The sequence below is a fragment of the Orussus abietinus genome, unplaced genomic scaffold (assembly GCF_000612105.2).
Source record: "Orussus abietinus isolate OABI.00-Male unplaced genomic scaffold, Oabi_2.0 scaffold52, whole genome shotgun sequence".
Classification (NCBI taxonomy): Eukaryota; Metazoa; Arthropoda; class Insecta; order Hymenoptera; family Orussidae; genus Orussus; species Orussus abietinus.
This window is the reverse complement of record NW_019394235.1, coordinates 81291-200848: the sequence shown is the minus strand read 5'-3', so window position 1 is coordinate 200848 and position 119558 is coordinate 81291. Positions and strand designations below refer to the sequence as shown.

At 39.0% G+C, this 119558-nt stretch overlaps 13 protein-coding genes across 18 annotated transcripts; 7 read left to right on the top strand and 6 right to left on the bottom strand.

Annotated features, from left to right (window-relative positions):
* Positions 1-20301: 20301 nt before the first annotated feature.
* LOC105704421 lies at positions 20302-21707 on the bottom strand. Its single transcript, XM_023434899.1, has 5 exons — positions 21681-21707; positions 21221-21560; positions 20966-21144; positions 20457-20617; positions 20302-20382 (listed from the first exon to the last, which is right to left on the bottom strand). Coding segments are annotated over exons 1-5 (708 nt in total). The 3' UTR covers positions 20302-20381.
* Positions 21708-28683: 6976 nt separating this feature from the next.
* LOC105694232 lies at positions 28684-34010 on the top strand. Of its 2 annotated transcripts, XM_012414705.2 has the most exons (6): positions 28684-29424; positions 29590-29968; positions 30088-32111; positions 32911-33017; positions 33096-33292; positions 33488-34010. In XM_012414705.2, the coding sequence occupies exons 3-6, from the start codon at positions 30121-30123 to the stop codon at positions 33611-33613; spliced, it is 2421 nt and encodes an 806-aa protein (XP_012270128.1). In that variant the 5' UTR covers positions 28684-29424; positions 29590-29968; positions 30088-30120; the 3' UTR covers positions 33614-34010. The 2 variants fall into 2 exon arrangements, with proteins under 2 accessions (XP_012270128.1, XP_012270127.1); XM_012414704.2 differs by having other exon boundaries at positions 32911-33292.
* Positions 34011-34029: 19 nt separating this feature from the next.
* On the bottom strand, positions 34030-35600 carry LOC105694234 (coiled-coil domain-containing protein 124). Of its 2 annotated transcripts, none has more exons than XM_012414707.2 (4): positions 35441-35600; positions 34931-35098; positions 34410-34678; positions 34030-34306 (listed from the first exon to the last, which is right to left on the bottom strand). In XM_012414707.2, exons 2-4 carry the CDS (start codon positions 35087-35089, stop codon positions 34102-34104), a joined length of 633 nt encoding a protein of 210 aa, XP_012270130.1. In that variant the 5' UTR covers positions 35090-35098; positions 35441-35600; the 3' UTR covers positions 34030-34101. The 2 variants fall into 2 exon arrangements, with proteins under 2 accessions (XP_012270130.1, XP_023290676.1); XM_023434908.1 differs by having other exon boundaries at positions 34931-35095.
* Positions 35100-38193, top strand: LOC105694235 (UPF0235 protein C15orf40 homolog). Of its 3 annotated transcripts, none has more exons than XR_001103512.1 (5): positions 35100-35422; positions 36149-36242; positions 36334-36461; positions 36531-36675; positions 38115-38193. XR_001103512.1 is itself a non-coding variant. In XM_012414708.1 (4 exons), the coding sequence occupies exons 1-4, from the start codon at positions 35210-35212 to the stop codon at positions 36618-36620; spliced, it is 513 nt and encodes a 170-aa protein (XP_012270131.1). In that variant the 5' UTR covers positions 35100-35209; the 3' UTR covers positions 36621-36658. The 3 variants fall into 3 exon arrangements, 1 of the variants encoding a protein (XP_012270131.1); XR_001103513.2 differs by lacking the exon at positions 38115-38193 and adding an exon at positions 37314-37397; XM_012414708.1 differs by lacking the exon at positions 38115-38193 and having other exon boundaries at positions 35100-35410; positions 36531-36658.
* Positions 36669-40669, bottom strand: LOC105694233 (arrestin domain-containing protein 2). Its single transcript, XM_012414706.2, has 6 exons — positions 40112-40669; positions 39077-39201; positions 38794-39011; positions 38068-38214; positions 37587-37808; positions 36669-37513 (listed from the first exon to the last, which is right to left on the bottom strand). Exons 1-6 carry the CDS (start codon positions 40222-40224, stop codon positions 37322-37324), a joined length of 1017 nt encoding a protein of 338 aa, XP_012270129.1. The 5' UTR covers positions 40225-40669; the 3' UTR covers positions 36669-37321.
* Positions 40670-42869: 2200 nt separating this feature from the next.
* LOC105694207 (protein lethal(2)essential for life) lies at positions 42870-44032 on the bottom strand. The gene is made up of 2 exons (XM_012414664.2): positions 43855-44032; positions 42870-43780 (listed from the first exon to the last, which is right to left on the bottom strand). Exon 2 carries the CDS (start codon positions 43736-43738, stop codon positions 43091-43093), a length of 648 nt encoding a protein of 215 aa, XP_012270087.1. The 5' UTR covers positions 43739-43780; positions 43855-44032; the 3' UTR covers positions 42870-43090.
* A 1267-nt stretch (positions 44033-45299) lies between these two features.
* On the top strand, positions 45300-46296 carry LOC105694208 (protein lethal(2)essential for life-like). The gene has a single exon (XM_012414665.2). The coding sequence runs from the start codon at positions 45451-45453 to the stop codon at positions 46045-46047; it is 597 nt and encodes a 198-aa protein (XP_012270088.1). The 5' UTR covers positions 45300-45450; the 3' UTR covers positions 46048-46296.
* A 1826-nt stretch (positions 46297-48122) lies between these two features.
* LOC105694209 (protein lethal(2)essential for life) lies at positions 48123-48974 on the bottom strand. The gene has a single exon (XM_012414666.2). The coding sequence runs from the start codon at positions 48876-48878 to the stop codon at positions 48327-48329; it is 552 nt and encodes a 183-aa protein (XP_012270089.1). The 5' UTR covers positions 48879-48974; the 3' UTR covers positions 48123-48326.
* A 4054-nt stretch (positions 48975-53028) lies between these two features.
* On the top strand, positions 53029-53910 carry LOC105704457 (protein lethal(2)essential for life). The gene has a single exon (XM_012433677.1). It carries the CDS (start codon positions 53133-53135, stop codon positions 53763-53765), a length of 633 nt encoding a protein of 210 aa, XP_012289100.1. The 5' UTR covers positions 53029-53132; the 3' UTR covers positions 53766-53910.
* A 2374-nt stretch (positions 53911-56284) lies between these two features.
* On the top strand, positions 56285-57599 carry LOC105694292 (protein lethal(2)essential for life). The gene has a single exon (XM_012414812.1). It carries the CDS (start codon positions 56596-56598, stop codon positions 57187-57189), a length of 594 nt encoding a protein of 197 aa, XP_012270235.1. The 5' UTR covers positions 56285-56595; the 3' UTR covers positions 57190-57599.
* Positions 57600-60469: 2870 nt separating this feature from the next.
* LOC105694286 (protein lethal(2)essential for life-like) lies at positions 60470-61582 on the top strand. Its single transcript, XM_012414803.2, has one exon. It carries the CDS (start codon positions 60727-60729, stop codon positions 61387-61389), a length of 663 nt encoding a protein of 220 aa, XP_012270226.1. The 5' UTR covers positions 60470-60726; the 3' UTR covers positions 61390-61582.
* A 3380-nt stretch (positions 61583-64962) lies between these two features.
* On the top strand, positions 64963-65922 carry LOC105694166 (protein lethal(2)essential for life). The gene is made up of 2 exons (XM_012414571.2): positions 64963-65107; positions 65194-65922. The coding sequence occupies exon 2, from the start codon at positions 65206-65208 to the stop codon at positions 65803-65805; it is 600 nt and encodes a 199-aa protein (XP_012269994.1). The 5' UTR covers positions 64963-65107; positions 65194-65205; the 3' UTR covers positions 65806-65922.
* An 808-nt stretch (positions 65923-66730) lies between these two features.
* On the bottom strand, positions 66731-116970 carry LOC105694165 (thyroid receptor-interacting protein 11). 2 transcript variants are annotated; one of them, XM_012414569.2, is made up of 13 exons: positions 116708-116970; positions 116334-116413; positions 113814-113888; positions 77364-77531; positions 77137-77244; positions 76548-76941; positions 73030-76053; positions 72847-72950; positions 72663-72762; positions 69391-69472; positions 69058-69247; positions 68610-68705; positions 66731-68439 (listed from the first exon to the last, which is right to left on the bottom strand). In XM_012414569.2, the coding sequence occupies exons 1-13, from the start codon at positions 116808-116810 to the stop codon at positions 68287-68289; spliced, it is 4677 nt and encodes a 1558-aa protein (XP_012269992.1). In that variant the 5' UTR covers positions 116811-116970; the 3' UTR covers positions 66731-68286. The 2 variants fall into 2 exon arrangements, with proteins under 2 accessions (XP_012269992.1, XP_012269993.1); XM_012414570.2 differs by lacking the exons at positions 113814-113888; positions 116334-116413; positions 116708-116970 and adding an exon at positions 105453-105761.
* Positions 116971-119558: the final 2588 nt, after the last annotated feature.

Below are 119558 nucleotides of genomic sequence, written 5' to 3'. Positions count from 1 at the left end.
CACATGCGGCGAATAAATAATTAATTCACCCTGAATTAAATCCAAGAAGGAAGGAAACCCGCGAGAATGACCGTGTTACGGTTGACTTCTGATTATAATTTACAATCGGGAAATCCTTATCAAAGTTAACGGACATTTTCTGGATAACGCGTGCGTTGCTTTTCGAGACGATATCTCCGGAAGTATTTCAGATAGAAAAAAAACTATTAAACGAGTGTTGCTCGATGTCGAGTCATTATTTCCGGTACTTATGTGTGTGGGTATGCTTCCTAACGTTTTATCGCTTTCTTGGCGCGAGCAAAATATTTATTTTAAGTCTCGTTCATATTTATTGTTGCTTTATAAGCGATTTTCTCCTTTCTTCAATGAGTACTAATGTGTGCAAATATCGCGAGATAGTGGATCGTTCCCGGTACTTGGATGATGCCGCTTGGAGTTTAATGCGTGGGCGATCGACTGGGAAGGGACTCGAGAGATCGCTGAGATCGGACACAAGGGATATTTCATGCAAGAGAAACGCGATCGGCAGTATTTTATTTATGAGGACTGAATCCACGATCGGTGCGAGGATCGTTATTAAGAGGTGGTAACTCAACTTCAGCCAAGATCGTGAGCGTGAATCGCGATGGAATATCACGCGAGGGGTTGGATGTCAAACTCAAGTGGAATGATATCGTCAAAAAAACCAACTATCCCAAGGAATAATTTGTATCTTGGAATGATGAAACCGTGAGAAACGAAACAATCGAAAATAAAATCGTTGATCAAAGTTCTTACTCGATAGTAACAGCCAAAACTAACAAAACGCGGTCGTGAGTGGTCGGTAAATAAATTCTATAGCTTGGTAGCCATTCGATAATGTTCGGTACAAATACCGCCTGAAAACGCATCGTACAAAGAACGATCTTATTTCTAGGAACGCAGGATTGCTTCGATTCATCCGGATTCTAAAGCTGCACCCGAGGAAGCGAGCCCTCGCGAGAACTTGACTTCTAAAAGAAGCTGAAAAGAGTGCAAGAGGAGCCAGAAGGAACAGGTTCTAGATTCATTCACATCTTCCCGAGGCCTTGAGCTCGGCAAAAAGCATCCGGTGTAGTCTCTCTACCATAGACCCATCCAAGAACCTACAAGAGCCCTATGAGCGCGAGGGCCCGTCGTAAATAGGAACGCATGCATGTCGATATCTATTGCCAAGAGACGTACTCGATTATATCTCCGACGTGTAGAGGAACGCGCGATAACGTCGTATGCAAACGTCGTCTCTCTTGCAAAACCGCAGCAACCGTGTGGACAAAAGATTACAACGTTACGGACTCGATAACGAGCATGGTAAGACTAACTTTCGAGGAAAATTTATGACAAAAAGGACGATACATTTGATGACATCCTTTGGGAGGAAAACATGGATGGCATCTTCCCCCATAATTTTCGCAAATGGAGAAGGAAGGGATCCAATATCCATTACCGGAAGAAAGATGCTTGATTATATGCATAAGATGCAAGAAAACGCTCGATAAGGTCGTACATATCCTTCGGTCAAACGGGAGACGACAATATATGCTTGAGATCTCGAGCTGATAACGTTTTGATATACACTTCAAGAGGAATTTACGGTAAATGCACGTCTTTATGGCGCCCATCCAAATGGAATAGTGAGCCCTTTCCTGTCCGACAGTTCCCCTCGGTTCGAGAGAAAGTACTTCTGTAAGACTTGCCGAAAGAAAAACTACTCCGAGTAGGTCGCCCTGCAACTGGAGAGACTAATGCGGGTAGGAACGAGCATGTAGGTGGATAAATAAATCAGAAAGAGTAGCCAGTTAACCCGAACAGTAGCAAAAACATCAATTTCTCTGCGACCTGGGGTGCTTAACAGTGAGAGCAAATGGCAAGAGTTTCATACCTATGTAAATGAGGTGAGCAGGAGTCAATGGCAACTCGGACGAAAGGGCGTCGTGGTAGTTTTCAATTCTCCGAACATAACGTATGCCTGCATATTCATTATCTGGAAGCACTGATCTTAAATGTTCGAACGCGGAATACGTGGGCCGGGCTGAGCATCGACGCTCGAGGAACGCTAAGGAATTGCCCACGCCTCTTGTGCGCGGGCAAGCGTGATGAATTAAAGGATTTAAACGGATTTGGCATCTTCGGTGAGGATACAATCATGCTCCGTGGATCCGAGGACCTGTCGGTTGTAAATGCGATACAAGCTAAAAAAGTATTTACAGCTCAAGCGAGCTTATACCGCCTTTCCGAAACTCGTTTGCGTGCATAGGGACGAAAGGGAGTCGAGCCTCCACCTCGAATCGCGAGCCCAAGTTGAGCTGCATATCCTAATGAAAATCCTGTACTCACCTTACTTCTGTACCTTAGGTACATCCTTTGTGTAAAATTTTCTGAGAAAGAGGCATCGCTAAGGACCTGCAAATATTATGCCCAAGGATTAAGTCTTAATTTTCTCAGCGAACGCCGCAACTGTCTGCCCTTCGACATCGTGCCGATACTTCCCCGGTAGAAATAACCTTCGCAAATATTACGGGAAAATTCTACGCCGAGTGTTTCCGCGTGGTAGGTTGGGAAGCCGTAATACCTGACAGAAAATAGCAAGAAATATCCCGCAAATGTCCTCCTGGCCCATCCAGGATTATCCTCAGCAGGACATCTTGGGATTCCCGTCCTCTCGCGTTCGGTCAACGAACAGCAAAACCCATAAGCTTGGCTGTTGGCGTGTATTACGGATCCTTTGGCGAAGTCCTTGATCCAGTAAAGGATTTACGAATAATTCTGAATATTCATATCCCCTAAATTTCATCAGAAATTAGAATAACTGTGAAAATCAATGCATTCGCGAGTAAGATGTTAATTTCTCCAAGTTCTGCGTTAAAATTGTAAGCTAATTTGCTCTTAGTACAGGGTAACGAGGAACGAAACGTGAGCCAGGTTTCTTCTCATACCTTTAATTACAATGATCCAGATACACCGCTCGCGCGGTCGGGGACGCACGTTTTGCATAATAATCCGTTTTACTAACGCGTATAGTGTGCCCCATAGGCGCGCTCGGTAGCCGCAATTACTTTTCGTTAAGTTATAAATAGCAATTAACAGGTTGGGAAAAAGGAGTATTTACCATCCACAACTGGTTGGTAACGGGCAGGTGAGAGGCCTCATCAGAGCGCTAACGTGCGTTCGTCACCCTCGATGAACATCCACTTGTGTGGCGGTGTATTGTGTGTAATATTAAGAACACATATGTAGTAGTACACGCACGGCTGCCATTTCAGCTGCAAGAGTAGCAAAATTATAATATAATTCTAACAAAGAGCCCGTCAACGGACGAGTCGCCCCTCTAAGTATACGTGTAATTTCCTCGCCAATCGAGTAGAAAGGGATGAGAATGGATTCTCTATTGAATGTTTCAACATTTCGGAGGAACCCAAACGACCAATTCTCACGCGTTGTGACTAGGAGCTTAATGGATAGGTTCTTTTTCGGATGACTAAAGTTTGACGAAGAACATATACATGTGTCACGACATTTCGAAAGTTGTGTAATTCCACGAAAAATCTTAAGGTGAAATGAAACTCCCCTCAAATTAGTCGATTAAAATAAAACACTTTTTTTTAAGCGTATTGGACCGAACAATCTGAAACTTTGGCACATGACTTGAGAGCACTCAAGAATTATCCTGATCCTTTCAAAATTTGGATTTTCAAAAAAAAATTGTTTACTTAGCCTAGACCAGAATCAAAATCGAGCTCTCATATTTCGATCGATATGTAATTATTAAAGACTCTGATATGAGAAACGAAAGTGTCGGGATAATTGTACAACAATTTAGAACACTCTAGTAATCGAGAAACGCGCATTCGAACGGGATAAGTGTAAAAAAATATCTTATGCGCTTCTATGCTAAAACACGGAGAAAACGAATCTGTTAAACTTACAGAAAAATCTGTAAATTGTATCGATTTTATCCGTTGCAATAGGGACAGCAGATTATTTCTGTGAGTGGTGCAGTCAAGTTTCTGTTACTCAATTCCTTACACATTACAGTTAACTATCTGGAGTGATTACAGGAAAATATTCATAAGTGTTACGGATAAACATCCATAAGTTATACGGATAAACATCCGTAAGTATTGCGGATAAGTAACTATAAGGAAAATCACTTGATACAATAAAAATAACAGAACAATATCTGTGAAGGTGACAGGACATTTTTGTAAAGGTTGCAGATAAAATTCTATAATAGTTACAAATATACATTTGTAAGGTGTCTCGATATTCAAATGTTAATATTAGAACCTCCCCAAATTCCTAAATAGTTCTTTAAATGGTATATTCTCTCATATGTCAAAAAAAAAATCTAAAACTCCTTTACAATGAAGAATGAATCAGATTCATTCTTTTCGATGGTTATAAAGATGTTTTTCCGTTTTGTCATCCTGAATACCTATAGAATATAAGTATACCATTAAAATAATTATCACGAATTTTGCGAAACTCCAATATAAACACTTTAATGTTACAGTTTTAAGGTTGCATAACATTTGACTGTGAATTTCTTGATTAATGAAATAGTCAACTTTTTCATAAATCTAGTAAAGAATACTTCCTTTGGATTTTTGACGTATATAGGATCTTGTTAAGATTTGTCAGGATTTTGGAATTCCCTGAAAAACATGAAGTAATATTTTTTTAGAACTTCGTACAACGAGATTGACTGAATGTGAAGTTATATATTACAGACACAATAATTAATGTGAAAATACTAAAATTGAACAGGAACCGAGAGTTATTGGCAGCGAGGCTGATCGAAGCATCACTCGCGTCATTCAACAGAAGAAAGACATTTCCGATGCGCAACTGTTCGCATGCACCTTCAACTGTTTATGTGATTGCTTGCATATGGTACTTCTACGGAAGAAATCTGAAGATTTTACAGATTGAATCTGTTATCCATAATACTTACCAATATATTTAATCTTTCCGAAAACGGTAACCTGAACAGAGTGAATTTGTAATATCAACAAATATTTTTTGTTGCTCCTACAATTTTATAATGTTTCAAATATACCAGTTTTATCCCTGTCAATATTAACAGCCATTGTCAGCTGCATTTACAGATAGCTCTTACAGAAATGGTTCTATTAACTGTACAGGTGAGAAAGTAAAGTTAACTGAATTAATTGTTTAATGGGACAGCTTTTAACTGTATCGAAAACAAAAGTTCCCAATAGATAGGCATCTGTAACTTTTAAGCTCTTATTTTTCTCCGTGTAACACAAAGGCTCGGAAGAGGAAATTTAATTGCCACTGATATCGCAGATGGCGCAAGGTAGCACTCTGCAGTCAATTAGGCCATCATAAATCATGAATCCAGGGGTTTTCTGGAGTTTTACTTCAATCTCTTTATAATTATTGTAACGAAATTACGTATGGAGCATGCCATGTAGTACAATATCCAACATGAGCCGGCGCAGATGTCAATATTAATACCAACGTCGGCCAAGTAGATATTTAGAAGACTCTTTTTTACCGACGTTGACCAAATTTTTCAACATGTTTCACTTCGCCTTAAAGTTTATAACGAAAGTTAACCAAGATCAGTGACTGCTGTGTTCGTAAATTGCTGGTCTATTTTCGTCACAGAAACCATGGTTAGATGGCGAAAGGAGCCAATTTTCTGTCGTCTGGACGCAGGAAATTATCGATTTTATCCTGGCATCGTCATTTGTCAAAATGTCGAAAATACGTCTTAATCGTGGACAGATTGGGCGGGCATGGATATTTTTTGTATCCCATCAACAAATTATTTCGATCGATTTGGTGACCGATCGTTTCGAAGCATTAGCTAGTATTAGTACCCCCAAAATAGGCCAGCCAAGCCTACATGCCGATTACGCTAAAAAGGAGTGTCCGGTTGTTACCCTGCTGTTTGATTGATATTCTTAACACTAAACCTACCGACACTTCATGTATATCTTTTCCTATCGCGACCAATCAAATGACCGGTCCTTAAAACAACTTATATTTCTTAATATAAAATGAAGATAATAGTCAATTTGTTAGTGAAAAATATTGTTTTCTTTATTTAGAAGTAAATAATTTAAATTTTATTCGTTTTCACCACACTTTTTACGAATAGGATTTTCGATTGCACATTTTCCACATATGTATTTTTTACATTTTAGACAAATTTTGTTAGTCTTATTGTCATTGCAATATCTTTTCTGGCATATTTTCCGTTCACGTGAACCTGTACTTATATTTGTGACTGGTGATTACTTGATTTTCTTCATCTAGCGGTTGCTCTTTTCGATATTCGGTGGCAAGTTCTCCGAATTGAAATAAAAAAGCTTGCCTCAAAATATCTTCTCCCGTGGTTTCTTGATATAAAACCCATGCATTTAACCCGGCTAAGTCTAGGATATTGAAAAATACCTGTAGAGGCCATCTCCGAGATTTAGATTTTATCGTGTATTTTCTGGCCATTTGGTCGGTCACATCTACACCGAATTTGGTACTATTATATAATCTAATTGTCTCCGGTCTCCAGGGATCATTTTCTTCGACTTCTACGGAGTTATGTATTGAACTAAGAATCAGTACTTTTTTTTGTTGGTTTTTTTACTTTATTTTTTATTTATTATTTATTTATTAAACAACTTTACAACTTGTCAGAGTGAAATTATTTGAACGATATAATTTTGATGAATAACGTGTCATATTGTTGTTTTTCTTTTTCGCCAACTTTGGTAGCACCCGTCTATGTGCGCAAATTGTTCCAACAACCGTAGTTTTCTTTGCTAATAGTTTAGTCGCTATCGACACGCTTGTAAAAAAATTGTCCATGGTTATATTTCTTCCACATGCCGTATACGGTTCTACTAATTTCAGAGTGACAAGCTACCCAAACTGAACTGAAGGTTTTCTTCTCTCATCTTTTCCCAAATATGGAAAGCCGTTTATTATATATTTGCTGTTTACATCGGACGCTAACCAGAATTTGATACCAAATTTGTCCGGTTTATTGGGCATGTATTGAGTGAATCTACACCTTGCTTTTGTTGGAAACAATTATTCACCGATAGTAATATATGGTCCTGGTTTATAACAGTTTTGACTTCTCTCAACGACTTTGCACCAAATTTTGGAAATCAAAGCGAATTTATCGGTTTGTAAGCGTTGACTTCGTTGATTTCTGTTATCAAATCGAATAAACCTCATAATTTCCGTAAAGTCATTTCTGCTCATAGTGTTTGCGAAAAATGCCGGACCCCATTTTTTGTGCCATAGAAGTGATATGTCTACATTTTTTACCTCATATGCGTCTCGTACATACAGGAGTGCAATAAATGCATATAACTTTGCAGCTGATAGATCCCACTTAGATTCTAACACTCGAAATGCCTCTGTTTCCGTGCATTTTTTAATATGGTCGATTATATTATGTCCAGTAATCAGAGAAAATGCCGTCCTAATAACGTTACCTTTCATAATATTTCAATTACTATACCCTGTCGGTCCTGATGCTTCATACGTTCAAAATATTCTGCTTGTTCTCATCGTTATTCCAGTCAGTGTCAAACAGATCATAATCATTTTCCGAACCCTCTTTGTCAGTATTATTTATTTCCTCCAATAATGTATTGATACTCTTTGAATGTCTTGACATTTTGGGGATGAATATTCAAAGGATAAAATAAAAACTAAAATATAAAAATGTAAATCTAAAAGAAAAAAAATGGATAAAAGATAAAATGTGAAACTTACTACAAAGTATTGTTGGTTCTATTCAGTTTTTGAAAATGACACTTATAACACGCAATACAATGTATAAAATAAGAGTATAATAATAACAGAATAAAAATACAAAATAATAATAGACTGCCAAATATGCTCATTATAACTTTCACATTTCGATGCTCTCTGTTCGGGTCACAAGACTTTATTGATATGAATCCGCGAGATGTTGAGAGCAGACGTGCCCAATTTGGTCGTACGGAGCTCGACCTCTACAATGTTTACAAAAAACAATGGTAACGTGGGTAATCCATAGGTTGATTCAAACATTTTTTGTTTGTAACGACATTATAGTTTCAAAATTAAGTCTTCAAGAGAATACTATTATAAAATGATATAAATCGTTCAACCGGTCAAATGACCGGTCGTGGTAGGTAAGACAGACTACAGATTTTTCGTAGAAAATAAATGATAAAAATAGAAGTGAATGTTAAAAAATGTATTATACGTATACTATAAAAAAAGTCCTGAAGCTTAAAGGTGATGAAATTACGTTGCATATTGAAAATTCTCATCGAAATTTTAAAAAGGGTCATTTGACCGGTCTTGGTAGGTTTAGTGTTAAGGAAACGCGCCTCTTCGTTTGCATTAATAAAATAAGACGTGAGGTAACTGATATCTTTTTTTAAAATCTTATTAATCCCAGCAGATGTTGTGTTACTTTCATCTAACCGTTACACAACTCGTACCTTGTGTTAAATTAATTTACGGATCTCCGTATTTTCGGAACGGTGCATTGAGATCAAGGCAATCGAATGTAAATACTCGTTTCACGTCGACTCGTTTTCAATTGGTACTGATTTGCGCAACGGTACTTCAGATTCCGTTTCCATTGAAAATATTTTTTGCCAATTTGACGTAGCGATTGCACAAATCGTTAACCCAACCTCATCCAAGGTGTGCTAGAAAAATCACTTGCGAAGTACCGCGCATTAAACTGCTTTGCTTTGCTTGGATTCCCGACTTAACGGTGCGTTTCGTTTTTGAATTAACAATCCCGACATTCCTGCGTTTAGCACGCAAATGATTCATCATTTTGTATAAACATAGTCAAGTACTCGCATCTAATGTCCCAGATCACGTGAGCTCCGTTCGCTATTTGAAGAACTCTCTTTTCTATAATTTGCAATTTTACTTTCTCAGTTCAGTTACGCATCGGTTGTTGCACGATATAAGTTTTACATTCCAGGGAAATAATTACTCTTTGGAGTATCGATTGACCTATACATATAGTAGTATATTCCAAACAGACTTGCAACAAAATTTCCTAGTTGACGGGCTAAATCCTCGGCCAAAATCCGTCGTTAAATAGCTCATTATTTAGAAGATCAGTTACAAATGATGGAAACGTAATTAGTGTGGGGTAAATGAAGGAAAACCACAATGCCTGGGTTTGAAGAGCACTCGGAAATTCGACGAACGGAAATGAGGGTTTATGACTCAAATGCGGAAACGAAGAGTCCTTAATTTCCACTTACAGCCGGATTATATAGAATTCTTGAGACCCTTTTTGCAAAATGTCTGGAGAAACCATGAAAATGTCGTTAATGAGTCTGGGTCTTATTACTTGGGCGGAAGCAAAGTAAATTCTGCGTGTTCGGCAACTGTGTCGAGACAACCGTCGTTCAAGCTTCCATTATAACTAAGCCTTTCTTCCGTTTATATACCTTGACGAATCGAATAGTTTGTTCCGACTAAATTACTGGATAATCGAGCCTAAGGTGCGCTTCGATGCTAATGGACATCCGATGGACACACCCAGTAGGCCACGATTAAGTTTTAACAATTCCACGCGTGTACACCGTTATTAACAGGTTGTATTTCAGCACAGAATTTGCTGGTTGTGCACACCACTGTATACAACCGTTCTATATCTCATTGCTTTCATCGGTTTTTGAAAGCGAACAAGTAACAAAAGATACTTTAAGGTAAAAATGTCAAATATCTAGAGAATTAAACAGTACGTAAAAAATTATATAATTAATGAAGCGTGTAAGCACTGTCATAATAACAAATAAATTGCTCTCAGAAATTGAAGCAAACATGCTTCTTGATAATTACAATAATTATGTGAGAGCCTTACAATCCTTTCACAATAGTGTGGATAACAATCGACGGTGAAACGCTCATTACAGTTTTTATACTTACGCACTTTTTATCGTGAGCTGCAATTATGGACCGTTAAGCAGACACGTATGTTGCTCTAGATTCTATGATTCTTATGATCGCGTATACAAATCGCAATCTATGTTACCTATTTGTCTTTGGACATCGATTCAAAATTTGGAAATAACTTGATGCTGAACGAGATAGGCTCTAGCTATCACTATTTGATTAACGATTTACCCAAATTATTATTAATGATCGTAATTATGGACACCCTTTCTTCAAAATACCCTCGCCACACCTTATCCAAGGGTGGGGCAAATTAATGACTTTTTGACATTAGTAAATCTCACACTACACATAATGTTACGTATCATCCAATATATAACAGCATAAAAATACTTGCGTTCATAATTTTAACGAACTTTGGCTATATATGGTAGCCACAAATGTCACTAACATTTTTACGTGTAAATTATGTCTGTTACTGCATCCCACGAAGCCTGTTGCTTAACACCAGCTTCAAGACTGAAATCTGGCATTAGCTTTGAATAGTACATTATTTACATACATCACGCGCAGATCTTTTGTGCACGGATGAATAATATCATGTAATCACATCTCGTTATTGGGAGATGCAGAAGAAACATTGTTAGAAGTCTGCTGCTATTGTGTAACGATGTGTAGGAAATGTACCTATAATTACAATCACTTACCATTATTACAGCGAACCGAGCAGTTGCCTTGTAGAGTCAATGAATTGATCGAAGCAAATTGGCCGGCTCCATCTGTGTTGAATACTGACAATCCCTTCTATGGTTGTCTTGCTACACTCATGTAAGACATCATTCGAGCAGCAACGCTTCGTCGATGGTAAACCTGAATCGTGTACGAACTTTCCCGTTGTTCAAGAAATAGTATTATAAAGAACCTTCCGTTTACGACTTTTACAAACAGTTTTACATTACGCCCATAAATGTCGTCACGGTGTTTACTTGTAACTCATCTCGGCCATTACCTCCCACGAAAAGACCCTTCCTCTTCATTCTAGGTATATTCAATTCTGCACAGATAACGGGTACACTCATTGGGTTGGACCCACTGTATTTACACTTTTCCTGTAATGTTATTTTCCACCGCAATTACATATGCAGTACACTGACCTTTTGTTCCGTACAACCCTGTACTCACCTACAATTACCGCGCATTTATTTCAGAATTTACTTTCCATGAATTACAAGCACATTTTGTATGTACGATTATGAGTATATTTGTAGCAAATATAAGAAAAGCGAAGGTGTTCTTCCTTATGAAAAATGTCTTGTGTCATAGGTGTTACGTGTCGTTCAATGCATAGTACTACAAAGGACTCCCGGTTGCGACGTTTACGAGCATTCTGTATATGGTGTCCTCGAAGGTATGTGACATGTGCATAATCGGTGCATGCGAAGTCACGACGGTGATTGCGGTGTGCAAATCATCTCGACCATAACGTCCTACGGGAGCTTTTTGTTCCTTCCACCACCTTCTGTTGAAGTAACGGCCACTGATCCCAAGGTAGCGTCCAACACTTTTTACCTTTTGCCGACAAAAAAGAAATACTGGTAAATAATCGAGAAACCATTTTCCTCGAATCGTCTACTTCACGTTTACCGTTACCAAATCTTCCGAAGGATGTTCCGGTGGCCTTTACCTGGACTCGATGAAACGGCAAATTTCTCACCCTATTGGCGCTATTGTCCATACCAAGTGCATTGACCACGGGTCCAGACATCCCCAAAGGTAGACCTTTTCGGCTTTTATACCTCCAAATCGGGAACACGGCGTCGTTACCCGTCATAAGTGAACGTCTGAAAGCGCAACGCGAGACCTCGGTATTTTATGAACGTCAGAAACGTCAACGGCCGTTGGAAAAGAGTACAACGGGGATTTCTCTTTCTCGCGGAAACCTCATGTCACCAAGATCCATTAGAGGCGCGGAAAGGGAACCTTTTCCTGTAACTTTCCAATCCTCGTAACTCCCTCCGGGGAAAACTCCGGCTCGTTCTGGAATTCACGAGTTGTCCATAAAACGCGTCATCCAATTCTCATTGAAACATTTTCAGGCATTTATCACCGAGGTGCAACGAAAACCGGTACCCTAGCACCTTGGAGCAATTACCGTGGCAAGCAATTATCGTAAGCAACGTAACTCCGTTTCCGGGGCACAAATCATTCGGAACGTGACGCACCGCAAGAGCTCTTTGCCATTATTTTAATAATTCCTTCCACTTCCTCCCTGCTATTGGACCCTGGACCCAGGGTGCGTGGAACTCGGAAGTGGACCCACTCGCGTGCCTCGTCATCGGAGACGTTGCAATCGAATGTGCAACGTGCGGGGTCGACCCGTTGATTTCACGGGCGAGCGGCTCCCGCTCGAGGTCCTCCACGAGGCGAACGGACCTCCGGAGGAAGCCTCGAGCGGGAACGGGCCGCTTCCTGTTCGTTGGAGGGCTTCCACATTAAGACTCATTCTTCTCTTTCCTTCCAGGAGCCTCGAAGGGACGTGGCGGGAAACATGTGCGCCGCGTAATTGGCACCCTCGGCGAATCCAGAAGGAACGAGGAGCGCGCGTGCCACATGCCCATCGGGGCCGGGGCAGAACCCCGGAGCGCCCTGGAAGGCGGTCTCGTACCCGATCGCTCAACCGAGAACATTTAATGTCCACCATCTCGGCATTAACGTGCAGTTAGATAGGCGAGCTCCGGAAACGGGAGCACCCGGGGCGCCCGAGAGGCCCGGACGGTTGCGCCCCTTGGAAGGTTGCCGAAGAACGACGAAGCCCCGGGAGGTCCTAATGTCGGGGCGGCTTGATTGGTCCCCGTGAGCCGTGAAGCCGAGGCAACGATTTCCCTTCGTTATCCCTGTCTGGCTCGAAGCCGCAACTCGATGGCACGAAACGAGGCGAAGAAAGTGTAATCGCAATTGTACGGCCGGAAAAAATACGCGGAGAGCAGGGGAGGGAACGTATCGGTGCACTCGAGAGATCATGCCAACGGTCCACTTAGGCTGTTTTATGCATGTACAAGAAGAAGTCGAAGTTAAGCGTTCGGTACACGGAGAACGAAATCGCTCTTCTTATCGATATTCATTCAGGGATCGTTCTCGAGTGAGTGGGGGAGATCGTTGGGGGTGGTCTTTTTACGATGGAATGGTTCTTAGGTAAATGCTCGGACCGAAGATGTCAAAGCTTCGTTGTCCGTTTTGTCGAATGCGTTTTCTCATGTTTTTGGCCACTTGGGTCGCGATGTTTTCGAGGGTAAAATTTCCCATGGCTTTGGTCTCTTGGTCACGAACTTTGCACACCAATGGAGTTTTGACCGCAATTGTCCTGACCACCCCTGAGTGCTCGCACTTCCGGAGGCCGCCTGTAATTTTGCGTTAACGATCTACCGTAGTTCTTTTAATCATTCCCACGCCGAGTTCTTTGGGCGGGGATATTTCGACCGGGCAGACTCCGAGAGAAGAAAAGAAAGTGTTCGATAGAGGCAAGATTAACGGGCATTCTCGATGAACGCTACCGCACCCGATGACCCAATGGAGAAAGTTTCGAGTCGAGAAACAAATAATGTACGCAATCTATCTCCCTAGGGCCGAAACATCCTCGAGTAATGCGAGTTTCCTAATAGATACGGTGCGTTATGTATTTTTTATTTGCAGCGGCGTACCCTGATGGACCTTTCCCAATTTATTCGATTTCGACATTAACTATCTACACGAGCATTCATCTGTATCGCTGCAGAAATTTTGAAGAACATTTATTTGATGTTTTCAGAATTCCATCGATTTCCACCTCCTTCTGAAATAAAATTAGTACACTATTAAAAAAATTAATAAAATTCGTACAGATTTAGTACAAAATGTGGTAGTGAAATTGTAAATCTGATGCCTTAATATTGAATTAATATACATTTATTATAAAATTCGAGATTCATTTATAATTTTATAACATCACGTTATAATATTGTAAAATTGTATAAAAAAATTATAAATTTGATATTCGGAACTCATTTAGTACGTATTGTGTATAATGTTTTTAGATGAGTGTTTAATTTTATAATCGTTTTTCGTAATTCAAGTTTATTTTTAAACAAACTTAATTGGAAGATAATGAATATCGGTAGCACTAGTGAGGGAGCATTGTAACGGCACTCTTCAGGCCGAGACATATTCAACTAATATAAAAAATAAATTCTTACATTCAATTGAAGACTCCAGTAGCATCATGGGCAACGTAAATGCTACTTATACGTGAGTCCTAGGTTCGTCGATTCCCTGATAATTGTTAACAATTTTTCCGGCATTTAGGGCAGGGCTGTTTACAAAGAAGTATTCGGACATGCTCGAAACATATATCTGCAGAGAAAAAACGTGTAAAGTCGATTACTGTTCAACATTTATTTATAACATGTGTTATAAATTTTATTTGAAAATATATTATTAGATTAGTAAACAATGTCTGAATAAAATTTCCAACAAAAATGTTATAATATTGTAATATTTTTCTAACGGTGTAATTACGAAATGATGAGATAAAAACAAGCGATCAAACCTTTCCAGATGATTGGTCCTCAGAACTGCAATTTTACCATTACGTGGAATCCACCAACATTTAAGATGTAATAAAATGGTACCGTTACTGGTCCATTCTGCAAGATTTTTGATAGCTCGGCCGATTTCGACGTAAACCTTCGTTAAGGATTCCCCGAACGCGAAGCAATTGATGGCTCCTTTAAAAAGCACCGACTCACGAGCATGTGACATTTCCCTGCTCGCATGCTGATTTCTCAGCTTCGAGCAGTAATAAAACTACTTCGAAGAGCTTCTTCGAGTACATTGTGACCAGAACTCCGAAGGAAACGATCCTTCGGAACCGACGACAATTACGAGGGGAAGGTTGAACAGTAAATTTTATTGCTCGAAGACAGGGACGGCCCACGCCGTCCGGCCAGTAGGTTCGCCCTCGAGGAAATAAATTCTTATCGTCTGCAATACACAGGATTACGATGATAGTATCGGTTAAATATCCTTACGCCTCATTTGATTGTCACCCGAGCGATACCTTTTCGAATAAACGAAAGCGTATCCCCGTAGAGGAAAAATAAGTAAATCCTTCTAAACGATCCGCAAATACGCTTTTTGGATTAGGTTAAAAGCTTGGAGGAAATGTTTCACTAATTTATCATGTTATTCCTTATCACATCGTACACGATGGTAATATACCATGACATGGCGAAATCTCGTAAGCGCTTTTAATCCCTGGTAGGTGGTCGATAACTACATGATAAACGAGAGGCTACGAGTCTTCAATGGGAAATAGAGACTACAGTGTTAATGCGAGAACCATAAGCCGTTCAGGTGCATCCATGTCGGGTCGAGAAAAAAGGTACTCGTAGGCTTTTCATCAATGCTCCAACAGGAGAAACGAGTTGTTATTCCCACGCCGGGATGCTGCGACCACTTTCGCTATTATCCAACCTTATCCGATGCATTGCGCGTTACATAATGCGTGTATGTTCTCGTCTCGTTGATATTTTGATCGCACTGGGTCACATCTTTTATCGTAAGTTCTCGTACTTCCCCCCTAAGTGTGGCAGAACGACATCGCGGTCGCACCTGCAAATTACTGCCGCAGCTGCTCTTTCGATGCACCTGTAATGTTCTCTCTAGGGGTCCTACAAATTAGATTCTATCTACCCGTCCTCCGTTGAAGAAGAAATTGGAAAGCTCATTGATGTTCCTTTTACATTTTGTCGAGTTATTTCTTAATTCCGCTGTATAGTTTTTATTATAAAATGCGCAGGAACGCGAAGAAAATTGTAAGATCGCTTGTTGCCACCGATGTTCTTTAACCCTTAAGGTGAAGTGAAACATCCTTCAAATCAGTCGATTCGAATACAACACTTTTTTTTAAGGATATTAGGCCAAACTGTCCAAAACTTTGACACATCACTCCTAAATCAGCTAAGAATTGTCCTGACACATTCAAAATTTGGATCTTTCAAAGGAATTTTTTAACTCAGTCCAGACCAGAACCAAAATGGCGTCGAGCTCTCATATTTTGATCAATATACAATTATCGAAGGCTCTGATATGAGAATCGAAAGGGTCAGGACAATTTTACGACAATTTAGAACACTCTGGTAATCGATAAACTCGCATTTGAATGGAATAAAGGCAAAAAAAATGTTGTATGCGCTTCTATGCCAAAACGATGGTAGTACGAGGTCTCGGAGTGAAAATTTAATTGACCTGGAAATCACAGATGGCGCAGGGGGTCCTTCCGCAGTCAATTAGGGCCCAGAAGCCATGAATCCAGAGGATTTCCAGAGTTTTACTTCGATTTCTTCATAATTATTGTACGAAAACGACAGGTGGAATATGCCATTTGGTACAATACACAATATAGTTCGATCTAGCTGTCAATATAAAAACGAACGTCGGCAACGTAGGCATTTAGAAAAACCGTCTTTATCGACGTTTATCAAGTTCCTCGACGTGTTTCACTTCACCTTAAACGGAAGTTTCATAATTTTCACCCAAAGTCAAGTAACCATAAATCTATACTTTGCACATGCTATTTAAAACGTTACCGTATTTTCGCTTAGGTAGTTACGATTACTAATGATCGGAAAGAAAAGAAAATATGAATCCGTTCTATGAATAGAGACATTTATATTTCTTGTATATATTTATGATATGATGACGTTGGGTCAAAAGTATCCAATTTCTGTTTAAGGGATAAAATGACTCGATGCGTTATGTCTAGTAAAATGTAAGTACATAACATCTCATCTTGATAAACGTCATTTGGGTTAATTCAATTCAAGTGAATGTTGTACTTCAGCCTTGTTTCTTAATTTTGTGTCGATCATGTTTCAATTCGACGTATTGCATGCATTGTTCTCGTCTTTAGATTTCAGGTCGACGTTGTCAAAAGCAAGGAGCCAGGTCCGTTTGACTGTGTTTTGTGAGAATTCCATTATTCACCAAGGAACGGTTATTTTTATGAAAAAGCCCACCCTTTTTCACTCGGTAGAAGGTCAAGTGCACGCGAGCCATTGCATGCTACATGCAACTGCAAGCCGCTCTCGATCGTCGCACACCTGTCCAAACACCTGACGTCAAGGTTCATTTCACCGCGGGAGGTCGCGCAGGTACGAGTCGACGTACTTCTTGGTATTCGCGAAAGTATGGCATATTCCTCCCTGTACCCTGTACAGTCTACTTCTCGCTGTCAAAAGTTCTTTGTCAAGCGGTTTCATCGTGAAGAAAATTAATTTTGACCACTTCAAAGATCGATGATAACTCTAAAATGAAAATTTGTAGTTAATGTAAAATTTAGAAATACCGATATACATATTTAAAACAGGATTGTTATATATAGATATTGAATATGTGAAGTAAGACCGCATAATTTAACGTTCATTGCAAACAGATAATCACTTAGAGTGCCGATGCACAATTTCGTGCGAAGTTGGGGTAATTGATGTTGATTTGACGTTACCGAGGTAGACCTTTCACCCAAGTCACTTTGCTGATAGTTTCAGAAGTTTTTAGAAGACGTTCTGCGTTCGTTGGAACCGACTTTCATAAATATCTCTAGCGACTTGGTCTCGAGACCGTGAGAGACTTCTAAAGTTCAACGCTTGAAAGTCTTCCCTCTTCGACGATGATACAGGTTTGCAACCGAATTCTAATTTTCATCTCCATGCCGAGGGTGGAAGCCCGTAGCGTATTTACAAGTCGAGCATAATCTACACTAAATTATTCAATTTCGTTGTCATCTTTTAAATCTCTTTTCAGCTATGATTTACCCCGGCGTGACAGGATCTATTAATTGATGACTGTCGATGCGTTATTAATGACACGTAACATATGTCGTTTTTACTTGTTCAGAAAACGCCCATAGATTGTGAAACTTCGATGGACAGAATCGTTTAATTACACGAAGACAGCGCAATAAACTCATTTCACGAAGGCATATGGATAGTACTCCGACGGAACTTACTGACTCATGTTGCAATAAATATCCGTTAATTGACTTTTCACTCAGAGAATTCACTACTAAATAGTAAGTGTAAATATTTTAAAGATATGGGAAACACATGTTATACTCGTTATCGGTGAAGTATTACTTATACGTGTTTTTAGAAGGTCCGTCACATACGGGTATATTAGTATTTTTCAAAAGTAAATGGTTTTCTATATGTTGAGTGATTCCTTCCTGTATGTTTCACGGGTGTACACTTGTGTCTACCGGGTTGCAGATGCTAGGTGCAGAGCACTTCGCACACGAATACATGTTTTGCTTATATGGAGTCCCAATCATCCTCATTGAAACGGATTGGAAAAAAATATATAAAACACAGTGCATTTAAAATATATTATAAATTATTACCCTAGTAGCACAAAATATTTGTTCTATATTTTCTATATATTTAACGAATATCGTACATTTTGTAAATATTTAGCAGACATTTGAAATATTTGCAAAACGTTTGCTTTAGAATATTATCCCTATAATATTTTTATAATATTAGCTCCATGTGTTTTCATAATATTTTTCTACCAGATATACAAAACATTTCGTTTCATTCTAATATAAATATTTTTTAAATATTATCTGATAAATACATTATAAACGTTTTAAAAATATTTAAAATCAAAATCACACGTTTTGCTTCCATAATGAAATAGCGGAACGAAAATATTACAAAAATTTCTTGTTTTTTTTATACCAAATGAAGTGTCCGATAATAGTCGTGAAGTAAAAGAAATGTATTTTTATTATATGTTCATAAATTAAAAAATATAATTTTATAAATTATCGAAACTAAATATGTCATTGAGATTTTCAACAAATATTTCAGACATCTTCAAATGAAATCTACAAGAAATCTTGAAAAATCTGTCGCTTGAGATATTTAGCAAAGATTACAAACAAATATTTAGAAATTATTCTATGCTACTAGGGTAGGATCCCAAAAACATAATAAATATGGATATTACAGCAGACGTAAAAACGTTAATTTAAAAACGGTTCATGATGTTGCATTCTGTATTTAGTTTATCCTCGAAGTACATTGCAGTTCTCATTGATATTTGTAATTTATTTCTCCCAGAGAGTTCATATCAGCGAATTTATTACTGGTCTTATCTCAGGACTCGTTAGCTGTTCCCAATATGCAATACGAAATAAATTATGACTAATATTTGAAATTATTTTAGATCCTAACATATTATCAATATAAAATCGCAAATTTATATCTAGATAGTATCTGTATAAGAAGAAATACAGAGTCTGTACCGTATACGATATTCATTGAATACGGGTCAAACTGAAACCCATAATCTTAGATCACTATCCTGGATCATAGCATATCAACAATACAAAATCGCTACTTTATATCTAGATAGTATGTGAATGGAAAGTGTATAGTCTGCACTGTATACGATATTCATAAAATGTAGGTCAAACTGAGACCGCTTTTTTAAATACATCCAATGGTAACAACTAACACGACGGTATGCATTTTCTACAGTAATCCATAAGGCTAATGTGGATGTGAAAAAAATAATAAATTGCGATGTACATCAACGCGTTAACAGTTGCTTACGGTCTGATTGGTATGTACACGCCGCAAAATTCATACGCCGTTATTCTTGAGTTCGTGACACAATAGAATAGCGGTTACACGAATGCATACAGACCTACATAATTATCGTTGAACTTCAATGTGCCACAATTCTCACTAGTTGTGCATCGACATCATGTTATTACCTTAAAATAGCGGTTTTCTATTTCCAACATTACACCCGCAAGTTACAAAATTTCTCATAATCTCATAATTTAACACTAAAACGACCGGCAGATTTTTTTTGTATAGAATGAGCCATTTGAAACAAGTCATTTCGACCCGTCTTGATAGTTCTAGTGTTAAATGAACTTCGGAGTTCCGAAGAATTTACTAACCGTAATTAATGCAACGCAACGTAATACATTGTTAAGATAAGACGTAATGTAGTACAAATAATTGTATTATGAAAATAAAAACATGGAAAAATTAACATAAAGATAGAACTGTGTAATAAAGTATGTATGCGCGATGTTATGCTACTCCCGCGAGTAAATATTAGTAACCCGTACCATGAATCATTTAAGTATGTATCTTGTTCGTTGCAGCAATATTTACAGCAATAACATACACTCAAACAGGGTCTAGTAAAAGTTTCTAAATATATATAGACATTTACGTTTCGACGTTGTCACTGTAGTACTATGTTTTTCGCCGGAAGATATAAGGCATTTTCCTTGAACTCCAGCAAAAAGTAAATTAGACTTTCCCTCTTCACGTTACTTAAGTGTCAAAAATCTATTCCATTCCTTCAATGATTTCGATCCTTGCACCTAGGATTCCACGTTTCTTTCTAAAGGGTAGGATTTGGGGTTTCAAATTACATTAAGTTGCGATTAGCCGTTAAATGCTATTGACATAACTTACCAAGTACCTCCAATACATTCAGGACTTCTGCAAGGGTTTTGTCCTGGTGGAGGAAGCCTTGGTGCTTGACTGGTGTTAGTCGGTTCATTTCCATAATAACATGAAACGTCACATCTGTATCGCGCAAAACGATTCCAGCAACCGGAACAATCGGGGCCCGACTGGAAAAATGATACGTATTAGAAAAACTTACACTAGGTCCAAAAAATAACTCCCGATGGGTTATTCACTCGGAAATTAGTGAAAACGATTTCCTTCTTTGAAAACCGATTGTCTTTGATTTCATATGATAAACAACAATGTGATTCGGTAATAAGTGCCACAGTTAAAATTATGGCAATGTTTTGGTGATTTTCAACGATTTCCAGCTGAATTCCAAGTGATTTCGAGCAATAAAATCTATGATTTCCTGAGTTAATACCCCCTCGATAATTCCCATTATATTATTTTACATTTTTCTACGTTATAGAAGTAACATAAACGCGAACTTAAACTTGATATTTGTATACCTGTCTCTGTTGCCAACAGGGCCACGCCATTGGTGGTATACATGCACCGCCAATTCCGAAATTGTACCCGTAAGAGACTTGCGGCACCAACTGAATTTGCGGCACCATTTGGATTTGCGGTACCATTTGAACCTGCGGCGTCATCATTGATCCAAAAAACGGATTGCAATTACAGTAAGCTGTACAAAATATATAATATGTTACATGTTAATATCTTTGTATGCAAAGTAATAATAGCTACATTTGTGAACCTACGATTATATGGCGAACAGGAACAATTATTTCTGGACGACCCTTCGTCTTCTGAATAAGATGGGTGAACGTTATTAATAATATTGTTAATGCCGATGTGTGTCGTGAAATTGGTGGCCCTCAAAACGCTATCCTTTTTCCCACCGTCGTTGTCATTGTTACAATCATTTGTTCTACATTCCTCGTATTGCGTGATAATCTGGTGAGTCTCTTTCGTCTTTCTCCAGCAATGTCTTTCACACTCTTCGATGCATTTCTGGCTCTGGCAATCGGAAACGCTGCAATTCCTGTGGCAGAATCCGTTATCCGTTCCTGGAAAATTGTAAAATTCGACAAACTTATGAATACATGTATTTCACCAAATCCCACAAAAATAAAAAAAATAATTTAAAACAGTAATTTCAAATGCTGATTAAGTCTGCATATTAATAAGCGAGTGCATCACCAAAATGGACATATCTACCAGGTACTCTAGTTTCAGGGTGGCCATGATGTCTCCTATTTCTTTTTAGGCACTTAATGTAGTTTCGATAGTCAGGATGACGACACTCCAGGAGCAACTTTTCGGTCTCCGGTGATGTTCCCTCCTCGGTCTCCTTTTGCGGCTCCACTTCAATCTCGGTAGAATTTAACCCGATTACGATAAGAAGAAGGTACGCTACACTCAACTTCGCGAGGAACATGGCGAAATGGCTCCGTGGAGGACCCAGATAGCGCATTTATATTACGAGATTGGGTAAATGACCTGCAACTCCCGGTACCTACTCCAGAGACATTTATCACCGATATATGTGGAGCGTTGTGCTCGGATAATATTTTAGCAGCTTAATTTTTCTGCCACACGTTTACATATGCCAAAGGGACAAATTTACACTGCTTATCGGACTTCACGTACGTAACCCACGACCGCTTAAATTGACCAAAAGAGATTACCCGCATAGTTGCTGGATTTGGATAAAAACGCCTAAAGTATCTTAGGGTAATAAGGCTCATCATAACTTAAAAGGTTTGTACGCGGAGGAAAAAAAAATCTGTTAAATTCACAGAAAAATCTGTAAAATGTACCGATTTTATCTGTTAGAATAGGGACAGCAGATTATTTCTGTTAGCGTTACAGTCAAGTTTCTGTTACTCGATTCTGTAAAGGTTACAGATAACTATCTGTAGAGATTACAAGAATATATTTGTAAGTGTAACGAATGAACATCCGTAAGTATTACGGATGAGTAACTGTAAAGAATACAACTTGATACATGTAAAAATAACAGAACAATATCTGTGGAGGTAACAGGAAATTTTTGTAAAGGTTGCAAATAACATTCTGTAATAGTTACAGATATACATCTGTATGGTGTCTCGATATTAAAATGTTAATATTAGAACCGCCCCAAATTCCTAAATAGTTCTTTTAATGGTTTATTCTCCCATATATCATAGCAGAAATCTAAAACTCCTTTACAATCAAGAATGAACATATTCAATCTTTTCGATAGTTATAAAGGAATTATGGATTTTCGTTTTGTCATCCTGGATACCTATAGAATATAAGTATACCATTAAAATAATTATCACGAATTTTGAGAAACTCCAATATAAACACTTTAATGTTACAGTTTTAAGGTTGCGTAACATTTGACATTGAATTTCTTGATTAATGAAATAGTCAACTTTTTTTAAAATTTAGTAAAGAATACTTCCCTTGGATTTTTAACGTATATAGGATCTTGTTAAGGTTTGTCAGGATGTTTGGAATTCCCTGAGAAACATGAAGTAATATTTTTTTAGAACTTCGTACAACGAGATTGACTTACCTGAATGTGAAGTTATATATCATGGACACAATAATTAATGCGAAAATACTAAAATTGAATAGGAACCGAGAGTTATTGGCAGCGAGGTTGATCGAGGCATCACGCGCGTCATTCAACAGAAGAAAGACATTTCCAATGCGCAACTGCTCGCATGCACCTTCGACTGTTTATGTGGATGCTTGCACATGATACTTCTACGGAAGAAATCTGTAGATTTAACAGATTAATCAGTAAAATCTTTAGATTTTATACATAATACTTCCCAATATCTTTAATCTTTCCGAAAACGATAACCTGAACAGAGTGAACCTGTAATATCAACAGATATATTTTGTTGCTCCTACTATTTTATAATGCTTCAAATGTCCCAGTTTTTTCCTTGTCAATATTAACAGCCATTTTCAGCTGCATTTACAGATGACTCTTACAGAAATGTTTCTGCTAACTGTACATGTGAGAAAGTAAAGTTAGCTCAATTAATTGTTTAATGGGCCAGCTTTTATCTTTACTGAGAACAGAAGTTTCCAACATATAGGCATCTGTAACTTTTAAGCTCTTATTTTCCTCCGTCTAATAGCTAAAATATAATAACGTATTTTGAAAAAGGAAAATAAGCAGGATGAACGTGAACAATGTTTTCTTCGGTTACAAACTATAAAACTAAAATACAGTACTAAGCAAAAACGTAATTTAAAAAAGTGTAGAATGATGCTACTGGGCTTTGTTACCCGCGCGTGTGGGTAATAAGGCCCACGAATATCGGTGGGAAGATCCAACAGACTAAGCACAATAATTTGCACAGTTAGGGCAAGTTATGTCATCAAGATCCTCGAATGTTATCCTCGGGCATTCTTCGTGAAGCCATTTCTTCACAGCGTACATTTCCGCATATCAACACTCTATTTTCTTAGTAAAGGGTGCAGTACCAGTTCTCGGTCTGCTTTGAGGTGCCACTTTTCTTTTTTCTTGAGGTATTTCGCTCAATTTTTGTTGTGATGTATTTACGACGATAGTCTCTTGTCCTTTTTGAAAAAGATTTTTAGTTGTGCTATGTTGCACTATGTCGGGCCTTATTACCCATTCGGTGCAATTGATATTTTTAGGTAATGATTTTTAAATATTTTCGACAAAATTAACATGACAGTACATAGAGAAAGGTATAAGCTACTATGTATTTTCTAGAAAGAGCAGTACTCCACAAAACTTTGTGACAAGAAGCTTGAACGCTGTAACTAACGGTGCAATTGATATTTTTAGGTAATGATTTTTAAGACGACAAATATTTTCGACAAAATTAACATGACAGTACGTAGAGAAAGGTATAAGCTACTATGTATTTTCTAGAAAGAGCAGTACTTCACAAAACTTTGTGACAAGAAGCTTGAACACTCTAACCAAATTTTATAAATTTCACTCGGGAATATTGCACTTCGACCCCAATTTACCATGGACACCTCCACAGCCCCGACAACACATAATAAACTCTTGATTGTGCTATTGACTGACAGAGGGAGCCACAAATTTGCCACTTTTATTCTATAATGTATGTGAGTGAAAAATAAGTGTGGGCTTTGTTACCCATATGGGTCTTATTTCCCTAAATAACTTAAGTTTAAGTTGGGTGCACAATGCTTTTAACGTTTTTATACATTTCCATATGTATGAAAACATGATAACTTATAAATGTGATTACAGTAGTATGTGCACATACAGAAAAATGTGGTTGAATGAAGACAATTTTTATTAGCTCAACCATGGAATATAGTTGTTATACGGACAACTACATGTTTGGTCGACGTAACAAAATTCTTTGGTTAATAACTTTTGATTGCTTCCGTAAAATATCGCAGTAGATAACAGTAAAAAATTACAATAATTTGATACATTTAACCATAATATTTGGCTAGACTAAAATATTTTCTAAAATTAACGAAACGATTTAATTAAAAAGCTTAAGCCGACCAAAACAAACGAATTTAGTCAAGTGAACTAAAATTCGGAACACTCAACCAAAACGTTTTCTAAAATTAACGAAACGATTTAATTAAAAAGCTTAAGCCGACCAAAACAAACGAATTTAGTCAAGTGAACTAAAATTCGGAACACTCAACCAAAACGTTTTCTAAAATGAACCGTATGCTGTCAATCAAACGATTATGTTTGATGAATGAAATTTCTTCTCTACGTGTATAATCTGAATTTGAACAAATATTGATAGGTCTAATACCGTTATGAATTTTGTCAAACGCTTGGAACCATTTAAGGATAAAATTACCTTAAAATTGCATCACCTACAAGACGGATATAATAAAGTTGTTTAACGTCGCATCGTTCCAACATGCATACAATGTTTCATCGTTAAATACACTTGGATGGGCAGATAGCACGTTTCAGAGCGTGATTAAATGCGCGTGCAATGTTTGGTGTATAAAGCCTCCACTACATTTTACGGACAGGGTCGAAGGATGAGCGGGCATGTTTACCTATGTAAAGGTGAGCAAAAGGAGTTATTTACGTCTCTTGCTGCTAGTTTGTGCACACAACATATCAAATGGTACCCCATAAAAAAGAACCTGTAAATAAAACCTCATACGTCATGTAATAAGTAATTTTATGTAGCAAAATGACATAGTATACCAAACATTGTATCGTCCACTTTTCGTGGGAAGCTTATAAGCTCCACATTTCATCGATTAGAAATGATCGAACTGGCCCACTTTTCCGCATAGTATCCGATTAGATATAACTTCTATGCCGTTTATTGGACTAGTTTCATTATCACGATACCAATACGGGGTTATTCATAAATTGATTACTCCTATTCGAGATAAACTGTAGAGAATAGAAATGTCACTATTTTTGCACTACAAGATGACAGAAATATCGAACAAAGGGTATGTGAATAAAGAATCGTACGTCCACTTTGTCGTCACATCCTTAACGTTATTACTAAAGACAAACCAAATTGTTCTTCTCTGCACATCAGATGTTCAGAGTTATGACAGCTAGACGCAAACGAATCGTGACGCTGCTTCCTACATATGAAAACAAGTGTTTATCCAGACGTTTGCTTTTAAAATCCGTTTCTTCTCGCACTTAGCAGAGTGTAATTGTAATACATAGTTGCAGTAGGAATTTCTGTGCGTCATTTCATTTCTTACTTCCGCGGTATTATCCCTTTCACTTGTGTGACTGTTAATCTTGACGACAGCTTTTCTCCTCAGTGCGTGATAGAGACGTTGAGCCTCCATAGAATGGAGTAAAGAAGGAAATGGACTGGCCTAACGACCGGATGTGCTAAGGTATAATCCGCGCACGTGCCATCACTTTTAGAAGCAGTTCTTTGTACTGGGATGTCTTTAGCGATCATCAAGATCCTTCCTGACTTTGGGTTCAAGCTCGTGCGGATTGAAAGTCCTATAATATTTCCACGACTTACAAATTTATTATTTTCTTTTGCTCACACTAGTAAACATAAATTTGCAATTCGCTTATTTGTCAATAAGTTCTTAAATTTCTTAATGTTCTCTTGAACGTTCAAGTAATTCGAATCTGAAAGAAGCTTTTAACGGTAAAATGTTACTTTTAGTATCACACCTGATTAAGATCATCATCTACCGAAAATAGAGATTGCACGTATACACGCTCTGTCGGCTAACTAGATTATTAAAATAATTTTAACATTTATGACGATATAATTTCTCCTTAAGAACTAGAAATCGATCGTAACAGGTATATGCGTTGCAATTACGCGTACGTGAGCGCCATTACATGCACTCTCTGCACTTTCATTCGAGGCCTGTATCGGAAGAATAAATTAACCGTGTTTAAAAGCGTAACACAAGGTGAGAGAGAGCCAAATTATACCGAAGCTGCCTGTAATAATCCTTGAGTCCTTTTGAAGACAAAGATGCATTTATACTATCTCTTATGCGACTATAAATTAGACTTTGCAACATGACTAATGTAAGCAATGTAAAAGAAATTGAAGTCATTTTAATCACGGGGGTTTCAGCAGATCCATGCTACTCCTTGTTACAAACGAAGAGAGAAGCCTTAACATATCCAATTGCATGACTAAAATTAATCGTTTCACCGCCAATTGTCAACGATCAAATTGCTAATATTAATCAATTAGTGAATAAATGACTGAGAGTAAATAAATGCTCTCATTTCTTTAAATCGAAGGAAATAAAATAATTTATGAATGTTATCGAAGACGCCGGCCGTTAGGCGATGTCGGCGAGAAAAAAAATGCCAGTCAATTATGTATTAAATATCTCATCATAGGTCGAGAAGCGACGAGTTAAATATTTCAACTCGTTAAAGTCGAGTCCACTATATATTCGAGTCAACTAGTTACTTTTACCGTAACTCGAGTTATCGGTGCGAACGAATGTGAGCTACGAATGCGAGAGTGAGCCAGGTTACGGAGTGAGAGCGAAATCGAGATACCAACCACGCGTTTTTCGTTTATCCAAGTTGTTATTCGAGTTGTTCCACTCACCAACTCGCCACGCCAAATATATGCGAACGCGTTTCCCTTCCTTCGCCGAGTCATCGACCCAGGACTAAATTCGAGTTAACAATATTTTCGAATTAAAGTAACTCCAGCTAATAAAGTACTCGACTCGTCGCATCGTTAGTCTTATAGGTGACCTACAGACAGGGTTGTGCAGGAACGCGTCGCTTGAGGTTTTTTTACATCAAATATTCAAATGAAGTATTCTACGTAAAAACTAAGTACAATACCTAGCAAATTGCGTGACAAAGATGGCGATACTGTGACCTCGTCTTTTCAAAATATTCAAAGTATTTAACATATGTGAATAAACATTTCAGCTAAAAAAGAAAAGTAAAGAATCACGTCAGGCGGGAGTAAACCATCGAAAGGATCTTTCAGGCTTGAACATTCCAGTTTCCCACATATTTCATGGAAAACTTCCATCTCCATTCATCGGGAAACCCGGTAGAATTTCGCGCCAAGTATACACACTTGCATACGTACATACGTATGTGCGAAACCATGTGCTGCGTGAAACGCTACAGAGTTCTTAACGCCAAGTTTAGGCGTGTTAAATTCGTAAGAATTAATATTTCTGTATTTAAGAATTGCTCGTGGATCAAGATTCAGATACATAAATACAAATGGTACTTTATTTATGACAAATTCGAAGTAGGAGGAAGAACTGCAGAAATAAAGTTCCGAATTCATATAATTTCTCCACCAAACTCGTGACGTAAGATACCTGGTAATTTACCGTAAAAATCCATGTAAATTACTTGGGGTATTTTACTTACCCAACCCTGCCTACAGGTGGAGGAGTTCTCCGAGAGCACCTGCGCGCGCAGTTAGCTCAAAAGGAGTATAGGCCATCATAAGTAACGGGGCACCGTGGTGGCGACGCTACGCCACGCTGGTTTCGGTATGGGTACGCTGGCCCGAAGCGGGCCCCTAGAGGGGTCTCGAGCGGCCCTCAAAATGGCCGTCGTGACCCGAGCGCCGAGTGCCGCCGCGGACAGCCGTCATCGGTAACGATTGGAGGAAGCGTCCGAAATTCGACCTATCCGGCGACCCGTCCAAAATTATGCGGGTCACGTGGCCCCGTACGTGCGCGTCCCATTGACTCGATCGGCATGAACCAGCAGCGCGCGCCAACCGCGTCCAACCAGAGAGGTCGAACCGCATCGGACCAACGCATCGCATCGGTGTGTGGCGGAATTCGCGCAAAGATGTGCGATGTTGTTCCAGGTTAGGAATCCCTCGGAAGGGGCCGTCGAGCGGACGAAAGGCACGACGAAAGACAACCCAGTTTGCGATCAACGGTGATCGGGAAGGAAATACGGTGCGCGGGGCGATGTAACACGATGCGTACGTGAGCGTGGGGAACTCGAGTAGAACGGGCGAGTGTGGTGTGACACGGACTGTGCCAGACCTCGAGCAACAAGTGGTTGCTCGTCTATTGGTGCCAGCCACCCGCGGGGTTAAATACCATTAAATTCGACGTATCCTGGCCGACGCGCGGAGCCGAAGAACAAAGTGGCGGGGAGACGGCGCGGACGTCGATCGAGGATAATATTCGATACGTGCATGTATGTCCCATTGTACGTGCAGTGCGTACGTATGTACGTGCATTACACGAGTCCGACTCCGTTACGTAGGTCTACGTCGTCCCTCGTCTTCGCGATCTCGGAGATGTGAACGAGAGCGAGGGGGACGCGGCGCGCGAAAAGGAAACGAATAAAGACGACACTGGACGACAGGGTGAATCACGCGGTGGTGGAGGTGGCGGAGAAGGTGGAGGCGTGGATCGGAGAAGCGCGACATGTCGATGTATGTCAGTTTGCTTCGAGACTTCGCAGGAGCGGCGAGGCCCTCCTGAAACGAGCCAACCGGTAAGTCGCGCTCTTTAATTAGTGGAAAGAGAGCTTTTTCAAGAGGGAGTTAGGGAGATCGAGGAAGGAGATACGCACTTTCATTTTTCACAGAGAAATCAACGCGTTCCGAATACTTTCATTGGTGTCTTTACTGAGAATCCTCATTGCGTGTTGATTTTGTAGGTGATCGCCGTATGGACTCGATGAGGAAGATTCTATGTGCTTTGCATGACATATGGAGTCAAAGGCGAAGAATTGAAAAGGAAGGAGAGAAAAGCGTTGGAACCTGCTATGAAGTACATATATGTATGTAATTATTGTATGTCTATATGCAAATTTGAATTGCATGAATCCCACTGCACCGCATAAGTTGTCACGTGTCTTAGCGGTAATGGGTACATAAATGAGGACGAGAAGAAAATTGATATATGATAACGAATTGAATTATATGACAAAGGCTACAGAAAAAGTAAACGAGTTGATAAACCCGACATGTTGGTATGTGTCGTTTTAATGCAGAATTATACCAAAGTGGAAAGACTATCGTACAGAAAGTGAAGCGGTGAGTTTATGAGCTTCTTAGTAAAATAGAATGAGTGTATTTTTTGAATGGGGAAAAACCAATGAAAGAAAACTTGGCAAGTTTAACTTAAGTGAAATTCAGATATTTTAATTTTGCAGGAAATTCTGCTCCATGGAATTGACGAGCCAGCAATGGATTTAGATAATTTACAGCAAGAGACAAAGATGGATATGGAAGATACCGATGTAACAGGAAAAGCATGGTATACCAAACTCTTTGAGTATGTCAGGAATCATAATCGAATTGATCCTGGGAGGCTTGAGCTACCTGATTGCGATTTCTTCAATGTTGCACCCAGACGAACATTGAGAATACTGAAACCACCTATTAAAAATGGTGAATATTACGAAGGGTCTAATGAAAGGCCAGATTCGGTAAATGGTAATTTTTTCTCACGCTGGTCCAAGAGACCTCATCCCTCTGGAAACTGTAGGTGTTCTTTTCGTCGTTCCAATCGATTTAGTACAACGGAGGAGCAGCTTTTATCAGCTGAATTGAACCACATCAGAAATAGCCTATCTGAGGCAGAAATGAACGGAGAAAACATCGAACAACTTGAGAAGACAGTATCCGTAAATCTTGAAGGTCTAATTCCACCTGTTCCTGAGGAAAATGACAAAATAACGGAGAAAAAATTAACAGACATCACAGAATTCACACCCGGAACTAATTATCAAAATATTGATGAAGTTGCGATTAAAAGTAAAATTGTAAAGGATCTAGAGAAATTTATTGAAGAGCTACTGGAGGAAATAGTGGATGATACGTTAAAATACATATCGGAATCTAAGGATGTGATTAATAGAGTGGAAAACTGTTCAACCGGTGTGTGTACGGATCCCAAACATTTAAGTAACTGTGTGTCCTTTGAAAACGATTCCGTAAAACTTTCAAAGATTACCGATGAAAAACAATTTGCTAATAGTTCGTGTACAGCTAGTACTCCTTTTAATAAAATCAATTTTGCTTTCCACAATGACATTAATAGAGTTAACAATGAAGAAGTGGATTATACAGATGGATATGTGAATCACGCATTTCTGGGATCCTCTAATGATCCTGATACATTGGAATTTTACTTGCATAAACCTGTTAATAGTTGCATGGCTTTGGAACATCTTGATTGTATCGACTCTGGTATTAACAGTGTAGAGACTATAGAATTTCAACCAGAGCAAGAACCTAGTTTGGAGGAATCATTAATGGAGATTATTGACGCAAAACTTGGACGTAGTCCATTACGAAAAAGTTGGGAGGATTTACGAGATCAACAGGATAAAGATAAAACCATTAAAGAAAGTATTTGTGAAGATTCATCTCAACTAGAAAATCACGAAAGCCCATGTAATTCAGAATCTCAATTAGATTCAGAAGTAAAGGTTCATGAAACTTTGAAAGATGAAAGAGATCTCGAAGAGGAAATAAATACCTTTAAAAAACATGAAACTGTTACCATGCAAAATGACAATCAAAATGCTCTCACAACTAAAATTGTTGATTGGGAGAAAAACACTCTTGAATCCGTAACAGAAGATGATTCGAAAAAACTTAACGAAGTGACCACGGATCCCAATTTTGATCAATTACGATTGGAGTTTAATGGGAGCTCGACATCTTTAGAGAATATTCCACCGCGGAAGAAAAAGGGGATGCATGTCTTTTGTAGAAAACTATCAACAAGCCTTTGCACCTCTAACAACGATGAAGATAAAGATAAAAGAATTAATGTGGGGCCTACTAAACGTAACGATAGTTCAAGGATTCGACCGGTAGAACTTGAAGATTATCGAAAAAAATGGTCAAGTCCCAAAAAGATTCCTGACTCTACATTGGAAAACAACCTAAGAGACTCTGTAAAATTGAGAAAAAACAAGAAACCTATTATTGTATTTCTCCATGGCTTTGGTGCCTCCGCGGATGTTTTTGCACATCAGTTGGAATACTTTTCCAAGTTGGGTTATCCTTGTCTGGCTCCAGACATGCTAGGTCATGGAATGAGCTCAGCGCCAAATCGTTCAAGAGACTACCACTTTGAGAAACTACTCAAAGATTTGGATACGATTCTCCATCATTATGCTTTCAAGCCAGGACACAAGTGCGTCCTAGTGGCGCATAACTATGGGTAATTATCTAATTATTACATTAAATATGTTAAACTGGTTACATTCTCATATATAAGCTTTACATTATTTAAATCGTTTAAACATTTGATTAAAACAAATCATAATAACTGTTAATAACAATTGTCAAAAAATTCAGTTTAACCCAAATTTAGTCGATTTGACACAATCAATAGATTAAATATTTGAGTTTATTGTCATTGCAAACAAAACATATAAAATGTTTAAATAATGCCAATATCCTGCCATGCCATCTTGTTTCATAATGTTCCTGTGAAGTAATAGAAACATTTAGTTTTCGACACACTAAATCGAGGCAGTTTTCTAATATTGCGACAGCCTATACGTGTGCAAACTGCATATCTGATAATAGGTCTGGTCAAAGAAATTGTGCAAACGAAGTAAAGTGCACCGTAAGGTGTGTCCACCGGAAAAGGGCGTATTTTGCGATATAAGATAACCCCGGGAATGAGCAATATCAATGTTGCTAGATCAGTATTCGACTGAAAGCCAATGTACAACCCACACAAAATGACGCCGTAGGAATAGACAATAAAGCTTAATTATTATTCGATTATTGCGACATAACGTGTGGGTCATCGGTGGTTCGGTGCACCTACGTATTTCATTTGCTGCTGTTTTATAAACCGGTGGGTTAGCAAAGACGTTTCTCGATATTTGTATGGTCATAGTAACCACACGATGACATCATAGCGCACTTTTATTCAACTCTCAGGAAAATGACACGAAGAGAAGCTTTAAAGGAAAAAAACGTAAATAGGTACCATTATTCTTTTCTAGATGCAGCTTTGCGACAGCACTGGCGTGTAAATACGATACCAACATCCACCGGTTAGTTTTGATATCTGGTGGTGGTCCAACACCTTTGGCACCTCCAAGTACAGAAAGTACTGGCCATTGTTGTCTAAGAGCAGCGTTTGCGCCTTTACTTATGTGCGGACTTCATCGAGACATTTTATATGCAGCGAGAGGTCGTCAGCATCCTTACTGTGGGCCCGAATCCCCTGAACAGTGGCCATCGCACATGAAGTATATTTTGGAAGGAATGGTCTGGCCGGAAGGCGACTACGTTTTCCATAGAAGGATATGTACGCCGACGCTCCTTGTACACGGACTGCGAGACAATAAGGTGTCTCTCGTACAGGAATGTCAAATGGAACGAGTGAGTCAAACTCCATTGCAAGAGCAAATACTTTAAACTTACCTCGCATTTTCATGTAATAGAACGTTGAAATGATTTAAAGGTTTAAGAATTATTCATATTTATTTTATAGTATGGTGAAGAAGGTCTATATGATTAGAACAAAAAAAAAAGATTTTATACAGGTTTCTAAAATCATGATTTGTTTACTTCCAGACTATGGTAAAGGCATTTCTAGAAGCTATTCCTGCAGCTGGTCACTGCCCGATGACGGACTGTCCCGAGCAGCTTAATCATATGATCCACTGTTTCATAGATTTATGGAAACATAAAAAGTGGTAGCCTCAAGACAAGCCCTAGAAGATTCGAAAAATTAATCATGAAGCAACGCATGTAGAGCACTTGATTGTATAATAAGTTAATTATATACGATACAACGACCACTAATTCGTACGTGGTCCGCTAGGGAAAAGAAGTTAAAATTTACAGAATCTGTGTGGAACGATGAACGTGCCAAAAGTTGTTTGATGTTGCCGAGAATTCATTGCTATCTTTGGCAATAGTACATGTATTTTGCTCCCCGAGCAACGAATACGTTCAACTTTTTTGTTGACTAGAGGCTACCAGATTTTGTACGTTGAAAGTTGTACCAAAGATGATTTATACAGTGTTACTTTATACGTTTTACGGCAGCGGAGCATAACTTATTCGTTTACAATAAAATCGTGTTTTAGACAAAGGTTGATGCGAAGACACGGTTAACACCTTCATTCTTTTAATTCCTAAGTCGTTCAGTTGATCATTTCACGTGTAAACCTTCTGGTGAGACCTTAAATGTCTTGATGATTTAGAAGTCTTTGATTAAGAGGATTTTCAGGTGACTTCATCCATTCTTTACGTAACAATTGTTTCAGTTGACTGAGCCTTAAGGTCGGATTTTGTTCCTTTATAATAGGCATCATTCTTTCTTCAAAACTTGTATAAGCTGCCTTGACTCGTTTTTCAGGATGACGGTCTACCTCAGATTCTTTCGTACTGCCAAATAAGAAAAGATTGGTATTAAATATAATCATATAATAAATCATCAAGCGTAATGAATGAACTTTGCAAATATATGTCTCGATTAAAACGATAATACCTTAAAACTGACAGAGCTTCATCTATGCCGTGTGCAGTTTCACCTTCCAATATTACTCTGTTCAAATTCTCTTCGATGGGTTTTTCTTCTTCCTTCTTTTTCATTGCGACTTGATTTCGCTTCTCTGTTATTGCAGTGATTTCGGCTCGAGTCACCTTTGCTGTTGGCTGTTTACCTCCTATTTTTATAGTAGCCATTTCTTTTTCAAGTAATGCTTTCGCTTCTGCTTTCTTTTCCAATTGCTGTTGACGCTTCTTTTCAAGTTCCTCCTACATGAGGAAGTGTAGAATATAATAACTTTTTTTAATAATAAAACTATATAATACCATTACTAATCGATAATAAACTTTGAAAAAATCTACGTATAAAGCATCGGAAGACTAAACTACTATGATATGAAGGATAAATTTATAGACGATACCAATCATACTGACAATATGACTTCATAATTGAAATTGCATTCCTAACTATTACATATCCTATATTTAAAGTTATTTCAACATATAAAGATTATGTATTACCTGCTTCTGTTTCTTCTTAAGAAGTTGTTTGTCGTCATCTTGCCAAGCCTTGTCTTCTGCTTCTTGGGCCTTTTTTGTATTTTCTGCCTCTTTGGCAGCTGCTTTTCGAGCCCTGGCTGCAACAGCCTTGCTATTTTCACCAACAAACTTTTTGGGCATGGCGGTCTGCTGAAATATTCTTATTCATTTCAAATTTCCCGCGAAATCGCGAGCGCACTTTATTGGCATGACTGTTGCACACGCGCAACAATTAATGTACATTCCAATTCGTAGAGGTTAATGTGTCTTCCAATATTGAAGTTTTTTCAAAGAAATATCGCAAACACCATACTTATACTAATTTATCTTGAATCCATGACAAGCATCGTTGTAAAAAAGTGGGTTCACAGATTAACAGCGCAGCGAATAACAACTATTCGTGATATGTCGAAGCAACGAGTGAAAAAGGTTGGGAAGGGTCAACAAGCGGAAAAGGTTGAGGTGAGAACACTTGTAAGTAACAGTTCTTACCGAAATTAGACGCAGGAATTCAAAATTTGTTTGGTGACTTGTTAAGATCACCTACCGCGAACGTAATTCGACATTTTCTAAAGAGTACGCGCCACCTAAAAAGTGTCACTCGATGTGGTTACGAGTGGTAATGGTAATATCAAAAGTCACTAGGTGTGCTCGTCTAGTGAAAACCCACTATATAGGAAAATCTCAAGAATCAAAAACTAAGATATTCAAATAATACTTCATACATTGTATAGTTCTCACATTACTTAATGATTAATCATTTCAAGAATAAATACTTATTTAAATATATTACAGTTTTTTAATTATAAAATATTAACATTTTTATATGCTACAAACTTTCATTTTTAGTTATAAAAGATTAATATTTACGATAGAACTTAATCATTTTCCAGAAAATGTCGAAATGAAATTGCTTGGAAATTCAGTTTTTGTTATTGCACATGCGCAGGACATCATCTATAACGGCGCGAAAGTCGAACTGCTTTAAAATTTAAGGGAGTCAAAATGTACTGACATGTCACTTAATGTAAAAAAATAACAAATAAATGTTATGTAAAGGAAGAGGATGAATTAAAATTGTATATTTTTAATATATTACTATATAAGATTTATCAATGATTAAATTAATTTATTAAAAAATTGATTTTATTAAAATAAAAGTGGATAAATTTACTACTGTGTCGTATTCTTGTATTTTAGCAAGTTCTGCCAGGAGCTGTAAGCGTTGGAAAGAATGGGACAGTAAATATAAAAATTCAAGCAAAACCTGGAGCTAAACACAATAATATAACAGGTAATTTATTCCTAAGATCTCTACGGTATTATTCATACAGTAGTAACATTGGATTGAACTTAATTCTTTTTCGAACACGAAACTGTCTCAGAAATCACTGATGATGTTGTGGGTGTTGCAATATCGGCACCTCCTGTTGAAGGTGAAGCAAATACTGAACTGGTGAAATATTTAGCATCAATTTTGGGCGTCAGGAAGTCCGATGTGTCATTGGATAGGGTTCGTTTTCAATTACATTATAATGTATAGAATATATTATTTTTATAATAATTGTACTCTTCAATACAGGGAGCAAAAAGTCGCCATAAGACTGTCATAGTAGCTGGGATTACCATGGAAAGTGTCCTTGATAAGTTGAAAACAGAAATGATAAGTTAGTACATGTGGATATCGTAAAAATAGATAACCGTGCAACAACGTATATTATAGACTGGTAATTAATAATTGATTTATTATCTCGACATTATTATATGACAGCCGTTTTTACACGCAGTTACATTGCACGCATCTTTCATTACATCCGCTTAATCTCCGTATTCAGAAATATTTTCAGGACCTATGGGCTAGTTTTATAAGTGAAGTACCGCTGAGAGATATCCTGTCCGAATGAAAACAATATAAAATCTGAATGTTTGAGTACGGTAATACGCGTTCCATCATCTTTACACATTAAATATATACGAATATGGCAGTTCTATCAGTACATACATACATAAAACAGTAGCAAATAGTAATAAAAATAAAACATCTGTGACGTCATGTGTAATATTGCATTATACACATTCTAATAAAATGTAATTGTCCAAAACACATTTTTCGCGTCACAACAAATAATCTCTCTAATAGAGAGTGATAAAATAATGTTATCTTATGTTGTCTAACACACTAGACAAGACAGATCAATTTAATTAGTGTCAAAGTATCAAAGAACAGGTGCCAAGTACTTTTTCCTTAACTACGCGTTACTATTATTACATGAATAAAAAATATTCGGCACTTGCTCGTCAGCGTTTTTTGTTAAAACGTTGCTTTGACTGATTCCAATTACATTTTGTTTCATTCATTTTTCAGTTCAATTCTCATTCCTGCACCTCGAAAGCTTTATCGTCAAGCCACGGTCGAAAAATGGGTAAAGTCGAGGGGTAGTGAGCTCCTCTTTTTGATGGTGCCGTTCCCGCAGGAGCTCCTTCTTGCCTGAGGGGGTATGTCGCCAGGACAATTGGTATCTGTAGTTTTATCTCCTTATCCAAACTCTTCGGGCTAATTACAAACTGAAAGAACCAAATTGATCAATATCGTAAGATCGCAAGATAGATAAAAATCCGAAAGTCGAAAAATTCTTACATAAACATGATAGAGTACGTTGATCAAATGACATCCCCTAAGGTTGGTAGGTGGCAATGGTGGAACGTACATTTGTTCGTTTAGCCATTCCTCACCCTCGCCAGGACGAATTTTCCCCCTAGACACGCTTGCTAATTCTCTTGTCTCACTGGCGAGGACTTTGCCTCGACATAGGTATTGAATAGTTTCAGTTAACGATGCCTTTGTTGACTTCATCGTCACCTATAGGACAAGTTCACATTCAAATATTAAATTTAAAGTAGCTATAAATATGTTTAATTATTAACGTAATCGATCAATTAATAGGTCAAATGAAATGTGAGTCACTCTTTTAGTTGCGCCATCGCGGACAACTAATACATATATCCTAGTACTATGATAGTAATATATACACATCGAATTAAGTCATAGACAAGATATATATAAAACGCGAATCGAGGGTTTTTTTCAATGTATCGTAGTACCGAAATATGATACGCACTTTGCTTCGATTGCTGACTGTAGCTGAAATGCCAATGGTTTCTCCAGGGACGTATCCACCTCTATCTAGGCTTACACGACAGAAGACAGGACCTCCAGAGACGCAAGATACACCTACGCGTTGCTCCACCTCCAGTCTCGCCGGTTGCTGCACATAATTGTTATGCAATCTAAGAACATCATTATATTATGGGCGTATAATACTGGAAGAAAAACACGTAACGTGTTAAAAATACACGCTGTCAGCTTAACATATTCAGGAAGGAATGCAAGTATACAAATGTACAGGTAACTGTTTTTATAATAATTAATATTTTGTATGCAGTATTCATTTAAATAATTTATATACCAAATCCTACATTACTAGGATTTTCCTGTAGTATTTTCGGTATGTCTGTAAAACATTTTTTTCGTTTTTGTCACATACTACCATAGACAGATGATATAGGGATACAATGATACTAGCTTAAAGAATATAGGACATGTTGCCCATATTTTCGAGCTGGTGTTGCGAGAGATAGGTTTTACAAACACGATTTTCAAGGTTACATCGTTCGAGAGAGATTGCTGTACTTGCGAAACAATCAACTTAAAGCAGAGAAGTTCAAAACGTTATTTTATCAGGGAAGCAAAGACTATGGATTAATGTACTCAAAAGAATTAATACGTAAATTATTTATAGTAGAAACGCAGTTAATACATTTAAGTTGGATGAATTTTAACTTACCGCTAAAATCGGCGGCTCGAGATTCAAATCGATAGGATTCATGACGATAAATACTTGTTGATTTTTATGCGTTAAGCCCCCTGGTTCCCTGAGGGCTGCCTTGCAATAATACTGGACCCATCCATGTTTACCCAGAAATGTGGAAGGCAGACCCAAAGGCAATCCCAATTTGAAAGGGAAACTGTGAATACCCGGTGATAACAAGGATGGTCCTTCACCTGAATGTTGAAACTCGTTAATATTCCTGATACATCGCAGAAACGAAGAAAACGAAATAAATTACCTGGCTCTCCCAGAAGCCTCATTCGAAAGTCTATGTAACTCTCCTTGTCGTAAACTCTTTCGGCCCGTTGACTTCGTACCCTGACAACTCCTTCGCCGATAACATGAAAATGGAGTCCCGAGACACTAAGGAAATAAAAATATAATGAAAAGAATTATTCGGTCATATTTTCACAACGAGAGTATACATTTCCTTTCTCTAACATATCAGATATCGCGCAGTAACACCTAATTACGAAACGTATCTTACAACATAAGTAGAGACGACAAGTGCGCACGATAAACGACAGGACGTTCAATGGGTTTTTTGCAGCATAATCACTGGGAGGGGAGGTCCAAATAGGGGACACAATACGGCAATTAGAGATTCAATTGTTATGAATGTTTTTGCAAAAAAGGGACTGCAACTGCTTCTGCAGGTGGCAAGTGCATTGCAACAGGTACAACACATATTTCTCGTTGTACATTAAGGAAACAAACATAGCGAAACGTTGTAACGGCACATATTAACTCGGGCGTGTAATGTTAAATTCTCACGCATGAAACTGCGGAACATTAATCCGAAAGGGAAAAGAAATCCGTTGCGTTGCGTGAGAGATTTCGATAAGAGTATCCTGGAGAAATCCGTTGCAGTTGAATTTTCATTAATTGTTACGAAGGCTTATTATCTAGAAATATGCTTTTCCCGCATGACTCCTTCATAAATCCGCATTAAGAGCGTTCAAAAGTAAACGAAGCGGTCCCTAAGTAGCTCAAGTATTTTCGCATTCTTGTGGTATCAAAATAAAATACAAAACAATTTAGAGATGCTAAAACCTAACAACGACGGAATATAGTAAAGATTAATGGAAAATGAATTGACAGCGAATTAAAATGCAGCTATGCACCTAGATAACTCTATGGAAAAATACTTCTATCGTTCCTCGTTGTCCGCCCTAGTCTCGCCTTTACCACTTACGCCGGCCTTCGCGCCTAACTACCGATAACTACGATATTATAATACTCACTACCGTGCCACCACTGGCAAAATACTCACTAGGCCTCGTCGTCCAGTTCAATGAGCACTCTGCCAGACAAGAAGTGTCCGGGAAAGTAGAGTAAGTTCGTGTTGTCGAAGAGTATCAAAAACTTGCTCAACTTTCTCGTCATCTCGACGATCGGCTCGGGACAGGTGTCGCTCGATTACGTCTGCGAGGCCACTAGGAGCGCATCGCGGGACCTTCTGGCAGGGCGAGCTTCCCCATCCGAGCCATCCACGTGTCCTCGACGAGTGACTACCTCGGCGACTCGCGTAACAGTCGCGCGAGCAACGCCCGGTCGCTCGCGGGCTTTTTTTCTTCCTCCAGTTGGTCGTCGGAGCGCGCAGGAATGCTCGAGTAGGCGCACCTGGGCGCACCGCGCCTAGGTGGTCGGCTCCGATTTGAAAAATCCGCACCGCCGCGACCCGTCCGCCATTTTTCCCGCGAGCTCGAAAGGCTCGAAACTCGAACGTGGTACCGTTTGATCTTAGACGACGACGCGCGAGTCTCTCGGCATCCTCGAGCAGCGACTCGTCCTGAAAGTCTCTGCGTGAAACTCGCCGAGACCAGCGGAGACCTTGCCTCTTCCTGTCCATTCTTGGTGCTGAGATCACTTTCGCTCCCTACCACCTACGGACCTCGCGTCTCGTTCTCCAATAGGACGGAAGGACGCACGAGGTTACCTGGCGGAGTCGCCCAATGGTTTTCCGAGTTTGCTGCACGCTACGGTTCGGTCCTTTTTTCGCTCCTTCGATGCGCTCGCTCCGATAGACCAAAATACCTAGAATCATCGAAGCGCTTAATGAAACTGCCGGAAAGTCTCGGCGAACGTGTCGCTAAACGTCACTGCGAAATGCTTGGAAGAGACCTTGAGAATCGGCAAACGATTCTTCCAAAATACTCTACTTTAAAAAGAGAATCATCGATTAAATCAAATTTCTGCATAAATTGTGATCATTAGAACCGTCACTTTGATGGTCGAGCGTTTAGTCCTTCGATTTCGATGATGTATATTTTTCTTCTACTTAAATATACGGCGGTTATATGTTTCATCCAAAGGTATAAAGCTATTTGAACTCCGAAGTTTATAAAAATGTCAACTGCTACGAGATGGGCTCCTGTTAAAAATATTTGAAGTACTTAAGGTGATATATACGTACCAAAAAGTCAAAATATTTATAAAACTTTTTTTCAAACTGGATGCACCAGATTATCTAAAACTTTAACACGTGATTATGGCGGCTCTAAGGAAGAACGACCTGCCCGTGAAATTTCATTTAAAAAAAATATATATCTTTTTTTGTTCGTATCCGAGACAAGGACAAAATTTGTATCGAAAAAAGAAATTTCATGAGCAGCGCGTTATTCCTGAGGGCCACCGTAACCACGTGTTAAAGTTTCAGATAATTTTGTGCACCCAATTTGGAGAAGAGTTTTATAAATATTTTGACCTTTTGTTATGTACATATCACATTTTCATATCACCTTAATTTGATTGAAGGGAAGCTTTTATGTTTAATAGTTATGAACTAAGCATTTCAAATGCGTATGTACGCTCCTGAAAAGCTGGCGATGCAGCGTATGTATGCATGTACAGGAATAGCAAAAGCGACAAAAAAGAACCCCTCTTAGCGATGCGCAACGAGTCGTACCGCAATGTACATTTTGATTCACCTGGTATCTTACGGACTTGAGTGGCTCGTAGAGTTTTATGGAATGAAATTTTACCGTTAGTGCGTTTCGCTAGCGGAGTAAAGTGACTATCACGCGAGGTACGATAACCGTGATTCGAATAAATTGCTCGCTAAGTTTCTCAAACTTTCGTGCAATGAGCTATAAGAAGCGTTAATGTTCCCATGCTTTACAGTCATTACCCTGTGAACAAATATTTGCCAGTTAATCGTTGTAAATCAGTGTTCAAGTACATGTTTTGTACACACACGAGTTGTTGTTTTACGGCTAATTCCAATTTGATCTTATCTTCATCGAACGGCTTCGTTTTTTTTTCCTTTCTCTTTCCAAGACCTTTTATTAGCAATTCCTTTCTACCTGTTTCTTCTTCCATTTATTTGAATTTCAACACCGTAATTGGAATATGGGCATCTTATTAAATGTGTAGAGTGAACACGGTCTCATTATTCTTGCGATATCATCCTGGAATAAGAGAGAAAAATGTACCGCGTGGAAAAAAAATTTGCTATTGAAAGTAAAGGAAAAAAGGAACACGAAGAAGAATGGAACGAATCCTGAAATCACAATGACATTTTTTCGAATTTATGCAACATTTACTAACAGTGGACAAAATTGAATTACACGTTCTGCGTTTAATTTTGCGTGATTAAACGCTCCGTGTAATATATATGAAATATATAGTGTAGTTCATCAAAGTTTAAAATATTCTCTGTATCGATGAAAGTATGTAAGCCTTCTCTGTGTCCTACTAGATGGCATCGCAATTATATATACAAGCTATCTGAAAGCTCTGTACGATGGCAGCACGAGGAAGAATCGTGAAAATCCTCTCGTAACAATCTTCCAAATCATCTTCACACGGGAATACAATCGGGAAATCGGTTTATATATTTTGTACACACGTCCTCTTCACAGTATTATTTTGACACGAGTTTTTCTTTGCTATCTCTGTTAGCTTTCCTATTTGAAATACTGATATCGATACCAAAAAACATAATTTAAATTGACAAATACTTTTTACGATCATGTTTTCTAAAGACAGGAATATAAAATAAAGACAAAGTGAAATGAAACATTTAACAATTACAAAATATTTTATAGGATCTTTATTCTTATTCATTTCAAATCTCATTCAGTGAACAATGCTTGAAAATGTAATATTTAGGAACTTGGGACAAAATTGTTAATGAAATAACTTAATACTGAATGAAGTAAGATGCATCGGTGTACTCTAGCTCTCTATCACATGTATTAAATGATGTAAAAACACGATAATAAAAAAGTATGTATCACAAAATGTACTTTTAAGCAGCCTTAACGGTCTTCTCCTGAGCACGCTGCTGTATAGGACTCTTCTGTGTCTGGGAGCCCTGCTCCTTCTGTGACTCGATATTCTTTGGAGTAGTATCATCCTTCAAAGCTGGTTGTCCAGTATTCTGTATCCTGATGACTCTCTCATTCTTTTCCTGTGGAGTTTGTGGTTTTCTAGGTGCAGTGATGCTGAGAACTCCGTCGGAAGAAAGCATAGACTTGACCTCGTCGATGTCACATTGCTCAGGTACCATATACTTTCGTACGAACTGTCTGGAGATCCAACCATGTTCATCTTCCTTTTCCTCGTGTTTGCCTTCAACGACGATGTTCTTTCCAACAACTTTAACGCTGACCTCTTCTGGAGCAAATTGCTGAACATCCAGTGTGACTTGAAATTTGTCCTTGTCTGCCTGAACAACGGATGATCCTGCACCCTTATGATAGCCGGTTCTGTCATAGGGATGGAACCGGCTGCAGCACTTGCGCTGAGGTTTTAGTACCAAGATACTGGGACCGCCCGGAGCTACCTCTGGAAGATCATCTGGTCTCAGTGTTAACCCAAAATGCTGATCGAACAATCGGTGAGGCCTTTCCAGGTCTTCCCACCAGCTTGAGAATACCAATGGCAGAAGAGACATCTTGACCAAATGCTGTTCACTTTCTTTCTTCACAGGTATCACCTTGAAAATATACAACTTTTTTAATTCATTGCCTCAAGCGCCATATAGACTCGTAAAATACAATGATTACTTACAATGATTGTTTGCTCAAGAATGCTCGATTCAAATTGGAGATACGCTGAGCGATGCGTTCCCTTCGACGTTTCGGAATCAAATATGTCGGCCGTTGGTACGCTACAGTATATATATGAGAAGCGAACCGGCCGGTATGTACGAGCAGGGTGCTTCCAAAAAGCTTGAGAACCTTCTAGAAGGTCCAGAAGGTTCTCGAGAGAAATATTAGATGCCTGCTAAAATCGAATCCTTATACCTTCTAGAAGCGTTGTGATTACATATCAATCATGTGCAAAATCCTCCCTGAAATTTGGAAGGATTCCTCTAATATAGGTAAACTGTTTTGAAACATGTCATGCCATGTATAAGGTCTGGAATCTGAATGTAGCAATTTTATGCAAAACCAACGGTTTTACCCCGTTTATTCCCGATAAATGAAAGATTTCTTGTGCTGCTTAGTCTACTATTACTGAACTTGTTAAGAAAATTAGATAAATTTGACGTGAAACAACTACGTAAATAAAATGGAGAAATTTGGAGAAAAACAAATTCGACATTAATTTATGCCTACGTGAAATCTTGTTTCATAAATAGTATAAGAAATGACATACAAGTTTCTAGACATTTTAATTTATTTAATCAAAAGACGGCCTTTTTTTCTTTGTGGTGGGACTTTTAAATGTGTCAATATTCCCACACAGAAGTTATGCCCCATTCTTTCGCAACAGGACATGTCATAGACAATCTCGTATTTTCGCTACTATAGAAAAACCTAAAAAGTATAATATACATCGTACCCATTACACTACTTTCAAAAATAAATAACTTATAAGAAATTTTTCTAAGAAAAGATTTGTAATAGAAACATATTCAATCTAAACTAGATTTTTTAAAGAATAGTAACGAGACAATGACAAAACGAAAAAGAGCTTTTACTATACATCTTTTTAGACATAATCAATGTTTCATGTTTCAATTTCTAAATTTTCCGGTAACATATCTCTTTAATTTTCACGGTTACATTCAATTATTATCGCTTTATTAAATATCAGTAAGTTCAGATTACAAGTTGATAATAGTACTCTCTCTTGCCAAATCTTTTTTCAGGAAATAGAAAAAGAGTCGAAGCCGGTTACGATAGGTTATGGCTTACCGGCTTTTGCAAAATCACAACACTGTTACGATGAGGCGTGGACGCCGGTACTCACTAATGAAGTCAAAACTCAATATCTAAATACAAGTCTAAAACGTTTTATAGCAGTGCAATTGCCATAATATTCCAACGTAAAATACAGATTAAATAAATAGTGTTTTTATTCATTCAAATTTGTAAAATGGATTGATTATTTTCAACAATGTTCTAGCAAAATCCGAGGGAATATTCGAGATCGGTCTAGGAGTTTCCGGAACTCACTTCCCCCTCCAGCGCGAGTCCCGGCTCGGCCAATAAAAGCACAGCTGCCGGCTCGTCGAACAACAGACAGCTTCAAGATTTGAAGGTGAACGGTCGGCGTTAGTGAGCGATCTCGTGAGAAATTCGACAAGCTAAGTCTTGGAGATTTACACTCCAGTGTTATACCGTTGTATTTGGTGAAACCAAGTAATAAAAAGCCAAGATGTCGCTGATTCCCATGCTGTTCTCTGACTGGTGGGAGGACTTGGAACATCCTCATCGTCTCCTGGACCAGCACTTCGGACGAGAGATCAGCCCTCGGCAGTTCATAACACCACGTGAGCTGGCATTATATTTGCACCCTAGGGACAGACTTCCTGCAACCTACCACAGGCCCTGGGCAGAACTTCTGCGTGAAGGCGAAGGAGGTGCGTCCACTGTCCAGGCAGATAAGGACAAGTTCCACGTTGCTCTCGACGTGCAGCAGTTCAAACCTGAGGAGATCAACGTTAAAGTAGTTGACAAGTGCGTCATCATTGAGGGCAAGCACGAGGAGAAGAAGGATGAACATGGTTGGATCTCCAGGCAGTTCGTCAGACGATACCTGGTCCCTGAGCAGTGCGACATCGAACAGGTCTCCTCGAAGCTCTCCTCCGATGGTATCCTCACCATCACTGCCCCAAGGAAGGATCTACCTAAGGTGGAAAACGAGAAGCAGATCAAGATCGAGCACACTGGGAAACCTGCGATCAGACAGCCACCGCCACCACAACAGCAGCAGGAGGCTGTGAAGGACAAGGAGGCAAAAGAGAAGAAGTAAATGTTACTTCGCGTTGATCGTGATTTGCACTTTTCATTCCATGTTTAAATAACGTTTCATTTCTTTGTATTAAATCACCAAAAATATTAAGACTAGTTCCATGTATAACTGCCTCGATACAAATATTGTATAAGATAAATGTTGCATATAACTATCGATTAGGTTATTTGTATTAACTAAGAAATTTAGTTACTAATTTCGTGTGAGTCTTTTTTTTACATAACCTAATAAATGGTTAATGCCAGAAAATTCCTCGTGTCGTTTCTGTTTCCTTTCATCCTTTAGTTTTATTGTCAATGATTTCATACATTTCTATTTATTAAAGTTATTTACCTTTCGTCATAGGTTATTCTTGAATTGATACGTTCAAAATAAGAGTACGCAGAATTTGCTCATATAAGTCTGGAATTTATTGAGAACTTAGTTTTTGATTCTTTTCTGTGAAAAACGAAAATATATTCTTTTAGTTGTCCACATCCATTTGTATTCATTTTTTCTGTTTGAAGTTATAGTAATCTAATTAATATAAAGTCTAATGTGAAATAGAATTACAGATAGTCAAGAAACGGTTTATTACTTTTACATGAAACACATTTTTAACACATTTTGGTTGGCATTTATTACACTTCTTTGTTCATAACTTCCCTTGAAATACTTGTCCATCCACAGCTGTAGAGATGCTTTTAAAATTATTGACATTCAGGTAGGTTCTACAAATCTGTAGCAGTTGATAGAGGTAACGTTGCATATAAAGTTTTGGAAAGCATTTTTTGAAGTCAGGATGAAATTAAAACAATATTTGTTCAAATATTAATGTTCAGCTGAAAATCCTGTATCCATGTCGTCTATGAAAATTAATTTTAACTCGAGTAAGCTGCAGAAAATTAAATCGTGTTGAATAGAAAATAATCTGTATGTAGAAAGCATTACATGTATCAAGTCGGGAATACGCGTAATACAAACCTGAAAAAGAATCTGTAAAGACTCTAAAAGAAGTAACAAATGATATAACTGAATGCAAAACATAAACGCATGCATTTCAACTTCAGATTTTTTGAGAACGACCTCCTGCGTTTGACCTTTAGGTCTTTCCTTATTTTTACACGATGATTTCATTCTCATATGCAAGTTAGTAGTAAATAACTTCTAAAACCAGTTTTTACTTGAAATCACGTATCTAATCGTCTAAAAAAGTTAATTTTAAATCGAATAGAAGACTCAATCGTGTTAAGTGGAAAAAGTTGTATATAGGTACAGTCAAATGGGGAATACATATAACACAAACCCATACAGATATCTCCTGGGACAAATTTTGAAATTATAAATATAGCGAAAAATAATTTGATGCAATTCGGCCCCAGATCTTTCTAGAACGGTAGTTCTAGAGAAGTTCTAGAAAGAACGCAGAAGGTATTCTGCGTTCAGTTGCGGTCTTTCTCCATTTTTACACGAAGATTCCATTCTCCTGCGCGGAGTGGCGGTGAATATTTTGTTAACGGATAAAATATTGCACTTCCTGCCAACATCGCATTAGTCTGAGTCGAGAAAATGCGAAGTTTCGCACGCAATTACGCACTATCCAACCTCGTGAAAGATCACCTCATGTTTACCCGCTTTGTGCTTCAGTTTTGATGACGATATTACAGTAATATATACATTTTAATTAAACCATATTTAAAGAAATAATGGCATAGGGTAATTGCACTTAAGCCAAGTACTCTCAATCAGAAATATCGAACAATTAGGTGCTCGCCTCTTTTTCAATGACATCGATATCGAATTTCCAAGTTTAGTCTATATCAATTAAAAAGCCATGAAATCTTGCGTTTCAGTTTCTTCGTTACATTACTTTTTTTTATTTAATCTTATTACATTAAATAAAATGAATTAAATAAAAAAATGTACAACAGACCCAATCGTTATTTTTAACTAATGTAGACTATACCCGTAAAATTACCGTCAACTCTTAATTGCCAATACAACATATGCCTAAATAAGTAAATATATTTTTAATTCGTCATCTACATTTCAACTCCATCGAAGGGATAGGAGGGATCAGAGGGAATATCCGCTAATAATTACCAACAGCAGTTTATTAATACTGTCATTTTTCCTGAGATTGACATATGACGTAGTATCGAGTATGATATACTATGACGTACGGGAAGAAACATACAAAACATGAATACGTATATTACACGAAAAGGCAGTTGGTGAAAAAGATATACAAGGAACGAACTCCATAAGTTACACAGCTAAAGATATACAAATTAATGAAATCAGTTGCTCTTGCTCGCAGCCTTCTCAATGGCGGGCTTCTCGACGTGCTCGATCTTAATGGTCCTCTCCTGCTTCTGTTCGATGGATTCTGGTTTCCTGGGGGCGGTGATGGTGAGGACCCCGTCCGAGGAGAGGGTGCTGCTGACCTTCTCGACGTCGCACTGCTCCGGTATCATGTACTTCCTCATGAAATGCCTCGAGATCATCCCGTGCTCGTCTTCCTTCTCCTCGTGCTTTCCCTCGACCACGACGTACTTGTCAACCACCTTAACGTTGACCTCCTCGGGCTTGAACTGTTGGACGTCCAGGGCGACTTGGAACTTGTCCTTGTCCGCCTTCACAACGGACCAGCCGCTGGATTCGTCGTCCCTGAAGAGTTCGCCCCAAGGTCTGTAATAGACGAAGGGAAATCGTCTGTCGTAGAACGATGGGTTGAACAACTGATCCGGGTGCAGGCCATGGCCGAAATGCTGGTCCATCAGTCGATGGGGTCGGTCGAGATGCTCCCACCAATGCGAGAACAATTTCGGAATTAGAGCCATTCTTCTCATAACACTTTGTTGATCTCTCAGAGAAAGTGCCTCTGTGAAAACGTTAATCGGTACCTCTCTAACTAAACTTCACCCTTTGTTACCGCTTCGATTGCTGCGTCTTGACTGGCGGGTCGCGTCGCCTCCTTGCCTTTATATGCGCTCTAGTCCGGTGGGGGTTGGACTCGGAACATTCGAGAAGATTCTCGAAATTTCATCGAAATTGTAATCGAAATTGTAATCGAGAATTTTCTAGAGTGTACGATCCAGTCTGGATGTGCAGGAAAGGGATTCGTGAAATAAAGGGCATTTAACTCCAATTTGTTAGAGCGTTTCGAGGTGACTTGTAACCAACTGAACCGCCGCGCTGCAGAACGGAACTGGGAAATGACGTTGCTTAGTTTGGGACCATTCATGAATGAAAATTATCTCTCTTACTGTTAGGAATTGTAGAATTACTTAGCTTAGCATGTTTCGAGAGCATTCGGGCATTTTGACGGACAGGTAGAGTCGTAGGTTTAAAGTGTATACGTGACATTACCGTCTGGCGCGTGCTCGAAAGTTCCGCGGCCAACATTTCTAAACGTTTCGAGAAATATCTATTACATTAACGGGAATACATAAAATGATATATATTAGCGATGGATAAGTACTTTGGCTACTTATTGACGTTACTTGTTAATTTGTACAAAATTTTTCTTGTAGACTTCTTTGAAATCCTTAATTCTAAATACTGACTGTGATTTGCTGTGATATTTTTCAAGCAGAAATATTTTATTCATCGTGTTGTATAATATTCTTCAAGCGGAAATATTTTATTGATCGTGTTGTATAATTTTATCCGGTTCCTTTGCTACGTTCAAGAACCCTAGTAGCGCAGAATAATTTCTAAATATTTGTTTGTAATCTTTGCTAAATATCTCAAGCGGCAGATTCTTTAAAATATCGCGTAGGTTTCATTCGAAGATCTCTAAAATATTTGTTGAAAATCTCAATGACATATTTAGTTTGAATAATTTTTAAACATTAAAATTATATTTTTAATTTATAAACATAATAAAAATACAATTTTTACTTTACAATTATTATTGAACCCCTCAGTTGGTATCAAAAAACACGATAAATTTTTGGCAATATTTTCGTTCGGCTATGTCATTAAGGTAGCAAAACGTGTGATTTTGATTTTAGAAAATTTTTTAAATGTTTACAATGTACTCGGCAGATAATATTTAAAAAATACGCATATTAAAATGAAACCAAACGTTTCGTATATCTATAAGAAGAATATTACGAAAATATATGGAGCTAATATACAAATATTATAAAAATAATATTGTAAAGTAAACGTTTTGCAAATATTTAAAATGTCTGCTATATATTTATAAAATGTACGATATTCGTTAAACATATATAAAATATATGATAAATATTTTGTACTACTAGGGAATGTTCCAGAAGGTTCTAGAAATTTGCAGAAGTTACGAGACTTTAAGTATATTTCAATACTAGTATTGAATAAATAATTGTCTCATGCTTGTACTTTGGAATCTGGCATAAATCCTGGAGTCCTTGAAAAATTTTATAAGAATCCCTCGAAAGATGATTACATAATCGATAATGACGAACGTTGGCTAAACGTTCCTAAACGCTTATTCAACGTTTATCCGACGTTTGTAATCGTTGATCATAAAAAATCTGTAAAATACGGTACTAAACAACGTAATGTATTATATACCTTATACCTTTTGTAATTGACAATATATCTGTTATAGAAAGGATAAGACGTGATACTTTCCTTGTCGAATGTTATTTGATTGGTATTTTAATTAAAAGTTTGGACTTTGTACTTAAACAGTCGATTCACTTGAATAAACTGCGTCGTTTATAATTTTAGCCATTGGTTGCCACACGCAGGGCCGAAAATCAATATCAGGGCGGAGTTTATGGAGCTTCCGAAATCTGTTGTCACCGACCCTACCTGACACATAAAGACTCGGAACGTCTTGAAGCTTCTAGAAAGTTTTCGAAAATGCTTGAATTTCCGATAATTTTCTTATTCTCGAGTTCCATTTATACAATTTTTTGTTTCTCATTCTAGATTTTAATTTCTAGAATTTTCGATAACTCCGTTGTGGAATTCGATTTATGACATTTTCGACGTTTCTCGTTCTCAATTTCCATTTCTAGAACTTTGAATGTGTCTTATTCTAGAATTTTATTTTCAGAATTCTCTACATGCTTGACATTCCAGAATCCCATTTTAAAAATTTTTGGTTTCTCATTCTGGAATTCCATTTCTAGAATTTTCGGGACTTCTCGGTTTAGATTCTCATTTTTATAATTTTCAACGTTTCTTATTCTAAAATTACATTTCTAGAATTGTTGATAAGTTTGTCATTCTAGAATTCTATTTCTAGAATTTTCGACGTACCTGATCTAGAATTACATCTCCAGAATTTTCGACGTGCCTTATTCTAGAATTCCATTTCTAGAATTTTCGATAAATTTTTCATTCTAGAATTTTGTTTCTAGCATTTTCGATAATTTTAGCATTTTAACATTCCATACCTACATTTGCGATAAGCTTTCCAGAAATAAATCTCAAAATAAATAGTATAAATTTAATTTTAGGAATTCTTATTGGTACAAATCAAAGTCCGGGCTGTACGGATATACAGAAAGTTTTGAATCGGACGTCGGAATTAAGACATGTAGCTGCAGAGATATGATACGTTATTTTCAAGTTATGGATAATCGTAAGAAAACAGGGAACATCTTGAAGAAAACAAAAATGATACAGCGGTGTGCTATTTTTATTCCGAGTATTCCATGCATCCCGTTAATGCCGAGAGCATTTGAGTGTGTTGATCATCCCATGAATATCCTAAAATAACCTTTCAATGACATTTGCTAAACATTTACAGCTCGGATAAGGAGATTTCGAGATTTCCAAACCACAGAGAGCATTTATCTAAAATCTAAAATAGATTAAATTGGTCAAATAGTAAATTACCCTCGGAAATATTATTTGATAATTTTCATATGCAATTCTACAAGAGTTCAGTCTGAATAATTTCTAAAAATAAACATCGGCTTATATTTTCGTGAATATTCGAGATACAAGGTTGAGAAATTTCGCTGCATATATTTCTAACTGTATTTTTACTTACCTAATTATAAACCACGATTTTCGCTTATAATAGGTTTAAATTTAGATTTTGATATAATTCGATTGAATAACAATACGTTTCTAGAACTATACTTACAATCGATTCGAATGTTTTAATATTCATTAATGAATTAAAATAAATCTCTTCTCCCAAGGCGGAAACATATATACACACATCATACACACATACATACATACATACATTTTTGAACACTTACAAAATCTCTTGATCCTTGACCCTATCCATAAGTGTTTAAGTCCTAGACAAAATAAAAACATAGAAAGTAAAAGTTTAATTAAAATGATTTTTTAAAAATAACCATCGATGTACATTTTTAAAAGTTTTCAAGAGACAGAAGGTGCAAAAATTTTCACTGTATATATTTTCAATTTTATATTTATCCACCTAATTAACAAAGATTTTCATTGATTACAGATTGAGAATCAAAATTTTAATATGCTTTCCTTTGAAAGACGACGTTTCTAAGACTATATTTACAGTAAATTCGATTTTTTAATAATTAATCAATGAATTAAAATAAATCTCTCAAATTCCCTTCAAGGTGGAAAGCATCATGTATACGCACATCATTTTTTTTTGACTCGCAAATCCCTTCTCTTCGATCCTTTCCCAAAAACATATAGGTCCTACAAAAAATAAAACCAATGAGAAATTGCCTGAAAATTAAATATTTTGTACACGTACCCAATAATGTCATGTATCCGATCACTTGCCTGAGGTCCAGAAATAGATACATTCGTAAACCATTTATCTCAGGCTCCGGATAGCTCGATATATCGATTCGCATGCCACTCGCAAGCTGTAGTTTAAATTTCATCAGCCCCCTGTATCGCAAATTTCATTTTCACGTATCAATCGGCAGAATTTCAGCAACACAGATCTTCAAATTTCTCGAAAGCTCTAGAGTGCGCATCCCCTCTACCGGAGCGCGCCCCATAAATAGAGCTCCGAGCTGGGCAATGGGCATCAGTCAAGAACTAGCGAGAGAACGGCGCAAGCTTGTACGAAGCGAGATATTTACCTGTGTGCCATACATAAGTCCATTCATCCGAGATATCTAATTGTACCTGAAGCATAAAAAACCATGTCGCTCTTACCAGTTCTGTTATCGGCGGCATTGTGGGCCGACCTGGAGAGACCGTACATGATGGACCAAAACTTCGGAATGGGATTGAGATCTGACCAGTTACCTGGCCTCAGCAGTTTGGAGAAATTGTACGGAAATCGGCTGTTGAACAGTCTGTACTACAGACCTTGGACAGACATCTTGAGGGCAACCGAAGGTGGATTATCGGCCATCAAGGCGGATAAGGAAGGCTTCAAGGTCTTCCTAGATGTCCAGCAGTTCAAGCCGGAGGAGCTCCAGGTCAGGGTGATGGACAACACGCTTCTCATCGAAGCGAAACACGAGGAGAAGAGGGATCAACACGGCCTAATCTCCAGGCAGTTCGTCAGGAAGTACATTCTGCCCGAAGGGGTGGACCCGGAGAAAATCTCATCCAGTATATCCACGGATGGAGTCCTGACGATATCGGCGCCTCTGAGGGACCAACCCCAGGAGAAACCAGGGAGGATCATAGAGATCGAGAGGACCGGGAAACCGGCTCTTCGACAGGAAGAAACACCCCGTAGTTCCATGGAAGGCCAGGACCTTACGACCGAAGGAACGACCATCACGACGGAAGAGAACGAGGAAGCCAATGAGGCGACAAAATGAAATTTTCATTCGTAATTCCTGTTGCATTTTGACTGCTCTTTTTTACATTTAGGTTAACTATTTTATATGGTTATGTTCATGTTGCCAAAGCTCTCTTTTTCAACTTTTTCTACCACTGTTTAAATAAAATGAAAGATATTTCGAATATACTGTGTCGGCTTACTTTCCCAGCTTCCGAGATTTTACATGTTCAATTTTTTTTTAACTGCAGAAGACGAATTCGGTCGACTTTGTTAGCGGAGCATCCTGTAAATTAAAGATTTCATCTTAGGTATAAATAGCAGTTGTACCGAAGTTAAACCGCAAAAAAAATTAAATAATTCAGTCCTTTTTTCTGATGCAGTTTAAATCTAGCACGGTTAGATAATTAGTTATACCTGGAGGAGTAACCATTTTTATTCTAATTGTCGCAAAATTTAATGCTTGGACTTATTTTAATTTTGTGACTTGATTTATTAGAATGTTTCGATGACGACAATGGAATGTTTATTTCCCTGTACTTCCGAAAGAACTTTCATACTTTCATCCTACATTATCTCATGACAACTGTTCTAAGTATCGATAATTTCCTGCTGCCCATGTAACTATCGCTTGATAGACATATTTCTTCATAAACACTTAGTTATTAATAAAGCGTAATTGATTGATAACGCTTACTACGGCTCGTAGTAGAAGTATGACGTGTACCTAACATTCCGCAACCGCCTGGCCATTTAACCCTACAAATTCGATGTTTGTACATAACTACAAATTCATGATCGTGACAGACACTGGAATAAGGCGCTGGTTTAAACGATTTTAATAGTTCGGCTAGACGGAAATTGAATAACGATTCTCCGTATTGCGACGGAAGTAAAATTTAAAGGGACACGCGAGACATGCGCTCGAGTTCACGTTTTACTTAATGCCGAGCATAATTCCACTGATAATCCATTTCATTTAAATGATGCGATTATCGTAAATTTTCAATAACTCATACATAAACTTCTTCATGGCTATAAACCTATCAATGCTCATGAATTGATCAGACTTAATTCTATGAATCACTTTGCAATGCAAAGTGGATATGGATACTTACTTTTTTAGATATGTTTAGAGATTGGATTATAAAATTGTCGGTTTATAAAAGTGTCAACAAATATTTTAAGAAACCAGGAAGGGGACCGACTGAACTGTCCTTGAGCTATCTTCCAGACAGCGGAGTAAAATAAGATCACGTAGTGCAAAATAAAGTGCAACGCAATATGCCTTTGTTATATATGTGGAAAACATCATAACTGCGTCGCACAGTTTGCATGGAATAAATGGTACATACGATTTGATGTACGTTTTGCACAGCATACAACTGCGTCGTTACGCTTTCGAATTCTTCAACTTTTTTTGTGTTGCATAAACATACACTATTTTAGCTTATTTTGGGCTCCAGAGGAAAACTCGAGTTGCAAAAGCTGCGTCATAACGGATGTTTTTATTCTACTTTTTCAACTCAATTCTTTATTGTCCTAAACTTGTTCGCCTTTACTTCATAAATGGTGTTGCACTCGAATGATCAAGCTATTTAGGTGACCAATCCAAAATCTTAAAACTTATTTTAATACCTATTTAAAGTTAGTGAAACAAAGTGACCACTGTTTACGGGTATAAAGCGAAGCTCGTGACATTCGCGTTTACCAAGGCATTTTTTTTTATCGGTAACAGTGTCGAAGTCTCTCGTAAATGTTATTTTTAGACGTATTCAATGGTAATTCGCTGATTTAGTGACCGTAATCAGAGCTTATTCGTGCGTTACATCCGCCATAGCAACAGAACACGCCGTCGAGCTCGATAAGAATTGATTACACGGTTCCAGGACGTTCTTCACAGAAGGTGATGCAAAATTGGCATACCTCTGGCATTATCGGATTATTTGTTAAGATAAAGCCTCGGTAAACAGATATTTTTCAAACCCACGTTCCTGCGTTTTGAAGAATAAAAACCTAACTGCAGTGCACGAATTGCATCTGCGTTCACCATTGACTCCATTATACGTTACCGACGACACAAAACTTCTGGATATCGACATCGATACGTTAGATCAACTTTATTCGAATGAAGTAAAATGTACTACCGACCATTTACTTCCGCATTAAGAAAACAAGGAGATTTTTTTTCAAATTTGCTAAATTTAGTTCCGATTAACCCTATAGATCTCGTATATCATTTTTTTCTATCCTCTCATTCTTGACACGAGTAGATGTCAACCCCACTTGTTTATCGTTGATAAAATGTTTTGGCAATAAAGGGAAATTCTAGAAGGTATTCACGAAGGTGATTATTGCCAAAACATTTTATCAACGATAAACAAGTGGGGTGGACATCTACTCGTGTCAAGAATGAGAGGATAGAAAAAAATTATATACGAGATCTATAGGGTTAATCGGAACTAAATTTAGCAAATTGGCCTTCATTTAATCTACCTTCCTATCTCCTATAAAAGCAAGATCTCCGCATTACAGCACGACTTCCAATCAAACCGTGTATCGACATAGATCCAAGTTTTGCCATCGGCAAAACTTGGCGGTGCTCGCCCAGTCGTAGGCGTTCTCATAAAAAGACACGCCCCAATCTAGTAGGCGAGCATCGAGCCTTCGTTGCGCACGACCAGATTCTCCGGTACTGCGCGCTGCGGCCGCGGAGCATTCGAGAAACGTCGACGAGTTGCGGCAGGGAGGAACGAGTCGAATCGAGAAGCCGGCCGGCAGAAGCACGCCAGCTACGCGGAGGAGCGGAGGACGAGTCGGAATAGAATTACGCGTCGTCACCAGGAGTCGCCGAGTCAGTCGAAGGTAAAATGGCCTTACTACCGATGCTCTTCTCGAACTGGTGGGAGGACCTCGAGCGGCCTCATCGACTGCTGGACCAAAACTTCGGGCTGGGGATCCACCCGGAGCACATCGTCACCCCGCGAAGCTTGCAGCTCTACGGAGCGCCGTGGCGTTCCGAATTCTCGCGCTGCCCCGTAGCAACAGGCTACGTGCGGCCTTGGAGCGAGCTGCTTCGCCAGGGTGAGGGAGGGTCTTCGATCGTCAAGGCCGACAAGGACAAGTTCCAGGTCAGTCTGGACGTGCAGCAGTTCGCGCCCGAAGAGGTCTCCGTCAAGGTTGTGGACCGCTCCGTCGTCGTCGAGGGTAAGCACGAGGAGAAGCAGGACGAGCACGGCTGGATTTCCCGACAGTTCGTCAGGAAGTACCTCATCCCCGAGCAGTGCGACATCGAGCAGGTCTCCTCCAAGCTTTCCAGCGACGGCGTGCTGTCCATCGTCGTGCCCCGCAAGGACAAGCCGCCGGTGGAGGGTGAGAGGGTTATCAGTATCGAGCACACCGGGCAGCCGGCGCTGCGCGAAAAGGAGACCGAGAAGACCAAGGCCGAGGAGGAGGAGAAGTAGACCCCGGGGTCCGCGGCTGTCGCCATTTTGACTGTCACTTATTCTATGCGTTGACTGAATTGCTAGTAATGGACGGGTTTAATGTCAAGGGCGTAGCGGTAACCATAACGCGAACACGAGCAAACGGTTGAGAACGTATCGTTCTCGATGTGCTCGTTCGTTCGGCCCATAGTGCCTGAAATCGATCGGCTGGAGACTGTCATCGAGCGGATGTCCTTAGTAGTAAATCAGTTAACGTTCTTTGCGTTTTTCTATCGTTCTTCCTGAAGTAGATTGCTGTGTGTATGCCACTTGAATCACGCGTTCCTAGACTGTACGGGCTTTCTTTTTTATACATACTCATGTTTCACGTGTGATATTACTGTATTTTCGTAGCATTGTGTAATAATATAATCACATTATTCAGAAAATTTCCTGGTGTTTTATTCCTATTTATGATAAGTTTTGGTTATGTGCCCGATAGGTGATATAAATGTTTAAAGGTAGTTAACGATCGCATTGTTTTATTTCCATTTTGGGAGAAATGCGAAATATCAATTATTGTTTTGTAAAAAGTATTCAAAGAACTTTACGGTTCAGGATTGGATATATTTATAATAAGAAAAAACTTTAAGAATTGCAAGATGAAGCGTCTGAAACTATAGTCAAATGAGAAATTCCTCACTTCGTGCTAATGTATCTTATAAGAGGTGACAACTCCTAATAGGCTTCACTTTCCTTAAACCCCTTTACATTATGTCGAAATTATATAAATTTGCCATTAGTCTTTGTAGTGGCATCGTATTGTCGAATTGAAGATACGTCGTACGTGACTTTTTAAATTGGATTACGTGACGGCTCGTACGCTCGCGATGATAAAATATAGGTTTTATATTTTCAAAGGTTATACAACATGGATCTCGGATGGTCTTTTCTCCATCATTTTTTATTCAATCATTCCGCGAATTGCCCTATGTAATTAATTGCTGACACGTAACGATCACAAGAACAATACTTTGAAAGATCACTGAATCATGACGTTTAATTATTGTTTGTCGATTTTACACAAAGAGTTTACCTTTCGGAAATTGATTTATTTGTAATAGGTGCTACGCGTCACGAAAACATCCTGTCATTATATGTGACAAAAGGCGGCTTTCTGGATATTATTCGCAGGACTATTAATATTGATTAAAAGTGAGATCAGGTAAATTTGGACTCGGTTTATACATAGCACAAAACTATATAAACCGTTCCTTAATAAACAAGATGTTTGAAAAAATAAACACTTAATTCTGATTAGGATTTTGATAAACTTTGGCTTATATATATTTAACCACACCGTTGGTGATATGATGAAATGCATTTATTAATTTCTCGATAACCTTGAGATCAGTGTCTCGACTTTGGTATTAATAGAAATATGGAAACTTCTTAACGTGCTTAATGTCAACGCACTCTCTGGCAGTAGTCCAATGATTTTCGTCAGAACTTTCATTTTTTACAGGGTTCAAATTCCACAGTATTAAAGATCATTGACCCAAAACATGAAATATATAGTATAAAAATTAATCAGTTTATAAAGGGCAGGATGCATCTAGGTTAGGATTCTGGTTATTTTTTACAAACAAAAATGACTTTCTGTATTAACTTTCGTTAACTTTTGACCACTTTAAAACTGCTTTAAACCCCGCATGAATAATCTCAATGCGCTCATGCAGAGCTGGCTATATTTACATTAAAAATGTCGCGATAATCGATACGTCTTACGGACAACCTACCGTCTGGTGACCATCTCGGCATACATACATTGAATATAGTTCAAAACCCCATCTGGGTTGATACAAATTCATTAAAAAGGCACTCTTGTCAAATTTTTGAATAATCGGTATTAAGTATTTATAAATGAATAAAAAACTAAATAATGGTAAAAATGTTAAATACTGTATGAAGGAAATATTCATAAAGGGACAAAGGCAAAGTGATCGGAAGTCCATGGCGGCCTTATTCCAGGGATCACGGGTGAGAAGACGTGTGCATTATTTAGAAGGCGTGATCATTGCCTAAACATCTGATACGGCTAAACCAAGACTGTTCCTAGGAACAGTGAACAGAAAGGACACAATCTTGGACCACAGAATCGAGCAGTTGGCTCTTATTCGGAATACTCTAGTTTTGAGGCATACACGCATATTTGTCTTATAATAAGCCATCATACCAGGCTGCGAGATCGACGAAATATAGGAAACTGTTAATAGTAGACACATGTATTTAAATTACCTCCTACATGTAGTACTACACGTTTAAATCTTAAAAAAAATTTAGTCTAGTTTGAATTAACACATTGCCATTGGAAATATTTAACATTCAGTGTGTCACTATAGAAATATCGTTTGGCGGACGCTATCAAAATTCGTTACAGGATCATTGAAAACACGTATTACTAAAAGATAAATTTTTTTCACCTTACGTTGCGGTTGCTTTTATTAATTTTTTTTTTAAACTGCTTATTTTTCGAGTGTTTTGAACGGAGGATCGCTTGCTTTCTCAGCTCTAATTCATAAAAAAATCATTAATACCAAAACTGCTTGTCGAATTCACAATCTTTAAATTTGTTATTTAAAAATGAGAACAGTAAAGTAATATATTGCAATTCAACATTTTTTCACTTTGTATCGTCGAAATTTGAAGTATAGAACCCGATGAAAAGATGATAAGATTAATAAACTGTAGAATCTAACATTAGAAATAAGTGGTCGAAACGATGCTCTTTCCCACGAGGTAGAATGATACAAAAAACGTCCGTAACCTCTCACGCCATGTTATATACTGTAAATGTATCCTCGCTTAGGGTAGGGTATTGCCGATATAAGAGCTCGCGTTGCATTATTTAAAAACTGGCTCCGCTTGGCGAGAGGGACGAGCGCGTCTTCGGCCATACAATACATAGTACTCCATTTTCTAACGTACCCTCGCGCGTCGGCGCAGTTTGCCAAGTCAAGCAACGCGAAGCGACAATGACCGAGGCCGCGGAGCGTCGATTCTAGATTGAGCCGTGGCTATGGTCTAGACATGACCTAGACGGTTAAACGCCCCTCCCGGTGTCATTATCCCCTCGCGGGAGCACTGCAGCGAGGGGGCCGGTCGGAGCGGCTGTGCTCAAGGTCGCTCGCGTATTCCGCAACGGCGACGTAAAACGGTGCAGCTCTACGAGGTGCGCGACGCTTCCAGACGATTCTCGGGGTTTCCGCACCTAGAAACCTCCACCGGCCGCCCCTCTCCCGCCGCCGGGTATATATAAGGCAGCGCGGGCACCGCGGCGCAGACTCGATTCAACAAGCGAGGCGATAGCGTTGCGCACTGCGTACGATAAAACCTTCTATTGCAAGGAATATTATCAACAATTATTGAACAGTTCCCTCCGAAGACGAAAACAGCCCAAGCGACTGCACCACGGTTTAAAGTTGACGCATTTTCGTCACGGATTGACGTGCCGGAGCAACGAGCGAGGTGAAGGACAACCCGGAGTTAGGCGAGGTTAGCCAACAACTGGAAAACATGTCACTGGTGCCGCTGCTGTTCTCCGACTGGTGGGAAGACCTGGACCGGCCTCATCGCCTGTTCGACCAGCACTTCGGTCTGCCGCTGAACCCCGAAGACCTCTTCGAGGACGCCGCTCCGAACAGTGCGGAGATTCTGCTTTACCGACCGCAGCGAAGGACGCGGAGGCGTTATCATCCGTTCCTGCAACACAAATCTCTGAGGAGAGGCCGCGGCGCTTCCACCGTGGACGCCCAAAAGGACAAGTTCCAGGTGACCCTGGATGTCCAGCAGTTCTCGCCGGAAGAGGTCACGGTCAAGGTCGTCGACAAGAACGTCGTCATCGAGGGCAAACACGAGGAGAAGGAGGACGAACACGGATGGATATCCAGGCAGTTTGTGAGGAAGTACATGATCCCCGAGCAATGCGACGTCGACAAGGTCGAGTCCAGCCTATCCTCCGATGGAGTTCTCACCGTCACCGCTCCCAGGAAGGAGGCCCTGAAAGGAGACACCGCGGAGAGACCTATCAAAATACAGTACACCGGCCAGCCCGCCGTTACTCATTACAACGGTCACGTGGAGAACGACGAAAGCCATAAGGAGGAGGCGCAGACGCAGCGGGATCAGACGCAACAGAGGACCCAAGGACAACGGGGAAAAAAGGCCGTTAAGACTTAAATTACATCATTTATTTTGTATCGTTCCTACATTCACCCTTAAACGCATCATGTACGTGCACCTTAAATACGCGTTGTCATGTTCCCGTTCTTGTTCGAAGTCGAGTTATAAAGCTAAAGCTTTCAGTACAAAAATTAGTTTGTAAGATTTTTGTACCGTATTTAGAGGTTAATAAACAGTATTGATAAGGTAATCAGGCGTTGACATTTCTATCGCTTATTAGTTTTATTACATGGACAATATTGCATTTCACGGTATTTCTTTCATGCGGTTGATTTCACGTCCCTTACGATGCGCTGAATTTTTTATACCAGATCGTTTTTTGGTAAATATTCTATTCCTGATATGGCGATGTGGGGGAGGGGGATGAAGCTCTTCACAATAGAAATTTAATTACAACTGAGTTTACCTATTTTGAACATTCGAGTAAAATCTTTTCACTGCTTTACGTCGGAGGTACAAATGTTATTTTTGTTTAACCATTAGAATATACGGAATATGCGTATTTCGGAAACATTCTTTTTTCCGGGATTTTGAAACATTTTTTAATTTGAAATTTGAAAATATTTCAAATAATTCTACTGTGTATTTTCTAGTATTAAGGTTAAATTATTTTCGAATTTATTAGATAAAGTTAGACAATTTTTGAGGGACCTCAAAGTCCTCGGCCCAATATTCTGAAAGCTAATACAGCCTTGTTTGGATATTTAAAGCATTTGCAATCGATGAACCGCAATAATTCAGTATATTTTAGGAAAGGTAAAAATACTTTAAGTTCCTTTGCAATGGTCCGTTATCTCCGGTCGACATGTCTTCAGAGGTCACTAAAGTCAATATTGGCAATTCGCCAGGGTCGACGCCAGCTACCGTTCCTATGAATCTTACATCACATGATTCAAAATGAAGAAAAGTGACTTAGGAGCTATTCCTGTCTGCCATCCGAAGGAAAGCATTACATAGGATCTATCTTTTAGAATTTTGAATTTTCTAGAACCTTCTAAAAAAATACAGAGTGAATTGAAATTCGAAAGCGTCCGAAAAAATTCTTTGAAAGAGCGATTATTTAGTTTCTGGGTTCTTGACGCCCACAACCTCGATATATTACCAAAGCATGAAAACGATCGTAACATAGAACGTCCTAGAATCGACCAGAAAATCTCCTAGAACTTTCTGGAACAAAAGCAGCACAGCTCAAGAATCTTCCAGAAGAGATAGAAGGGTTAACTTCCTAGGCCCTTCCAGAACAATCTGGTATGGACTTGTCGAGGCTTCGCACTCCTACAATCGATAAATGTGACGCTTCCTCGAACCTTTATGGCATCTTTTTATTCACTCTCTTCGAAAACCATGGTAATACTAAAAGAAAATTACTTAGTTTCATTAATGTTTACAGGCACACGTAACAGAAATTTACTTTTACTTCTGAAATTATTTGAATTACAGTTTATAATATTCTTAAGGATTTTTGGTAAATATTAATAGAGTCCCTTCCATATTTTCCTAGATGATGTTTCTGTAAATTAACGTTCTGTCTTAGAATTCATTCCTATAAAGGACAGGCGTATTGCCACCTGAACTAGGATCGATAATGTCCAGAATATTCGAGTTTAGCCAGAACCGACGGTACAACGATTTGTAGGGTCACTTTGAGTCGGATGAATACAAATAGTTCTATACGTGTATTACTGCCCTAGATTATACACGATCTAATCAGTCGTTGAACAAGCAGACGACTATCAATGGTTTATGCTGGACGAATGCCTGCAGTTATTATTTCAACTCACTTAATCCGACATTTTTATACATGTACGTGATGCGTAAAAGTGTTTTTTTTTCCAAATATAACAAGTTCTTTAACACGTTGATTGCACGTCACCCATATTCGGGTGTCATAGCAGTCAAATAAAATGCGCGTGGCAGTCAACGTGTTAAAAAGCTCATTGATTGTAATTAAACGCCGTGCAGAATGTGCTTCGATGTGTCTTTTCCGACTAAAATATTGTTGATGTTTAAGTAAGCTAAAAACAAATATTGAAATTATTGCAATGCTCTGTCCCTAAATCCCCCGTTTTAATTACATCGAGAATATGACGCAGAAAGCCTCTGAAATTCAAACTGCCTGTACGGACTGTAGCCCGCGCGCGCGTCAGTAATAGCGTGCCGAAAATACGTAACCCGAGCAACAGCTCGCCATATCAAACCGTCCAGAACGACATAGACCCTACTTAGGAATAAAATTCGTATTTCGGTATAATATAATCCTATCCTTATTACAGTATTATATAAAAATATATTGACACTACAGATTTCAAATTTTAGAAATATCAATTTTGACATTTGTATTATATAAATGTCACCGATAAAAAGGTTCATTTTAACCTGGAAGGAAGGAATCTTTTACATGTGTACGAAACATTATACACGTATTGTAACCAAATTCAGCGAGATTTTTTATTTTAAGTCATTAAGAATATTCTAGCACAGCTTATACACCTTGAACATTCTGAAAATTTATACATTAATATATATAGTTATACATCTACGATTTTCTGGAAACATCTATAACCGTTGGAATACCTACTGTAGAATCTTCTGGCTATGTGTAGAAGATACGATTTCTAGCTTACTTGAAACATTTGTAATGGATAGAAGAAAAACGATAACATTAGTGCAGAAATAATTTGTACACAGTACTTTCCGTCTTATTTATTTGAAATATTACTTTAAACCGACTTTAAATACGCAAGTAGATATTTCGAAATATCTGGTCGTTACGATATTTCCATCACTGTTCCACAATTTCTTGGAAACGATCGAACGAATGTAAATACAAAATATTTTGAAATATACAGGAAACTTCTTGTTACTGGGGGTTTCAGTATTTGACATTAACGGTCTTTTCTTGAAACTTGCAGAAAGTAACTGCATAGATTATAGAAATTTAACAGTTTTATAACTGAATCATAAAACGAATCAGATGTTAATTAATTTTTAATCGGGTGATCTATTTTTTTCTTAATTGTTGTAGAATAATGTAAAATAATGACAGTGGACGTTTCTGGAAACATCGTTGTTCGACGCATCTTGTTGAATCGAGAGCGTTCGACAGGAAAAGCGCGCATGCTTTTGAATTTCGAAGCGTAGATATTCGACAGAATATTCTGGCAGTGCCATTCATCGGTTTACTTGTGAGAAAAGAAGAATCATGATTATTTTGAAATGCTTATGTCAAAAAGGTCCTCAGATCTTTCAGAATTTATACTCTTGAAATATTTGCGTTGAAAGAGTGTAAACGCAGAGTGTCGGTAGTTAAAAGAACAGCCGTCGTTCTATTTGTTGGCGGTAGTTGGCCATTTTACGAATATTCGTGTTATTTAGAGAACGTCGGAAATGGCCGTTCAAGAATTTTGAGGTTAGAAGTGCGCTTGTCATTTTAGGTGCATCTCGAAGGCAGTGTTTTATAAGTCAAAAATGGACGAGCAGCGAATCTTATCGAAGTTTCTGTCAAGTTCGCGAGTAAACAAGGTTAGGAAGATTCTCGACGGCAGGAGGTATTGGCTCGAGTCGGTTGGCCTCTATATAAACGGCGCGGAGCGGACCTGAGCAACAGTTGAGAATAAGCGAGCGCAAGAGTAACGTTGGTTACGAGAGAACCTAATACTGCTTTTATTGTTTCGCTGAAGCGAAATCAAGTGTAAGAGAGGAAGAACATATTCCTGTAAGTTTTTGTTTTGCAAGAGTTGTGAAAAGACTTTTCGAGCAATTTGACAAAGAGTATTAAGTGTACCTTTTTATTTGTTACAGAAATCAGGCATCATGTCTCTGGTACCACTTCTTTTCTCTGACTGGTGGGAGGACTTGGATCGTCCCCATAGATTGCTTGATCAGAATTTTGGCTTGGGTCTCTACCCTGATCAGCTTTTGACTCCAAACATTCTGGAGCAGTATGTCTTCCCTGGAAGAGACCGAAGATACAGAAACCCTTTGACGTACTATCGACCCTGGGGTGACCTTTTGCGCAAGGGTGAAGGAGGTGCCTCCACTGTCAAGGCGGACAAGGACAAGTTCCAGGTCATCTTGGATGTCCAACAGTTCAAACCTGAGGAAATTAATGTTAAGGTCGTCGACAAGAGCGTTGTTGTAGAAGCTAAACACGAGGAGAAACAGGACGAACATGGTTGGATCTCCAGGCAGTTCGTTAGGAGGTACTTGATTCCAGAGCAGTGCGATCTTGAACAAATTACCTCCAACCTTTCTTCGGATGGAGTGTTGAGCATTACCGCCCCAAGAAAGGATACCGCCAAGCAGCAGAACGAGCGGTCGATTAAGATCGAACACACTGGCAAGCCAGCGATCCGGGAAAAGACTGAGAAAGAATCTAAGAAAGAAGAGGAGGGGAAGTGTGAAAAGAAATAGATTATCATGACCAGTATTTTTGCGTTTCTCATTATTCAATTTCATTTGTTATCTTACTTAGTCCTATAGTTGTATGAAATAGTTGATTTTTTTAAATAAATTTATTCTGCACATGAATCAATGTACAGTGTTTAATGGGTTTTTATTCAGTTTTCCTATCCTACTTCCTAGGTTGCCTGTACTCATAAAGTAATTTGATTTGTATTAAGTTAAATAGTATACTTTAATTTTGGTTTAAATTTCTATTTAAGAACATGTTCTTTTTGTAAATCTGATATATATTCTAGATGTGTTTTCAGTTTAACACTGTTGATTTAGGTAGTACTTGAGTATTTAAATTTAAAAGAGACATTAAATGGCATAATGGTCTTAAACGTTCACAAAAGAAGAGTAAAAGAGAGATATTATGTACATTATAACACTGAGAAAAAGATTAGTTGACAGAAACAAATATATATTATTGCATAAATCATATGTATTTGCAAGAAACAATTATTCTATTGAGAAGAAACATTGATGTTGCTTTAAAGCAATTGTCAATTTAAAATAAGTTTGTTTTCCCAATCTGACATTTCTTTAGACGTATTTGATCGCAGGATTCTGTTGTAATGCATATTTCTTTGAGTCAATCAACTTTATTTTGTCAATGTAGTTTGGATTTGATTGATTTATGAATTTAATGTACATGAATTAAATCTATTGAATCCCTTTTGTTGAGATCAAATGTTCAAACATTTCATACGATTATTGAAAGATACATTTAAAAGGATTTGAAGGACAATAATAATAATTTCGTGTGTGATATTCAAGGAGTAGGAAATAATCTGGATTTGCAGCTGACATAGACATTTTGAAACATTAGCTTGCAGCAATCAATATAAAATTTACAGACTCTGCAAATCCTATATACTTCTGTTAATAGATGTTTTACACGTGTATACAAAATCTTTATTTCTTGATTTTTGGAAATTTATGAAATAATCGAGTGCATGTTACACAATATAACGCAATCAATGATCTATCGTCAATTCAGACAATTAAGTTATACTCATTTGTACAATTTTATGAATCTTATTAGTTTAATATTTGTTTCCAGTAAAACGTCAGCCGGGATGGTAGCAAGACAACGCTAATCTCTAATTGCATTTAGTATTAATACAATGAATATTTTAACACAGGAATATGCAAACTTACCAATTAGAGTAATACAATCTGCAACAGAATTTACTCCAGTTATACATATTTCCAAGACTCCATATCTACAAATAGTTTTACTATACATAGTTTGGATATCCCTGTTTTTTTTAATACAAACTGTGTTTAATACAGGCATCTACATTGCTTAAGTAATCTTAAATAAGCGACTGTACTGCAATCAACCAGAACATAAAATATAAATCCCAAAGATGAAAATATTTTATTATAATATATGGAAGCAAAAATAAGAGTTAGGAATATATAAATTCTGTCTTAATATCTCGTCATTCTAGAATTATACATGAAGAAGCGCTGTGAATTGGAAAAATACTGATCTGTTTTTAGTGACATTTTTTAAATTACTCGCTTCTATGTCTGGAAAATGACTTGAAAAGGTGATATGATTAAATCCAAGTTAGCTCGGTTAACTCGAAAATTATATTAATTAATTTTTTGTAGTAGATTCAATTTCATTGTTTTGTAAAAGTATTCACAAGGCAAGCATTTGCCATCTGAAATTGGGCAAGTTAAAATAATCTCGTAAATTACTTATGATTTTTCACCTCGCAAGAGCTAAGTCTAACAAATATGTGACAAGTTCTATAATTCATATAGTATTTTATACATATATAAATATAACATCACATAAGCAGCAGTTAGACACAGGAAATGAAAAATGTTTTTGCCATTACTAAAGACTATTGAATTACACCAATATTAAGAAATATAAAATAAATTCGTAAAATTATCGAAACATATTATTGTATTCTGTAATTTGTAAGAAATTAGATTCCCGTAGGTAAGATAATAAATACTCGTCTCTGTATAGTACACATAAAATAAGCGCGAATTAGGATATGTACCTAACAGTGTTTCATTTTGTTGCTTAGTGGATATATTCATGTTTACAAAACGGATAATGGCGAACAATTTCATCTCCAAAAATATTTAGCTGCTGCTCATCCCTGCATACTGTCCATAACAACTTACAGTTTAATTTTATCATACAGATCCGTACATTACAAATGTTTGTTATGCGCCATAATTTGAGCAGGGTTATAGTTAGGTATAAAAAGCACTCATACGCGAGTTATATAGGAGTAACATCATTACTTATTCGTTGCCTCACAATCAATATCAGTAGTCTGCACAGTCGTAATCCTTAATTACAGTATTACCGTATTCGATCTCATTATATGTTCTGGACGACATTTTAATATGTCTACAGATTTCATGCCATATAAACCCTCTGTGCATAAATCATATCGTGAGGTCTCCTTAGTATCAACTATCTTTTAGGACTTCTTTCAAAATTGACCCACTGTTTCTGGCTGGAACGAAATCCGGAAATGTTGGAAGAGTGACGTTGGACAGCAAAATTGTGGAATGCGTGGATGACGTAGAATGTTGTCGACTGTGGCCAGATCGAGGCAAAGGCTGTGGACATATGCAAACTTACTCGTTAAATTTGTCATATAATTTTGTCTATATCATGTGTAATATTTTTAGAGAAAAATAATGGATCTTGTTGTAATATACTCCGTTTTAAATTCCGCCAATGAGGTTTGCTTCTAAATTTCATATGTTAAGTTAGGAATATTATTTACCGCAGGTGCTAGTGGTAGAGCTGGTACTTGAGATTTTGGTTTCGATTCACTTTCTAGAAATCTAACAAAGGCAGCTGACAGTGAGACTTCTTGATCCTGAAACCATACATTCATTAGAATCTTACTAATTTCAACCTACAGCATATTTTAACCGTGTTTTTATCTGAATTTTCATATTAACACTCAGTTTAAGCAGCAACATGTATTGCTCGTTAAAGACAGTGATGTTAGTTAATTGCTCTTTCAATAAACTTACGTGCACTTTTTCGAGCTGGTAATGAGGCAGGATAACAGAAAATTAATACAAGTTAAGTGAAAGATTGTATAAAATTTCGCTTCTTGTTATTATTTTCAAAAAGACTTCTAGATTATGTTCTACTATCAATGAACCTTCATAATAGAACAGTAGGTATCAATGAATATCCTCAAAAAGATGAAATTTGTTTACCTTAGTTGAAGGTCCTGCACCGCTAAGCAATCCGGAAAACCATCCTGTACCAGAAACGGGACCATTCAACCCGATTTTGTCTCTTTCCGAATCATTGAAATCCAAAACGGTTGCAAAGACTCGAAGGACAGATGATTTATCAGTGGTTGGTGAGCATATGTAACCCAGTAAAAGATTCTTAACGAGAGACCTGAAACCGTTAACAAAAGTAAATACAATAATACGGGAACATGTAATAAGGTTTAATTTGTAAAAGCAATTGCAAGAACATGCACTGTTTCGAAATGGCAAGAAAATAGCATTAATAAGAGAAACGTATAATAATGAACGAACTTATCAACTTTTCCCTCTCCGTTTCGATTGGCCTCTTGTATCCTTTCCTCAGCCGTGTTAACAATCTCTGACAACCTTGCCACTAAAACAATAATAAAGTTAAAATTATCCCGGGAATTAGTTTTTATGGTTCCAAGACGTTATTTTCGATTACTTTTTGCAAATATTAAACCTGACGGTAATTAATATCGCTTTACAATTGCGCCCATTTGGATCAGGTAACGCCAACATAAAATTCTTCGATTCCAATGGGGACACAAATATTATTTATACTTAACATTGGTACAATTAAAATGCACTTCGCATAATTTTTCTAAATGCTGACTTGAGATCATTGCGATTTGTTCAACAGACGTTTTAGGCATACCATGTCATACCAAGTAATTAATGATATCAAAATTCTAGAATTTCAGACGATACGTTCGGACCCTTTTCAGGCAACTATAAAACTATATAAATCATTAAATTTATGACGCAAACTAATGATGGATGCGATAAATCATAGGGATGCACGAGACTTGGTAAAAGATACGAGTAAGGAAATAATCCAAAGTGAAACTCTTACTATCTAGCCAGTGTAGGTTTTGCATAATTTCGTTCCTGTGTCGAAGGTTCGGCAGGCTGGCAGGTCAAAAAGACACGAGCGCAAGTATGACACAAGTACTGGTTGTTACGATACCACACCAGTACCTGATGTAATACTCACACCCATGTCCTAATCGTTCATGCTGCATTCTTCCTTTATCATGCCATTCTAACGAACTAAGGGTTTACTCATGCCGCCAAAAATAACTCCGTGACGATCTAAGTACTATCAATACCTTTAAAACGCTCAAGCTGATACAAATCGTGTGATGCATCACCTGATTTTATTACAAGCCAACCAATTTCAAGGCGATACATAGATGAAAGACCTCAGTTATTGACCCTTCACTTAGAAAAAACATTTAGTCGACATGTTTCTATCTTTTCGGATTATTTTTTGTTTATTATTTATTCAATGTCAATAACTTTAAGTTTCATTCTATTTACAATGGCAATCAGGTGATGCTCAGGTATTGCGGGCAGCATTTGTTAAATAAAAGTGGAAATGCTAAATTAAACCTGTATTTGTAGGGTATGGGTAGCGGGTGGGAAATCCCACGAGGTAATATGAGCCTTTGTAACTTATACGCTCACAGTTACCGCATGAGATTACCCACACTGACACTACCAAGTATTCTTTCGTTTTTGTTTCCTACGCAGAGGTATCGTTCGCCTCGTGTAGAGTTATCTCTAGTATGTAAATATACAGGATAGAATTACAGTATCAAGCTATTTTTCGTTACGCTGTAAACGCCTCGAGGTAATTCTAACCATTTCGATATTTTCTAACAAATGGCTAAATGAATAAAGCGAAAAGTATAATCGAGATCAAAGCGATATATTTCTGAACGGGAATGTAAAAATTAATACCGATTGTATCAATTTTCTTGATATGAAAACTTCTTTTTTTATGTCAAGAAAATGACCGAAACCATTCTGATTATGAATAAAAATAAAAAGATAGGGTCCACTATTTCGGATATTACTCATTGAGCGAATGAAACAATGATTTTAATGTTAAGTAAAGCAATGACCAAATACGTTTTTAATGATTTTAAAAATAATCGTATTAAATCGGGTAACTAAGTAAGGAGTATAATAATGAGGTGCCATTTAAATCATGCACATTACTGAATAATTTAGCAAACACGTAACATCAAATGTAATGTCGATATAACGTATAACATATCTTTCTGCATATTTACACGTATGTATGTATCACGTATATTTATGACTTATATATTGCATTGTTGTACAAAAAAAAATATGTAATGAACGTTATTTTAAGTTGTAATATTTTACTTGAAGGTGTTGAACATTTTACGTACTTTTACATATCGAGCTGACCTTACATAAAATATTACGTGTCTAGTGAACCACCCTGTTATTACGTATAAAATACTCTCGTGACTTCTTGTTTCTTAGGTATTATCGTTACTGTCGTTAAAAATATTATAAAACCGAAATTATATTTTTTACAAGTGCCGAGGTAGTGCACGGGATACCCTTTGAACCATTACGACGCGCCATTGGGTACAGGGGAATGCGAAACTCTTAGGTAAACTATCATTTAATTTGAACAGATTTGCACGTGAAACTATTTGCAGAGGCTGTTTTAAGGTTCTATTTTCAAAAAACGATCGTCTCATGCAGAAGCCGATTTAAATTACGAAGAATCGGTTTCGATGGACGACGACTCAAGGATTATGATGCTAACCTTTGTCTGAACTTTTACACTACTCTGAAGGAACATGTACCATATGCCGTTGTAACGAATGGAAATGAAAAACAAAACCAGCACCAATGGCAATGCATGAGCCAGTCGAGATGCGATTTAGCGTGCAAAGGCGACGGGCCGGTTCGTAGCCGGATACCAGCAAGAATCCTGGGCTACTGTCACAAACCCAGAATTACCAGCTGATATTTGACTACGCCACCAGATTGTGTGAGCGCTTGTTTTTGCAGATTAGTCACAGCTCACAGTCAAACTGATGCTTATAAATAATGTCATTTAATCAACATACTTCCATGATACCGACATTCTTAGAGTTATCTATAAAATAACATAGCGGATAACTTACGGAGAGACCCCGGTGAAAATAACGTTATTTTAATATTTCTCACTTGTACTAACGTGACGTTCAAGGAGTAGGATAATATTAATGCGGTGCATATATAATCTTTATGTGAATTTTTAAATACAAGATTTTTATTTATCCGGTCTCTTTGGAGATATTTGTTAAATTCTCCAAGGTCTTTCCATAAATAACAATTTTTCGCGCAGTTTAAAGTTCCTATCATTCAAAGGCTTACTACTTTTCAACGTTAAATTAGCATATGTATGAGTTAGCAAAGTAGAGTGATCGTATGTACGAATATACATATAAAGGCATGAGCCGATAAATAATGATTCGCATAGCTTTCTTAACGCAATACTAATATACCTGTTTATGTAATAGTTTTCACATTTCCAGGCTGTTACAATATCTAAAGTCGCTTGACCGTGTCCATTACGTACTGGTTATAATAAAAAGGGTAATCGGGAAGCATAACAGAAATTGTGTTTTCATTCGAATCAGAACATTTTTAGTGTGAATTCACGTTGCAACATTGAATTAAGAAATCATGCGAAAGGTGTATATCAAAATGCAGCCAAAAAAGGTGCGTAGTAACTGGTTGCAATTTACCTTCTTGAGTTAAATGCTCGATCCGTTCGTCCTTCTTGTCTAATTGTTCACTAAGTCTGGAGGCTGCTTGTAAGCACTCTTTGGCGTCAGCCAATTGATCCTGTTTAAAGGTATGTAATATAAATAATAATTTGTCAATCTCTGCATTCGATTTCCGCAGTTAATTATGTATATGTGAACGTACCTTCAAGTTCGTGACTTCATTCATCAGTTCTTCCTCTTTTCTATAAGACTCATGAAGTTGATTTCGGATCTTTTCCGTAGCAATTTGTATATCCTTCTCTTTGTCTGCAATACATAATCGTTCAAATATTTTACAACAAAGTAGGAAAAAATATAAAATGGTAAAAGTATTTGAAGAAAGTACCTCTTTGAAACTGTTCCAGTACGAGCTGCAAGTTGGTCAGCGAGGCAGTATGAGACAAGACTTTGTCTTCGGCTACTGCCAATTTACCTTGTATATCATCCCTCTGCTTAACTATCAGAGCCATTTGTTGCTGCAACGTTTCAAGCTGCTGATTCGCTCTGATGCTTGCCGATGTGTAAACGGTTGAGCTATTCTTCGCCCTTTCCTCGGCTTGCGCCAATTTCGCTTCGAGTTGCTTCCGCGTGTCTTCGGCTTGTAAAGCTTCTTCCGTATAACTGGCTTCCATTTCCATCAAGTGAGCTCTAAGTCTTTCCAGTTCTTTTGCCGCGTTCGTCTCTTTACTTTGACTCTCCATCAGTTGACTCTGCATCATCCTATTATTGGATTGTTCTTGAATCAGCGCAGCTTCCAATGCGTTGGCCTTCTCATCCAAAATTCCAAATTTCGCGAGCTGAGCCGCATGCTCCGCGATGTTGCAATACTCTCCATAATTGTTCGACTCTTCGAAGTTCTTCAATCTCTGTCGAACCACTTGCAGCTCATTTTCCGCCCATAGAATCTTAGCTTCCTTCTCTTTGATCAAAGACAAATTTGCTTCGTGTTCGGCCGCTAGTTTATGAAGCGCAATATTCTGTTCGTTTACCGTTTGATTTAATCGTTGAATCTCATTGTGGTATTGCAAGCTTTCGTCATGCTTCGCTTGTATGAGCTTTACGAGTTCGTCCCTTTCGTTCTTAAGAGAGTTAAACAGTTCTACCTCGCCGTTAGGAATGTTACAGGAAAGGGCATTTGATTTTAAGTTTTCTATTTCGTGATCTTTCTCTCTTACGAGTTGCGACAGATTTTCAATTGTCTCTCGGGCCATTACCGAGGACTCTTTGTTGCTTTCCATTAATGTATTCAATTTGTGCTGTTCGTCCGCTATCGAAGTCATCAGTTTACTATTATCAGCTTTTAACATAGAATTCTCCCTCATTTTTTCTTCCAAAACTTCTAAGATTTGTTGCTTCTCGTTATCGGAGATTTTAACCTCCGAAAGAGTTTCCGATTTTTTCTTTTCGGATCGTAAGCCTTCCAATTCAGCTTCCAATTCGCCGCATTTGCTCTCGGCAATTTGCAGTTTTTCTTCAACATTTTTTATGTGCTTCAGCTGTTTCTCGAGTTTGGTACAATTTTCTCTTAGTGTTGCTACTTCTGCTTCTTCAACGCGTAGAGAAGATAATTCCTTTTTCAGTCTCTCACATTCGTCTTCTGCTTCATGATATCTCTTTTTGACAGACTGCAATTCATTTTCTAGTTCAGCATTGGTATTTTTGATTGCTTCGTTCTCAACGTGTAAATCCTGAACATGGGATTTGGAATCGGATAAGTCATGCTTTATTCGGTTGCAGTCATCTTCTGTCAATCTAAGCCTCTCTTCAGTAGATTGCAATGTCTGCTCGAGTTCTACTGCAGCATTAGCGTTCATGCGTAAAGTTTTATTTTCGACTTCTAATTCCCCGATCCGTGATGCGGAGTGAGACAAGTCGGATTCCAATTTCGTTAATTTTTCTTTCGTCTTTTGTAACTTATGTAACGTATTTTGTAACTCGGTTTTATTGTTACTTAATTCTTTTTTCAACTCTTCGTGTTCCTGCTGAAGTAGATCCATTTCTGTTGTCAAGAGTTCCGTCTTCTCCCTGGCTTCGTTCCGACTAATTGTCAGCTGTTCGTACAATGATTCGATTTCTCGAGTTAACGTTTGATTTTCTTGCAACAGTTTATCTGATTCATCAAACGCTTTGTCTAGTTCAGTTCTCATTTTCGCAATATCGTATTCTAGGTCGTTTTTATCACGATTCGCTATTTCCAATTGTTCTCGTAACTCGATAACTTCTTTCGTATCATTTGATTCGTTTAGTGCGATCAACTGAGCTTTCAGACTATCCCTTTCGTGCGTTAGCATTTCTTTTTCCATTTCATGTTTCGATTCTTGCATTTCGGAAAGCATTGTCTCAAGTCTTTTGCCATTTGAAACCGACGATTTCAATTCTCGGCGAACATTGTCAAGATCCAATTTGAGTTCCTCGATTAATTCTATGTTATCGTCCAAGCCCTTGCACTTCTCCATTGACATTCTCAGTTGATCCTGCATCTGCTTCTCCGAATTTTCTAACTGATCGATTTTCTTCCGCAATTCGGTATTTTCCTCCAGCGATACGTGCAGTCGACGACTGAGATCCTCCATGGTGTTTTCATTGCTTTCAACATTTTTCGAAACTCCTTCTAACTGCTGCTTAGCTATATCCAATTGTTGTTTTGTATTCCTCACTTCTGCCTCCAAATTCTCCTGGTTTCTCAGCGAACTCTCCATACTATGTGTACTGGTGATCAGTTCCGTATTTTTTTGGCGCAGGCTAATATTCTCATCCTGAAGACGTTTAATATCTTCGCTCAAAGACTCCGTTTCTGATTCCAAAGAAGCGACTCGTTCTTCGCTCGCTTCCGGTATCGATGGAAGGTTGGTTTTTAAATGCTGAATTTCTAGCAGCAGTGACTCAATATTAGTCTGCATGTCATCGCATTCCAATTGCAAAGCATCCTTTATTTCCGCAGACTGCTTTAATTCTCTAGTGAGTTCGGTAACTTTCCTTTCGAGAACATCCTTTTTCCATTTTTCATCGACGAGACTTTTTGCAATCGCTTCAAAGAACGTTTGATGCGACTCACTTTCCAAGGGATAGTCCTTGAGGATTTCTCTCACCTTTTTGACCACATCGGGGAATCCTATGTTCTCGTTCTCTCTATCTACATCTTTTTGTTCAGTTTGAACATCTGCATGTTTATTGTTGGTTTCTTCAGTCTGTGAGGACTGACTTATCGTCTTTTGCTTCGCAGTTGTATTGTTGGTGGTCTCTTCCAGTTTGGCCTGCAAGGCTTTCACTTTATTCTGAGCCGTGTTGCTCTCCACGTAGAGATCCTCGTACGCTTTCTGAAGGTACTGATGCTTCTTCTGTAATTCCTCTTTTACGGACAGAACTTTCGCTGAAATGAATAAACACAGCGTTAGAAATCGCCGAAGTACTCCTTTCAAAGCCAAAAGCAGATAATGTACACGCCACTGCATGTAGGTCGTATGAACGGATTGTCGCTTATTGCGGTGATAAGGAATACGGTGAAGTAATGCAACGCAATGCATTCTCATTCCGCGGCACACAATACTTCTTAAGAAAAAAGAATGGTTGTTATTACCGACTGTCGTAATGTCTGAAACCGCAGGAATTTTCATGTATAATACACGCGAATGATAATGTTCATAACGTATTCCTTTGTGAACAGTAACGTTCGGTACAGCGAACGCGTATTTATAATATACGGTTTGCATCGACAAAGGAATAAAAAGGCAATATGAGTCTTTACCGAAACAGAGGCTCTAAAACTAGGTAACATTAAACAAATATTATTGAATCCAATCTTGAAGTTTCAGGAATTTAAATTAACGAGCCCTACAATCCGTACAATTTCAGGATTCAATTTACCAATGGACTCTGCGCTCTGTTGATCCAGTTCCTCGATATTGGTGGACAGATTTTTATTTTCTTCCTCAAGTTCAGTGATTTTCCTTTTCAATTCCAGCACTTCCCCTGGATCTGCCACTCCTTCGTTGAAAAAGTTTCCGTCGTAGCTTGGTCTCAAAGGCACGGATTCAAATTTGTCTTCGCTTAGTTTCTCGCCATTTTTCTCACTGTTTGATTTCTGGTGATGGTGGTAGGAGTCCAGTTTTTTAGCTTCCGTTTCAAGAGCCTTAAGAGCTCCTCTTATTAGATCGAGTTGTTCAACAGATCCCAATTTGGAAATCACAGTTTTAAAGTCATTAACTAGAACAGCTTCATCTAATTGGATACGCTTCAGGTTCCTTTCCATTTCACGATTCTAAAATACGATAGTTTGTGTAATTTTTTTCAGACGTGGTAAAATGTACTCGTACTTAATTTTAATATTTCACATAGGTATATCAGACGTTAATTCGAAGATTATGAATAAAATAAAAAATGAAAAATGTATTTTTGCCAAGTGTAGTACTCTTGATCAAATATTTTTATTACCAAATTTAACTTAGTAACCAACCTTTTCACCCATCTGTATTAAATGATTCATCATGTCCTGTTTAGCTCTCAACAGCTCCGTTTTTTGGTGTCCCTCCTGGATTTCATCCATTAAAGAGGTAGAATTCGCCTGAAATTAGTAGAATTATCAACTAGCTTATCAAGTGAATATTAAATCGAATAACGTTAGTATCCCAATCTTGATTCGTACCAAAAGCTTAAGGAAATTGGAAGAATTTATTTACTTACTTTCTGGACGTGTTTCAATTCGGTTTCCAAATTTTGAATCGTCAAGGTGGCTTGTGCCAGCTGATCCTGCAATGAGCGCACTTGGCTTTGATATTTGCTGTCGTGATTTCTAACAGAAACAGGATCCCAAAACATTCCTCCATCTTCCTCGTCGCGACTGACATTATTCTGAAATTAATCAAGAGAAAATTGTTGAGAGTATTTGCATAAAATAAATGTCCATGACCGAATCGTCATAAAGACGTAAATCCATTCTTTTTGCTCAACAACGCGACATAATGTACATATTCTAAAAGATACATTTCCACACGAGACAAATTGACCGCTTAAACGTAAACCGCAGGTTTTGTGGTTAAATTCCGGACGCAGGTAGACGCATTTCTGAAAAGAAACACGAAAAAATCACTCGAAACACGCAAATATTCTGGGTGGCGAGCGTCTCGGGTTACATAAACAGAAAATGCTGACAAACTCGTGGAGAACTCCAGTCAGCGAATATGGTTTTGTTCGCTCGGCATGTAAGTCAAGCGATCCAGGGTTACAAGAAATGAAATGTAAGTAGGACCAGACTGCGTCGATCGAGGATTAAATTTCGAAGAATAATTCCGAAAGCGTTCTTTCGGATAACCCGAAGAACAAAAGGTAAAACCCGAGTGAATTCGTCATTAGCGCAGGGTCTTCGAAAGGCCACATGCATCGTATGATTGGTGGTTGAACGTTGTTATTCCCGTTTATATAAGAATCTCATGTAGCGAACAATGTACACGGTGCTCCGCCTTCGCGTAAAAGGTACCAAAGGAGAAAAGAAAAGAACTCTTATGCAATACGAATGATAACTCCTCGGTAACCCGTCAAAATGACGAGCGAAAATACACATTTCAAACGAACGATGTCGAGACCTTCGGCATCAAGAGCGATCGATTAAAAGAGAGGTCCTACAATCCACATCATCCGTATAATTCACTGGATGTGATAAAATCGTATACGCCGCAAACGATATAATAAAAACTGACATTTCCCGTAAAACGACCTCCAAGGTTGCACAAGAAATTTTATATGTTATATAACGTCGGGAAAGGTAAAAAAATGTAATTTACTTTATATTACAGAATTAATACCGAATGCATGGGATTTATTGAAAGCATGGGATGTAGAATTCCCTTGTATCCAATTATTGTTACGGGATCAATAAATCATGCATAAGTCGGCATGGGTCATTATCTCGCCCGAATAAATTTCCTTCTCGCGTATAATTTTCCCTTTCTCGACGACTCTCGGTGCTAGGTAATCGAAAGAAATATCGGCCGGTCGATCTTTTCTCAACTCTGCCACTATCGGGAGATTGAATCTCCTCAGTGTCCCTCGGGTGTGTACGCAACCGACAACCGGTTGCACCGATGCACTCGCATAATGAGGGGCCCCGTCGATTTTCGAAATGCTAATGGGTCCGGCTCTGTTTCTTTCTCGAATTCGGAGGAAGTTTTAGGTCACGCCCTGGCCGATCGGGGGTTCGTGATTAACATTTGGGCGCTGTCGCGTGATCCCTGGGTCGATCTTTGCCGATAAAAGAATCGTAGATCCTGCTCACGCTTTAACGAAAGGAGAATATGCGTTATGCAAAACCCCTCTTGACACCAAACCCGGCAACCAGCTGCACGAGAAAACTCTGTTAAGTACAGGCATTTTTAAACATTTCTGAGTGAACAAGAGGATGAACGGTCAATAACGCTTAAAAGGGCAGCTTGAAGTTTCTGATTTTTCGGTATTATAAATTTACTTAAGAATAATATTGGGATGTAATAGGAAAGTTGCTGACTGGGGGTAAGGGTGATTAAATCTAATCGAAATAAGTAGTAGTATAAATGCTCGTGCTTGCCGTTCAAGTTGTCTAATTCTATTTCAGAATGCATAAATCTCCGCCAGTAGAGTAGCCCGAGGTTTCACGCGCCGTACGTAGATGCACCACATGTAACATGGCTGTGTTGTGCGGAATGTGAAAAACCGGATGTGGCTCTAAATGCACCTCATGAAGGGTTGGAAAACTAAATTAACGTCATTAAGAGCATATACGTACATATTTTCAAAATCGACCCCACTCTTCATACAGACTAGAATATCTAAGTAAGAAATTCACACATGTATTGGGCTGATTCATAAATGTTCGCATTTTTACCGGTACCGGATCTGGGGTGAAAAGTGCGGATAATTATGAATCAACCCGATATTTTCACTGAACGCAATCATCCATATCAGCCGATTCTGCAAGCGGCTGATGCAAAGACTAACACGATATGTTATACATATTCCCTTTGACGAAGAACAAGTGTATTCATCAGGGTGGGAGTTAAAGGTGTCGCAATGCTATCAACGAGGTTATCACGACGTATCAATGTTAAGATCAGAAAAGTATTCTTTAATAATGGGTTCTTGATAAGGTTCTACTGATCAGGTTCGGTTGATTAGGGCCATGTCAGCTCTTCGTCGAGTTATCCCGCGACCTCTTGTCGAGATGAAAATTTAATCCTACTTAGAACCTCTAATTAGGAAATACGTTTAGGATAACGAAATAAGATAATGAACGGTGACTTTTATACAATCGAGGTCCTACTTTAAACCATAAAAGTCGCAGATATTTCCATTTCTCCTACTTAAAAATCTAAAATGGGATTTAATTCACATACGGTATACTATAGCGAGTCGAAATTTTAACCCTACTTTGATCTGCGTAACGTAGGTAATTAAACGATTTAATTTTAGATTTATATCACTCTTTAAGTGCTGCTTCCGGCCCACAAGTAGAGGAAATGGAAATATTTGCCACTTTTAAGGTCTACAGTAGGTCTTCGATGGTCCCTTCTATATATCACCTCAAAACTTATTAAAGCCTACAATTAAAGATTCCAAATACGACGAAAAGTTCAACTCGTTGTACAAAATCAAAAGTAGGACTTAAAGAGTGATATAAAACCAAAAGAGTTAAATTATGCGGATTCAAAGGTGGTCGAAAATTTCGATTCAAATATTCCTTTTTCAGGGTGCGGACGCATCAACCACCGGAGCGATAAATAATATCGCGACTCTTAGAACGATCATTGTCGATAAACGAATCGCAGCCCTCGATCGGGTCTTAACCCTTTGAGCCCTTTTAGCCGACGGCTTCCTGGAGTTGGTTATGTTGCTTATGCGTTATGTAAGGCCTGGCTGGCTGGAAGCGCGCTATCGGTCGGGTGAGAGCGTTGCATTCGTGTGCACATAGGCACATGTAGGTACGTATGCACACAGGGGCACATCCGTGCGGACGTAAGCTCGCACTCGCATATTCGTGTGCACGCACTCACGCGTCTCGTGCATTCGTGCGCGAGTCGTGTGTGCGTGCGTGCGTGCGCGCGCGATGGGCTCGCGCTTCCGTGTGCACGCGGTCCGCACCGTGGTCCAAAGCAGCGATGCCAATGAATATGAAAGGGGGTTTCGTTGGGTCAGGTTAAGGAATAATGCGTCGTTTGACTTGCAAACGGACCTAAGCGACAAAAGACCGGCGACTGTTCGTTTACCTCGGCGTCCCTGCCACCGATTTACAGACGGGAGATCTTGGAAAAATTCACTCGGCGACTTGAAAAATAGAGGCGAGTTCTTATGGAAAGTCGACCGGGGCTTGAGAGCTGCGCTTAAAAGGCAGTCGATGAATAAAACACACCTGGAATGTAGAACAGGAAAGAAATAGAATTTAAAACGCCGAATCAGGAGAGATCCTCGGAGCGAATTAAGATTATGGGCCTTCTTAGAAATTAGGACACCCTGTGAGGCGACCCGCAGGGGGTCACCGACGACTCTTATCGGCCAAGTTTGGCAGCCGCTATCGGACGATAAGGCCTTCGAGGTGGGTTCTAAAACCGCACTCCAATCCAGGCAACGCGAGAACTCTCGGGGAACTTTGTCGGAAATCATATTTCATATTGTCACGTGGAACTTTCGGTCTCGCAGGACGCGTTTAAGTGCTCCTCCACGAATTCACGACTTGATTATTTCTTTTCGACTCAGCGAATATACCGCTCCGCGATAAGTCGCGCATGTGATAACTCCCCTGCTAATCGGGACTTGTACTGCCTTTCGTAATTTCTACGGCAAGTCGGGTGGCTACCTGTACTCGGGAGATATTAGGTCAGTTTTCAGCTAGGTCTTACGATGAATTTTGCGTTCCGTCAATAGCTTCTTAAGGTGAGAATAAATGTGACATCTGCGGAGTCAATCGTTTACAAAACTCTTCTGCGAACTGAGCGTACCGAATCGTTTGAAATTTTACCACGTGGGGTGGAAACCCTAAGAAAGGTCCTGGCAGAATAAAATTTCATTTTTTATAAAAAAGCATCAAAATGTTTAGAAACAAATTAAAAAAAAAATTGAAATTTCATAGGTGTCAGGACCTTACTTAGATAGCCTCTACATTCATGTGGTAAAATGTCAAGCGATGCGGTACACCCAGTTTCGAGAACAGTTTTATAAACGAGACCTCTTAGACGCCACTTTCATATCATCTTAATATCGCAGCTAATTTATTGCAATTAAAGTTACGAATTTTTCACAATGTTTACCACTTGTCCGTGCATTCGTAACAATAATTGTCTCCTATCTTCTTTTAAGAGCACGTAAATTGAATTATAAATAAAATCTGTCTCGTAATCAAGATTTTATTGTAAAATCGAGATAAGTGCGTAATGTCTATACCTTGTTTATAGTGAGGAGAAAAAGTTTAGCGTTGGATAAGTTCTTTGATGGTTAAACGTTGCAAACATAGACACTTAAGAGGAATGGAATCCATTTTAATCAATCACTGTGGACGGTCACGGATGCGATAAATGCCGATTGAAGGTGTAATTAAACCCTGTTCGATGACGCGTGATGTCTTTTCTATGTCCGCGTTAGAAGATTGTCGACTTGAAACATTTTTTCCCGTCAATTTATTCTGGGTGTCACCGCATCGTGCTCACGTATGACCAGCATGGCGCGGTACCATTGCGTTACAGGTAATACAGTGGTGATAGCGAACGTGGGAAAGGAAGTCACTATCGGACTCGGACGAGCATAGGTTGTCACGAGGCAGAAAACTGTCGCAAAGTCATGAAAGAGGAAAAAAATACGTTCCCTAGGAATTCTAAACAAGGGCCACTTACGATTACTCATATGCGATTACATGCATTATTTTTCTGCAACATTGTCTAACAATTTAAGATATTCCAAGAACGATAAAGATACGGTCAAGTGATTTCATAATTTTTCCATTCGGTTTTAATATTCAATTCCAACCAAAAGGGTATTCGTGAGAACTCGTGTAAAATCAAGCACAGTTGAGCCTAAATGGTAATTGCTCTTCAAGGTTCATTAGTATATGAGGTATATAGAAGGTGCAGTTAAAACAAGTTTCCTAGACATCTTATCGGAGCAAAATGTTCCCTAGATGCATGGAAACGTTACATGGTGCACGCCCAGATCCATTACGAGTGGTGCAAACTTCACACGAGATTTTTTTACAGCGTTTTCTCTTTCGCCGTTGCTTCTTAACACTTTCAATTCCACGTTTCCTTGAATCGACTGCACACGTGTTCCGCACTCGCTCGAAAGAATTGTCCGTAGAAACGTTTCCTCTTACCTAACGCGGAAAAAAAATTATGGCTGTCAGAGTTAACAGTATAAACGCCTCAACCATGACAAAATGACAGCGTTATACGTGTTAGCTTTACCGAGAAGGTAGTTGCAGCTAGGTCGAGCGTTTCAGCGATACGCATGTATATCTATACATCTCTTTTTTACGTACAGTGTTTCAACGTGCATGAATTCAAAAATAATATTCTACAGTCCAAATATTGACAATACAAAAAATAGAGATCCGGCTGCCAAACCGAGGTACCAAAACGACATTCAAAAATTCACTGTTATCCCATGTAAACATATTTAAGTCGTACCGTTACAAAACGAAGATGTTCATTGTTCAAAGTTATTGCAGGTTGTGCACAAAAATGATAAGAAAAACGTCGGAAGTGATTTTTGGCCATTTTGGAGGCCCGTGCCCCGCAGCGTGGGAAAAATCGCCCGAAGCTCGAAGGACACTTTGTCCATTGTTACCGCATGATTTACGGAGAAAAGGAGCCTCGGCGAAGCGTGGCGACAATTTCGCTGGTAATCTTCATAAATTTCCATGGGTCTTTTCTTTCTCTCGTTAAGGACAACGCCGCGCTGCGCGTTGATACGGCGCATGTGGCACTTAATATCTTGGCGCGGCCTGTGTCAACACAGACTGCAATAAAATTTGTATTACAAACGACGCGTTAGCCTCGTACGCCTCCTTCCAGTCGTGATGTCAGCCGCCACGTTCCGCCGATGATGCGTTAAATTCTATTCAATATTATTCCGAGTTCGGGTGGCCGCGCCGCCGGGGGTTAGACCGGAAGTGCCGCGTTGCTGCGATCGTTAGGAGACACCGGGAATTCGTCGACGAGCTCGACGTTAAACGCGACTTGTAACAGGCTTGAGTCGACGTTTCGTCATTACCGGGGAATAATTTAACTTTTTACGGCGCAAAGATACGCGAGGAGAAATCGACGCATTCGAAGCAAAAAAATTCGCGAAAAACGTTCAATGATCGTGTCAACCATATCGGACGACCATATCGTACCGTTCCACCAAGAATTCAAGTTAAAGTGGCCTGACATCGGGTATCTTTTCCAATTGTTATGCAATTATTCCTGCGAATTCGAGGATAAATTCGGAAGGTTCGCCGCGAATTATCTGCCAGCTCGGACTAGCCTTGTCTCATTTATCCCTTTTCAGATGAATTTTAGAAAGCCACTCGAAGAGAATTTTGCGCTCCACGTTGCAACTACTTAAATGTATTCCAGAGGTATCGGGCTTGAAAATTATAGTGTCGTTTTTCCAAGTGATCGGACCAAGACCGATTTTCTCTTACGCAAGCTCGCCATTTAATACGCGGACATATCGTAGCATTAATTCGCAAACAAGCCAACGCAACGGAAGGACGGACATCGGGTCCCCGTTCGCAAAGGAGGTCGCGATAAGCGGCGAACACCTAGGAACCCTCCACCTTCCTCTCCATAACGTTCGTTCTACCTAGATATGTCGCCTAGGTATCGAGAATAATGGCGTGTCGGTATTCAGACACGTTCAGGCATTGTTCTTGAGCAAATATTAACTCGCGGACGTCGAGCGCGAGCACCTGCAGGCGACGCTCAATTTTCTCCCACAGGACTATTCAGGAAAAACCGAAACGAGGTGTTTCTTTTCTGTCCCTTCCCTTAACATAATATGACCGTTCCTTAAATTGTGTCCCTTAGTCAAGCACAAGGAAATGGGAACCTTCTAGTAGAAAACAAATGTTTTTGAGTTCTGACTGGACCTGCGGCTAAATAAAAGAGAACTAACAAGAGGAAACCCTCCGCATCGCGCGTGAACAAATTCACTAAATTCTTTCTACTTTAATTTAAATTAAGGCTTGTTACGTGTGCATAATCCACAGTCGTCGTCCTCGATGACTAATCGTAATTGAACCAAATGCATGTGTTTACGGTTCGAATATGCACGACGTGCCATATCGTCATCCGGGTTGAGTGGCAAAGAATTTCGATGCTGATAAGCGCGGCTACTACATTAACATTTATAAAAAAAAAAAAACGATCCCGGAGTTATAAGTAGAGGAAACTTAATTACAATATTGACTTCTTTTGCAATAACAACTTTAAACAAATATTATTAACAGAAGTATCAGCAGCCAAGCCACGTGAACTTTTAAGATTAATAAAAATTTGCACGTGGCAGGTACTTAATTTCATGATACCTTTAAATATCTCCAGTAGCCCACTTTTACCTTAAAAAAAGTACCGTTCACTCTCTCCCCTTCTTGCGGTGAAAACTAATTTCCTCGTCCCGCGCATTGCGTTCGTCACTCGAGCATTAGCGAGTGCGTGTCGAATGGAGGTGCAACGGTGCCGAGGAAAGAACTCCTTGCACCGACTTGGGACCCTTTCACGAGTCGGCGAACAATCGGCTGCGGTAGAAACACAAGGTCGAGACAATTGGATCGATCCGTGTTCGGACCGCGACGAAATTTCCCGAGGTCCGTGCCCCGTCCCCGTCCGAGGTGAAAACCGCTCGGAGGTTTGAAGGCGTTGCGAAAGCGCCTCCAGTAGCCGTATGTAGGTTCTAGGTTAACACAGAACGTTCTAAAAGCACCGAACGAGCCCATTGTGCGTGTGTACACGCGTAATGTCACACGGGAGATGACGCAACGACCGCGGCCACGGTGCATGCGAGCGACAACAATGCCGGTTCAGGGTTCAGCGAATAGTCACGATAAATATGAGGAACACACGGGAAGCCGGATCGGAACGGCTTGGAAAGCCACGGAAAGATTGCGTGAAATTTGGTTATTTCGACAGGAGCGGGTGGATAACGAACGGGAAGTCGAAAATCCGTCAAGGGAACAGGGGAGCCTCGTTCTTGGAGAAAGCTGGAGTTCTCTGTGACACAAATGACGACCCAGGTGCTGGAGTTAGAAGATCGGTGGTTGGACAATTGCTCCAATTGCTCCCTGGTGTGGATTTTTAGCTGTCTAGTTGGAGTAAATGCCGTTACGTACAGGTGCGACTGGCTAGGGATTTAGAAAGAGGATGGAAGTTGCAGAGATCGTGGGACATGAAATTATTTTATTTTTCGATTGTAGGTCTCATTCAATTTTGTTCTGGGAGCAACGTTGAAAGTTGTTTTTCGACCGTTGTCTAATACGCCCTGAGTTATGACTATATAAGGAGACAGAAGTGGATTCTCTGGTATAGAGATTAGTGCTGTACCGAGAACAAATGATGTTAAACATTACCACAAAAGTTGTGAAATAGGCGCCGGTCCCTAGAAAGGACTACAGTTTGTAAAGTTATTGTTTTATTTGTAGATGTATATCATGTTGCTTTTAGGAATTGGCGTCTATTTCAAAAGTCCTTTTTCCCAGCGCATATAAAAGAATCGCGTCTTCCAAGAGAGTGACTCTTTTACATGGAGTCGATCGAGAGTAGTTGGTCTCGTTCAAGGTAGTCAAAATAGGTAAGAAGTCGCGAGTCTTGTAAGGTCCAATAATTTCCTTCCGTATTAGGTTGTTTTCTAATAAAATTTAAATATCCCCCCGCATATCGTCACTGACCAAGTTCTACCTTCGGTTTGGATGCTTTCTTTCGTTCTAAAGTAACGTAGGTAATTCGTTTTTTCGACGGGCACTTCACAGGGAGTTGGAGTCGAGGCAAATGAAAGTGGATAGGCCTTGAAGAAGAAGCCGAAAATCCATTGAGGCACCAACAAGGTGGTCTCGTGAGGCCTTGGGGAAAGTTGGAATGGTTTCTGACATAAATGGTTGCACAGGTGCCGTGTGGGGGATAGGTGGCTCGTTCGAACAGTTTCCAATTGCACCTCTGCAACCTAATTACTATGTTCGCTGAACCTACTTAAAATAAAGTTTAAGCGAACAAAGAGGCATGAAGGTGCGGTTTAACACTCTGAAATGAATCCAATGATGTGAAGTAATCAATACGAAGAATGTCTTAAAACGACCTAGTGATATCTCCGAAGTGTCTCTAATGATTCAAATAATGATAATAAATAAACGGGTACAAGGGTAAGAGGAATTTAACTATATGTGTCTACTATTGACACTTTCCTATAATTCGTCGATCTCGCAGCCTGTTATGATGGCTTATTGTAAGATAAATATGTGTGTATGCCTCAAAATTAGAGTATCCGAATAAGAGCCAACCGCTCGATTCTGTGGTCCAAGACTAAGTGCCCTTTCTGTCCACTGCTCGTAGGGCCAGAAATAAAAAAATAATGTGCAAAAAATAGTTATTGATAAGCTTTTGAAGGGAACATTCACAAAGCGACAAAGGCAAAATGATCGGATGTCCATGGGCGGCCCTATTTCAGGGATCACGGGCGAGAAGACGTGATCCCTGAAATAGGGCCGCCCATGGACATCCGATCATTTTGCCTTTGTCGCTTTGTGAATATTCCCTTGAAAAGCTTATCAATAACTATTTTTTGCACATTATTTTTTTATTTGTTAATTTCCCGTACGTATATGGACAGGTCTCGTTGCGGGTTAGTCGGTTCTCATGGGATCAGTCGGAGGAATTATCGAGGGAGGTGCAGAGCAGCATCCCGAGTAACAGTTTCCTCTTTCTTCTTGCACCACGGTCGAAGAAGAGTGCAACTCGTCACAAAGCTTCGTGCAAGCGAAACTGAGATAGCCACTGGCTAGCTAGAGTGTATCGCGTACGATACCTGGAAGTCGAAGTCAGCGTGTTTTAGGCGCGATAAGGACGCCGTGTCACCACTCATTACGGGCTCGGGCAAGCGGTGCTGCCGCGGTTATCGGAAGTTAATATTCACAACACGAATTAACGTCCGAGCTCGATGCCGATCTCGGATGTTATCCGCGTTGTGTCGGTGTCTGTGAGTTCCCAGCCTCTCTTTAAACCCGAGATAACGGGGCTTCGTAAATGATTATTTATCGACCACGTTTATCGGCGAAATTAATTTCTCACGAGTTTTCGAGGTTAGTCATGGCTCTCACTGACCCTCAGCCACGTGTTTATCTTAAGCCGGATTAATAATGAAGAATTAGCATTTCGGCAGACTCCAGGTCTCTAATTAAAAGCGTTTATCTCAACTGATAATTTGTTAAAATTATTTATGCACACGTGCTATCCTTTTTCATTTAAAAAGAATTCACGCCGAGATCTTTATTGCTACTATCAACAAAGTAAGATCGAATAAATTCAAGGCAAATTACGAACTGAAGGCGCATTCCTTCTCCTCTGGGTTACTTCACCCCCATCCTGCTCTTGAGAAAACCTAAATAACGCGAGAGCGAGGATCACCCTTGAGAGGCGACGCAGGACTAGATCCCGAAGGAAGAAGGATCGAGGATTCGTTCGATTCATCGACTCTACTACGAGACGCATCGCAACTTACGCTTGATTCTAGAGCTATTTGAAAATAATAAAGTTCAGCCATTCACTTTTTAACAAATTATTAGGGAATTGTTATTAAATTCCCTATAAAAATACTGAATTTTCTTAAGTTCAACTTCAAGTTTGTCTGACTCATTGCTTTTTGGGCATAAACGTGTCAAAACGAGCCCTTGATTTACCTCAATGAATGAGGTACTCAAACAAAATTAATAATATTCTTGGTAACAAACTAGAATTTAACAGAATTACCAGTATGGTTGATGTTTCGTCTCAAACCTCTAGAAGTTACCGGTGAATTCGTTCTTGTATCAACTTTAAACAATATTTATTCGCTATTCATAATTTGTTTATATTGAATATTACGTTGTTTGAGTGTAATACAAGATTCCACCAGTAATGTGATATAACTTTTGAAGGCGCATTCCTCTCCTTGTGGGCCCCGTCACCCTATCCTGGCCTCTGCGATAAACTAAACAACGTGCGAGCGAGGATCGTCCTCAAGGGGCTACGCAGGACTAGGAGGGAGGTTCGAGGCGAGACGGCATTCGATATATCCCCAGGCAACCCATGAAGTGGAATGTACGCAAATTAATCGTCTAAATTACGTCTGTAGGTATAGCAAGTGTATATCGTCTATCATCCACCTAAAAAAATATCTAAAGGATATATATAAATATCTATGTCTATTGTAAATGAAAATTATATGTCCACTATTGATCTACAGATATCTACTTATTTCTGGACGCATACAAAATATATAATAGCCCTAATAGACATCTACTAAAAGTTAATCAACATCGTTGAAAGTACGTTTAGAACAATAAAAAAACAACTCATGTAACCTAACATTTTTCATAGGCTTTGGTATCATCATAGTCAGCGTTCCTGCTTTCTACCTGGGAGGTCCGGGTTCAAGTCCCGACAATTGCAACAAAATTTTTCTGTATCAAAAACAGCAGAATTTATCTGCATATCTGTACTGAACAAGTTCTCGAACAGACTCTGCTCAAAAAGTGTTATGAATTTAATTTTTTTTACAAAAACGTATGAATATCTGCAGGCCATCCATTTTAGATATCTACGACACACACACGCGCACGCACGCGCGCACACACACACACGACGTGCCAGGTCCAGCCATCTAGCATTTGAGTGTATCTAAAATAGAGTTCATAGATATCTATATATAGCTTACATACGTTCAATAAACATTTATATACGATTAATTTACGGATATTTCACGCTCAGCGGTGCCTGGGTCGACTCTCTTACGAGACGCATCGTATCCTCCGCTCGTTACACTAAACTTAGAGCCATTTCAATATAATAAAGTTTGATCGTTGTCTTTTGCCAAACTTAAAAAGGAATTATTATTCGTGGGAAATATTCACTAAGGGACAAAGTCAAAATGATCGGAGGTCCATGGGCGGCCCTACTCCAGGGATCACGGGCGAGAAAACGGGATCATTGCCTAAACAACTTATACGGCTAAACTAAGACTGTCCCTACGAATAGTGGGCAGCAACGGACTTGATCGAGAACTATAGAAGCGACCAGTTGGATCTATTTCAATACGTTTCCTTGGGGCTTGCGCATATATTTTTTAACAATAAGCCAATTAATTACCTGCGAATCTACGGAAAATATAGACTTGTTAGTAGTAGATTCGTCTCACTAATTTCGCCCCCTACATATTTTCCCTACACTTTCACTAATATTTTCAAAACTCAATTTTGTACATGAAATTCAGTTCACAAAATCATTTCCACTAAATATTAATTTTACGGAAGCCAAACAATATAATAGCAAGAAACATTTAGATTACCGTAACTAATTTCGCCGGGAAAATATATTTTTCGCTTAGGGTGGACAGATGTTTCCCCTCTGATGGGGATCGGATTGAACTAAAAATGCATTGTGTCACGTGACATGTGTTCGTATAAGTTTATATTAAAAGCTACAACATATAGTCCAGCGCCGATAGCCAGATTGATTTCTCGTTAAGGTCTTCACATTGCATATAATGTCCTTTGCAAGGCGTTTTTTCAGCTTTATAACTCGCTCTATCTTCCACATTAGTTCCTGCTTACTTTTTTGTTTTAACCGTCTACGCCGTTTTCTTCTTAATGAAACTGTCTATAATTAATCTCCACTTAATAAAAACATTGAAAATACGGAAGATTACTAAACAATCATTAAACCGCTTGAGATTTTCGTATCTTTTCAAAATTAGGCAAAACCCAAAACTACCCGCGATTATTTCTCGCCAAATCATTTGGGGTATTTCCGCTACTGGCGAGCCCATTCTCCTTCCTTTTTACTCGCTGTCCCCTGTGCCACAAACCGGATTTCTGATAACAGTTTCTGTTCCTTGATAACGGGTTGCAGGTAAAGCGCCATGACGTTACGTGATATGGTCATGCATGTACGCGGCAAATATGGCGAAATTGTAAACTAATAAAAAAAGAGACACTTTTCGGTTCAAACATCCTCTTATGTGAGGAGGAACGAACGAATCATGCGTACGCGCTAGACGAACTCGTTATGTCAGCAACGAGTGGGATAATGACCCGAATGCGTACACAGCTCGAGACTTGCGTACGCCTTGTTTGTCCGCTCGTTGCTGATAGCATCCTTGCTGACTGGAAAGTAACCGATATATGTCGCGCCCCGAACGTGTAGATGAGTAATTTAGTACCTTCTTGTAATGACGCGCCGTGTACAGAGTGTCTCAAAACTCGCATTAATCCTTGAAATGAGTGAAAGTTGACGAAATTTGAGGTCGAAACTTCCTCTTTGACTTTTCCTTCTGGTAATTATTTGCTGAGTTATTAGCGATTAAAATTGGTCAATTTTAGGAGCAGGATTTATACGTATACTGAGAAAAAAAAGTTGGTTGTCGCAAAAAAATATGCATTGCTACAACAAAATCCTGCGATCAAATACGTCCAAAAAAATGTCAGCAACAGTAAGCAAAATTTGTTTAAATCAACGGTATAATTTTTCTTCTGAACATAACAATTGTTTCTTGCAATTATACATGATTCAGGCAACGATGTCCACAATATATATTTTTTTCAGTCAACTAATCTTTTTTCTCAGTGTACCAGGGTCGACGCTCGCCCTGGCAAGGGGCTGCCTCGCATTACCTAGACAATAATTATTTATTTTCATTAACTTTTCCTGTGTCTTCTCAGTTCATCATCAAATTGATTATTTAAAAATAACGACAATAATTTAAATAATAAAATTTGAACAATCCATAAATAGAATCTAAGCACGAGTTAATGAATTATATTGATTAAATTAGTTAAATAAATTAATTGATCCACTTTCGTCAATTAAAACATTTATTTAATTAATTAATAATTCATTTATTCGTGCTTAGGTACCATTTTTGAATGATTCAAATTTCATTACCTAAATCATACGCGTTATTTTGAAATAATTAATTTTAAAATGAATTGAGAGCAAAAGAAAAATGTAACGAAAATAAAAAACGAGTGTCCGGATAATGTGAAGCACTCCCACGCCAGGACATTCACCGCCTTTGCGTTTGAATCCCGCAGGATTAACTAACTCTAATCGTTAATAACTCGGTAAATTAATTATCTAAGAAAAATGTAAGAAAGGAAATTTCGACTTCAAATTTCGTCAACTCCCCCCAGCTTTCGGGATTACTACGAGTTTTGAGACACGTGGTATACATGTATGGATATAGGGCATCTGTACGGCTGTACTGTACTGTATAACTCGATGCGTTTGCGCCGTTAAAGTACCGACAGGGAATGCTCCATGTTCTCCATTTGTTTTCAACCCGCCGTGACATGGCACATACGGTACACGAAGCTTATCGACAAATTAACGAAAAGTTAACGGCAGTTTGTCGTGCCCCTCATGGACGATTTATGACTGTGACGTCTGAATTTCTGTGCTTTTATTTTAGTAATTAAGCAAAGCAAATCGTAGTGAAGCTGAGTTTGCTTTACCGACTTGAATCGTATGTAACTTCGCATGCTTACCACGAAAAGGCGTTCTGAGGTAGAACGTAAGGCATGTTATTGTTATGGCTATGGCATAAGAGTGGTACCGATAAGGTATGAATGAAATCTGACAAGATTAACTACAATAACTGCTCGAAATGCATGCCTGTCGAAATGCGGAATAAGCATATTGGCACAAGTGTAGCCATCTAGACACGGGTTAGGGTCTACGAAATTCCAAAGAGAATTCCAACAAACTTGACAGGGTAAACTGAGATAACGTAGTATTCATACAGGTACTATGAAATATAGAAAGGATTGTGCATCTAAAAATAATATTATTCAAACGAGCTTTCTCTGAAAGAAAAAGGCACTGAGAATGTTATTGGAATATACGTTTCTCAATTGCGGGCCATTTAATATACAAAAAAAAGGTTGTTATGAAAATTATTACGTCGAAGGATGCAATAAGTAATAGAATATGACTTAAGTCAATTTTCATATTACCTCCTGGGAATTGCGAAACACGTATTTCTTGATTCGAGTCCTTTTACGAGCATTATTAGATGGTAGTTAAAATGTAGAAAAGATCACATCTTGAATTAACATATTAATCAGTTTATCCGATCTTAAATAAATATGATTGAAATGCATTATAAATTTCACGATGTTTAAATTAAGGCTATGATTTAAAGGTTTCAAACGATGCTAACGTTAACGCACATCATGTTCTCTTCAACAGGTACGAAGAAATGTACTTCTGCCAGACGTACGGCACAGGTGATCCAGTAGCATCGAATACCATTATATATGTCTATAAATAGAACGATTAGGTGTCACTAGAGCAAATATTATTGCGACCATTCGACACTCCGTGCCATTTTTCTAGTGTCTATGTACGTTAGAAAACTTTTTAGTTCAACAACTGACGGAAATTAATTACTCTTCAGTACAGATCCAATAACTCCAAAAGTAACATCAATTCACGCCGCAATTAGAGGATACAGTTCATATAATTAATTCTAACCTCCAACTGATATTCTCTAAGGGCTGATTGCACCAACCGTGACTAGTATGAAATTTCATAACTATCATTAGTTAATCCTGAATCAGTGCAATTCTTTTTTTACTGACAAAAAATAAGCTAACCGAAGATTAAAATCTATTGTTTGGTAACCATCTGAAGTTGGGGGATTAACTTTAATCACGGGTTAAGTAATCCTTGATTAAAGATTTAAACTCGAACGTTGGTGTTACCGGATGTAACAATAAGATCTTATAGAATGAATCCGTCAAAAGCTATCAAATCATTTACTTTAAGGTATAAGGTTGATTTGACTCATAAACACAAGGAACTCCGTACGCTACGCGTGGTTAATAATATTGTTAACAACAAAGTACATCGATTCGTTTACAACAACTTTGAAACCAAGGCTTCGACTAAAGTAAGAACAAAGAGATGTTGTCGGTATACCTCCTAGCAATAATGTCTACTAGGTGGTGTGGTATGTCGCTAACACGTTAATAGCAAGATAATTCGGTTGGGCATCAATTTTTTCCGATTGCATCTAAGGAGCAGAAAAGTGCTTCTCGCGGAGCCTTCACCTGAAACGCTGAAACAGGTGCACCTGCGCCATGCATTCCGTATCCACTATTTTTCCTCCAAATGGCATAAATCGCCATGAATACTAATCTCCCACTCGGCTAAATGCCATTGTCCGTAAAGTCCGTGATATTTCGTCCTCGGTCGGCAGCGCTATCGTCACGCGTGCAATTACGGTCGATCTTATGCAGGCGGTCGTAGTCCCACTGTTTTGCAAATCCGCCTGAAAAGGCTCTCTGAAAGGCGCTTCGCCATTGGCCGGACATGTTCCCGATTAAGCTTCTGGTTGCGAGACGTGTCGGTCGTTATATGCGTGCACGCGTCCCCGCCTAAAAATGATGGAAAGCGAGATTCCGCTTGTGCATCTGCAGGCGGTCCTCTGCACCTTCCAGCTTTCGCAATTGCACCGGGCAAATAGTCTTGCCCGAGAAAACACGGACACACGTGAGGGCCGAGACCGGGCCCACCGTATAGCAGCTTTATCGCGCGTATTTAATGTGTCCCGGGGTTTCAAAAGGCGAGGGAGAGTACCGCGGAAAGGTAATCGCCGAGTAAATACAACCGCGGAAAAGTACACACGTTTGTGTGTGCCCGCGATGCTCGGGTCTCCTCCAGGCGAGGTGAAATCTCCCGTTTAGACGTGAGGGACGCCTTAAATGTGTACCTTTCCTTCGAGTCGGCCCATTGTCGGAAAGTAGCCCGGCTCTTCGAGAGTATATGGATTTTTTCAACTTTCACCTGTGCTTCTTCCTGCTTCCTCTCTGTCGACCGACGTTTCGGGAAAGGAACTGAAGGCGTGTGCTCCTCACATGGGGTGCGGCAACAATTTTTCAAAATAGTTTCGACCCTATTTCGCATATATTTTGGCATCTACGACTAGGTTGCTTTCAACATAGTTATGTCCAGATTAAATTAATTAAATTTGGACGCCCAGTGATTAAAGGGATTGTAGATAAATCATGAAATTCGTTTCAATCACGGTAAAAGATAATGAAAAGGCATAGGAAATATTTACGTACGGGGCTCTTTTATTTCATGTTTCACGGAGAATTTAAGTTTTAAAAAATGTGTTCTTCAAAACATTTCAAAATAGTGAACCAATTAACATCAGGAGACTGTTGATTTCTTTTCACGATGTACGTGATTCCAGGAAACGACGTATGAAATTAAAGCTCAAGGTAGTTTTTGAAACTAGAAAAGATTAACTAAGAACAGATTCCACGGTCTTTCGATGAAATAAAAATTCATATTTAATTAAGAAAAAGCCAATACGACTTGTATTCTTATCGTTGATATCGGCTGAACAAAAAATATCAATATAAATCCGTGCCATCGGTTGTTAAATAATCCTTTCTAGTTTCTACATTCACCTTAAGTTCGTTTCAGACTTGCCGTTTTCCTGGAATCATGCGTTCTGTAAAAGAAAATTCGAAATTTCCAGTCTCCACAAGACCGTCATTTTTAAACGTTTTAGAACCTATCTTAAAATTTCTGTAAAACAAAAAAAAAGAAAAAAACCGACGGGACAGCAAATATTTCCTATACCTTTTTATTCTCTTTTAAACTCACTTTAATTAAAACGCATTCCATAACTTAAAATCCCCTTAAATAACGAATTTGGAAATTGGGACTGCTTCGCAGTTTTTCTACGAACGAGATGTGGACTAAGAAGGGAACTTAACATACTCTGATCGTCTCGAGACTCGAGATTCGTATGTTCGTCCATACCTTTCCATGGATTCTTTATCTGCCGCGACTACCAGTAAATATTGGGGTAAGCCGATTAGTAGCGTCGGTCTGGTTTAATAGGAGATAATGTCTCTCAGATAAATTCATGATCAAGCCGTGTAACTTTAGTGAGCAAGTTTGCTCTATTGGGGACTTGTTATCACTTAGTACTGGGAATGTATAGATTTGAACTTGACTAGGTTGCTCCGAATTCTTGGGAAAAGGCTTGGCTCGTGGATATTCCTTGCTCAATACCTCGTAATCTTACGCAGCAACTCGTAACATCCCATAGAAAATCGACATGTTTTGACAACCAAATTAAATACGGCGCACAGCTGTTGTCATTTTTAGACGATAATCTGCAACTGAAAGATGTAATGGTAAGTAGAACTCATTCACTTTGCGGTAATGTCTGCATTCCAGCGCTCGTGCAATCCAATGCATTTCCGTATCATGGAATAATGTTATTGAGCTTACGAGTCACAATTCCAATGCAAGACCTATGCCTTCGACATTCTACGGATAAAATGTTATATCACGCATTCCTACATTCCAGAAGGAACGGAAAACCACGAACACTTGACGTTACAGATATCGATTGGACACGAAAAAGATTCTCGTACCGCGAAGATGAACATAAGTGAACGTAATCCCAATTGAGGTTTGCAACCAAGGCATTAATTTTGAATAGCACCCACCGTATATAAACCAACTTTTTCAACAAAATCCAGTAATTCTGGAACAAGTCTTGCGTCGTGGAATTATTGTATTGCATCGTGTGAATTGAATATTCCTTTACCAACACGGGGTTGCATTTGGTCCTCCATATTCCTACTTTTCTCGAGACATAAAATATGCAAAGTCGCCGACTGATCGGTATCGAGTGCCTCTCGTCTCGTCGGTGTCAAAAGACGGATGGGAATAGTCGTGAATTCGTTTGCACGTTTAAAAATGCAAAGTGCAGTTTCACCCGGCGTTGGCTCTTGGCAGCAGAGGTGGGTCGGAGCCCGGGGAGGAGCATTGAGAAAAGATTACGTTAAGCGACTTCACCGGTTGTTCTTGATCTTTGATCAACGCGGTCGTGTCAAAAGGAAACCCTCGGCTGTCCTCTCTCCCGTCAGCGGGAAAGTAAATGGTACAAGGCGACGACGGGAAAATCTCTGCTAATTAAATGGCCGGCACCTCTCCGACTGCGAGACATTAGGAGTCGAGCTGAACGCCGAATAAATTTGCACGCAGAAAAATACCTATAAACCAACCGGGAGATTGCCGATGGAAACTACGGTTTTACGGTGAAGACCTGCCTGCTCGCTCGATTTACGACGCGGAGAAACGGGAGAATGCAAAAAAATCGTTTACGGAATTTCCCGAACTTCATGTAATTAACGGAGGCTCGCATAGAGTCGTTCTTGATCTTTGGTGTCATGACGAAAAAAAACGGCTCGAGTGCGCTTGTTTTTATCAATTTTGCAGGAGGTATTAGAATAACGAGGAAACTTTTAGTGGTCCAGTGATAAGCGATTGCCAAGCTTTAGGCCACACCGTCGAAGTAAACCGCAAAAAATGCAAAAGGACCCGTTAGTCATCGACGGAGGTTATTGAAAAAGATCAGGTTTTGCGGTAGAAAGATAAACCTGTTTACCTCAGCTCATCGATAGTATCGACGAGTACAATTATGTATAACGAATAATTTGCGTATTATCAAAATTAATGAAATTGGTCGCATGATCTTTATGGTAAACCGAGCTTATTTAGTTCTAGCGAATAGCACCTCAAAAGGCAATAGTAACATTTTGGTTCTTTCCTCATTATGATAATTCTGTTCTGTAGATATGGAGGAATAATTTCCATATCTACGTTTTATCGCGAATTTTGGATTCATGTATATTGCCTACACGTACCGATTCTTACGTATGTAGATAATAAATAATACTATCATTCCAGTAAAAAAATGTGTACGTTGTTCGTAATGAAGAGACTGAAAAAGCTCATTCTCTGGACGTTCGGCACGAAAGGTCTCGCCATATTGTACCGAATCTTCGATCAACGTGTCACATTTAAAGATCACTGTTGGATGCCCTTCTCCGGCGAAACGAAAAGTAAGTGGCGCATACAAGACAAGGTAGGAAAAAATCTCTGGCAATTAAATGGCAGACACCTCGCTACCAGCGAAACGATGGAAACGAACGCTGTGCTAAACGACAAACAGGCTCGACGAACGTTCCGAAGTGCTGACAGAGGGAGAAAAGGAATTATGCAAGTACGTAATAAGGACTATTTAAAGAGCGATGCGACCCGTAATAATGACTGTGTACTTATCGAATGGAAGGACGCCGTGTGGGACGTGTTACAAGTGAGCTGGATGCGTTACCAGCGGCTATATCGAGAAATCGATCGAGACTTATCGTCAAGCCAACTATCATTTATCGCGGAACTATAATTTACCCGGCCACCGCATACTGATAATCTTTATCAGTTATCGCCGCGCTCTATATCGCATTTTTGCGAATCGCATTTACAATTAGTTGTCACGAGGGCATTCCGGTTCGAAGCACACGGGCTCATCCTTTTACATATTAAACGCGAGAAAATAAAAGTAATTAGTACGGACTAAAAATTGCGCGAATGAATTGATACGCGAGAACATGGTTGTTTACAAATTCGGACTATTTCACAAGATATTCTATCTTTAAATGATTAATTTTAAGATGATGTTAAAATGACGTTAAAGAGTACTTGTTCATGAAACTTTTCTCCAAACTGAGTGTACCGAATCGATTCAAACTACAATATAAATATGGAGGATATGGAGGCTATAAGGAAGGTCCTGAAACTCATAAAATTGTTTTTTTTTTTTAATTTCTTCATAGGTATTTAAAAAATTTATTATAAAAAATGAAATTTCATGAGGGTCAAGACCTCCCTTATAGCTTCTACGTTCACGTTGTAAAGTTTGAAACAATTTTACACACCCAGTTCGGAGAAAAGTTTCACGAACGATTGACTCCTCAAGTGCCACTTTTACATCCCCTTAATGTGCACGTATTTCGTGTGAAACGGTTCAGCGCGCCGGGCGGAATTAGTGTCCGGTTCTTTCAATACTTCCTATATTCTCTAAGCACGATTTTCATATTTTTAAAAATAATTCAGGAAGAGATTAATCTCAACTAAGCCTATCGATGGGTGTGACATATTTCACTGCTTGATTCACGTGTCTATCAAACGAAAAAATTGGAGGCGGTTCGCAAATGGCCATAAGATATAAGCTTTTTAGTCTTTAGTTTTACTTTCCACAATTGTATGAGATCCTGCGAGATTACTAAACGTCAGATGGGACTCCGATGAAAGTTCGTCACGACAGGAGGACCTTTCAATCTCTTGGCGGATATCACGACGAGCGAGTGTGCGTATAAAGCATGTGTTCGTGCATCCACGTGTACTCATTAGACATGAAATTCGACGTGACAAAAGTTACGCGTGAAAGTATTATCGAGGCGGCCGTCCCTTTGAACCCCTCCCTGTTCCAGGACTTGTGAAATCTTATTTTACTTCGAACCTCTCGGGGACACAGAGGGATACCTGACCTTTCAACGATGGTGACACGCATCGACACTTTGGCCCCGTGGTTGCGGAAGCAAGGAGAATCCTTCTTCGCAAACTTCGCACGGTTCGTTCTGGACATCTTCGGGCTACCGCTCTTCACGTAAAATGCAGAAAGCGCGACGAACGCGCTTTAACACTCTCGCTTGACATTTTTCGAAAGCTACAAAAAATCGGAGCTTTTGACTACGATAACGCTATCTCGCGCTCGGTTCTTTAAGATGAAGTGAAACACGTCGAAAAATTTGATCGACGTCAGTAAAAAAGATTCTTTGAAACATCTATTTTGCTGACATTCGTATTTATATCGACAGCTGTGTCTTATTATATTGGGTATCACTTAAAGGTGATATGAAAAGGTAATTCTATATATCAAAATGTGAAGATATTTATAAAACTTTTCTTCAAATTGAGTGCACCGCACTTGAAGCTTTAACATGTGATTATGAAGGCTCTAAGAAAGAATGCGATGGTAGTGAAATTTCATTAAAAACATAACAATTATTTTTACTTATCCTAGACTAGAACCAAAAATGAAATTTCATGAGCATCGCGTTCTTCTTAGGGCCATTATAATTACGTGCTGAAGTTTCAAATGATTCGGTTTACCCAGTTTGGAGAACAGTTTGATAAATATTTTGATGTTTTATATATATAGAATGTCCCTTTCATATCACCTTAAGGTTTTGACGACTAATGGCAATTGATGGCGAGGAATCGTACTAAATAAGTCGCATCTCGTGGAAGAGGTCTGTAAAAAGAAATGTTTATGCGGAAAGGTAAATCCTGCTCGATATTTAAAATTTTTACATTACTTGGTATATTTTACAGATTATCATGAAGATCACTCTAGATAATCACGCTTCACGGACCGAACGCATCGATATATTTCAATGCCAATAAAATTAAGTAACAAGATGTAGGACGATTAGAGTTGCGCCAGAGGTTTGATCGTGATATCAAAATGTAATACAATCGTCATTACATTAGATGCATCTCTTTCTCCGCGAGTGGTCGATTTCTGCGTCCTTTCGATCGAGTAGCGTCGTCATGCTGCAACGATGACTTACGACCTCCGAAGCTATCAAAGAGGGTAAAATCGAGCATACAGGATCCGTACTGACTCTAGACCGCGTGTCACGCTCCTGCAATTCGACGGTACAATCGTTCACGGTCGAAGCCTCTTTCTTGCGACTCTCGATTCCCTTCTCGGCCTCTCTCGGCGGACTTTCGATTTGTCGCAACGGAAGGGAAAAGGATCGAGAAAAAATGTTACTCGCGGTACCATGCTCGTCTCACGGTGGCATGAAGTACTTAGTCTTTTCGTGGCTGGACGTTCAGGAAATGTTTGGAGGTGCGCGGAAAGAAAAATCAGGGATATTAGGCGCGATTATGTCTCATTCGGTCGTATCTCACGATTAAAATAGTCATTATCAGCTATGTCAACGTGGTTAGCTGCTCATCATTAACGGGGATTGAACAGGCACACGTGCGCTTCGAGTCATATTTTATTGCTGTATTGGGAGGAAGCCATAGTTGTTGCGAGAATAATCTGCGGTTGTGATATCAGTGGCATGATGAGGCGATTTATGGTACACTCGAACAGACCCTACGTACCTAGATATTTGCAGGACTGGATTAGAAAGGTGGATTTTTGTTTACACACCGTGAAAAATATTAACTCTTTTAACATTTTCTTACGTACGTTTATATCCTAGCTTATTAGTCATATTATTTTACGTGCCAAAATTATTTTTTGTTTGACAGAAGAACGAATTGCCGTTACAATACTTCACGATAGAATACTCCAAAATTAACGTAAGAATTAGCACCGTTTTATGTGCTCGGATACGAACAAGATAAATGCCAAATAATATGGTCCCAAAGACGCGGACACATAAAAAATAAACCGCTTGCTTGTCATCTAGAACTTTCCGTCATCATCTAGCAGTAAAATATTTTCTTTGTCAAAGAGATTTACACCTTCACCGCAACAGTACACCGCATCCGGTGATTACCGAGAGCGGCATGAGGTGCGGTATACAAATAGGTACAATTTAGGCTTTTTCATCCCATAAAGGCAACTAGTTCCCGAGGCGATGCAGCTAATACAATTGTTAACTCGACAAACTCGTTACTAACATAAGTCAAGTCAATTGCTACTAAGTATTTATTTCTATCGTAATAAGCGAAAGAAAAAAAAAAACAGCCCTTACTAGATTTATTGCATTTCCTAGTGACATCCTGTGATAATAAACTAAATTATAATTTATTTAAGTTTCTCTAACAAATAGACGATACGATTCCCTGTGTCAGTAGCACCTTTGTTCGAAATAATAAGGATAGAAGGAGAAAAATGATTTCAATAACTTCTCATTCCCCTATGCTGAGCTCTAAAACCCGCAAAGCAGCAACCTGTTATCACGTCCTTATTTGAAGCAGAGGTGTAATTTACGCAATTCCTTTTCTCTTTTAGGATACGTTTTAGCATGACAGTGGTACTCATCTGTCATTTAGAGGAGCTCCTGCCCATTTGCAAATTGTATCGGATAGATAACACATGGCAATAAATAACTACCTGGCAAAATTAGAAACCGTGTCTACCGGTCGGTCGCCCAAGGAAATTGAACCTCGGCCGCGAAGAATTGACGCGATTTCATGTCACGGAAATTTCACAAAACCCCGAATCGAGAGACCTCCAGAACTTATTCAAAACCTATCAAAGTTGGCAAAACAGTGCAACTGTTGAATATTTTTCGTTGAAACGGAACTTCTGATTTGGAGTTTATTTCTCTTCATATGCGTAACGAGACAATAAATATAACAGCCTTAAAAAAAAAAATGTATACGCATGAGGATACAAAAGAAAGCGCCATCGAGTCGATTACCGCGCAGAATATCCACAAGGTTGAATAATCAATTCCCTGCAATAAATAGTCACTTGGCCGTTTTACACGCAAGAAAACGTCATGTGTCGTGCGATTGGTTATTAAATCCAAACATTACGTAGTCAGGAAACAGATAAATGCTCCGATTTTCTCTGCAACGAGGCGACGCTGAAGCAGGTTGCTGCTTTCTCAAGCTTTTCAATACATTCATAGTACGAGACGTTTATGACATTTACTAATCATCTTATCCCGTTATCCAGAATTGTCGCAGCACCTTTACAGTAGTTCATATAATTTTACGATATTATATTTTAAGTAATCCGTGTTTCACAACCCCTTGTCGGAAGTATAAAATGTCGTACATGGCTTTGTACGCCAGGATTCGAGGGTAATTACTTTTTCTCTAGATAACGTGACATCAAATCGACCAAACAGGTGTCTCTTGGATCCGACTCTTTTTGGCCAACCTGTCCGCGTTTCGCGGCAAGATTTTCCGTGGATGAAGTATAGATGGGACGGGAATCTTATTCCGCGACCTGTTACGTATCTCTGCGCCCGTAATACGGTTGCGTCGACAACTGCATAGCCTAGGATGACTTACGTAAGGGAAAATAATATGACCCTGGCGCGTCCAGGCTACACGCATGGAAAAAAAGACCCGGCAAAAAGTGATTCGCACGTGAACGACACGGCCGTGCAAAGAGCGAGTAAAAGAGGAGAAATTCCTCGAAACTTCGAGGTGTTCTTATGAAACCCCGTCCCCGTGTGGCTGCAAGTGCACCGACGGACGCGGCTGCATTCGGAGAAAAGTGAAGTCGTTGCGGCGACATTTTAACCATGCGCAAAGCTGAAAAGAGACCTCGACCGTTTTCCCGAAGTCGGCGTAGCACTCGTAAAAGACAAATTTCCGATGCTTTAAGCCGAAGTGGTTGGAGTAATGCTCCTGAGTGCGCTGTAATTACAGAGTGCGGCGCACCAGTGCCCCTGTATACGCGGCGCCTGTTACGAGGGTTTTAAACTGGGCGTAATGATATCGAAGCGTGTCTCGGCCGATCGGTCGATTGAATCTGGATCTCGTGCTTGTGCAGATTTATCGGTACAACTTATCGAGGATACGCGCTGCGCTTGCTACCCCTTGCCTTCTCGAATCCGAGATCGACTCGGAGTGTCCTACTTCGTGGCAAATTGCTGCCATTTTTTCATCGTTTTCAAACACTCGGTGTTTTAATCTTTACACGTCCCTTAAGGCGACACGATCGAATCAAGGTAAACCGTAAGAAACTGTCCGCGTCCTTCTGAAGTATACTGAACTGGCAAAAGTGATCGATCCCACGCGAGAAAAACATTTTCAAACACGCTATGTGCCCTAATTTTGTAATTTACAGGCTCATCGACAACGTGGCAGACAATTCTTCATTGGAATCGACCCTCGTCAGTTTCAATTACCGACTATCATCGAGAACGGGAAAAGGAGAGAGTATGGATTAAAGTGCAGGTTTCGATAGCACCGAGTAATACGTTAAGCATCTCTAACATCATCACGTACGTAAATCGTAATTATGAAAGTGCGTGACCCCTTCCTGGCGACTGCAATTGACATAGTCCACCAAAAAAAGACGTCATCCTGTCGTCGAATATATAAATACATTCACGAATCTAAGTTATACGAATAGAGGAGACAGTTGTATGATAAAAAGCGATCATTCCTAAGTCACCGCTTCATCATTAACTTATGCATATTACGATGAACCATTACATCACTGTACGATCAATTTTTTGTTCGGAGCCTTACACGAGGTATTAGTTGCAATACTATAGGGAATTAAGCAAATTATTACGGAGTTGGAATTTTCTATAAAGTGGCTCGAAAGAGCCGGCCAGTTTTCATCATCCACGTGCAAATGAGTTCAGTTGGTTAATTAGCCGTACTTTCCAAAGTGGGGTCGATACCATTTTGCTCTCGGCGTTACGTATTGCTCTTCCGCGTCTATCAAATCCCTCCCAAGGCTCGTTTAAGCCCGCCAAATTGGAAAAGATGACTTTTCCACGGCGAAGTAACGTTCGCGCTCAGTCTTCGACGTTCGCTCGTAATTTCTTCTTCGCAGCTCGCACGCGCGAATAAAGCCAGAGATAAGAAGGATCTCTTAAGAGTCGCTTCTCACCCTTATCATCGTGAACTCGAGACGCTGCTCGGGACGTTCTCGGAATCTCCTTATCAGGATCGCAGAACAAATCGTGGCAACTGAGAGAATTTTGCCAGGGTGCGAAGCACTTTACACATACATGACTCCGTATTAACCCTCTATAAGGTGATTATGAAGTCGTATAACCGTATACCGGCAAAACATAACTGAGCACCTTATTACCGCATCACCCTTTTATAACGAAGGAATTTATTTATAAATTATAAATTTATGAACATTTTAATTCAGAAAAATATACAGCGGTTTCTCGTATAACGCGGTTAATACGTTACGCGCTATACGAATTCGCGTTATAGGAAATCACGCTATACGGGAATTTTTCTCGGATAACGCACATAATGTGTTTTGTTATTTAACGCGTTGTACGAAGAATCGCGTTATATGAAAACAGTAGTCGCAATATCTTTGGCATGATATAGGAATTCACGCTGGAAGAACTCGCGTTATACGGGAGTCTACGGAATACAAATTGTAAACTTGTAAACAAAGAGTCAATATCGGAAGGTTAATATTTGCAAATTTCACGTTATATCGATTGTTTTTCTTCGGTTAAAAAAATAATTTGGTTACAGAGGGTTAAGAACCCGACATTACTATGTACTGCTTTTGCGCGTTTTCGGAGCGCCCTCTGTCAGCAATAATTTTCTAACGTCCAAACACCAGTACTTAAAGTGCGTCTCGAGTCTCCTATGCTCTTCGTACAAAGGTGAACGCGAACACCATTTCCGTATTTCGAACCGCGTTGTCCTACCATAAATGCCTAACAAAATCGGAGCCCGAATAATAGATTCAACATCCCCGTCAAAACCGAATCGCCAATTCTCTCCAATTCTCTCAATTACGGGATCAAAATAACTTAAAAAAATCACCCATGCTACAACGCATGTCATAACGTACACCTCGTTTTACCTTGGTTAATTCAAAACCTCGTACAAAAAAAAAAAACCTGAAACTCTTCGGAACGAAATGAACCTTAACTTGAGAAGGGTAAAGTCCAGCCGCATGGAGGCTTGAAAACGCCGTGGAAGAAAAACAGACAATAATAAATAACTCCTGGCTTACCGGTGAGTTGTGGATACCGGTGCAAAGGGCATCCGCTAAGCTCGGCCCGCAAGCGGCAACTTGAAAGAGGAGACGTCCGAGCTCGGGCCGGTCAGGTCGGTCGGTTTAGGACGCGCGCGCCGGGCAAAGGTGCGTTTCACACGAGACGAGCCGGACGACTGACGGGCCGCGACTGCACGACACGACTCCTGCCACCTCGGGGCTTGCGAGGTGGACTCGGGCAGGAGCCGAGTGCCAGGCTCACGGATGCGAGGGCCCGGTGCACGCGTGCCCCGAGCACGTGCGTGTGACTTTTGACGGAGTCACGTCGGGGCGCGCGCGCACGCAACAGTGCGGGCTCCACGTGTCCGCGCGAGCATATATGCTCGGGCCCGTGCGCCGGTGTGCGCGCGTCAGTGTCCCGGGCGAGACTACGCGTGTCGAGCGTGTCGCGTGCGCTTCGGAGGCGCTCGCGCCTGCGCGCGCCCGAGTGTACGTGCGCGCGCCGGCGTGCTCGTGTGCACAATGGTGCACGAGCGCACCGCGGCATTATGTCGGCGACGAGCAACAGAAACGCACTCGAGTCGTTGCATGTGCACGTGCACCGTGTACTCGCCCGATGACAAATAATGGACGGGCGTTAACGTAAGGCAACGTAATGTCCGCGCATTGAGCACGGCAAAACTGGACAAAACCCCGGGCGCGATAAAGTCGGAATGTCGGCAGTTATTCGTTGCTGTCTTAATAGGAGAGATTCCGAGAGAAATTCGCGGATGCTGCACACGTGCACTATGAAAGGAACGAGAGAGAAGATGTCCTCTTTGGCTGGAGGTTCCTTCTTCGAGGTGATAAGAGGTTATCGGGAATAAGGATATAAAAAGGGGGCATTTGAATTTAAAAGGAGAACATTTAAATCACTCGATTCACGTTTTACATCGAGCGTGTATGTAGTGACGTTGTGCATGGTCATGATCGACTGTAATGTATTTGGCTGAATGGTAAGCGATGTTGATAGGTTAAACATGACGTCAGAAGATCGAAATTTTTCGTGGGCCCGAGGTTGCGATAAAACCAAAAGAATCACAATACGAGCACGATTTAAACAAGGGTCGACTCACATCAAACGAGTATCCGCACAAGAGTCGCCTCGTGACTCACTTACGGATATAAAAGGATCTTAAAAAAAAATAAGACTGTCTCTTGCGTCCGAAGAACGTACCGAAGCAACTTGTACGCACAGTTGTTACTGTCAGGCGAATCGTTTTGAATGTAACGAGTGATGTTCGAGTAACCTGGTTATTGCGTCAAATTTCGCCTTATGGATATATTCATTAAATATTAACGCAAAAATTACGTAATAACATAAAATGGTCTCAATGGACTTGAATTCAACAAATACGAAATTTGTCATATGCAACCGAGGTACGCGGATACAATTGCGTCTTACTTCTTGGTAGGAGAGTAAATGTACTTTCTAGAAGAATTCTGATCTCTACGGAAAGTTAAAATAATTGGAATTAATAATTCATGCGTTGACGCGGTACGTTGCGATGGACAATTCCTTCGGATGTGTCATCCACGTATCAATTGCTTCTTTCATGGGAATACATGCAAGGCAGTCACTGTGTATCATTTTACGGCACATCGGTACGGAATTGCGATCAAGGCAACGACGTTTACGTATTCATACAACACACGGTGATGAACATCACTTCCGGTAACCACGTAATCATTCGGCTACTATCGCAATTGTGAGAAACAAATGCAGATGCATCCGAGAGCGCTGTTTTACGAGATACTCAAATATCTTATGATTGAATCTGAATTGCGCCCCGAGTGCAGCGGTGCAGCGGGTATGCGTTCCTTTGAACGGCTTCCTACTGGACGTTACGCTGCAAAACCATTAATAAACATTACACTGTAAAATTAAGCGGCAAATTTACTCTCGATACCAAAATTGAAAACAACCAGGATCATTGGGGAAAATCTTCGATTAATGAAGCCCAACGATTATTACGAATTCTTCTCCCGTAAGTCGCTTAATCCACGAGCGCTGCACTCATGAATAATGCAATTGGGCTTGCTCGGCCTGTTCCACACTTACGCGGAATAATACTTAGTACGCTAAAGACAGGATACTTTTATCAGTTGCCATGTTCGCGGGTTCTGCGGGCGCAGGTGCGGAAATGGAGCCGGAAACGCATAACGTCGTCCGGGCGCGTTACGCTAATTTTGGGAACGACGATCACACGCGCTTTCAAATCGGGAACATAATGTTAAACTTTACAAAGAGCACTGGAGGGAATATGAAATTCCCGACATTGTTACATAACGAAAAAGAATAAAGAAATTCGAGGTACTACGATTTCAGATTTTCTGGATAAAAAGAATACATAAAAAACTACGCGGGAATTTATTAACGGAAATACAATGATAAATTCTCTGATAATATTGTAAGATATCTCTCGACAACAAAAACTTTTCTTCTTATATTTTTTAATACATATCCCAAATAAAATTGGACCGTTTTATCATTTACAAGATGAAATTCTTGGAATGACTATTCTATTTAGGAAGGAGTTTTTGTTTGATCGAAGACGTCATAACAGTACGGTTCTATGTGGATATTTTTCTCCTTACGCATGAAGTACTTTTGACAGTGTTTGAGGTTACCCACGATGTAAACATTTCTTCGAGATTCGATCTATAAGCCGTCAGTAGAATTCATCTCGAGCACAGGGACGTATTAAACGAGACGAGTACTCGTGGACTTCTTTTCCTGCGGACTCCATTAAAAAGAGTCTTGGCCTTATACAGCAAGGAGAGTTATGAGGTCTCGAGAATTCCGGGGTAACATAAGCCAGAAAACGTTTTTAGTCCCCTTGAATACATTTGTGCACTCCTCGGTGCTTGTCTTGTAATCGTAATAGTATATTCATAATTCCGATAAAATATACGGTAATTTCAGCATAGGTTCAGAATGTACCGAAGATAAACTTAAATTAAATACGACGTAAACTATACAAGAAAAATATCCAGAAAATGGGAAAAACTTTACATTTTGAATATGAATGCAGACATTGCTCCGATTTTTCATCAAAGTAGGGTCGCAATAAGCATGTCCAGGCTTGGCTGTACCTACAGATAGAGCAAGTGAATGCACTTGGTGCTAGATGTACATTGTGTTGCGAGTTTCCCATTAACACAATATGAGCGTACAGGTGATAATGCCACGCACTTCCTCTACTTGATTGAACATATTACTATCACGATTCAGAGGAACCTAATGGTGCTGGGAAAACGGATTTTAGGAGAGGCTATTATACACATATTTGCAATAATTGCGAGGAGAACGGATGATATAACGTCGTTGAAATGCAGAATTTTTTTACTTACCCGAGGTAGAATACAGAACAATCACGGAGTCAACATATTCACTGCGCTTTGTCCTCCTTGATCGTCCTGTATTTATAGTCATAGGACGAGGACGGTAGTCATAGACACTATCGCCTTTACAGAAAACCAACCCTATCTACCCCATCACAATTTCCTGTCTTATCGTTTAAAACGTGAAGCATATGCAGCTGTTAAAGGGTAGTTTGCTAATTCATTCTTTTTCTTTTTCATTTTTTTCCATTAGAAGAATTATTGTTAAAATACTATTTATACCTAAGTGTTTAAATACGTGTCGATAAAATATATAAAATATCCGGAAGTAGTAATAATTAATGTAGTATGGAAATCGAAAAATGCGTTTAAATAATTTAAGAATGCGATTTTCTCATCTTATTCCAGAGGATACGTGGCCTCAGGCTGAGATCAGATTTTGAGAAACTCTTGAAATGCAGAAAGTCTGACTTCCTTGTACAAGGTGCGGTCTATCACCGGAAGCAAGGATATTAAATTTCCAATACATAATGTATGTATGGTATTAGAGAAATTACCTATTCGGAGAGAATTTTCCACGAACGAGCTCCATAGAAATCCGACATGTCGGTATCGTACACAAATGCGAAAGAAATTATTGGCCAATACAATAGAATCGAGTACAAATAAGGAAGGATTTGCTGCAGTGTACGATTAGCTTTTACTGCTATTGTTATGTAACCCAAGACGACACCTTCCGTAATGAGGTGCACTTTCTTTGAAGCGCAAAATACGCAAGTAGCGCGCCGTTATGTAAATTCACGATTGTGCAAATTGCAGGCGTCCTTCGTTTCTATTTCTATGGACATAATTTACCCAAGTATTATCGATGGCTCGGTGAAACCAATTCTGGATATATAATAGTAATAAGACAGATGACTTAATGTAAATGTATATTGAAATAAGGATCCGCCACCGAATGAGGCAATTTTTCAGCGTTTCTATATTCGTGAAAAAGAATGCAACCAAAGATCTCACGTGAAAAAGATGCCAGTTTAAGTTAACACTTATTAACCCTCCGTGACCACCGTTATTTTTACTGCTTTACTTGCCTCTTCCCCTCTTCCCCTATTTTCATTATAGCTTTTCAAAAAATTGGAAAAAACTCAGATACTTTTCAAGATCTCTCCTACATTACCCAATAGCGTTTAAAATTAAATATGAAAAATTTACTTTTAAAAACAATCAAAATATTTCTTAAAACTATTTAAGCCCAAAAAGACCCAAGGAGTCCCGGAGGTTTAATATGCTTATTCGTGCCATTCGGTAAACTCACCCTTCTCAGAACAAATGGTTGATCATCTTTAACGTTTATGTGCAAAATCTTAAAGATCTTTCAATTAAATATTAAATATAAAGATTGATTATTTTGAAAACATCGTCAAACGGTTGCTCCAAGTTGTGGCATTACTTTTTGAAGATAAATGGCTGTCCCTAGGAGGAGGTTCAACGTCTTTGCAGTGGGATTCAGGATTATTCCCTAGGGAGCGGTGCATACCGTCGTGTCAGCGGCCCTCGGGTCCGGATAACACCTTATTAGTTATTAAAAGCCGAGAAGGAGCTCGGTCGTGGAAGTCGTGGTGACCACATCCGGTGGCCTGGGCCACAATGCGCTCTGATGAAGCGTCAAACATAGTCGGGTTAGCATGAATTAGTTACGTGTGTATTGCTCCGGCAAAGGAACCTCGAAGACGAAGAGACTTTCGAACGTCGCTTGGACTGGAAGTGTCGTGGCCGATCCTTTGTTGGTCCAAGATATGGAATAGTAGGTGCCTACTTATCTCTTATCTGGAATTTCTAGCTAACCTTCCTTCCATCTTCGGTACACATCGAAATTAATGTCATTTCCCTCCAAAGGCTCGCATACCTTTTCCAGGAGCATAGTTTAAAATGTCTGTTTGAGAACTATAAAAAATATGAGTTTTTCTTAATCTTGATAATTTTACAATTCATGCACGAGGAGCATTAGAGCAACGGGCATATGTATAGCAGAAGGTAAGTGCAGAATATGTAGGTTTGCATTAATCGCGACCAGGTCGTTCCTGCACTTAGTATTCATTAGAAATATATTATTACTTATCAACCACATTATGCAGAGATAATTGCTCGAAGAGCCCATATCCGTTTTTCTTTCTCATTAACTGCAAAAAGTATCGGGAACACTACTAAGTTTACGGTATTTCGAGTCAAGGCAATACAGAAACACGTTACGAGTGTACATACAAAACAGGATGTTTATCTCGCACGTAGTGCAATTTTGCAGAAAAGGCACGTACGCTATGTAGACTTCGGAACTCCTTCGCTGGTGCAGTGTTAAACTTATGTAACCGTGGTCTTAAATATTCAGTGATATTATATCAGAAAACTGACCATTTTCATCTCCGTTGTGTCTCTCGATAGAAAATTATCAACGACTTTGACATTCAAGTATAAATAATAAGCAACCGTTTCGTACTACACGTGCGACTTAAACGTTTTTCTTTTTCTGTTCGGGATTTTTTTTAACTAATCGATCAGTTGGACGTGAACTTCAGTTCGATACGTTCGAGCATCGGATCAGACTTGGCGGTACAGTTGATAAAATGGCAGGATCGAGACACATCTGTTTTCAACTTATGGACTGCGGGGCCCGCATAAGGCCCCGAATTTACATACATTCGTGGAAGTGTACATTGAACGGTTTCACATTAGCCCCGGTTGCTCGGCTCTCGGCATACAAACCATCACGGCCTGTCGAAGCACGCCGAGCGATCGCGATTTTACTTTGCTTTATTATTTAAAGAAGAGACCACAAGATACACGAGATACCAGCTGCGACCGGCGTGTCGAGATTTTTTCGTGCTCTACACGTCGACAATCCCTGGAGAACTACATGCTTTGAGGAATGCCACGAGGAAGCTTATGCCGATATAGAAGCTACTTTACATGATTGCTTCCAAATACAGATGCGTGGTTTATTATTAAAAAGTCGAAGAGGACGCGTCATGTAAGACAAGTTCAACGTGTGATAATACTTAAATGCAGTTGCAAATAGGAGGTACCCAGGCACCACTGAACGTGGAATATCCGTAAATTAATCGTGTATAAATGTTTATTGAACGTATGTAAGATATATAATAGATATCTATGAACTCTATTTTAGATACACTCAAAGGTTAGATGACCGGATATGGTACGTTATATATACATACATCGTAGATATCTACAATAGATGGTCTATAGATATTCATATGTATTTGTAAACAAAAATTAAATTCATAACACTTTATGAGCAGAGAGTCTGTTTGAGAATTTGTTCGATATACCTACACAGACAAATCCTGCTGTATTTGACACAGAAAAACCTTTTTGCAATTGTCGGGGTTTGAACCCGAGACAAACGGGTGGAAAGTAGGAACGCTAACCATGATGCTATCAAAGCCTTCGAAGGAACAGATTTTTTTAAGAATTATGAAGACCGTTCCGGTATTTCTCGATCGATACTAAAGATACTTATTGCATCTTGTTGTAAACTTATTCGTAAAAAAACTCGTAAGTGATTGTAAAATTAAGTCATTTAAAAAACTGTAACAGTATGTTATAAAATCATCTTATTTTTTAAAAGTGTATAATGAATGTATACCGATTCACTTTTAAGATACTAAACTCACAATTTTGGTACAACCTTATATCCTAAAAGTGCATGAATTTTATGAATATTATTTAAAGATATTTCATTTAAATGTGCGCAATTTTTTAGTGCAACTACATTCTTATAAGTCTGTGGAAGCTGAATATAAACAATCAATTTCACGTTTTCGAAAATTCAGATTTCTATACAGGTTATTTAGACTTCTATGGTATATGTACTGAAAATATAGGCACGAAAAAGATGTACATATATATATTCACGGGATATTTTTATTATGCATACCATAGATAATGTAAGTTTTCAATACTTATGTCTTAATTTGTACGTTCACTATAAGTATATTATATTTCATACGGTGCCTGGTAACACATCATAATTTACACAACGGTAAAACATCACGATGTAAGGTTACCAGCCAAAGAGGATGTAAATAAAAATTAAGAGTATGAACGAAATTAACAGTTTTATTAAGTAGGAATTTAGATATAAACATTAAGTATGTATGAAAAATGTTAGGTTACATGAGTTGTTTTTTTATTTTTCTAAACGTATTTTCAACGATGTTGATTAAATTTTGGTAGATGTTTATTAGGGCTATTATATATTTTGTATGCGTCCCGAAATAACTAGATATCTGTAGATCAATAGTGGACATAATTTTCATCTACAACAGACATAGGTATTTATATAAATCCTCTAGATATTTTTTTAGGTGGATAATAGACGATATACATTTTCTATACCTACAGACCTAATTTAAACGATTAATTTACGTATATTCCATTTCATGGGTTGCCTGGGTAACTGCTGGATTGAGCAAAGAGTGTCGGATCGAGTATTAACGTCAACTTCCACTCATAGAGAGCGAGGGAGGATGTAATAACAGCAATCTTTCGAGTAAAACTAATTTCTATTTCTTTCTCTACATTATTTCTACGTTAAATTATATTCAAACAAAGTTGTTTCTCTATGAATGTACCCTTGAATTATTGGCAGCATAACGTGTCAAACAAATTCTGAAAATTTCTTTAATATTATAAGTCATTCTTCCTTGTTTGTTAATTTGTTCGATTTATTTTTTAATGACGTTTTTAAAAAATCATGTTGAATGATTTCAGCCTTTCAGCAAGTATGACAGCTGGTGTAAAGAGAACACGTATACTCCCGTTCGACTTCCCTCATGTACATGTTACAAAAAGGAGCAGAACGTTTCGGGGCGTCAGTCGGGTTACATTGCAAGTTGTTTTGACGTTGCATTTGAAAAGTTATTTTTATCGGTCACAAGTTCCGTGCATTAGCATGAATTGTCATGTTTGAAAACTTACCGTCTCCTGCAATCTCGTATTCAACTCCACGACGGTTCTTTGCAGATCGGAGTTTTGCTGGCGCAGCAACGAGATCTGTAAACAAGAAATTAACTGCATGTGAGAGAAATGTTTTTCCAAAGAGTTATTTCGAGAAAAAGTCATTTTCCTCGTCTATAAACAAGAACTTGGTCAAGACAGCCCGTGAATGGCAAAACCTGTTCGGCATGCGCATTTGGAAAACTGAACGAGTTTTAACTTCCGTTCCCCTTAACGCCCCACGGAGAACCGAAAGAGTTGACAAAATGGACAAATCACAGGTAGAGATAAATAATAATGTTCGCGTCACTGGCTTAAATATTGGTATCTATAATCAAGAGGAAGTCCGGTGGAGTTCTGGGGCCCTGCGACGTGCGTTCTGTTTGCATGCCTTATCTGTTTGTTTAACGATAACCGGTCGTCCTCCACTTTACCGACCGATCTCTCGTTTTCACCCCTCGACGAAAGTACGACGACCGCCGTCTGTGACCTAAACCAACCCAAGCCATCCCAAACCCCCGCAGATCGTCCCTTGTGGTCAAATTTTTCTCCAAAAACTAAAGAATGTTTAATAGAAAACTACAAGATATTTCTAACCCCTTAATGATAGTTTTTACCTTAACGTTATTTTCCTTATTTTTTTAATTGAATAGCATGTATATTTCTTAAGTTTCTACCATTTCATGCTTCAAATAATTACCTGATAAGGTAGAAACAAGAATTCTGTATATAAATTGTTTAAATGAACCGAAACCTTTAAGACTGCCTATCAGTAAGCATGGCTCGAATTGACTGAAAGAACCGTTTTTTTACCTACCTTTCCAGTTTAATTTTATCCGTATCGTTAGTACGATAACGACTGGGTCTGTGATAATAAACCGGAAAACACAATGACCCACAATGCCATTATCTCTGTTCAAATTAACTCCCTTTGATATTACTTCCTTGTTAGAAACGGCAGGTGCAACCGCGTTTGTGCACGTCGATTAAAATAAAGAGAACTTTCTGTCGTAACAGTATTTATACCAGTTGATGTACATATACGTAATGTGAATAATGTTTGCAGATATACACTTTTGCTATTCAGGGTATGATACTTCGAACATTTTCAGCTATTATAACATATGAAGCAGGAATTGTTCGCTTCAACTGCAGTCAGAAATGAAACTGTTCGAGGTTCTTCCTTATCTTGTAAACAAATCTTATCGAAAGCTCAGGTGAGGGACGACGTTAACGCTAATCTCGTCTCGATATAGACAGTCCGCCATTAAAGTTTAAAACCAATTCGGTAAAGGCATGCTCTCTCAGAGTCCAAACTGTAAAGCGTACGTTCATAGAATATTCATTCACGATGAATCACGTCACAAAAATAGCTGCAGCTACTGTTGGTTTAAGTGGTATTTTCGCAAACGATGTTAATAGCTTTCATGTAACGGTCTTTATGTGTAATACGACGGTTATCATACGTAATTGTACGAGTCTATACTCTGGTAGATTGTAAGACTACTTTCGCTTGATTGCAACTCTCTTCTTCAAACACTTTTGCAATTGCTAAACTCGTAACTTATTTGCAAATACAAATGGTTTCCGAATACAATAAAAAACATTTGGGGAGTATAATTCGATAATATAATTGTTTATATGACCAGTGTATAATAACACTATTTATTGGTATTCCCTATGACATTATTCCCCCTACTCTACCTAATGACAGTATTCCTAAGCACTTAGTCTTCTTTCGTCATGGCTAGCAATTATATGTTACAGTGTTTCAAGGACACTTTTTTTACACTAGTACGTAAAAGACATGATATTTTACGGCAGTTACCGTTCATCATACATGTTTGAAGGCCGCAGTGCTTTGTAAAATACTTATAAACCGTATATGATATACAATAACTACAATATATTAACAAATTATAAAATGGAGTAATTACATAAACGTGAATAAGAAATTTCTGACGATTTTAGTTTGTACATTGCGTCTTCAATTTTCAATCTGTGTGGTATGAATAGAGAAAATAAATATTCACTCTACACCCTGTATATTTATAAATGAAACTTATGAGGAAGGTTGTGAAACTTGAGTAATGACTTATAGCTGATAAAAGAATAGCTTGTTTGGGCTTCATGTAGTTAGGGCTAATACAGAAAACACCATCTGTTAAAATATCTTTAAGCATACAGTTCTTTAATCAGAGAGCTTTTATCTGCACATATGTCATTTGTTCCACAAAAAGGGGTTAAGATTATAAGCCTTTTAAAGAAGCCTTTCTAGTAATGCAGATGATTTCATCCAAACAGTTATGTGATCACTTGATCTTTCAATCTTAGTTGTTAAATATACATTTCTGTGTTTAATATGTAAATANTTATATACCCAGGGTCCTTGCTCGTTTTTTTTAATTGAAATTAATTTTAAACAAATCACACTATTATCACATTGGCATGGTGCATTAGGTTCTACATTTCATGAACTTGTAACTAAACTATGGTACTTACTTCGGCATCTTTGGAATCAATTATTTCTTGAAGTTGGGTACATTTTTCACTCGCATCATTTGAATTCCTCGACCGTTCACCTAAAATTCAAAGTACCATATTTTTTTTGTAAAATAGTTTGAATTATACAATCTTAATAAAATTATGGAGTCAAAACTATTATTAGATAGCTAACAAGATCGTAACAATTATTTCTATTATAACAGAATAATCTTGTTTGATAGAATGTTAAAATTCCCGCGCGCACTCGTGACATAGCATCGCCACGTTGGTAAAACAGATCTCATTTGACAACCGTAAGTAACCTAACTTTGTAGCGGCAGGAAACACAGAATTGTTTCCTCAAATTTTAAGACAACAAAACAATACATTACCTATATCCTCGGAAATGCTTTCCGGAAGTATTTCCTTCGTAAAGTTAGTAATTTGTCCTTTTAAATTAGACAAGCTCGAGAGCCCATCTCCGAACCACGCCATTTTACACGTCGACACTCAATGTTAGAGGTGATTCACAAATATGGACTGAGAACAGTTTATCAGCATCACGAAAATGACATTTCCTTGTCAGATTGCACTTTTTAGCGACGTAGAAATCACAAAACTGTCAATAATGATATTATAGTGCTTTGAGAAATATACACACAATCCCATGGATCATGGCTGCCAACGAAGCAACGAGAACTTCCGATGCGCATCCCGATTCGAATTTTCCCTAGGTTAGGTACACTGTCATAATTTTTATTATTTCCTACTCTGCTACTCATTTATCGTGTAAATAGGTAATGCAACTATTGATTGATGTGACAGAATTCTTTTTACTTCTTTTGCAATGAAATATTTTGTAATTACAGAGAGAAGAGAAAGATACTAGAGATGAAGATACCTACAGTTTAAACTTTGTAATTTTCGGTCAAGTGCTGCCACCACGGCTGCTAACAGTACTCAGTGAATCAAAAAGCGAATGAGTTGATAACGTAGAGCTCTACACGTAAAGTATCTTCTACCAGCTTCTACTAACATGTACCGATAGACAATCGATGACATACTAAAACTTTCTGAGATACCGACTAGCGGTAATAAAATGTTATACAATTGTACGTGTGCTTTAATTTTTTCTACATCTTGCGCAAGCATTACTTTCCGTATAAATGGAAGCCTTCCATTACTGAAAAATCCAAGATACAACAATTAGTGACAAAAATTACGAAAATAAATTTTTGTAAATACAATGTACACGTTTGATTTTATTTAATCCATTTCCAGGATTTTTAAAAACCTCATAATTAGAAGATGTTAAACATTGTGGTTGATTGACTTTCTAAAGGGTACTACGATATAGGTACAATTATACATTTCATTATTTTAAGGGAAGGTAATTATAAGGAGTGATAGAACGCGCTGAAAAGGGCCAAGGATAAAATCATCCGCGTCAGGGGGATCCGAACGATGCCACGAAAACCGATCGTTGCGAGCACTTAAGAAATTCCAGCCAGCAAATCAGACGTTCGTAGGCCGAGATAAATACGCGGGAACGTACACGGGAATGATGCGTGACTACAAAAGAATCGGCACGAATATCGAAACCCCGAGCGATACACGAAAGATCGAAGGATAGCCTGCGGGGGCACTTAAAACATTCTACCGTCCAAACCAAACGTTTGTACCAAGAGATGAATATGCCGAGGCGTGCATAGGGGTGAAGCGTAACCACAAAAAAAATCAACACGAAAATCGAAACTCCGGTCAGACGAAAAGGGCCCCCGGGAGCACTTAACGAATTCTACAGACCAAGCCAGACATTTTTATGGATATCTTACAATGAAGAGAGTTCATCTGCAGTGACTAGACTGATTTCAGTTTCGAGCCATAAAGTACAGATGCGTACAGGATGGATCCGTGTTAGTTACACCAATATCGTGAGCAGACGCCAACACAGTGAGAAGCTAATCACGAAATGGGAACGGTATGAGACATTATATGAAACTGTTTTAAAATAATTTTCTTATAGATAAGACGTAACGTAACTCTCCCCGTAGACAGGATACATTGAATAGGGTACTCAGGAAGAACCGCTACGTTGTCAGGGACGCGCAAGACCTCGAAGGCATCCGTATCGGTAAAGCGGTCACGTAACCCTGAGAACTGTGAAATATTTTTTCAAGAAGGCGTCCCTTTTCGACTTGCGTCTATCGAGGCATTAGGTACTTACCTAGTGCTTGCCATGGGACTACGATCCTCCGAGGACGGCAAGTTTAGTGTTCGGAAGAGTGACGAACCTTTTCGCTATGCCGTGCTTACATCCAGCCCCGTATCTAACGTCGACGGGTCCTTACGCCGATTTCATTCAGCTCTCAACGAGGACTAACGCTAAGCAATGAAATTCTGTAATGGCCACTTGATTTAACGACCGAGTTAAGATAAACATCGAAAGGACTCAAATAAACTGAATAACATTCGCGACACCGTGTTTTGGGATGTAAGGAGAATTGACCAAGAATTTGAACCAAAAGAATCGTTCACCCGATGGTTACATCAAATTACGTGATCGCTTATATCGAAATACTGTATCATTTGCAAATGTTCGCAGATCGCGGTGGATGTCTTGAGATATTGCCTTGTTTTTCTGAATTTTCGGAAGCCGTTTCTACTTGTCTCCATTCAAAGGAAGAGGTCGTTGGGATGTTATCGCTCGTCGTATCGGCAAGACTTTATCTCTCGGTACCATTAGTTCCGCGTCTTCTCGATTCGTGGTAAGAAAGCAAAATCGCAAGGAAGATTTTACCCCTTGATCCACGGATAGCAGCTATGGGGGAGGGAACTACGTGACCGATGTTCGGAGATTTTTCAGCTCCAATTATTTTCCGGCACCTCTGCGGCCTTTTCCGGTTTCACCAGGACGAGTCTTGCAGAGGTTGAGTATTCAATTTGCCATAACATTAATTTATTTCATTTAACTAAATGAACGGTGCAATTCGAATCCGCTCGCGGTTGAATCGCCTAATTCTTCGCTTCCGTCCACCCTGCCGATTAGATGATTCATAGGTCCCCGGTGGCCGATCGGTTTAACAATTAGCTCAATTCACCCGGCTAGATTAATGGTTTCGTTCACGTGGACGCGCAGTCGAGCCAATTAAAGCTACGTGTTGCTCGAAAGCTCGGCTCGGTTCGGCGCCAAAGGGTTGGAACCGCTTCGCTCTAATCGGCCGCGAGCGCCCCGACGGGCAA

Excerpts from the sequence above, each read along its gene's own strand:
- LOC105704421 (XM_023434899.1), bottom strand. The coding sequence starts at position 21,707 with ATGGCCACCCTGAAACTAGAGTACCTG. Across the intron at positions 21,561-21,680 it reads CCCTGAAACTAGAGTACCTG|CATAAGTTTGTCGAATTTTA; the intron begins GTAGATATGTCC and ends AATACATGTATT. Across the intron at positions 21,145-21,220 it reads TTCCTGTTCGCCATATAATC|CTTACTGTAATTGCAATCCG; the intron begins GTAGGTTCACAA and ends TATTTTGTACAG.
- LOC105694232 (XM_012414704.2), top strand. The coding sequence starts at position 30,121 with ATGGATTTAGATAATTTACAGCAAGAGACAAAGATGGATATGGAAGAT. Across the intron at positions 32,112-32,910 it reads CTAGTGGCGCATAACTATGG|ATGCAGCTTTGCGACAGCAC; the intron begins GTAATTATCTAA and ends ATTCTTTTCTAG. Across the intron at positions 33,293-33,487 it reads AGGAATGTCAAATGGAACGA|ACTATGGTAAAGGCATTTCT; the intron begins GTGAGTCAAACT and ends GTTTACTTCCAG.
- LOC105694234 (XM_012414707.2), bottom strand. The coding sequence starts at position 35,089 with ATGCCCAAAAAGTTTGTTGGTGAAAATAGCAAGGCTGTTGCAGCCAGG. Across the intron at positions 34,679-34,930 it reads TTAAGAAGAAACAGAAGCAG|GAGGAACTTGAAAAGAAGCG; the intron begins GTAATACATAAT and ends TTCCTCATGTAG. Across the intron at positions 34,307-34,409 it reads GAAGCTCTGTCAGTTTTAAG|TACGAAAGAATCTGAGGTAG; the intron begins GTATTATCGTTT and ends CTTATTTGGCAG.
- LOC105694235 (XM_012414708.1), top strand. The coding sequence starts at position 35,210 with ATGTGTCTTCCAATATTGAAGTTTTTTCAAAGAAATATCGCAAACACC. Across the intron at positions 35,411-36,148 it reads AACAAGCGGAAAAGGTTGAG|CAAGTTCTGCCAGGAGCTGT; the intron begins GTGAGAACACTT and ends CTTGTATTTTAG. Across the intron at positions 36,243-36,333 it reads TAAACACAATAATATAACAG|AAATCACTGATGATGTTGTG; the intron begins GTAATTTATTCC and ends AAACTGTCTCAG.
- LOC105694233 (XM_012414706.2), bottom strand. The coding sequence starts at position 40,224 with ATGACGAGAAAGTTGAGCAAGTTTTTGATACTCTTCGACAACACGAAC. Across the intron at positions 39,202-40,111 it reads GAACTGGACGACGAGGCCTA|TGTCTCGGGACTCCATTTTC; the intron begins GTGAGTATTTTG and ends TTATTTCCTTAG. Across the intron at positions 37,809-38,067 it reads CAGTCAGCAATCGAAGCAAA|GTGACGATGAAGTCAACAAA; the intron begins GTGCGTATCATA and ends CTTGTCCTATAG.
- LOC105694207 (XM_012414664.2), bottom strand. The coding sequence starts at position 43,738 with ATGTCTCTTCTGCCATTGGTATTCTCAAGCTGGTGGGAAGACCTGGAA.
- LOC105694208 (XM_012414665.2), top strand. The coding sequence starts at position 45,451 with ATGTCGCTGATTCCCATGCTGTTCTCTGACTGGTGGGAGGACTTGGAA.
- LOC105694209 (XM_012414666.2), bottom strand. The coding sequence starts at position 48,878 with ATGAGAAGAATGGCTCTAATTCCGAAATTGTTCTCGCATTGGTGGGAG.
- LOC105704457 (XM_012433677.1), top strand. The coding sequence starts at position 53,133 with ATGTCGCTCTTACCAGTTCTGTTATCGGCGGCATTGTGGGCCGACCTG.
- LOC105694292 (XM_012414812.1), top strand. The coding sequence starts at position 56,596 with ATGGCCTTACTACCGATGCTCTTCTCGAACTGGTGGGAGGACCTCGAG.
- LOC105694286 (XM_012414803.2), top strand. The coding sequence starts at position 60,727 with ATGTCACTGGTGCCGCTGCTGTTCTCCGACTGGTGGGAAGACCTGGAC.
- LOC105694166 (XM_012414571.2), top strand. The coding sequence starts at position 65,206 with ATGTCTCTGGTACCACTTCTTTTCTCTGACTGGTGGGAGGACTTGGAT.
- LOC105694165 (XM_012414569.2), bottom strand. The coding sequence starts at position 116,810 with ATGGCGTGGTTCGGAGATGGGCTCTCGAGCTTGTCTAATTTAAAAGGA. Across the intron at positions 69,248-69,390 it reads GGAGAGGGAAAAGTTGATAA|GTCTCTCGTTAAGAATCTTT; the intron begins GTTCGTTCATTA and ends TAACGGTTTCAG. Across the intron at positions 68,706-69,057 it reads GTGCAGGACCTTCAACTAAG|GATCAAGAAGTCTCACTGTC; the intron begins GTAAACAAATTT and ends GTATGGTTTCAG.